The sequence below is a fragment of the Limanda limanda genome, chromosome 10 (genome assembly GCF_963576545.1).
Source record: "Limanda limanda chromosome 10, fLimLim1.1, whole genome shotgun sequence".
Classification (NCBI taxonomy): domain Eukaryota; kingdom Metazoa; phylum Chordata; class Actinopteri; order Pleuronectiformes; family Pleuronectidae; genus Limanda; species Limanda limanda.
In genome coordinates, this window is record NC_083645.1 from 9,990,653 (window position 1) to 10,134,831 (window position 144,179).

The following is a 144,179-nucleotide window of genomic DNA, read 5'->3' on the forward strand; positions in this document are numbered from 1 at the left end:
ATCTTTGAAGCCCAGAGGGAGGTGCTGGTGTCGGTGCAACCTGGAGGAAAAAGAAGGTGGATGGAGATTAAGGGATGGAGAAGGTGTGGGAGGAGGGGAGTAAGGAAATAAAGAAGTGGTGAGGGCAATCCAACTTGACGTTTATGTGTGTGCATGTGGAGTTGGGGGGAAGATGGGGATAGATGCAGCGTAAGTGAGAGGGTGAGTGGCATAAGCAGAGGGAGAGAGAGAGCGCAAGAGGAGGAGGAGAGGATTGGGTTGGGGGGGTGGCACAGTGGCTCTGTGGGGAGATGAATACAGATGTGCGGAGAGTCAGAGGGAGACGCACAAACTGTAAACCAACCAGTAGCCACTCACACCAGGAGCAAATAACAGAGACAGCTGTGATTTATTGGTGGATGGGAGCAAGCGCGGAGATTTAATCGGCGAGTAGAGGAAGAGGAACAATCCCAGCCACTGGCAAGATTACAGGCAAAGGGGAAAAACAGAGGAGTGTGGAGGAGGAAGCAAAGGAAGGAGCAGAGACAGAAGAGGAGTGACCTGAGGTGGAGAAAGAAAACCAGAGGACTGAAACAGGTAGGACAATTAGACAGAAAGAAAAATGTGAAAATGAAAGGATGATGCTGCAGAGGAGATGAAATGTACAGATGGTTCTCAGTGTGCATGCCACTCGTAGCCAAAGTAAAGAAAATAAACAAGATACTACAGAGAAATATGCTAATGTGACTTTCCAACAAGTGATTGATGAAGTGTGGACTCAAAGAGGAATGAAAATGAAGCACAAACCAGTTTAGACACCTCAACTACAAAGCAGGACACAGGGAAATGAATGAAACAGGAAAAATATGTTGGCATGAAATAATCATGACTGCAATGTGTCGAGAAATGATTTATAATGATGTTCTGCCACTCGTTAACTGTCATTTCCTCCATTAGGATGGAAACAAAACAATCAGTATTCGTCTTGTGCTGTGTAAATAATACATTGAATATTTAATGGTAGGGCTTTTTCTAAGGTTCTGGCAACATGTCAATACAATGTTTGCACAAAGTGCTCTGGGAATAGCTGGAAACACAAACACACGCATTATAGAATCTGATTAGTGAGAGGAAAGTATGAAGGCAGTGATATTTATCTGAAACAGAGAGGGGAGGTGGTGAGAAACAACCAGGAATCCTTGATGAGTTAGATACAGGCTTAGTTATGACTTATGGCTTTGTGAATAAATCATGAGGAAGTGGACACATTCATCAGCAGGTGACGACTCTATACGACACACTTGGGTGTAGGAAACACACAAAACACCTCGGTGTCCTTATCTAGACACTGCGGTTATTACCGTGTGTGTGTCCAAGGTATTCTGTACACAGTGTAATTACGGTGATTTGTCTTCCATATAGACAACCCCCATAATGTAAATCATTTGGGTCATATTAGGATATAGCAAGGATCCGAATAAAATAGTATAAGGCAAATTTGGATTTGGGTGAAATTGGTATTAGGGTTATATCAAGACCAGGGTTACATTAGGATTAGGGTAATTTTTGGATTAGGAAAAATGTGCAGTCATTAATATTTTCATAAAGGCAGGTGGGAGGAAATCAATACCAGCTTCTGGGAAATTTTACACGTTTCGGTGCAGGGAGAACTCACAGCTTTAAAACACCAGAAGGTGAGAACTGTTTCTGCTGCAGGTTTCCTCTGAGGTTTGTGCTGCGACCCAATGCTGAAACTGCTCTATCCCATTAAAAATGTGCTGCAGTGGGATCAGTGGTCAGTGATTCATGTAATGCACCTGTAACCCCCGGCCAGAACTGCTGACCTCTGCCCTGCTGATCAACAATGTCTGTGCAGCCGCTCACGCTGATGATCCTCTGCCTGACGATCACAGAGCAGTGAGTGACTTTAGGTCCAACACACAAACAAAAACCATACACTTATTTTGATATTGATATTGACAGGAAATTCAAATGCTTGCACAAACAGCTTTTGTCCATTTTCCTCCTTCACCCTCTCTCTCTTTTGCATCAGTGCTTGTATGTTCCATAACCACTGGGGCGAGTGGAATGACTCTCAGCTTCAGCCAACCATTCAGAAGCTGATGAAAGGATACAACAAATACCTAAGACCTAATTTTAACGGTAGGAAGGAGCTTGTAAAGTGATCGTTATATTAACATTCTTTGAGTGGTCTTCTGTTTCAAGGCCCTAATTGAAAATTGACTTATGTGATCTCTCCAATATCTTTGATAGAGGGTCCTGTCGAAATTGGAATGAGCCTTGATATCGCCAGTATCGATGCCATCTCCGAAATCAATATGGTATAAGAACCTGTCAGCTTTTCTGTGTCACTGGGTGAATGAGGGAAAATGAATGAATGACAAATGACTGGTGGTTTACATCATCTTTTCAGGATTACACTGCGACCATCTTCTTGCGTCAGCGCTGGCGGGATTCCAGGCTGGTGTTCCCTGGAAACGAGAGCGTCAGTCTGGACGGACGTCTGGTGTCTCTCCTCTGGGTCCCGGACACCTTCATCCCAGACTCCAAGCGTTCCTTCCTGCATGACGTCACAGTGGAAAACCGCCTCATACGCATCTTCAGCAATGGGACTGTTCTATACGCAATTCGGTACTTTTTTTTTTCACGTTTAGGTGCATTGATTTGACATTTACTGACATTTGCTGCTTATCTCACAAAATAAGCTTTTTAGTTTAGGCTGAATTGACATAATAGAAAATGAAAAGGAACTAGTAACACAGAAGTATTTGAAGATAAGAAGACAAAGATATTTTCTTCAGCTTTGTAATACTTATCAGCAGTGACTTGGCCTTGGGTTTAAAATAAACTCGTATGTATCATCACTAGTCATACAGTTTAACTTAAGGGAATTCCTCTGAATTACTGTAGCTCAAATAGTTCAGATTGTGTGAGGGAATGTTTGCAGAGACGCTCCCGGCCACAGTAGAACTGTGTCATGTCGTCCTATCGGTCGTGTGTCACCGACTGAGAGCTTTATTGGGACTGGACAGCTTTATTGGAGGACAGTGAGGTAAATTATCTGCAGGGTAACTGTTTAAATAATGAGGGATGTAGGAAAGCATTGTGATTCCTGACTTTACTGAGTCTTTGTCCTATATAAAACTCCCATTCACTACATAAGGAGACTACTTTTTCATTTTGGAAGAAATAATACATCAACAGAAGAATTTTGATTCAAATGCCCTGAATCTCTATTACATCATTATATAAATAATTCTTCATGCACAGAAATGTTGGCACTTCAGACATGAGTCTTTATCTGCTCAGGGGCAGAGAGTTTTCCATGCTCACTAATTATTAATTACCCTGTCCTACATCAAACGACTTAGAGTTTTTGAAGGTTGCCAACATGTTTTTTTTTCTATGAACACACGCACAACAGCATCACAGCGACGATCGCCTGCAACATGGATCTGACCAAGTATCCCATGGACAGACAGGTGTGCACTCTGCAGCTGGAGAGCTGTGAGTAATACCTGTGAGGCCCCATCAGCCCCCCCCCACCTCATTATCATCAGCAGCATTACCATTTTCATCATCATGAACATCAGTTTCGTGAGTAATCAATCTTTAGAGACATTGTTTACCTCGCCAGGTCAGATTCAACATGACGTGTGTGTGTGTGTGTGGTGTCAGGGGGCTACAACCTGCAGGACGTGGTGTTCTATTGGACCAGAGGGAATGATTCAGTGAAGGGGCTCAACACGCTGCGTCTGGCTCAGTACAGCATCGAGACCTACTATACATCAGTGTCGGAGGCCGTGTACGAAACAGGTGCAACACTTCAAATCCCAGAATTCACCTCCCGTGTGGAGGGAACCTAAGGTAGAGCACAAATGTAAGACACTGTCTTCAACATCTCGTGTGTCTTCACAGGACAGTACCCAAAGCTGGTGCTGCATTTTGCACTGCGTCGAAACGTGTTGTTCTTCATCTTGGAGACGTATGTTCCCTCCGTGTTGCTCGTGGTTCTTTCCTGGGTCTCGTTCTGGATCAGCCAGTCCTCGGTTCCTGCTAGAACCTGCATTGGTCAGTACTGTCCCGATGGCTTTTACTATACTGTATGTTCGTGTTATATAATTTTGACACAAATAGAAGAATAACTTCCAACGTGCAACATGAAGCTAATTAGGTACTGATTCATACAATGTCCCTATACGATCATATATGATTCACAGCAGCTATACTGGAGGAGCTGGAGCCAATCCCTGCTGGCATTGGGCGAGAGGCCGGGCACACTCTGTTCAGAGCAGCTATACAGAGACAAACAACCGTTCACTCTCACCAGCTATTAACCATGATGCAGTTCAGTGAATCAAGCTCAGAGATGTATTGTACTATCTGCATCGATTTAACACATATGTACCTCAGTACAACACGAGTTAACCACACACAGCTTGATGATTAGATTGTTGACTCCAGTTACCAATCAGTAACTGGAGGTATAATGTGTGAGCCGCTAGATAATTAAGGGGCTGCACAAACACGTCTGAACCGACTACCGATAGAAGGATTATGTATAAGACAACATTGTTGTGTGTTCTACAGGCGTGACTACAGTCCTGACCATGACCACTCTGATGATGGGCGCCCGGACATCCTTGCCCAACGCCAACTGCTTCATTAAGGCTATAGACGTGTACCTGGGCATCTGCTTCACCTTCATATTCGGTGCACTGCTGGAGTATGCCTGTGCCCACTTTTACACCACGCAGCACCAGACCATCGAGGATTTACACAGAGTAAGCAGCATGTTTGTACTGAAACATGAGATGAAAAAGCAGAACTTTCAGGTTAGATGATGAAGACATTGTAAGTACATCTTTCTGTCCGTCTGTTAGGATCTTCTGAAGGAGTTCCTCGAGTCCAACGGAAACGGCTCCATCCCCTTGGTCAGATCCACCCAACCCAAGCAGCATGTGGCGATGGACTCCACGGCAGAGGAGCAAGCGGAGCGCTCGGAGAATGGCGACGCCATGAGCGACACTGGACCCAAAGAGAAGGTGTTAAGACAGGGGTGTGGCCTGTCCGCGGTGAAGGATGCGTCTCGCAGGGCTGCATCTGTCTTCACTGTGGAAAACCCACACAACATTGACCGCCACGCCCGCACAGTCTTCCCCACTGCGTTCCTGTTTGTCAACATCCTCTATTGGCTGTACTATCTCTTTCTCTGAGCGTTGGTTCCAAGCTGCTGCATTAAGTCAATGTCACCATTGTGAAGCTGATCTACCTCCTCATTCGAGACCCCATACCAGTCACCACTGCCTGGATCACAACTGACCATGCAACCTTTTTGTACCATACAGCGAAAACCTGCTTGTCCCTCAGATAGGGCTTCAAATTAATGAAAATCAATCGGCTCTGGCTGAAGAACCAGCTTCAGATTATAATCAGTATTGAGAGCAGTTTGTTGTGTGATTGGATTGCTACCTAAAGATAAACATGTAAAAGTGAGGATTGCTGACAAGGAAGTGAACCTGGCTGCCTGGACTGCACCACACTATACTGTGGTGCATTGAGTTGCCTTCATTAAGTGACTGATGTAGATGTGTTTTTCGCTTGTTTTGGCTTTCATACGCTGCTTGTATGAGATCATATATTGTGTACGCTCTTCACAGCATCTCATGTGAAATTAAAAGCCAGTACCTGAACATGCGTATATGAATTTTAATGAAGAAATCTCTATTGTAATGTATGGTGGAGGAAATAAGACATTTGTTCTATTATCCAGGTAGAAGAACGATAAAGTGCAAAAAGACATTCACAGATTCAGAAGGAGAAGTTGATAAAATGATAGAGGGCAGATTTTCTCATTTTCAATGATGGTTTGTGTCACTGCTTTGTTAGTCACTCAGTTTTCTATAGCGAGGTCAAGTAGCTGTAGGGTTTGGTTTCAGCCAGATATTTGAGCAGATGATCACTGAACAGCTTCGACTGTCAGAGAAGCGGAGTGCAATCAAAAAATATTGACGCGCTATCGATCCACAGCACTGCAGCTGAAAACTCATATCGGGTAAATCATCATGATGATGATAAGTAAAACATCGTATATTAGAAAAAGAATAAAGTATATAAAACAGTAGTCATGGCTAAGTATATACAGGCAGAACATAAAGACGTTAAGTCACATAACAGGCACATTATATGGCTGAAACTGCCCTCTAGTCCTCTTCTTTTCAAACACATCACATGTCTTAGTCTAACTTACCCATGTGGCATGTTCACATCTCACTTAATGCAACCCTGATTCCAACACAATCCTCCGTCTCCTTTTCTCCGTGACATTGCATTCTATACTCGCGCTGTGCTCTTCAATACACTTTTCATGAGTCTTTCTTCAACACAAGATTTCTCTTTGTTTCAGTTTGATCCGCAGACAATGAAAATACTTGTATACGGAAGATGTGAAGTCCTCTGAGGAAGAAAGGCAAGAATATTCAGAGGGATGTACCTCCACCTAGTGGCGGAATTCTTTCATTACAGTCAATTTATGTGGAGGAAGGTTGTCCTTTGTGGGATAACAGGTTGAAAAAAGTCCCATCCTGATACACCAGTCCTTTTAACGATGCTTCTCTTAGGTTCCTTTCTTTGACTCCCATTCCTGAATAAATAGAAAGGATAGGAGATTTAATTTAGGTTATGGCTGAATGACTGTGACACTGCAAGCTACAGCCATTATCACAACACTGAAAGTAATGTCAACAGCAATGAGTACATTTGTCAATAATGCGAACATATCAATTATGAATACTAAATAATGAATTTGGCCTCCACTCAGACGGTTTCAGAAGTTATTTTGTTTACTCGTACGCAAACCCAAAGTAGCAAATAACACAATGTACTAGTTTATCAAACTGACTTCTTTTCACCTAATAATTAATCAAAGACCAAGTAAACATCTCTATAAACCATACAAACCCTGCTAGCTCAAAATAAAATACTTATTATATTGTCTTCAAATATCACGTTTACTGACTCCAATTTGATCACAATCATTTAAAGTACACTCACACATACAGGTACTTCAGTGTAAATGTCCAAAATGACAAAGCACCAATAGGAATTGGATGATAGTTACCTTTGCCTTCTGCATGACGGTTCCTGTAGAAGAAGCATAGACGGACGGAGGTCTCCTACGTATTTCTGAGGCACAATTTACTGGTAGTGAATCACTGTAGATGTTCTGCCTTTTTTTGCTGGAGGCCTACACACAAAAAAGTAAACAAGTAAATAAAAGTATGTACTCACAAGTGTGCATGTAAGCTAATCTTTCCACACGAAACAACAAAATATACCTTAACAGGTGGTTTAGCCTCGACTGGTGCACCCAGCGCTCCACCTGCCTGACTCTTCTTCAGGTTTTCTTTGACCTCTGTGAGTCGCAGCTCCAGATCCACCCTCTCTGCCTCCTTAGCTCGACACACTTCCTCCAGATGGGACACACGTTTGTTCATGGAGGACTTCCTCTTATCTGCACACACATGGACGTATAAAACATCTACATAACTCAATGAGACAAACTAAGACAGCAGCATTTGTATTTTCATGTCCTCTAAATACAGGATGGCTTTCAAAATAAAGTATATTAACTCAAGTGCTATTGAGATAAATGAGTGATTGACTTGATAGTATCTATTTTCAAATACTTAATATTTTTATTTATAGGACAGAGAGAGTGGCAAAGACATGCAGCAAAATGTCAAGACACAACTGAACTGCCCGTTACTGCAGGGGAGCTCAAGCTTCTGATGGCCGCTCAACCAGGAGCACTAATCATTTCTATTTTATGCCACTTCATACTTACTCCACTAGTCAAATACAACTGTTATAGCTTGTCACTTTTCACTTTTCAGATCAAACTTTCCAAAGAAAAATTATGCTTATTTACAAATGTTAAGATTACTACCAAGATGTACCTGAATTTAGCTATAGCATTAAAACGCTGCTTACCTTTTTATGTACGGTTGTAAAAAAACAATTGCAACAAACTTATTTTTATGATTGATTACTTTGCTGATACCTTAATCTAGAAAATAGTGAAAACATCTACCTACATCCAACTTATTTAAATTGCCTGTTTAGTCCAGTCAACAGTCTAAGCCTAAATGATCTTCGGTTTACTATCGTATAAGACAAATAAAAGCATCAAATACTTAAAACTGAGAAAAAATTTACTGAAAATATCAAATTAATAGAGCATCAAAACTTATCTGAAAAAGAATGTGTGCATGAGTATGTGTAATATGTGAAACTACATGAAATTAATTAGATTTAGAAGGAATTTAGTTTTAATAAGAGCAATTAGATGGTTTATTGAGGCCTGTGGGGAAACTCTCCGCTCACACGGCCCTTTAATAAAGGAGGTCAAGGTCACATGAAGAGCAGAGATGTCTGCGTTTGATATCCAAGCCTTGTGTGCAGGCTTTCTTCAATACTAGAGTTTCTAGCAGTTAACAACACATAAAAAGGTTCAGTTAAATTTTTCTGATTTTGGAAAGTCTGGACTGAAATCCAAACATTACCAAAAACTATGGAGTAGCATCTGCAGTTGTGTTTTAAATCTCTGTACCAGAGGCTGTCTTTAAATCTTCCTTCAGCTCTTGCTTCTCTTGTCGTAGGGTCACCAGTGTGTTTCGTATCCCATCTCTCTCCTTCTCCAGCTCCTCTTTTTCTTTAAGGTAACGCTTGGCATCCTCCTCCGCTCGTGTTTTCCCATACCTTCCATACTGGTTGGCATCTGGGTGGGAGCAAAGGTCAGAGGTCAGTCATGCAGGGGTTATGGGAAGAAGACAAAATGTCTCACAGTGTTCCATCTTCTCATCTTGTTTAATATCTTCACACGAAGGGAGTGGCAGCAGCTCTACAAGTCAAACAAAACTGTAGCCCTCTAATTTGACCTTATATCATAATTCAAGAATGTTTGTGAGGGAACAAGGATACGATGCACAAATACAAGATAAACACACAGTCTCCTGTAGATCAAGGAGGCAAGACAGCGGATCTAATGCGAGTGTCCAATAAATCTCAGGTTACATCCTGAAGCTTTCAGCCCTGGAGAGCGCCGGCTCTTTGAAGTGTCAGAACGTCAGAGTGAAGGCCTGTGAAACAGTGCAGAGAAGAGCACGGAGTTGTCCGACCACACCAATATCACTTTCCTAAACCCTGGAAGCTCAACTTCTTCATTTGTAATGTTAGAGTCCAACTGACACGGTGGACCAAATGGGACAGGACAGAGAGAAGGGAAGAGATTATAGATGGAAAATAATATGATTGAGAGGAGAGAGAAGAGGGAATATTGAGCCGGATGAGAGTTCAGATTTTTACGACTGTCAGTGAATTGGCAGCCCACTGAAGTGACTGTATGAATAGTATAAGTTACAATAAAACTGGAGCTTTGGACTATATGACTGCTGTGTGACAACTATATTATAGCAGACCATCTGTAAAAGTAGTCGTCTCCTTCGAAGGGCAGCAGGCTGATATATTTTCCATTTACCTATGCATGTATTTTTCAGAAAGATAGATGGAAATGGAGGGGTGCAAAGTCGAGAAGTCAAATCTAAGAGACACAGGTCTCGTCATTCTTTTAAATTTGAAAGACTTTCCCCTTTTTATTCATAAAATATACTCCCAAAAGCTACTTGCATACTTCTAGTATAGAAGTGTCAAGGCTCTAAACCCCATATGTGCACGTTGCAGTCTGCTAGAACAAGCCCAGAGAATTAAGACCACCTTCGGTAAATTGGCTTTGAGCTTCATTGCACCTTAGATATAGAATACATTTCCCTGACAAACAAATGTGTTCTCACAATAAGTCTCTTTAAAATAATAAATTGAAATCCACCAGTTGAACAATATGTAATTACTGAGTTGCCTCTTCAAAAGAAGACTTGTTCAAAAGAAAATTTGCATGAGGCTTTGCTAAAGAACAGACCAATAGAAGTACAGCAGTGTAACTTTGGAAAACCAACCAATCACACTTACTTGAGCCAGTCCTCTTGAGGGAAACTAATGGTTTAGTTCTGTCTGAGTCGTTGCTTGAGAAACTTGAGCGCCGCTTCCCTTGATTCCCAGACTGCGGCCTGCGGTTCTCCCCAGACTGGGTGGAGTGCAGAGGAGTGGAGGGAGGACATGACAGATGTGGGAAGGATGACAAAGGCAAAGCAATAAACTAATCTTTAGATTTATTGGCTTAAGGCCGCTGAGGTGTGTATGTTTGTGTCTGTAGGATGTGAGGGGGTGAGTGTTTAAGTGTGTGTCAGTGAGGTTAAGAAAGAGGTGTACAGGCTGTAAAAGTGCCCTGACCCCTTGCTTTGCTGTCATCAGTTTGATTGCTTTTTTAGGTATTTTTTCTCTCCTTTGCCAACACAGTACTTTGTCTCTGACCCACAAAAAGCCATCATTGATAGGCGTGTAACAGAGCACTGTCTGTCTGTGGGGGTGACTGATATGGGGCGTCATATTCAGACGGGGACCATCCCAAACAGCTGCACACACAGACACACAGACTCTAATCTTGTCATACTAAAGTCAAGCATTACACAGGAGATTTAAGTGAACTTTGGGAAAGTGTGTACAGGTCTGTGCACATGCAACCCACCTGCATGTCCTCATTAGAGACCTCATCATATGTCCTGGAGTCTGTAGAGGCACTGCAGGAGGAGGTGGCCCACCTAGGATCAGAGAGAGGGGAGAAATTAAGTCGGAGAAAGGTCAAAGCATCCCCGCTCTGGTTGGTGGCCTCGCACTGACCTTATCCAAATATCTCAAACCCCCATCCCCCCCCCCCATTTACCCCAGACAGTCTCACTCACAGGAAGGAATTACGTGCAGCGTTACGGATATTAGCAATGGTTTCCACATCAACATAGTCGTAATGCAGCGACTCTGGGTCTGTGGTCGAGCCTGTTTCTGCCAAGAGGACACCCAGCCACCGTCCAAGTTCATCAGAGCTGGCAGCCTGAAAGGAGACCAGAATTTGAACATTACAGGTGGTAAAACAGTGTGTCTGGTAAAATGGGGCCACTGAAACAAACCGTAAACACAACATGATTAAGCAATAGTAACCTCGTTACACCATCAGATTAAACAGCAAATACAAAATTAATTTGAAGTTTCTTGCCTCTAAACTAATGCAAGTAAAACTTCCACTCTTCTTTGTGCTTTGTTTTTGGTCTCCACCACCTCTTGAGGACATATCTTGAATCTTAGTAGCTAAAGTACAATGACTTATTATGCTGTTGGGTGTTGGACAGGAAGCTTACATTGTGTTTATCAGAGCTTCAATGTTGAAAGCAGTTTGCTGATGCTGCTCAAGATTAGATTGATGAGAGCAATAAAGTTGAAGCCTTCTAAAAGGAAACGATGAGCTGAAAGGTGATAAAATGCTTCGTAAATCTGAGGGAAACTGACGAGTCCAGTGATAATTCTCTGTTATTCACTACGTGCTGCTCTTATCACATCACACACAGTCCTTTGACACTAAGTTATATATAAATATTGAGTAGCAACTATATAGTAAGATAATCAAGGTACTCTACCTCCATAGCAGCCACCTCTTTGTTGTTGCGGAGGATCCGAAAGGCAAAAGGGTGTTTGGGTCCAAGCCCCGGCACCACCTCACAGCTGAGGAGAGGAAGTGACGGCAGAGAGGTTCGAGTGTCTCCCTTGTCAAGGTAGAAGTACAGGAAGCCTCTGCTCACACAACACCACTGTTCCCGCCACACCTGGTTCACCAGCACCGACAGGTTGCCTGTGTTGTGAGGAGGGAAAATAAAAATGAGGCATCTGCAATCTTGTGAGAACTAAAAAGTGATGCGAGGCAGGGTCTGACCTTGTCGAGGGTCAACGAAGGATGTCCGGGGATCACCAGGTCGAGGGGGCTTCTTCTTGGTGAAGCTGATGATGCGAGTGATTTTTCGGCCTGCAGCGATAGCTCCTCGTTTCACCTTCCCTACATGAAGAGTTAAGGATTCCACTGTTGATATTTTGTCCAAATTCATCTTTAGAATATGAAACTTGATATTAAGTTAAAACATGAGAACCCCCTTGAGGAAATTCTAGATCCTGACGCAAGATAAAACATACTAGCATTTTTTCCCAGAGCTGCATCTCATGGTCTTCATTGGCAAATGCTCTGTTTTCATGGAAATAACTCAACTGTGTTGAACTTTGATGTGACCTAATGCTGCATTTATCTTTCTGACTTGTAAACAGCCTACACATCCCAGTGATAATTACGACTGGGAAAGTCAGAGGTTTCTGAAAGCCCTCGTACATCCGCCTTGGCACCTCATAATAGAGATGTGGCTGAAATCCAAATAAATATGGATTCCTTATGTGAACCAAGGCTTTTCCTTTGAGGTGATTAAATCCAGATTGATATTTTAAACACTTTCATATCCAACTCTGTAATCATACAACTGTCTTGAGCTGTAAACATCCACACTGTTATCTTCTCCACCCATTCAAGCACATATTCATACAGCGCAATTATACACGGTGCCTTTTCTATAACACTAGGTATCCCATGGTTGTAGGTATTGCCGTTGTTACAGGGTGTTCAGGAACATATATGGTAAATGGTCTGCATTTATATAGAGCATTTCTAGTCATCACAGTCACATCACATAGTAATGAAGCCTTATCACATGAGAGAAAGATTGACTGACGAGGAAGATTAGGACCTGGTGTTAAAGTTAATTAAAACGCTGGATGTTTTGTCAGAGGGAGAGACAGGGAGGGAGAGACACGGAGGGAGGGAGGGAGAGGTTGAGGGAGAGGGAGAGGGAGAGGGAGAGGGAGAGGGAGAGGGAGAGGGAGAGGGAGAGGGAGAGGGAGAGGGAGAGGGAGAGGGAGAGGGAGAGGGAGAGGGAGAGGGAGAGATTCTTTAGGATCTTTTATGTTATTATGACTTCTTGTTTAATGTCCAGTCTAATTGGTTTATTAGCCAGTGGGAAAGTTTCCATTTTTCATTAATACATTGTTGCCACAACTATCAGGGGAAATTTGAAGGCTCAGTGTGTTGCTCATGGATTCGTGGATTGAATCACTGACCCTCTGGTTAGTGGATGACCCACTCTACCTCCTGGGGCACAGCCGACCACATGAGCAAACTACATCTGCGGAGAGAATGCTGGTAAATGGGCCCCGAGTTTATTTTTCTTTTGCTGTGTAACCCTATGTACGGATTTGAGGATGGTTGTGTCTGTCTCACCGTTCTCTCTGCAGTTATCTCCAGCTGACACACCCACGCTGTCTGAATCCGATGTGTTCCTCTCTGCTGATAATCTCTGAGGAAGAAACACACACAATCACACACACACACACACACAAACAGTTTCAGAATAAAAACTAAATGACTATCCCTGAGACGAGCTGGCACACGTACCCACCTCTGGATTCTTTCATTCTCTTACATACTGTCTCACAACCACAAACATCCGCTGCCATTTTCCTACCAAATTTATGGCAGCTCTGCTGTCCTTTCTCTGTGCTTATTGCAGTTTAAGTTACAACAGGTAGAACATAATAAAAGAGGATCTGCCTGTTCCAACACCGACTCACTGCCACTCCTATCATTTCTTAACACCCGATCACACTACATCTCCTCTTTGTTCTGAAGGCAAAACACAGGTATAACTGCGCAAAACAGAGCAAAACTGTTGTTTAAGGAAATTTATGGTGACAACACAATTGCAGCCTGCTATATACTTTTCCTCAGCTCGGCTGTGAAGATGAATTATTGTCTCGAGGATAAAAGCAACAGGATCTCACTTACACAAACATCCTCTCGGCTACACTTACCTTGTCAAGTTCAGTTTTTCTTGGACTGACAGGAGACGCAGACTCCTCAGGGCCTGTGCTCTGACCGCACACCTCTCTAACAACCTGCCGGAATATTTTACATGTGTTAACCTCCATTTTACAGTGAATTCTGCTAGACGTTTGCCAAACCCACTTCCAGTGATTGTCAGCATGACTCCTGGCTGTGTTACTGTATAACTGCATACATATGTATCTACGCTGGAATACAGAGCAGAGTGCAGCTTACTCCAAGCCATCTGTGGGCCTGTTCCTTGCTTTGCACCGCCAGCACCAGCGCATCGCCATTAGGCAACGTGAACCGGAGCTCATGGTGTTTCCTCTTGCTGTCTTTGGGTGCATAGATCACAGTGCACTGGGGCAGCAGCAGGTCCACATACGGGCATGTGTCCTTGGAACTCTTATAGCACTGCAGAAAGGAGGACAAATTGGAAAGTGTAGGTTTTAGGAAAGAAATATAAAAGTTAAGATCTATTCCTCTTTAATGAGTGTGTGAATTCTAACCTGTAGTCTGTTCTCCCGTATGACTGTGAGCTGTTTGGCCCACTGTCCGAAGCGTTTCTTGCGCAGCAGGAAGGCACAGATGCGACAGTCTCTGGCAGGAGGCATGGAGCTCTCATCCGACGGCCACTGATGAGTGAGTTGGACGCCGGGGCTCCTCTCTTCCTCATCCTCCTCGTAAGACTCGTATGAACTGCTCAGAGCGTCAGAATCATTGTCTGTGAGAGCAGCAACAGAAAACATGAAGTTAACTTCATCTCTTGTTTGTTTTTATCCTGTAATCAGATAATAAATTAGTTTCTTATAACTCACAAGAGTTTTTACGGTGTGAATTTATGCAGGTAGTGGGGTAGTTATTTTCAGCATCTTCATATCCATCTTCTATGGAGTTGGGAGGACTGGACCTGACTGCAAATGGGAGAAAGAAAAAAATCTAAAATTTGTGCTTGTGTTTCATTGTGCCATTGGTTGTAACTTATGCTAGTGCTGTATGTCAATGTAGCTGCTTTCAGACATGCACTGAAGTCCGGATAATCTCCTGACATTATCCAGAGGGTCTGTATGTGGGAACGTCAATGTCCGAGAGAAGGCTCCAGAGTGTGTGTTGAGTTTCTCCGGCCAGGCCCAGAATAAAAAACCTGTGCCTTTCACGTCGTAGACACACACAAAGATGTCAAAAGAGAGCTTTTGGTAATAAGGGCTGATGCCAGTGTCAAAGTGCTGAAAACAAAGACATGTTACAGACCTAACCTAATTTGTTACATCCTGCCTCTGCACCACCCGTCATCTGAACGCTCTGGAGATTTCTGTGTTTTTGTGAGCACTTCTTATTGAGGTATCTCCTTTTATGTGTGAAAGGCAAACTCCGGACCTCATAGTGTGGATATTCTCCAGAGTCCATGTCGGAAAACACCTTATGTGTGTGTGATTTAAATGCTGAGCAGTGACTGATTTTTTTACACCAAAATGACATTATGGCTGTGAGTTCAGCGGAGGCGGGAGGATGCTGACCTCGCGTGATGATGTACTCTGGCAGTTTGCCAGGACTGAGCGGTACCGCTTCCTCGTAATAGTCCTCAGGAGGCGGTGTGGTGGGCAGAGGGGGAGGAGAGTCCACTGAGTGCAGGGCCGGGGAATCTGCACAGCTCTGCCAAAAGGAGACACAAAAACATAGCTCTCAAATTTCCACCACAACCATTCACATTTTTTTTCACACCAAAAGAACTGCATCATCAGAGAGATAGAGTAAAAGCCTGAAAATGAGATCCATTAATAAGACACATGCACTCTGGGTGGATTTCAACGTTTTAACTCTTCCAACAGCTGGTAGAGTGACGTGTACACGGGAAACCCCCACAACAAGGAATACTCTCCCAATGTTTCTCTTTGCTTTGCATTTGTTAAGAGGTGCAATGGTTCCTTACAAAGCTGGATTTGGATTTGAGTGCTGACAAGATGGAGATCAAACAACACACATCCCACACATGCAGTGTACACAAACCTCCAGGATTTATAGCCAGTATTTCAGTTGTAATTGATAGTTATGGTAAAGGAGAGGGACTGTGGAACTTTTGGCAACTTGCCTGATTTAAAGTGTCAGTTTGGTCGTTCTTTTCTTCTTTGATATCATCTACATCATCCTTCAGGTCTCCGAGCTCGCAGTCTATAAATCACAACAGCACACAGTTACACTCCCACTTCTGGACTCTATGAAAAGGCACATCGGTGCAGCTCGTATGACGACAATGCTGTGCGTTTTACAGCACTGTGCTGGAACTGAAACTCACCAAATGTCTCAAAGAGGGACTCGACAAAGCTGGTGCCATTTCTGTAAACTGATGAGTTCATGTAGATGTAGTCTGTCCCCGGCACTGAGAGAGAGGAAGAGGAAAACGTGAAATAACTTCCTGTGTGTTAACAACATGCTGAGCGTTGGAGGATAGGAATGGTGGAAATATAAATTAATGGATAAATGATAAATGCAACATAAAAAAGTGGATAGTGCACATGCTGCTATCATTACCTCTTCCATTCAGGACTCTTTATCAATTTTTGTTTTTTAACTAGACTAGATGTGATACGGGTCAGGGGTGGATGCAGCGATTTCTTTTTTCATTTTCTTTAACATTGTGTGATTGCGTATTTGTCCACATTTTGTGAATTTCTCAAAAGTGTCTTATGACTGGCTGAAGTTTTGGTGCTGATCTGGAGTTTTGTGAATCATAAAATGATATTGGAATGGTAACTGCTGTAAATCCAACTTTAGTATGAAATGCAAACATTTTCCATTATTCTGTATGAACAGAGTTTAGTGAACAGTCACTGTGTCAGTGATTTCTCTCTGACCTGACGGCTGTAGCTGCTGCAGGAGGTTCCACACTGATGTCTTCTTCTCCTGGGTGGAGGAGCTGAGGTTTTCCTGGTCCAGCATCTTCAGCAGAACTCCCAGCTCGTTCACCAACACCTCCATGGCTACACAGGGTAAGGGGGCAAATGTCAGAGGAGGTGCAAGTTCAGTGTATCTGCAGAGAGGGCAAAGGTCGGGCTGACAAGTCCAAACAAACCCCAGGAGTAATGTCAAAGAGGCCGATTCTGCTTTGTTTCCTGTGTTTTCTGTCACTTTGCTTCACAGGTTGTCGATATCAATCTGACACCTTATCACAGCCTGCCTGTTACTAACCAGACTAAACAACAACACCAGGGAGGAGTGACAGGAAGCAGGTTTGCTAATTGCTCATTAGCCCAGAAGCATAGAAAAGTGAATACAAAGCCACCAAAAACAAGAATCTTACTTAAAACAGAACATCCTGCATGAATAAAGTTCAGCTGCACCTCTGACATGATGTCTGCTCAAACACATGATGAGCACAAACCAAAGGCCATAGCAAACCAGTGAGAGGTTTAATTCACAGGGACGTGATCTTTATTCAACAGTTGAAGTCATAAGCTGACTCAGACCCCCCGGCCTCCACATCTTTTGTTGATCTGGGAGGAGGGATTGGTCCACTCCCTGTTTTCAGAACAGAACTTAAATAAACTGTCTCCCTCTGACAGCAGTGGGACCCCCTGAGAACAGACCCGCTGCTGCTGTTGTGGTGTGTGTCTGAATTCCTCCTCTGTCTGATTTCTTGGCAGACGCAAGCTAGTGCCACCAGTCCCTCTCCTTATCTTTCCCTTTTTCCTCCATAATTTAAATGTTTTGTATCCTCTTTCTTTTCTATTGCTGCGTCCTACTATCAATTTTTGTACTTTTCTACTCCCTCTGCCAATTTTCACAGTTGAACCACATCAGAGCCACTGACCCGTGCATCTTCATGGAGTCAGCCACGGGACAGCCGAGTCAGAGAGCTTTTTTGTTTGGTGTGCGGTCATTTGGAAATGAGTCCGGTTACACTACACTAACCACGGCGTGCACACACACACACGAAGGGTTATATGTTGTGTATTTAGTGAGGTGGGTCGAAAATGAACAGTTGATCATTGTACCCGTCTAGAAAAGGCACTTGAGCCCTTATGAGTCCTGGTTTAAGTTAGTGGTAAGGTGTGTGTGCTGAAGTTATTACTGATGTTGTGGGAACCTAAATCAGTTTACAGTAACTTTATCGGGACTTGTCTTCCTTATGGGGTCAAAAATAAGTTCCCATTATCTAGATAATTAAAGATTAAGGTACAGACATGTTTTAAGGTTAGGTTAGGTTAGGGTGAAGGTTCAGGTTAGACAAGAAGTAATGTAGGAAGTAAATGTAAGCCCATCAAATGTCCTCTGAATTCAAAGAGATGTGTATGTGTGTATGTGTGTGTGTGTGTGTGTGTGTGCGCGTGTTTCTGTGTGTGTGTGTGTGCGTGCACACGCTTCACACAGACTGCTCCCACTCCTTGAAGACAGACATACTTTTCTGAGGTGGGTCTTCCTATGGACCGACAGTGCCACAATAGGTGTGTGTTCGTCTGTGCATGTTAATCAACTTTGACTTCTCAATAAAACAGCTTCCATCCATTGGAAACATTTTTTTATATGTTTTTCATGCAGGGATCTGAAATGTTACCTAATTAAGATCTGATTCAAGCAGCAGAAATAAGTAAGAGGAGTTCAGGGAGGGAAACTCATGAGTGAGGGATGTGTTGGCCTAGTGAATGCTGTCTCTCTGCCAGAGGTTTCAGCTGTTCAGATTCTCGCTCGAGTGCACCACTGGGCTTCCCCTACCCTAGTGGAGGAAACTTCTCCACAGCATGACTCACTCCCTGCACACAGAGAGCGATTTACACCATTCAGCACTAAATCTTATATTGCACAGATATCAAGGCTGCAGTGCTTTTAAGCATGAAGTAGGACAACACAACCCACTTGGGCTGCAAGTCCAAAAAGCTACATTTACAGTGTTGAAATGAGAAAAATGAGGAATTGCTTTGCAGTATCTGGCATGTGAGGTACTTAAGACCACCCTTAAGTCAGCGGTCATGCCTGTATAATCAACACTGCTCTTCTCACATGGGTAGTCTCACATCTCAAACAGCACATGATCCTTTAAATCTCTGCGGCAAAGGTTCATAGGTACTCTACTCTGTGTGTGTGTGTGTGTGTGTGTGTGCGTGTGTGTGTGTGTGTGTGTATGTGTCTGTGTGCGCGTGTGTTCGCACGTTTCCCTCTGATGTCTTTCAAAAGCCAGATAAAACAGATTGTGAGCCCAGCACCTGAGGGAAACTACACACAAGCCCCCATATGATGATAACACTACATAAAAGCAGGTTGGATAAGGTTTAATCAAAGACATACAGAGGGGAAATTGAAACGTTTGCAGCTTCAAGAAGGACAAACCACAACTTTAATCCGAGCTCTGATTACAGCTTCTTTTAACCATTGACAAAAACATTATGAGGGGATATTCCAGCCTAACACTACAAAAGATGGGTACGGGAATGTAGAAAGCTTTTCAAAGCATTGACACATTTCCCTCCTTACACTTCCCTGACAATAGTTGTTAAACACTAGACACATTCCTCACCTTGTTAATAGTGCAAGACTCTGCAAAGTGCATCTGTGTGTGTGTGTGTGTGTGTGCAGCAGAGGGAGTAGTTAGTTTAACAGTGCAGACTCAGAGTTTAGACTTAGAGAAGAGGCTTGCATTAGAAGACTTTCAGAGGAAGTGAAAGAGAGGAGGAGGGGGAGGAGGATAATGTCAGTGAGTTGAGCACCTGCGCTAACACATCCAATAATATGACACATAATGCCACCTCAATGAGGGTGACTCTCGTGCATGCTGAGCTTATCTCTTTTACACACAGGCACACAGTTTCCCATGCGTGTCTAAAGTGACAAATTGTGTTCATTCCACAGCCCTGTTTCACAATAATGTTGCTGGCAGACATACCAGCTAACCACACATAGAATTGGCAAACCAAAACAAGTCTTTAGAGGCTTAAAACAAATCTCAATACTGCATTATGAAATCTGGATGGCAAACTGTTGCTTTCTCAACAATTCAGGATTACAGCCTTTCTTGGCATTTTATCAATCTGGCTTGATGGTTAAGGCACAAAGTAAACATCACCTGACCTCTCAACAGTTTCTACATCTTTACGTTGTTGGGTATACATTTCCATATCTTCAACAATCCTTCATCAGCTTAATCTACCTACAGCTCAAATACGTGATGAGTTATAAAAACTTTCTACACTCACCCTCAACAGCAGTGGATGACAGTCCCACCATTTTCCGGAGGAGAAAAAATTACATTCACTCATAGACACACAGCTACTGCAGGAGATGTTCCACATCCAAAGCCTTTCACTGTGTGCCTGTGTCCTGTTTAGTCTTTGGTTTGAAGCTGAGCTGCCTACTGCTGCATACACACTCCCCCTTACCTCTCTCTTCCTCCCTCTGATCTGTTATCTCACTCCATCCCCTCCCACACTCTATCTCCCCACCTCTCTTTTCTTTTGGTGGGGTAGGAAGGTGGTGGTGCTCTGTGTTTGTGTGTCTGTGTGTTTTGTGTAGCTCTATTGAACCCTCCCCCTCCGCTGTAATCCTAGGGATCGTATAGCACCTGGGAAAGGCCTGCTGTGTAAACACACACATGTGGACTAATAGCTAACTCACATTCTTTATTCCTTCACATTCTTTCCCTCAGTGCACTTTATTAACATTTAACTAGCTGTACACACAGTCTGTCGTCCACAAGATGCCAGTGAACCCACCGACACAACCAGTAAGGCGTTGGTACAGCAGCCTTATCAACGTTATTTAAATCAAGCTGCAGTTGATCCTTTCAGTATATACATTTTTTTCAAAACACAAAGTGGATGATAAAGGAGTGAGTGAAGGCTGTGCGATGTAGGTAAAGGCAAGTTTAGACTTTTCAGGAGTTACACTTGGTTGACTTGCCTCAGGGCAGACTCGTGTGTCCCAGCACGATGTGACATGCTGCCTTCAATCACACTGGCACCAGCGTTGCACAAACAAAGCCTCAAGCGCACATTGACAAATTAGACTGCTTCTCCTGAGTGGAGACTTTTACTATACATCAGCTGCATAGTGGAAACAGTCAGCTGGTGGTTGCCCAGGAGTGCCACGACAAGTATTTGATTTTTTTTACTTTAGTGAGAGACGGCATATAAAAAAATGTAATCATCTCTGTAATTTTCTTACACAATTTCAGTTCATGTCAAAGATTTACAAGATGCAACAAAATTAAATTTGTCGCTCAGTTATCAAAGCCTTGAAGGCGGGGTTGGTAATTATGTTCTCAAAAACCTTTTATCTTATCGGTTGAAATCCTTTTCACGTTCCAGGAGTGATTAATAAATTAAGTTGCCCGACAGAAAAAAGAAAAAAGAACAGGTGTCTGTGGCCCTCACCGGACTTAATAAACATGAACAATCATTTCGTTCAGTCCTGACGTACCTGTCTGTCACTAACCGACCTGTCTGCCTGCGAGGACACAGACAATTTCACAAGCTGAAGAGTCATACACTGCTGAAGCAGAGACGATGTTGTGGCCAGAAGTTAGCAAGTGAGTCACAGAAGTTACAGTGACTACAATGTGCATCAGAGTAAACTGCGTACATGTAACCCTCACTCACAGGCCAGGCCTACTATCTCCTCAGTAGACATTTCTGGTTTTTATTCCGAGATTGCAACATGTCCACATGCTGAGGCGCTGTAAGGTTCCAACAGGATGAATTACAATTAAGTTGAAAATAGCAAAGTTGTCTCCATCCATTGTTTTGTGCCCTTCTTTAATGATGCCTCATTTTCAAAACCATAAACATGCTTTTCTGCAAAACCCTTTTGTTTTACTTCATAAAAGACAATGAAGCGTTTCAAAAAAGTAAAAACAGACTACAAATGTGACCAGACATTCCACATATTGGTACTTTAAACTAATGTTCAGCATCCTATACTAGACTTATTATAAAACATACTTTTCAACAAAAAGAGACATGATACAGAACTAACCGTGATCATTGAGAAGAACAATGTAGAAATACCACCATACACAGAAAATACATTCTTACAGAGGATTACAAATATTACTCCCAAGGTTGTCAGTGAAGATGATGGAAAATTCACTTCCGAATTATGTATGCAGGAAGTCCTCCTACTATCTAATTTCCACTGATCAGACCTTCCATGAGGCTTGTTTGGTGTTTCCCAACTTCTCCAAAACCGTGATGCCACAGACACACCCAGACAAACCTCTCCTCTAAATGTGATCCTGCCAGCAAAGCTGTGAGTTCACACAGGACAGTAAATACCCAGAGGAGACAAGAAAACATACAACTCTGTTAAATACACATCACTTTACCTCTCGTTACTACTACTGGGTAAATACTGTAGAACTCATGAGTAATATTGAAGTATTCCAGATAGGTGGTTGGTAAAAACACATTGCCTAGTTGACATTTCCTTCTTCACCCCTCCAAGTGTATATCTCGTTCACCCTGTGTCAACCATTCCAACAGCACATCCATGACTGGCTAGAATTGCTGTCACTCTGTGTTACATGTAGATGTACGCATCCTTTTGGATAGTTAAGTCTGAAGTATGTATTTCTGAATCACATTGTGTCCTTACATCTTGCTTCTGATGACATACTCAAACGAGTTGAAGTTGGTGAGAGTTGAAGTTGGTGCCTCTCTGTCTGACTCATCTGAGTAAGATATGAAAGTCGCAAAGCGTAGACACTACAATGTACTGTTGGTTGACCCTTTATCTATAACCTAACTTTGGGTCTGAAAGAGAGAGAAGGGACTTTCTGTGGAACTAAACAGACGCTATTGTCCTGTACAGATATAATATACACTATACATTAATATAGTGGCATATACAGTAATGTGTGAGCATGTTCAAAACTTCCCTGGATCACGTCCCCCCCTCAATTGAAATCAGTTGTAGTTTTTGCGAAAACCTGCTAACAAACAAACTAACACAGATAAAAACAAAACCTCCTCCATAGAGGTTATAAAAAACATAAATATAACCATATAGAGGTAAATCCTGTTTGACAAAGCTGCTGTGAGAACCTCAAAGTACCATCTGTGAATCCACAAGAGATCAGTATCTAATGAAAACTGCTGGGGTTTTCTGAGAAGTCTCCTCTTCCTTATTGTCTTTGGACACGTTGGGTATACAGTGCAGCCATTTCCCAACCTGATCCGACATGAAAGAGCGCTGCAGGTTGAAGACTCTGAGGTGTCCACAAACACAGTGTGGGACTTTCTTTGTCTCATCACTGCAGAGGCCAGCTGAACAATACCACCCCGCGACTTTCCCGTCATGTTAACAAGTCACAGGAGAGGTTTGAATGTTATCTTCATACCGTGTGAGAGTTATCTTAATACCGCCATCCAACTCAGTCATCAAAGCTGGGGCATGAAGCTGAATCACAGCTTTAAGAGACGTAGATGAGGAGATGTCATATCTCCGGTTCAGAAACCACAGGCATTATCACACCCCTCCGGCTCTGCTTAGATCACTAAGGTGTGTGTGGAGCCAGCACCCTAACAAAGGTGAGCTAAACCAGATGGCCACAGTCTTTTAATTATATTAAGAGCTGTGCCAACGATGTCTTCTCTCACCAGCCTGTGCCCCATCATGATGAAATCTCCTCCCACTCAGATTCCAGGCATTTCACCAGTGTGACGTGTCTCCTCTCCCCCAGCACTAAACGTGTCTGGGCATTCTGATATCTGCGGAGCCCGTGAAAGGTAAACAGAAACCGTTCTGGTTCATTGGTCAGATGATAAAAATCAGCATGATGACTGCATCTCTGACCTGACTGACATTATGCCTGGCTACTGTTTGCTCAGTGAAGTCATCAACCTAGCCCGGATTTAAGTAGGATGATGAGAGCCAGATGCTATTTTAATGATCGCCTCAGATTTCTTTAACCTACTACATTCAACATTCTAATTATAACAATTGAGAAAATACGACATGTTCGTGAAAGGGCCTGCTTGTAATAATAAACCCACTGCTTGTTAATGTCCTGTTTTGCTCCACTGCTCATCGCTATTAGCAAAACTGTTTTAGGATTTAGATAAAGAGTCAGAAAGTTCCCTCAAAAATTGGTTGACAACAAAACAGTGTTAAAACAAGAGAATATCGGACAGAATCGACAAACTTTAAGGTCATCAGCAAACTTTGAGGACTCGTCTCCCCTGTTCTTCTTCTACTGTTTTACAAAAGTCTCATCCAACCCATTCAATTAACTGTTCCACCTGTTTCTTCTACACACTCTCTTTCCCAAACTGGATCAAACTAACTAGATATGGTGCAACAGGGTCCTCTTCGGCAAAACCCTTGTACCTGTAGCCATAGCAGCATGTTAGACTGTACCCAATCACTGTACTGTCCATCAATGTTTAATGTGAGAAATCCTTGTTTGTTAGTGTCCATATTTTCCAATGATGGTGTGTGTTGCTGTTTGTTTCATGAGACGTGGTTAGTGAAGGCAAATATGAAGTGTTGTGAAACTGAATTTCCCCTTCCAGGACAATAAAGATGATTTCAGACCTGCACTGAACTCTAGATAATCTGAGATTATCATGAGTAAGTGAGATCTCAAATGTCAGAGTCATTGCAGCGGACATTCTCAAGAGTCTTTACTGCCATCCTCCTAGTAAAAACTCTGGAGAATGTTCAACTGAGCCCATGTTAAAATCTAGAAGGATTACGTACAGACGATTCACCGTGAGCGAGTTGGCAAGTTGATGACATTTCTAACAGGGGACGGATGCAAACAAAACAAAAAATTAATTTAAGGATGAAAATAAGACAATGTCAACTTGGAAGGTGAACGAGATTGAAGAGCTTATGGAGACAAGAGCTGATGCTGGTCTTATGTCCTACTACCTGCATGCTGTACTCAGGACTTCGCCTGAAAACTCTCAAGATTTTCTTGTTTTTGTGAACTCATCAAAGTGGATAATCTTTTTTATATGTGAAAAGCAAACTCTGTTGTGCAGACATTCTTGGGAATTCCTGTCTGAAAACGGCTCAACTAACCAGCTTGAGATATGACTCCAAGGGCAAACTAATGTTGCTCCACATCTGCTAAATCAGTAAACAGGCAATTGACATCACACTCACTACGTTTACATGATGGGGGGTTAACTGCTCTATCTCAGGGTACATGGCACTGAGAAATCCGACTCTTGTCCGAAAGCATTTCATACCCCGCTACGATAGGTGGCGCTGTTTTCATTACAGCTAGTGGTGATCCTGCCATTTCCGCTTGACCTCGTCACCACTAGCAACACAAAAACAACAACAGCCTTCAACTCAGCATGCGAGAAAGATGACGAACGGAGAGCAAGGTGAAGCTACGTCCCTCTACATGATGTTGTGCATGTTTACTCTAGGAGTACTGCGAATGCAAACGGCGCATTTGATTAGAATGGTAATGGCGAGTGCCGGCCGGCACCGGGCAGCGACATTTTATCTACGTGTCGACTTCCGGGTCACGGCCAGGGAGGGAGGGAGGGAGGAGGGGGGGCAGGATCTCAAGCATGCGCAAAGACGTCTTCTCCAGTTGTTGTCTAGCTTCCAGAGTTACATGCGCGCGTTGTCCGATATACAGCCAGATCCGATCTACTTATCTGGGGGTGGTTATCCGACTTCAGTCGGATACAAGAAAGCTAGATTTGTGGAGTTACATGACATGGATCTCCGATTGAAACCCGACAACGCCAGAAATCGGGTTTCAATCGGACACATGTAACCGCAGTGACTGACTTAAAATATAACAATATGGCAGGGCAGTGTTTGCAGCTTTTCTCCATTGACCCCAAACAAACAGTTAATGCTGTTTTGAAAACCACTCATTATTATTACTGGCACTTTGCCTTTTTGTTAATATATTTTTTATTCGTCTAGGAAATTACAGTGATTCCCAGGAGAATGAAAAAATAAGAAGCACATAAAAAAATGGCGAACACATGTGGATGGACAATAACAGTCTTGTCAAACAATCAAATATACAGAGATAAGGTTGAGTCCATCAGAGTGGACATTTAAAAGGCCATTCTAACTGTGATAAGCCAACAGCTGAAAACCCTCACAAACTGATTTCAGTCTCATTGAGCACGCTGCCAACAAAACTTGTTTCCTCTCCTATAATGGGCTGGCCACATTTACTGCGATGCCCCATGTGCTCCCTATAGAGAGGGAGCTTCCTCCCTCTGCTGATGACATCACCTATCACCTCCAGCCTTCTGTTTCCTCTTCCTGTCAGCTGACCCACTCCCACTTTTACTGTGCCGTCTCTGGTGACCCTATTCTCAACGCATTGTCTACATCCTGCGCTCGATACAATTGACTGACTACTTTTACAACTGTATTTCAAAGGTGTGACAATATAATGGATCTCTTAAAACGCACCATTATTACAAGGCTTTATTTAGCTACTGCAGTATAGTCCCCCTTGAGAATGTGAATTCCATTTTCATAGCTTCGACGTGGACATTTATCATGTGGGTGGACATTTTAGACAAGAGCACATGCCCTTTACATAACATGCTGGAGACGAGCAGCAGGTGAGGGGCACATGTGGAAAAACTTATTTGGTTTGGAGGAGTAGTAAAGTTACACAAATTGAGGCGAGAGGGGGAAAACATGTTATGCCCACTGTTTTTATTGTAGACGGTAAGATGCTTCAGGTTATCATAAAACAGTCGGCAGATACCACACTCTATTTTACTCAGTGTAGAGAGGAGAACTGTCCATGGATATATATGCTTTGGATTGCTTTGTGGATACTACAGGTAGTATTCAGTCCTTGTTTTGACTTCAGACCCAAATTATTGAGTGGCACAACTGATTTCTTAGACGCAAACATCAAATTCATTATCTTAAATAATTCGGAGCATTGTGTCTTACTTCAAATATTCCTGTTAAATGCATGCATGGATTTTTACACATTAGTATGCATCCTGTAAATGAGGTGTGTAAGCATCCTGCAGTCAACGTCTAGAACTAATTTCTAGCTTGAACGTGTATCCTCTCTCCCTTTAATTAGGCCGCTCTAATGAGCTTGTCACAGGGAGACTAATCTAGTCTAAGTCATTAGTCCTCTCAGACGGCTGGGACGTTTCTATGGTGATTGGGTGGGAGAATTATGGGTTGGTGCACTCCCTGATCACCTGTTTAATCATTATCAGGCCTTTGAAGGCCAGCAACGGAGCACTGAAGCTTTTGATGTGCCTAAACACACAGAAATGTTATCAACTCAATTATCGTGGTGGGGCTTCTTGAGTCATCTATGGAAAACAACAACATTGTGTATAATGTGATGGTAAAAACAGGCAATAAGGAGTCTTTTAAAGCTCATAATGCCTTGAAACAAAGACATTTGGGTCAGAATGTGTTGTTCCATTGTTTGTGCTCATTTATCCTCTCAAAATCTTATGCCCTCTGTAAATCCTTTACTTCCTGCCTATCATGTCAATAGCTGGTCAGTGTGCCCATTTAGTGGCCCGATAGGATCAGGAATTCTCAAGGGGATTTCCTAGCTTTTCTTTCCTTTTCCATTTTCTTTTCATTCATTCATTCATTCTGGGACATACTCATGTTCCCACAGACCAAAGAAAAGCAGGTAAATCATTGAAATAAGAGCAGAGGTGGTGTAATCATGGAATAGTAGCACACAAGACTGTATATGTGCACAAATTTGTAACACTGGTCAGAGTGCTACGCTCTGCAAAATGTGCATCTGCTTCTCTCAACATGGCTTTCGGTCAATGGTCAAAGGTCACAAAACTGCTCATGATGGGGGCAATGTCCGTCTGTTCAACTTCTCTTCCGTCTCTCCCCCATTTTTCATCTCATTTATTCAAGTCCGGGATGGCACAGAGGGCTTGACTCAGCCTGCTGCCAGACAAAGGCTCTACAGTATTATTTAGATCCCGTATCTGCCCTGAGTCCTATGAGATCACCCCAATGCTATGTCTCGCTCAGACTAAAGTATTCACACACTGAGAAGATGCTATTCTGCAAGTGCAAGTTCAGCTTTAAACTGATGTTGCACAGACTGTGGTAATTTACACAGAACACACATGCACACAGGCCAGGAAACACACACTCACACACACATTCACAAAAGCACAAAGGTGAAAAGGAACTGCTTTGTTTCCTTTTGGGATTTTTTTTGTGTTAATGGGATGTTGACGGGAGCAACGGCTTCAGTCTTTCAGCAGAAAACTAGGACAACTCTTGAAATCTTAAAGCTGTTGTCTGAATTGAATTCTTCATCCAAATTCTCATTGATTATCTGAGGTACACTTTGTATTTTGTGTCAACTAGTAATATGAAGGGGAACCACCTATATACAAGCAAATTCTTAGAAAGAAAAAAGTTCCACATCAATGCTGTTGTAGTTTATTGTTGTGGTTTCATATATCTGTACACTGTCTTAAGACTTAACATCATTTCACCACCGTTAATAAATCACTTTTGAGTTAAAGTAATTTAATTATCTGCAGAATCAATAATCATGTTTACCGTCAGTTTTTAAAGAAGCGTTTGATAAGGGAAAAGGGATAAATAATATGTCACAATTTTCAAATATCATTACAACACAAATAATGAAGCTGAAAGGTAAGTTGTATATCATTAGTTGAAAAAGATGCAGGCGTAAAAATGTACCACAGAATTCACTCAGCACAATTTCACTACCAAATGGACATTGATTGTAGTAGTAGTAGTAGTAGTTGCAGACTACAACTTATTTATAGTTTGTGTTAGATCAATACTAAAAATGTATGATCAATTATTTGTTAGCTCAATAAGCTAACAACATCAAGAGAGTTCTCTGCAGATTAAAAGTCTCTATAGTGCAAGCACAAGTGAGTGTAGGCAGTGTGAAGACCAGGGATCAACCATTTTCTGTATCTAACTTTTTAAACAAACTTCTTGTTGATGCATTTAACACACTTACAGCTGTGGGGTAAGTAGAGAGAAGGTTTTACAGACTCAATAAAAGTCCAAAATCACATTGTCAGTACAATCTGTGCACTGTTCAGTTTGAACCTGGATTCTGCTTTACGCTTACAAAATACAATTTCTATACATTTATAATAACTAAATCATATATCAGTGCTAAATTATAGTTGTCAAGTAACGCTTAGCTCTTATTCTATCCACGAGACATATATTCACCCAAGTTTCTCCAATAAACCTTCCCTCTGAATATACTGCTTGTACGTACCTGTGAGCATATGAACCCCAGGCAGCGTCACCTTTCACCCTCTGCAACACAAGAAAAGATTTCTGAGTGTCACACACACGCTATAGACCCCTGCTGTAATGTTGTGCAGCATATCTCCATGGAAACACTACATCAACAGCTGTGCAGAGAATGACCATTGTCTATACATGGTGGACATGTGCACGACCACACACACACAGAGACACAAATACAGTGCACACACCTCAGACACATGAATCATGGTGATCTCCTCATTATTGGGTTACGAGGGGAATTCCACTTCTTATAGGGTTGGTCCACAGCGACCATAAATGATTTACAGCTCAATGTCATGGTGGGGCATATACAAATATATAATAATGTAAGTAATAAAAAAAGGTACTGTATGTAGCAGTGTCAGTGAGTTTGCACAAGTATTAATGTCTGAATTTCTGATCTGATAGAGAAATCACTACAATGCAACCGAGACAAGATGGCGAGCGAGAAGATCGGCGGACTCCGGTCGTAAGGGCTGAATCAACCATCCCTTTCAACCTGGACTGGACTTCTGCCACTGCCCGGATTGGACTTTACTCACTGCCAGAGTGGTAGGAGTATCAACATTTTCTTTTTTTTTAATTGAACTAAATAAGGATTTTGAACGGAACTTTATTTTGAAAAGACTATCACACCGAACAAGAGAATACAGGGAAGAAGAGTGAAGAGCTCCACTCGTCTAACCCCTCCTTTATTGTTTGAATTATGTGTGTATATGTTTATTAAGTTTATTATGTTTATGATATATACTTTATTTATTATGTTATTTGTTAAGTGTGTTCAGTAAAGTGCCGGCTTTGAATTTAAAGTACCTGATCTCTGGCTTATTATTTATGCTTTCACCCCACTCCTTAAAACCCAGAACCTAGAACTAGTCCAGTATTTGGCCCATTAGAGGTAAATGCTACATACTGTATGTAGCAATGTCAGTGAGTTTGCACAAGTATTAATGTCTGAATTTCTGATCTGATAGAGAAATCACTACAATGAAACTTATTAAGCTTAGGGGAGATTCCCCTTGTTTCCATGCAAGGCAGAAGTAGTGGACAGTGCTCTGCTGGAAACAGCTTTATAACAGAGCAGGAGACACACAGACACAGAAGCAGATAGATCAAACTAAATCAAAACAAACACATTCAAATTAAACAGGATGTGTTTTTAAAGCTGGGGCTGGTCAGTTTAACTATGTCAATATTAATTGTAACATCATTTTCATAACATCAATATAATAAAAGTCTGATATTCATCAATATTATGATGAGGACTTTCATTATTGATCAACTTCAGATTTGTAAAATGTTTTGCTTTTTATTAATAGTTTATCATTCTCTGGTCATAAGAAAGAGTTAACCAACACTGAGGAGCAAACATCTGTCTTTATTCCTTGAAGAAATAATAATGTAACACTCACAGATGATTGATATGAAATGTTTTACCTTGATATGATATTTGGTCACATTACCCAGCCCTAGTTTCTTCTGACTGGAAACCTTTGTCCACAATCAGGAGAATGACACCATTACATCATAGTTAGATTAGCTAAAACTGCTTAACACGCAGGCTGTAACATACTGGAACAGTCTTTAAACAATGTTAAACCATTTCCACAAACACTGCTTTTGTTGCGTGGACATGCAGATTGCAGAATACATAATCAGAAATGTGGTACACGTGCACACACAGTGAGGTCACTCACTGACCATCGGCTAGATGACGACAGCACAGTGCATTTTAATCCTACTCATTTGACCTGCTAATCTAAACCCAGTGAAAACAAGTTTTAATTCAAATGCCTACAATGCAAATCATTGTGAAAGTTCAAAGAAGCTCTCAACAAGCCTCAGCGGTATGCCAAATTAAAAGGAATTCTCTGTGTCCTAAATTACATGCACAGATTCTCTTTTTACACATTTCTCAGAGGAACGTTGATATGTGGAGCACTTCAACCATCTCATTAGAAGACAGGCATGGATTGAAAAGGGATTTCTGCAGCCGAATTGTGCTTACATGAGCAGTATGGTTAATTGACAAAGGACTGCAAAGTCCACAGCTGATCATCGTTTTGTTATATGCCAAGTATGCTCCTAAACAATTCTGACAAAAGCTGCAATTCATAATATCTGCTGGACTAAATCACAGACAATCCCAGCCCTGCAATGCATGTCAGCAGGGAGAGCCTCTCCCCTCTCACACCCACCTGATGCTCCGCTTCTCATGAGGTGACGGTGGAAACAAAACCTTTATCACGCTGCTGCTCCAGCTGGCTTGCACAGTGCATATTAAAATGCTCCCACCATTCAAGCTCATACCTGCCTCTTATCAAACTTACCAAGCTTGAACTTGTACAACTCCACAAAGTAAGCAGATAGAGTCGTAGACGTAACCTTTGAGACATGCTCACATAGGTAGTTACAAGGATATTAATTCAAACATCCGTAATCAATATTTGATTTTAATGATGTGTCAAATGGGTGCTACTTGTAAAGACAATCCTTAAGAGAACTATTAACTCACATTATCACTCTCTCAGCTTTTGTAGCTAAAATTAGTATTTATATTAATTTGACATTACAATGAATGAAAGCTTATGTGCTCTGCTTCCCAATTCAGGAGTCATGTCCTTTGGAGGATTTGGTCTACAAAGGAAGGGTCTTTGTAGGAAGAATAGAAAAATGAATCAGTCTGGTCTACAGAACATTGCGTCATCAGCTTGTCCCAGCCTTGCTGTTGAATTGTTGGCTACTTTGAGCCCCTGCACTAACCGCAGCTTGGTCCCCTGCGTAACTAGCTTGTTAGCTTTGCGTGGAATGACTCCATAAATAAGTTGGCCAGAGAAAGATTCATCTGTTGTATCCTTCGTTACTCTGAAATTTGTCAGATGCACTTCAAGGAGCCCTTGCAATGGGACAGCTTAGTTGCAACACTATAACCCAAACTTAAATGCAGCTCCGCAGGTTGCAGCCACTGAATTGGGATACAGCATATGTCTGGTAGGTGTATAATACTGTCACATTCACCATATCATTTAAAATGTTTATAAAATGATAATACAATATGTCAGAGTCAAGTTTCAGCTCATAGTGCTGCCCCCAGGTGGCTACAATGTCAATGAATTCTGCTTTAAAAGTTGTTGCTCAGACCAAGTAAACAAGAAGAAAGCACCATTTTGAGCGTATTTGTTATTGTTTGCAATTAATTTATACATTCGCTGATAACTTAACTAACCATTAGTCACTGTTCTATTGAACAAAAACAAAGGCTAAGTAGTTAAGCATTTGCCAATCTGGTCATTTAAAGAGCATACAAACAGTTGGGTGCTCCCTTGGGATCACCAGCCGTCACCATGCGTTTTCTCCTGCTGGGTATAAAACACAAAGCTCAGATAGACAGTCGGTCAAGCTAAATTCCTGCTTGTGTGTTGACAGGGATGCGAGTGACAGACTAAGGTTTCTATCAATATAGACAACAGCTACAAACACATCCCTTTAGATACTTTGTGTACACACTGAACAGACAGGTAACATCCACATACACTGACGAGCCAAGGAAGGATGGAACAGAGTTCAGTCCAATGCAGGAAAGACAGAAAATAATGCAACTTCAAATAAAGTCTCTACTTCTTGCATGTATGCGATGATATTATGAAAACAGCTGCAGGAAATAAGAAGACAGAAGATAGAGAACCATGTGCGGTTTGTCCCATTTCCTTTCACCTCCAGTCAGTCGAGTTAAACTGTCCATAAAGTTGATTCCTCATGATCACTAACACATGTTTACCTGCCGGGCGGCTCGCAGCGAGTCAGTGAGAGGCTCACACGTGTTTCCAGCTCTGTGAGCAGTAACATGATACAGAACATCAGCTGGAGTGTAACAAAAAAACTGATCGGACAACTTTAAATCAGCTGTAAACTGAAAGCCTCATAAACACTGCCATGGGCCACACCTCGTCCTGTAACTGCTGTCATTTCCAATCTTACTGCCAAAAGCCCACGAGGGGGCCACATCTATTTATTTGCTTTGACAATGTGGAAATATGTTGTGACGTACGGCTCCCAGAATAAAAACCCACATGCAGCAAAAAACAAGTTCTTATTCCCAGCTTTTAAAACACTGAAGATGTCCATGGGCCTGCATGAACGATTCTCTGCAAGTGGCGTGAAATATCAGAGATTGCCATGACAACCTGATCTCCAAATATATAATTTCATCCAGATATTTGAATTGACTCTGGGAGTGGGATTCACTTTCCCAAACAATAGTCAGTCCAGGATCAGAACGTGGCTTTAGCTCTTCAGCAGAAGAAACTTTCACATTTTAAAATGTGCACCACCAATCAACAGACAATTGATTTGATTGAAAATTTAAATTTCGAGAATATCACTGAAGAAGATTGTGCAATATGTCAGAGATTTAAAAAGGCTCAAACTTTGAGATGAAAAGTATAAACTGACAACTCTCCCTCCAGTAGAGAGTCACAGGTGTGAGAGGAAGGAAACACACGGTGGGCGTGTGAGAGGGTCTTCACCGTGTGTGTAACCCATTAACACATAATGCAAATCTCTACAACCACATGAAAAAACTGTGTAGAGACACAACACAGGGAAAACACACGTTTAACTTTTCTGCAGCAGAGATTCTGTACAAGAAAAGTCCACTTACATTTGTTGCCGCTTGTGTCCATCCCGCCGGGGAAGAAGTGTGAGGCTGTTGAAACGCAGCGCCGGACCATGTGTGTGTGCGTGTGTGTCTGTGTGTGTGAGTGTGTCTTTGTGTGTGTGTGTGTGTGTGTGTGTACAGTAGTTACTGGAGGCTGCTGCTTCTCTGCTGGGTCCTACAGTCTGCCGTCGTTAATCCACCGCCATGTTTTACTACACTAGCGCTCACTCACACACTCACACACACACACACAGGTGTTTTCCGATTACATCCCTGCGCGGCTATATGGGCGTGGTCATGTTGACTGACAGATCTGGGCGGGATGACTTCGGACCTGGCGTCTCTCTCATTGGTGCTTCGATTTTCTTCACGTCGGAAATTCACATGTGGGAAAACACGTCAATACCGCGAACCCGATAAATCGACCAACACCGGAGTTGGTTGTTGTTGTTGTTGTTGTTGTTGTTGTTGTTGACGTTGTTGTACAGAGGCTTTATAAAATGAAGAGTTTGAAATGTTGCTTGCTACAGTCAGATAAGTGATTTAGCTTCTAGTAGTAATTCTTGTAGTAATTTTACTGTTTCTTTTTTATTACAACTGCTACTATCTTTAACCACTATGTAGTACTTCCTCTGGATGTACATTGCATTACTTTCTGCTCTCTCAATACATTTTTTTTCTCTTTCGGTTTGCCCCACTGTCATCCTGTCCACCATGTGCCTTTTGACTGCTGCTATGTTTAACTGTGTACCATATTTTAAGAAGTTAATTTGTTGTGTACTTATATGTTCTGTCTACTCATATGATCAGAGAGTCTGAAGACTGGAAACAAAGTACAGATTGTGTTATAGATGTTGTTGTTATTCATTAGAATAATGATACAGTGTGCTATTTATACAAATGTTTAAGCTGCATATATAATAAACAGAGCTTTAAAAAAAAATACATAAAATGCTATTTGGGATTTAATGTGCGTTTATGGTGAAACTCTGGATGTCACGATGGACTTCCGACTGGACATGAAGGCGTCCTGCATGATGCTTCTCCTCTTCAAATCTTGGTGGAGGAGATGGTTGTCTTTAATGACCTTGGAGATGACCTCCCTGGTTTTGCTAAGATAATAGAATTGAAAGACTTATTTGACTTTCTGCAGGATTTCTCTAGGGGTGATCATGAACTTCAAAACCTGAACCCTGGAAAGCTAGACCAAAAATGTACTCTTCACCACATGGACTAATAACTATCAACTGTTATTAATGTTTGATAATAGTTGGCGATATATATATATATATATATATATATATATATATCTCATGTGTAAAGTTAATCTGTATTGTTGCTTTTTGCCTAAACATCCTGAAAGATGATGAACTCAGATTCAGTGAACCCTGGTGTAACAGCTGAGACTCTGAGCCGTCCCTCTCCACCCGCGCACAGAACTTGTCTCAACAAACCCCAGGAATGCTCCCACATTTCTTTAGTGTTACATTCATAGATGAGCCAAAGGTATTACAGCTTCCTCCTTGTTTTCTGTTTTAAACAATGGTGTTTTGAAAGCCTATACTCCAGCAGCCACTGGGACTCCTGAACTCTGTTTCTATTTCTGAAAGAGCATGTGAGGCAACACCACTCTCTGTCAGTAGGTCTGGTGTCATTTTGTTCTCATTCGATTGGAATCTGTCTTTTATGAAACAACTTAAGGGTCAAATAGCACAAAGACGAAATGTTTGCAAATATAAAAAGCTTAGAAGTTAGTACAAAGTAAGCAGATTACTCCTAATGAGAGCTGCTATGTTCTTACAGAACTACTGAAAACCCTTTTGTTTCATATTTTATCCTACAAACCCAGGGAATCATCATCAGGTGATATTGAAATGTTAACACATTCATTCCCACAGGATTATGTCATTTATTGTGTGAAAACAACAAGTCGGTAATACAATTGTATTTGTATAGAGCCACACCATAACAAACATTATGCAAAAGCCCTCTACATAGTAAGTATCAATGGAAACCGGTTGGCTTATAAAGTTATATACTTGTCAGAAGATGTAATCGATATCAATAAATTTGGCTTGTCCTCAATTGGACAATATCAAGTCTTTAACACATGATGAGAACAGTGTGAGATGTGGTAGAGTTGCATAACGGGATGATGGAAAGCAAAATATGTCTGGCCATTTAAGATTCAAGCAGCCTGTAGAAGCCAGAATTCTGTGTATAGGAGGAACGAAATAGCATAGAGGTGTGAAATATGCCTAATTCAGAGCCAAACTAATGATCATATGTGATGCTGAAGAAAGAAACATGTTTGTATTCATCAGTTTGAGCTCAGATAATCCTGTTTTATGGAAAGGTTGATATTTCTTTGGATAAAATGGTCTTTTTTTTTACACTCCTCATAAGCTGCTGTTCAACAAACATATGGAAAAGCGCACACAGTCAAACATAATGTCTTTGTATGATGTTGCTCCATCAATATTTATTTATTTACTGAAACCAGGGATGTTTGTTCGCGTTACACTGCCCCCACCTGGTGTAGAGGAGTAATGACCATCAATCATTAAACATTTTGTGGTGTTTTTATTTTTCAAACCAGAATTCAATTTAGAGATACAACTCCTGTGCTTCATGCTGTCTTAAATATTATATATGAAGAACAGTGTTGGTTTGATTTATTAAAGTATTACATCTTTAAAGCTCAGGTCATGTCAATAATTGACAAAATTAGTATTATGAATTAATTTATTTATTAAGAGGGATGCAGATAGTGAAATAATTTATAATATTACACACAAATAATATAATATAATGTATTTATTTTGTGAGCGTATTTGTGGTGTAGCTGTGGAATTGGAAAATTGCCCACTGGAGAAAACTGAACCTGGAGGAACATCTCAGGGGAGTCACCCAGGAGTTGGAGAAAAGACAGGCAGGTAAGACAACTTTTACATTTATTCTGCACAGAAGAGTCTGTCACCATATGATGGGTTAGGGAGGCTCTTCAGGCGCGCGTGCACACACACACACACACACCCACACACACACACAGAGAGAGACATTTTTCACCACTTATAGATGAAATATCATCCATCTATCTATTTATCTCTCTGTCTATCCATCCGTCCATCAATCCATCTTTCTATCCATGAAAGATGGATTAATTTACCTTACAGACATGAGAGTGGTCTATATACAGTAAAATATAGTAGAAATGAATGGCTCACAAATATAAATGAGAGGAGACAGATTCTGATTCAAAGTTTAATTTTTAGTGACAAAATCAAAAATAACAGTATTCAAAGGAAGTAAAGTCTTCAACACCCCTGGATCTTTATCAGTGTGTTAAATACCTTGCAGAGCGTTTTTTAATGTGAGTGAATATAATCTCTGAAGTTACAAAATTATTGGATTATCAACATCCCAACAGAATATAAATAATAGTGAATTAAAATGTATGAATGACTACAGTCCTCGTCCTATAAAACATTGAGCCAGAATTGTATTGCAATGAGCTGGAGAATGTGGAACAGGACTGAACTGATGTTTCCTTCATCTATTACATCAAGTGCATTTGCACATTCTTTTAACCACACAGCTGCACAGTGAACTGTATCTACTCATGGCCCTTCACTACTGGACCAGAACGTTACATGGAAGTGATCTGCTAATCCATTTAATTGCATCCTCACTTTGTTTTTTTTATTTTATTTTTCACACAAATCTATGCAGGTCACACAAACATTTGTATACGTTCACCTCGGATTGCTCTGTGTATTTTGTGTGTGTGTGTGTGTGTGTATCAATTAGTCTTAACCAGAGGTACACAGTATTAAATGTGGGAGAGCGAAAGCGGGGGAATAGGTAAACAAAACGCATCCTTTTAAACCAAAGCAAAGTGATGCTGTAGGCTCACATACTCATTCCTCTCATCTAATCATTCGCACTGATAAAGTGTCAGAAATGATATGCTGTATCTACATTCTACTCATTCAGATTGCTGGTGCTGCACACTCATAACTAAGAGAGCATTACAAATAAGGCAAAACCAAAATTCTCCTCAATGTGTTTTAGGTACTGCGGCTCTGGTCACAGACGGCCCCTCGCGAGGCCTTCCTTCATCCTGTAGGCTCAGGAAAAAGCACAACACTACAGTCTCTATTGCAAACACTCCACCCCGGCACAAAGCCTCAGCTGCACCACCTAACAGTCTGAGCATCATGTCTCTGTGGCCCTCCCTCGGCATCCCACAAGTCCACGCTGCTGTGACCAGAATTTGGTTCGTCGTATGAGGAGATCTAGAACAGGTTGTCAGCCATGGCAGTGACAGTGAGTCGAAGTCTTCTTCTCGCTCCTTCCTACAGTCAGTAAAGTCTGCGGCTCTGCTTATGGCGGCGTTTCGGTGGATGTGCAGACATCGCTAAAAGAGTCGAGCCTGCTTCTTCAGCTCGTTCCTCTTCCACAGAGCCAGGCGGTCGAAATCTTCCACTGTCATTCCAAACACTTGTACAAACTGCTCTGGGGACAGGTGACGCTGAGAACACAGTGACAACACACAGTTATAGGTCCAACATTTATCTGTTATACACTCTTTTATCAACAGGTCTGTAGATACTATTGAGAACATCAAGGTTAATTCCTTGCTAATATTTGTTAATATTCAGAGATACATTCACACATATCACCAGTGTCGGGCAATAACTGATGACATTAATATGTTATATGAAGTAATGCATTACAAAGAACTTGCCTTCATTGCTGTTTAGTGTGAGGGAGTACAATTTGAAGTCTAGTAATTACACAACAGCTGCTAATCCCAGTCATGCTACATTTGGGGCTCGACTTGTTAATTTCAAAGTTGGTTGATTTGCAAACGTTGCCACATGACTCACTTGTCTTTTAGAGATAGAGGGTGTTTCTCCATACGGGGCTGTCTGGAGCTCTGCTACTGTCTGGATGGTCAATTGTCCAAATTGTGCGGCGGCCTACTCGTTAAACTGCAATTTATTACCTAAGTTAAATAGTCATAACCCCAACGAGGATGATTTAATTTGTGTTACTTTAGCTCTCTGTCGGTTGTTTAGCAGGATTACACAAAAAAGGCTGAAAGGACAATCACCAAGGTGGAAGGATAAAGTGTGGGTCAGGGAAGAATCCTTTAAAATTTGGTGTGAATTGGGATATTTAGAGGACTGATATTTATGAGTTTGCGCAATTTGAGGCGGACCCACAAAAGATCTGGATCTAGTGAAATTAAATGTGGATTTATAAGGGGACTGAAGGTATGTCCTCTATTGAGTCATTCTACGTAGTTTCTCCATGTGTCGTAACATGAGGAGAATTTGACCGGGGCTGAGACCGGGGCTGAGAGCTGAGTAAAGAAAGTTGATTTAATTGAATTTAATTCCATTGCTGTAGTAATTAACTGAATGTTTTAAGTCAGTTGTCTTAGGCCAAAAACTAAATTAAGATAAAAAAAAAAAGAGAATATATAAAGGTGTCTGTATGTAAAAAATCTAAAAAATATATGAAAAAATATATGAGTTAAATTACAATTTTCTTTTGAGAGACTTTGGCTTGGGCTTGTCAGCCCTTTATTACATGGGTGTGGTTCTGCTGGGGACTTAAGGGTCTCTAAAACCTTGGCAACCAGTTGAAACTGGACCCGGGCCAACGTCTTCTCAGCACAGTTGAGCCTGAGGACACATTCATAACTCACCTCCAGTCTGGCTCTGTCTACGTCTTTGGGCACCCTGTTGCGCCCCCTGGTGGTGACAATGAGGGCTTCGTAGGGGTAAATCTGCAGGGAAGGAAAGGCAGCAATGCTTCATCAGATTTCAGGGACAAGGTTACAATAAGACTAAGATCATTCAACGTAGAGGCTTACATGCTCGCATGGAATTTATTAGTGGAGTAATTATGTTAAATCCTTACCTTGTACTCTGCTGGGAGAGAAAAAAACAGAGTCAAGTCAGTACAAGAGAAGAAAAGCAGCTTTGAATTAATTGCTTCAATCTAATAAGTGTTAGGTGATTTAAATGTATATTAAATTACCTCTGCTTCCCCAGTTGACCTCACTGGCACTGTCGTACTGGTACTGGTAGCAGTCTGCACTCTGAGGCTGAACAAGCATAAAGGGACAGTTAAGAACAGCCAGATGTAGGATAAAACACATTCAGTTTTAAAAGTAAAAGTTGAATCACAAATACATTAAGACCATGTAAGACACATAAAAAGCTAAAGTCACGTCATGTGTTACACGCTGCAGTCTTACCCTCTGGAGGACATTGCGTCTACATCCTGGCAGTGTGGCCGACTTGCAAACGAAATCTAAAACACAGAAAACAGATATAAAATAATACCAAAGCAGTTGCAAAAATCTTCATCCAGTTTGGTACATTAAAATCCGATAACAGTGACTTGATAATGCCAGAAGATGGCGCTCATGACTAATGCAAAAATCCCACTGTTCCACATAATACTGTGGTAACAAATTCATCAAACATTTAAAAGCAGCTATAGAATATTAACATAAATGATAAACTCACCAGTGTCAGTGTTGTACTGAGAGCGTGGAGCTGTGGAGAAATAAAACAGTTATGTATATATGGGATCTTCCTTATTGCACAACAACACAAAAGCTGCAGCATCTCTAATCTTCCCCTGCTCTCCCCATCTTACTCTGTAATTTTGATTAAACTCCCTAAAATATATTCAGAAAATTGTGGAAGAGATTTGACAGCCATCTGTCGAGTTTGTGGCTTAACAAAGAAACAGAAGAGGAGCAAGTTGGGCTCCCGTCAAGGCCTGGGAGGAACACAAAACATCAAAGTGGCAATAAGGCAGAAAGAGGCCAAGACTGGTTCAGGGGGAAAAAACTGAAAAACATACAATCACACCGGCACAAAACAAACCAGACCACACACTCCCACCATCTAATCGCACCACACAGCTTGTCTGGTTACAAGCCTTTGTTGCCTTTCAACCGCAGCCAGCAGAGTCCTGGTTCGGTTGTGTTCCCTCCCATCTGAGAAACAGCTTTAATGAGAGATCTTACCGCTCATAAATAAAACAGGATGTGGGACACCAGCTGTGAGAGCGAGAGAGCGAGAGAGCAAGGAACACGTAGCTACACGGACAGACGGATGCATTGATGGAGAGGTAAGAAAGTAGAGGGCAATTTCAGGATAGGGGGAAAGGAGAGAAAAAATATGAGAGAAGGTTGAAAGAGATGGAGCAACGAAGTATGTAAAGGGGTGACAGTTGGATGGAGATGAAGACGGACCGGTGTCTGAGCGTCAGAGGAAGAAACCACTCCGGCACTACGCTGTGAGACCAGCGGAGCTTACGAACAGAAACAACTCTGGTGGATTCACAGCTGGCCTGTGTGAACACCTGGTTGAACGCTCTGTAAATTAAAATGCTCAGAATGATCAGATAGCCTCAAAACGACGACGGGACACATCTGGTGCTGCTGCCGCTGCCGGGGCCACAACAGGTTTGGCACCAGCTGTTCTCCCCTCACAGCATCTTTCCAAGTCAATAAACCATCCGGCCTAAAGCAGCCATGACCTTCTGTGACCTGCATCCACAACCCGACGCCCTTGCCTCACACCCAGATGACAGTATATACGTAGAGGCTCATAAAAAGGCTGCACATTAAGATGTGGTAACCTGCCGGAACAGACAAAAGAGGGAGAGACATAGGGGGCAGGGTGGATCCTTACAGCCGTTGACAGTGTTGTTGTATGCCGTGGTGCCGTAGCCTGTGGTGTTGAGCGCTTCCTTGCTCCCGCAACGAGAATTCCTCGCGCTGCCCCAGGGGTCATTGTCATAGGAACCAGATCTGGCTTTCATCTCCTCCTTGAGGATCAACCTCCCGATGCCACTCCCGATCTGGGTGCAAGGAGAACAAGGAAGAGAAGCAGGCGGAGGGGGGAGAAAAATGGAGGGAGACATTAGGGAAAACTGCTAATTTAATGTACGGTGATTGCAAAGATGGTGAGAGAAGCAAATAAAGAAAAGGAGGGTAGTTTAAGCATCCCACGAAGAAAAGGAAGTGCAGTACTTATGGGTGTTCTGCGGAGAGGCTCTTCTTCATGTTGACGAAAGTGAGACATAAAATAATGAAACTCTTACTCTTTGAAGACTGTTACTCCAACTCTCTTCATCTCCTCCTGTCGAGAAGCGTCTTCTCGGCACCCGATAGGCTGAGCGAGCAGAGAGATGAAAGAGATTCCCTTGTTTGAATATAGAGCTCAGAGTGGAACGCAGTAACAGAGTGGGCGAGTGAATAAATATGACAACACAGAAGTACAAAGTCAACCTGCACTCCTACAGTATGTCTGTTTGGTCCAGTGGAAAATGCAAATAAATAAATGGGAGATAACTACGCAGCTTGTCGCTCTAAACCCTGTGAAATGATCCTTCTTACCCCTGGGGGAGCTGCTGTAGGGGTAGTAGTCACACTCTGACTGGGTGTATGGCTCAGGAGAGTAGGTGGACAGCCTGGAGGATCTGAGGATGTCCTCGCTGGTCCTGCTTTTGGTGGCTGCGTCCAAGTGATTGTCTGCGAAGAAAGGGATGAGTTAGGAAAGAAAAGAAAAGCAGACAAAACCAAATTCTGGAAAAGAGTAGCTGGGATTTTGGGAAATATGATGAGGAAGCTGGAGCAGGGGGAAGGCTACTGTAAAAGGAAACAGGGAAACAACTAGCCTGTTGCTGTACAGTTCAAAATAAAATGACCCGATACCAGCACATCTGAAGCGCTATAAATAACATGTCATCATGTTTGAGTTAAGGAGAAATATGCTGCTTTTTCAGTTTCTCTCTCCTCCTGTGTGTCATGTAGGTTCTTGAGTAGGTAAATGGTCTGAAAAGTATTAGAAAAATGTTTGCCAATTAGCACGACTGTCATTCTTTCTAACAAAGACAGGTAAAGCAGGAAAGGAGTCGAACAATTCGCACGCATGGGCCAACTGGCCAATCAGAGCAGACTGGGCTTTAACAGATGGTCATTCAATATGTTTTTTTTACCTTAAAGTATTAATAGTGTAGGATAAACATGTGAAATTTACTGTAGAATTTGTGAGTTGTGTCTGAAAGGACTCACTATATAGTCCTCTATATAATAGTCACTATAGTTAAAGTAGAGAAAAATGAGTGAGTGGAGGATTTTGTACAAATCCCAAGTGTTTCAGACAGAAGCTGAAAAGAGGAGCTGCAGCAATGGACACTATGAGGACAGCGATGTGTTTTCTGAGCATCAGAGCACACAAACCTTTTCAAGTAATGACCCAAATTAATATTATTAACCTGAATATAAGAATAATAAAAAACAAGGGGGAGTAGCGGTCCCTTCTCTGATAACTGACAACGTCACAGTGACAAAGTTACATGAAGTCGCTGTGCTCGATGTTTGAAAAGATTTTTTGTGCTAGCTGTTTCCACATGCTCCTAGTTTTCAATGAAAAGATTTTTGCAGCATATTATTTCCATCACCCTGGTTTTGTAATCTTTTGTATCTTCTCTGGTTTTAGAAGATATAAAATATCAACCAGCAAGCATTACAGGTATTGCAACATGGATTTAGTTACTATTCTAATGGGCTACACTAGCTGTTTTCCCTTGCTTCCAGCCTTTATGCTCAAAGTATCCGGACTCCATATTACTTCATATCAATGGAGAGACATGAGAGTGGTATTGATCTTCTCACAAAGCTCTCAGCAAGAAATCAAATCCATGCATTTCCCAAAATGCCATTCTATTGCCCCAAGACTGTCACCGTAGTGTGTTCAGGAGGAAAATGTGTCAATGAACATCACAACAGCGAGAGAATTACATTCACCGACCAATCCACAGTCATCATCCCACCATTCCTGTCAGAGAAGATCAATATTTCAGCCAGCGGCATGAAAATAGTCAGTATTAACACGAGTTCAGTTACTGATCGGCTCGTGGCACAAGGTGGCTTCATGAGTGGTGTGAGGCGATGATATTGATGTCTCTCTGCACTAAAGCACAGTCAATGGAAGTCAATGGGGGTGACATGCAGTGTAATGTCAGATAGATCGCTCTTCCCTCTGTTAGCCATTAGCCATGCGGGCACGGTCCATGATCCATTGAATTCCTATACACATGATGCACCATGACACCAACGGCAGATGTTCACATCTTCCTCTGTCACTGGACGTATGGTTATACATTATCCTGACACATGGGATCACAAACACCGACCACGCACAGACGGACATATGAGATATATATGAGTCTATTCCACGGACAGTGAGTGAAACAGCGAGATGAGGGAAATACTTACAGCGGCAAGGTCACCGGGTAAAGTGGAGCAGAAGGTGACGGGAAGGGAATAAAGTGATTGGGCGCAATAAAAAAAAGTGAAAAGGAAAAAGTGAAATATTATTGGAGCATCCCAGAGGGAGATGTGACAATGTGAAAGATTTGCTACCTGTACGGAGCTCAAGGACACACTCAGCAAAACAGTGGTGGTGTTATACAGACCCTTTTCTACACAGGTAGCAAACTTGTTAACTGATTAGTACGCAACGGGCCATTGATGCGCACAGCAACTCCACATGTCTGTTGTGAATTTAAATCAATCATGTTTAGTGCTGAAACAAGAGGAAATAATCATCAGGATCTGTTCAGGAAGACATTAAGTACGAGCAGGGATCAATATGACTGATGGAGAAGTGTTGGCTGAATGTCAGAGTTTTAACAAGGTGTGTTGAACTTGCTGTGTACAGCAGATGCTGAAGGTGCATTACTTCCTGTGACACATTATGGCCGGTGATGTACTAATTGTAGCTGACTAACAACGAAGGGTGAGGGTGTCGAGGGTAACTAACCCACAAATACCAACACACACGGTACAGAGTAACATGCAGGACAACAGGAAAGATAAACGATTCTCCATCAGGGGATTTGAAGTCTTGTGAGCTGAGATTCCCACTGTCATGTGACGAGGGGATAGTGAAGATTGTCTTATAAATGTTTATACTCATTGCACGCGATCCAGACTGCCAAACTGCATTTAAGTTTAATGACTTGTAAAAAGGAGAGAGGCAAAAATAGCTTCTTGTGTAAGCAGCGCTGCCATGCTAACTGACTGAGCGACAACATAAATCCACATGATTAAGGAGTCAGACTTCCCCTTTTCTGCAAAAGTGAGCACAACAGTTGCCTGCAAAATCCTTTAAAAACACAACCACACTATCCAGTAAAACACACACTGGTCACTGGCTAACCAGGTTAGACTGAGGAAATAAAGAGAAGTCTCTACAGTAAATATAAATTCAAGTGGTAATGCATTTTTCCACTGTGTTTTGTTGCACTGCTTTGTTCTACTCTGCAGAATTGTGTGTCCTCAGAGCCCAAAGTACTCAACACTTGTCAAGCCAGCAGGCAAGCACGTGTGTGGCTTGTGGCATGTCGCTCCTTTACATTACTAGCGCAACAAGTCCATTTAATCGTTATAATCAATTTTAGAATAAGTCGTACGAGTCGAACTCTATTTCAGATGTGCATTTGAGATCCTTTCCATTGATCGCTTGTTCGGCGGCTTCATTTTCAACCATAACTGGGACTTCAATACTAAACAATGTTGAAGCACAAGGGGCTGTTGAAGAACATCGACAGGTCTGTGAACACATCTACACGGAGAACTCAAACACAGCAGGACTAAACTGACAGCAGGACAGGCAGGCTAAGGCGGGGCTAACTGCACTGTACCCGTTCTCTTATAGATAGGAGGCTTCCCGTAGATGCTGGGGTCCCCTGCGGCTGAGGAGAGAAAGAGGAGATGAAGAGGTGAAACGAGGGGGAGTGAGAGGAGAAGGTGAGTTTCTGGCGTAGTGATTGGACCAAAGAAGGAGAGACGGTGGAGGTCTATGGTTTTAAAGGAAGGTAAAGACGCAGTGTAAGGGAAAGAATATGCCAGAGCAATTATGAACGCTATAAAAATACGACAGTCACATTTGCAAACCCCCGCCTTCCCACAAAACTAAAAGTGACCTTTCTGAATAATTTGCATTAGTGAGTAATGGCTGACGTAATCTTCCCAGGGCAGTAAAAAGAAAAGAGTGTGTAAGGCGATGAGGGGATGTGGAGTTCCTACCTGGTACATGAAAATGTTTAGGGGGCTGGTTTGTGGTGGGTGTGCTTGGCCGGCCCTCTTGGCTGTAATAAGGTGAACTCCTGCCACTCTCAGAGCCTGCAGCCAGCCACAGCCAATCACAGCAAAGGAAACGTGAGCGTGAAAGAGAGGACCTCGACACATGCAGATGAAAACTAAACAGCTGAAACATTCATTCATATTATAGAAGGGAACCTTTCCACTTGTGTAATGACAGAGGTTATTGATTTGCCTGTGGTTATTACAGTGTCAATGCACATGTGCAAGAGTTGTATGAAATGACAGCAACTGAGCGGATGCGTTAGTATTTTAAGGAGAAGTGAAACAGCACTCTGCGCTAATGCTGCAGATTTGTTGATACTGATATCAGGGCATATTTGTTGCATATGTATAGGCATGTATATAAGGGGCAAACTCATGGACCAGAAAAGCTTTTTTAACCTAATGGATTTTGTAACCTTTAACCAGAACCATATTAGCTTCCAGTCCAATATTCAGTCATTAATTAGGTTAAGATAAATGGTTGCTGACATTAGCTTCACACTAAGCAGACAGATTTTAGAGTGGTATCAATCCGCTCAACTTATTCTCAAGCAAAATGTTAGATAATCCTGTAATTGACCTCTATTACAAACAAGAATTCCTAAAATTCAAAAGACAATTATGAGCTCAGAAACGTGGTGAGTGCCAGTTGATTTAGTATGTTTATTCAACAGATTCGTGCTAAGCTCAGAAGTTACAAGCAGAAAGCTTCCTCAACTCACCAGGGTAGACATAGTGCTGCGGAGAGCGAGGCATGATGGGTGACATGCCTTGACGACTAAATGTCGGCGAGTCTATGTAACCTGGACTGGAGCACCGCCTCTGCTTGATATCCAGGCTGTCATAGTCCTACAAAGACAAAGAGGATTTATGAGAGGGGAGAGAAAAGGAAGAGGCAGGGGGGAGAAAATAGCTTAGTGACAGGTCACAATGAGCTCACTTTAAAACTCGTCCTGTAAGTGCTCTGTAAATTACCCAGGGAGAAAGAATGCTTACCTGAGAATAGGGAGAGAGCGTCCCGAGCGACTGGAGAATCAGCAGAGAGAAGAGAATTGTTATTTGTTCTATAGCATAGGAGGGGATGAAATATTATACATCACGTGTTATCTTTATTAACGGGAGACAAATAAAAAAAGCAGTCCTCAATATATCATTTGTGGTGGAGTTTACTGCATGGAACAATGATATATTACTCTAAGGTCTGTGTTAAGTTCACTACTTAACTTTATAAATCTCTTTGGTTTAATCAGTGCATAAACCAACAAGTATATTTCACCTCATGCTAGGTGGTACAAATATTCCTTGTTTGGGCTTCGTTAGGGAGATTTAGAGGTGATGGTGGGTAAATATAAATCTTTTATTTAGCAGTATTTTCCCCAAATGTTCCAATTTGTAATAAGCCAGATATAAAAAATGCATCGTCTGCATATTGGCAGGAAAGTTCACCCTCTGTAAATTCAAACAAAGGCTAGAAAATGTACACTATAATGTCAAGCACATTATTTAGATTTAATTAACAGACCTCTCTTAGAAAGACCCACAACTTTAACAGAAGTTTGGTTAAACAGTCATCTTGATTTTATGTCCCTATAATTATGTCACCATGTTTTATGGACAACAATATCCTCAAGTTGACAGCTGAGTAAATACTTTCAGTAATAGTTGTACCTTAGCAAATTATATGCTTTCCATCCAGTTTTCCATCAATTTACCAAATAAACAAACAACAGACAAAAATACAATAAATTCTTAGATTTTCATCTCAATAAATAAAAAATATCACATGATTGAGTGTTATGAGGACATACACTTCAACTGCACCTAAAAACCGTTTCTTCTGCAGTGATAAGACCAATGTTTGGCCCGGAGTGTGTGACAGTAGTACCTCCCCATAGCTGTAAGTGTCTAGCCTGTCATCAGACGTGTATCTGTGGTAGGGCTGGTATGAGGAGGATATGAGGTCTGGCTGTTGGACCTGGTATATGGCCTTGATCTTTGGCAGGGCAGCTAGGTCCTTATAATTTAGGATCTCATTCTCCATTCTGGCCTGGAGAGAGGACAAATACACACATACATACACCCACCACAGACATGAACCACAGCAACAAGACCCAACATCAACCACAAGGACAACACACAGTAACAAAGTACAATGGAAACTCCAGCAGGGGCCTGATCATGCAGCAGTCAGAAGCGATAGTGATGAAGCACATGCACTCATCAAAATTGCACATGTATGCTGCAGAACCTGACAGCAGTGTAGGCTGTTGACCTTCGGAAGCTCAGCATGTATGACCATGTACTATAGCAAAGCAGAGTGAGGAGAGGGCGAGAGCATGCTTACACTGCACTCCTCCCTCATCCATCACCATAAACAGAAAGGTCATTGATTATGAGACGAGAGCAGGGCAGGGCGAGGCAGAGAGTGCCGACTCCTGCTCGCATGCAGACAACACTTGACATGCTAAAGCTGGAGACGTGCAGAAACACTCAACCAGCAGAATACAATTAGGCCGCGTTCCACATCTGACTGAAGCTTTGTTACCGCCGCCAAGGAGGTTATGTTTCCACCCCTGTCAGTTTGTTTGTTTGTGTGTTTGTTGGTTTGTTTGTTTGTCAGCAGGATTATGCAAACATTTGTGAATGAATTTCCATGAAACACGTTGGAAGGATGGGACATGGGCCAAGAAAGAACCCTTTCAGTTTTGGTAAGGATTAAAACCAAGGAGCAGATCTAGGATTCTATTTTTCACTTTCTTTAACACTATTTAAAAATGTTTGTTGATTTCTCATTAATTAATTTATTTGGTGCGGATCCAAATACAAAATCAGATCTATTGAATTTGAATGTGGTTTCGCAAGTGGACTTTTGAGCATTAGCGGAGGTATGACTCCACCGAGTTGCATTCTAGTTTTTGAAATGGAACTGGTCTAACTGTGGAGTGATAATCTTCTCATAAACCTGGCATTTTCCTTTTCACACAAATACACACGCGCGCATGCACATGATGTCTAGGTGAGTAGGTTAAAACTGGGAAAATTTGATGAAATATGAAAGTTAAACAAAAAAATAAAAAGGCTTTATCACTGAAGCTTTATAATTAAAAACTCAGAGTTCTTCATCAGAAGTTCAATCCACAGGAAAACCAATTAAAGTTAACAGCACAGGACCGAAACCCTGAGGAAGATCATTATAGACACATAAACACATGTTGGTCTGGTAGAATTGGTCTTGTGTTAGTAATTATTTATTTATTGCACTTTAATGAAGCACCCTAATGTGATTTCATTCCCTTCCTTATGGACAGTGTTTAAACTACAAGTGCATTGGGAGTGCCTACTGTTCCAGCTTGGTGTTTGATCAATTTCACCCACTGGTGGCACTGATTGCAAACTTAAGGGTTTAACAGAGTTAATAGGAGTCATCCTCTGGAGACTCTTGAGTTTTGGTACAACAATAGCTGTAGAGAATTCTCAGTCTGACGCCATGCTATCAGAACTTAACAATTTTCCGAGTTTGAATCTTCATTTCTGATTGTTTTAAAACTTGCAAATATAAATACTTTTAAAGGCATCGATGATCATCATAGTTAGTGAATAACACATGCATATTGGTGCCTAACATCTCTGGCCTATGGGTAGTGCTTGTGTCTCTGGTGAAGCAGTTGTGCTTTTAAGGGGAGGCTCTTGCCGGTAGCAGCTGTACAGAGGGTTAAAAGCTGCAGACTCACAGGTTACTTACACATATGACCCTGCTGGGAGAGCCCACTGACGAGCCCGGGGGAGAGATGGACGTCTCCGACAGGCGCCTGTGCTGTGAGATACAAACACACAAAAGTAGAGGTGGGGGCACGGCTTTGAATTTTCTTCTAACATTTTAATTTCAAATTCTGTCTCACCCTCAGTCTCCTCTCTGCTCTGGCTAGTTGCTTGCATAGTGGGTGCCACACCTCGAATCCTGAAGAAGAGAGAGACATATTGGTGTTGGGTGTTCTTAAATACCACACATTCGTCCTCACCGGCACATGTGTGTGTGTGTGTGTGTGTGTGTGTGTGTGTGTGTGTGTGTGTGTGTGTGTGTGTTGTGTTTGTGTGTCAGAGTGTGGATGTATTGGCATCAAGTTTCACCTGTCAGGTACATTTCCTCTCCCTCTTTAAACATCATGTTACAGCGGACACAGCGGGCGCAGGTCGGATGGTACTGTTTCCCTCCAGCCTGAAAGACAAAAAAAGAGATGAGAGGAGAAGAGAAAAAGAGGATTGTGACTGAACCATAGGACTGAACAAGTATTATCATTGTAAACAGCAGGCCAGCATCTATACATCTTTTCTGCCGTATATCTCCTGACCACCATTGGCCTCATTATATATACAGACATCATTGTGTAGCCCGTAGCTGTTTCATCAGCATGCAGCAATCACATGATTGCACCCACCATCCTTTCTCCCCCCACGCCATAATTAGAGCAAAGATCCCTTTAGGTCAGTCACATGAAGAAGAGTGCTGGAGCGTATGTACGAGTGTGTGTGGGAGAGACAGAGGGAAGTAGGTGGCCATGTAAGTGAAGGACACGTCCTTGGACGGTCAGCGGGACCCCGAGGGACCACAAGCCCAAAACAACGGCCACAGGGGAAATGGACACAGGAAATGAGGCAGTGTGATGTCACAGAGACGTGCCTGTCCATTAATCTGCTTCGCTGTCGAGATGTCTCACGCGTGTCCGAGGAATGAGGCGTGGCCCCCGTCCCATCACCTCTACCTTCCCTGACACACCATTAGAGACTTTCTATTTATAGAGGCACCGCTGACAAGAGGCCCGCTTCAAGGGGACCTGAGCGGCTTCATCCGAAACCCACCCAGCGTGTGAGTCTGAGTGTGTGCGGCGGTGTTATGTCATTTTCAAAGTATGTTTCCTAATACTGTCTCTCAGCTGCATTTTAAACAAGCACTGCTTCCCTCTGTCTGTCTCAGGTTACCCTGAAAGGAAAAACCAGCAGAGGATGCAGCATTTCCGTCTCCTGTCTTCCGAGCAGCAGCGAGTTTACCGACTGGGGTCGTATAGGTATCAGCTCGGCGACTGCTGTTGTCATTTCTAATGAGGCGCCCATTCTCCCCGGTGACATTAATAGGCTCCTATATTTATTGGCAATGAAGGAGTGAGGAGGAAGAGAAAAGAAGAGAAACTAAAAAAGAACGGTTCTGGGCTGCTCTGTCTTCTGCTTCCTCTCTTTTTGTCTCCCTGTCTCCGCTTTCTCTAAAACAGCTCATTACACTAACAACCTTTGGCTCTGAAAAGTTGGACAGAAGAGGGAACAAGTCTAATCATCAACACAGTCACTGACACAGACAGATTAGTCTGGTTTTCAGTGATGCAAAGTAACTGAGAGCATTGACTGAAGTATTGTACTTGAGTACAATGCAAGTACAACCTTGATAATTTTAAGTTTTTTTCACCTAAAACATGGAAAGCTGAAAAAAAATGCCACGATTTAAAGTACTGTCCCTTCATGGAACTATAATCACGTAGAGCTAAGACAATAAGTTGATTTATTGATTTGACTGACAACTGTTTTGACAATGGTTTGTGTTATTTTGCAAGCATTTGTACCTCTGCCAAGGAGGTTCTGCTTTTGCTGCGTTTGGTTTTGTTAGTTTAGGATTTGTTTGCCTGTTATTTAGCAGGATAACACAAAAACTACTTGACTGATTTCCTCAGAACTTGGTGAAAAGATGCAGTACAGGTCAGAGAAGAATCCATTCAATTTTGGAGCCGACTATGAAGGACTTCTTTTCACTTTCTTAAACATTGAGTTTTTTTTCAGAATTTCCACAGATTATTTGAGAATCATGGATCTTGATAATAAAAAAGTCTGACATGTTTAGGGGACTGATATTTATGAGTGTGTGAAACTAGCTATGGATCCAAACAATAACCTGGATACAGTAAATTAATTAAGTTTAATAGGAGGGACTTGGCGTAGATATGCATTCTCTGAGTGCCATTCTTGTTTCAATAAGGTAAATGTGTTTTTTATATTTCTGGGGTTTGACTGATGAAAATAAGTCAAATATGTTAATTATTTTTAAATATGCACATTTCCATTAAAAGAGTAATAGCTAAAAAAAAAAGACAAGTACCTTGAATGAATACTGCAGCTGTGAAAGTGCCAACCCATGATATCTATATATTATTGTTACCCTAAATGTAAATGTCTGGGACGGGAGTGTGTCAAATCAATCGCATGCTGGATCTTAAAGACGTGATATTATTATTATATCACAAATTGACGGGCGGAGAGAATGAACGCCAAGCACTCAAGTGTTTGCACGTTGAGTGAGCGAAAGAGAGCGAGAGAGAGCGAGAGAGAGAGAGAGAGAGAGAGAGAGAGAGAGAGAGAGAGAGAGAGAGAGAGAGAGAGAAAGGCTGAAATGTCCCATGTCTATAAATAGTCCAGAGAGGCTGACAGTCAGGAACAAAGCACTTTACACCAGACATTCTGACAAGCTAGAGGAGCACAGGGACAACAAGGCCCGTTTGTGTGTGTGTGTGTGTGTGTGTGTGTGCGTGTGTGTGTGTGTGTGTGTGTGTGTTTGAGGGAGTGTGTGTGTGTGTGTTCCTGTTTGCCTAGTAAGTTTGACTATGTCCGCTCCCTATTCTCAGGACCAAGTTGACATAAGGCTCCCTCCAGAGAATCTTCCAAAACATTTAATTAGCATCTGCACTCTATCCCTGCACTCATTATTTCCCTCACTTCTTCCCCTCGTCCATCTCAGCCTCTTCCTGGAATTTTCAATTTAAAATTGCTTCAGCGTAACATCGTGCAAATGTGATTTGAGTTTTTCAGCGTCTCGCCTTTTCCTACATTTTCCCCTTCAGTCTTTCCTCTTAATTCTTTTTTTTTACATTTCTTTTCCTCCCAATCTCTTTCACTTCTTTTTGTTACTGCAGGTTGACCGTGGTGTTCGAAGCAATAGGGCGGCTGTGGCTCTGGAGGTACAGAAGGTTGTACACTGACCAGAAGGTCGGTAGTTTGATCCCCTGCTCCTGCATCCTGTAGTGTCCTTGGGCAAGATACTGAACTGCAAATGTGTTTAACTATATAAATACAGTCCATTTACCATAACAGTGAAATTGTAGTTGTGGGCCTCTGCTTGATCACACCAACACGCTGTAGCTGAACTTGTTTTGGTTTAGAAAAGCAGGACAGACCGTTTTTTATCACCCCCTAATCTTAAGTCGCTCCCTCCCCAAAGCACAACGAGCATTAGACTGAGCTGAGGATGAAATGCGACTGCTCATTTCTGATAACACTATTTACACTCAGTTACCACAGTCCATGCAGTTTGGATTCCTGTATTTTTGTGCTGCTAAATCTCTGTTAGCCCGATCCCATGTAGGAATCCACGCTCACCTCCAGAACCCTTCCACTGATGTATCTGCTGCAGGTCTCACATTTCACCCCGTACTGGGCGTGGTAATCTGCCTCGCAGTATGGCACCCCATCCCTGGAATGAAGAAAATATGAATGACGCTGCTGTAGCGTGTCAAATGCACAGTTTACATATTCTGGAGGAAAAACTAGATATGAAGAATATCAAAGATAACCATTTTAACAACTCACTTGCTGATGTATTCTCCTGTGAGGACCATGTTGCAGGTCCGACATCTGAAGCAGCTGACGTGCCACTGTTTCTCCAACGCCAGGAGAGACTGACCCTGCTTGATCTCAGCTCCACATCCAGCACAGTCTGGAGAGAACAAAGATGAGGGTTCCATAAAAAAAAGAGCTGGCAAAAGTACACAATTCTTTACTCAAGTAGAAGTATAGATACCTGTGTTGAAAATGACTCAAGTAAAATTATAACCATACAGGATCTGAAATGTAAACCAATTGTAAAATTAAAAAAATCCCCTTTCTACTGGCTGCATGTGGGCCTAGCAAACTGAGACTCATGTCACTTTAATATGTTTGAACAATGTTTAACTTACAGTGCACTTCCTTCAAATTAATTAAAAAATAATAAACTAAAAACAGGGTTTCTTCACTTTCTTCCATGTTGTTTCTCCTGGTCAAAGACATAAGAGCCGCTTCGTCTCCGCGGTTGAGTCTCCTCCCCTTGTCTTTTTCACTTTGGTAATGAAAATGTAGCCAGAACAGATATTTGTTTTAAAATATAGGGAGTAAAAATAGAAAGTCGTCAGAAAAAGGATATGTAATATCTGAAAAATCGTATTTGTACTTCTTTACTTCCCACCTCTGCCAAAGGCGGAATGAGTTAATAGATGTAAAGGGGAAAAGTGCCAAGAGAAAAGAGGAATTATAGAAGCAGTAGAAAGAGAGCAATTGAGTGTGCCACGGTGTAATTGTACATCTTCAAACAGCCCCTGTGCTCCGAAGTGTAGTTTTCTTCCCCTTTGGCACTACCACCCCCTTAATCAATAGCCGGTCTAATGCTGGAGATTGCTGAGCTGTGTGTTCTCTCCACTGTAAGCACCGTTAAACATGACTGAGTGCAGGCAGGAAGCAGATATCACTGGAACAGCTTCGGGGCTAAACAGTCGCATGAATTCCCCCTCATATGAGGTGTATGAGTGTGTCTCTGTGTCTACAAACACACACACACACACACACACACACACACACAAATTCTTGCACCTTTCTCTTAGTGAGGACTTTCATCGGTGTGCCTAAACCTAACCGTCTTGGTCTGGAACCTAGAGATCCTCAATCTCTATATCAATGGTATATCAAGGATCCATGAAGTGACACAAATTAAACCACAGACCCCATTCGACTAGATGTAGATGTTTGCTTTATATGTGTTATATAGAAAGTGCATGGAATTCAGGACCAAAATAGACATCTACTCTGTCAGTGTGTTACTCATGGATGAATCCCCTTTTTTGCCACAAGGACCCTTCGAGGTCCCTGGACTGTACTTTGAGACACCCTACCCTATAAGAAAAAGCTTCAAGTCAGACATATCTCATCTTAAGGTTGAATCCAGACGGCACTTCAAATACGGGAAGACAAATCAGAGGGAGAAAATGCAAAAAACTGACACCACAAACTTGGAAAAGTCACGGTGGCTCCATCCTGAGAAACTGAGCCTGAATATCGGAGATATGATTTTGTATGTTGGAGAAATGGGGTTTGAGAGCTATTAAACGTCATGCGTCGGCCAGTGCAGTGCCTTCGGCTCCCCATTTCACCAGTTAATAGACGAGGCAGGGGGGAATCATGGAGATAACTTAATACTCCCTTACCCTAACATTACAACCAAATGTCCTAAACTAAGCCTTATTCTGACTCTAAAAGTAAGTCTTAACCCTCAAACAAACCCTGAGGAACAGGCCACAACTTATTTCCCCTACTTTAACCATTCAGTTGTGTTACCAATTTTTTTTAGATATATACTGTACAATATGTTATTTTTTTCTAACCCTACTCCCTTACCAAATTGTACCCCTACCCTTCACTGTTTGGTAATTTGTGTTTTCCTTTTATGGGCTCTCATATAATTTTAGGAGTTATATTATAAAACTAGAAAGAATAAATATAATTTAGACTTAAAACAAAACAATTAATGGTTTTATATGGGATCATTTGTGCCCTAACCCAAATTCTAGCCTCAACCCTAGAAGCAAGACTTAAACTTCAAACAATGCTTTGAAAATGCGAGGACCGGCCAAGGTCTATGCTCAAAAGAACACACAGGTTTGTGCAGTTATCCTTGTTAGGACATTGTATTAACTTTGATTCATTGTGGACAGCACAACCACAAACTTATCCATGACCAATTAATGTATAACCCTAACCCTAAACTAATCACAATTCATGCTGAAAGTCATAAAGATTTAACAAAAAGTGGACACACAGACGCTCACTGTAAACAACTAGACTCCACATTCCATTTCCCTCAGAACGACGCCCCGGTTAGATTTAATGACTGAGGACAGTGACGATGCTGGAAATGATGCTCGGCTTCAGGGTGTCAAAACACTGGAAAGAAGAGTCCATTTGTTTCTATTTGGAAGATGTTTGGCTCAGCTCAACCTTTTCTGACCCGGTCCACTGCCCCTGTGAGAAGCCTGGAGGCACAAGGGAGGCAGCACATCACTCTGCGCTGTCAGCCAAGACAAACTGTGTTTGCAGTTAAAAAAAAACTGCAGTGAACAGTATTGAGTAAAGTTTGCACAGTCTAAATAAATCGAAGTGTCGCTCTGAAGTGATGGTGCTGAGTCTATGGGGCGAGGGATTCAGCTCCAGGCTGAGAGACACTACTGAGTCAGTATTCAGTTCCTATTTTAGCCACAGAATGATATCACTATTAGATCAACTGCAGTTATGCAACAGAGCTTATGACCAGACATTATTGGCTATGGTAGATAAAAACTCACATTGTAGGAGAGAGGACAGAAAAAATGCTGGCCACACCCTAAAGGCCACATGACATGAAAAATAATGTTTCCTCAGTTTTACTCTTGTGTCCATGTGTTTATTGTTAATTTATCTGCTATATGTCAAAAATGTGAAGAAAAAACAAAAAAAAACAAATGATAAAGTATTTTTTCATCAAAATCCCTGTATTCTTCCTTTATAAAACACAAACTGTGTTATGACTCGTCCTGTACTCAGCAGTGTACAACGATAATGCTCCCTCCCTATGATTATAATCCTGATCCCCTGGCGCTGCTACACTGTCTCATTCATTGATTAAATCTGCAGGCAAAGGTGGCAGCGAGAAGTCCTTGACAACAGAAAAACAGGCGGTTATAATGACTTCCACTATTAAACTGCTAGTAATTGTCAACCCTGACACACGTCCAGCACTGTTGGTTGCTGCTGTGAATGCCAATCAATATCTGTGACAATTCCCTCAAGCTAGTTGTTTCTTCCGAACACACATAAATCATCAGAATCATATTGCACCTTGATATCTATTTCACAGGGTCCTTAATATGTGATGTCACAGCAGCTGTTTTACTTTGGTAAGAGGCGTGGCTAGATGTAGAGCATGTTCAACCTCTTAACTTTTAAAATAAGCATTGGGATCCATATTTATTCATTTTTTTAAATTTATGAATATAGAAAATAGTATTAAATATTACTAATAAGACTTTTGCTCTTGCTTTTGTACTTTGCAAATTTACCGATTTCATATTTGTGTTTTCTCCCTGTCTTAGACTGTTTTCTGTATTTACTGTACTTGGGACATATTGCAAATTTATTTTCCATGTATTAATGCAAACACTAAGTCCAAGTGTCCCTTATACAACGTCCTTTCCACCACTTATTGCTTTCAGATGCGGAAGCAAAATTCTCCCAAAAATAGATCTCAGAAGTCACAGTAGTGAAAATATTATATCTACTCACTGGTTCACAGCTTTCTCAAACCTGCAAGTTGCTCTGTAAAGGTTTTAACCTGCACATGTCTTTGCTACAGCAGTAACTTCCTGCTTTTTATACATAGAAGATTTAGGGAAAGTCTGGCAAACAGCTGGTTAGCTTAGTTATAAAGGCAATAAAGATGTTGGTAGGTACACTGTAAAACCTAACAGTACATCTTACTTAATGAAGTAAGTTACAATAACTTAATTCTCAAAAAAAGTTGAGACCACTAATATCAATAATTTAACAGAACTCAAAAGTAAATTATTGAAGTAATAACTTAGTTATTTTGAGTTCGATTAAATTCGAGAGCATTTTGAGTACTGCTGACATGAATACATTTTTTTCAATGACTCATTTTCTTTAAGTTGATTTTATACTATTACAAAAAATGCAATTCCCATGGGCTGCTTCCTATTTCTTAGGATTTTAAATTGTATTTTTGTTTTTGTTTATAAATCATCATATTTTGGATAAGTATGCATCCAGATCATCTTTAATAATCCTCCAAAGTTGAACCTAAGTGAGGATGTTAATTACATAACGTACAAGCAGGTATTTTTAACAACTTGATTGACAGAAAATTAATTGCCAACTAATATTATACGTGATTCATTGTGTAGCATATGTACATGTGAAAGTTATATATATATATAAACATATATATATATTTATATAATATTGTTTTAATTTCCTTGCCTTATACATCTTTTAATATTTTGGAGTGTTGAAGGATGGGGCGAGGGGGGGTCAACTTCTGTTTGTGATTTCTAAACTATTTTCCATCCCAAATCATTATCGTATTTTATAGTCCAGAAATAAAAGCACGGCTCTTATAAGTCTATGCTCTATACGCAAGTAAACGTCAAGACTCTAAGTTATTAGTCCGTTCATCTTCCGCTCCTGCAACAATAAAACCTTGTTAAAATAAATGAATCGACTCAGTCAACAGAAACGCGAGAGTGCTTTTACTCTGAAAGGAACACAGGAAGAGGTGAGTGGTTTAAGCCCATGACCTCAGGTGAGCTGACCCGCTGAGGTGAAGCGGATCCACGGCTTCACAGCAGAACCAGAGACAGCGAGGCCCGGGGGGAAACTGAGTCAGATGTTTGGAAAAGCCATTTGAGCGTTTACAGACTCATTCAACTTTCTCCGTCACCTTCCTGTGAGTCTGCTCACTTCCGGTAACCTGCCGTTCACCTGCTGTCGCACACGGTACCGACGGGGACGGGGGGCGTGACCGGTTCGAGCCGGTCAGAACGAGGTTTGCACCTGGCACCGGCGTGATGGAAAAGATCGGCACGAAGAGCTTTCTGCTGGACAGACTTCACTACTGACGGAGAACCCCGTGACGATACGTCCTCCACGCAAGGTAACGTTGTTCTTTCATTGCTGCTCTTCATGTCTTGGATGCGTTAGCATCACTACTTCCGGAAGCTGACATTTAGGCTACAAAACAAGGTGTAAATGACGCCGTCTCGACTTGAATTTGAATGTACGGGCTTATGGACACTTAGATGACTATGATTAGATAACACCACAGGAGCATAATGGAGACATTTTCTGTTTGTTTTCTTCTGTTTCAGTTACTCCAGTTGTATTGGATTTGGCTGCAACGCTGTTTATCCCTAAAACATCAGCATAGTGGTGAGTAGATAATGAGTGCATTTTAACTTAATTCAATCTATTTCCAAAGATGTTTTTGTATTTGTTCAGTCATAACATATGCCCTAACCAGGCAGTGCAGTATGCAGGAGGAATGATTACATAAACCAACTTTTAAAAGTAACATAATATGTTGTATCTGTAACTAATGTCTTTATCAGCTATTTTGAGAAAAATATAAGCAACAAAAATATACCCAATCCAGAACTCTGCCCTCACTATATGAACAACTCAAAGGTAATGGTCCACACAGCAATCATATTATATGGTTTGTAAAAGTACACTCAACTACACTGGTACACATGTATTCCCTTTTCAGGATGAGATGGAGGCAACCCAGGAGGGAGCAGTGGCTCTGGTTGCAGTGGTGGATGAAGCGGAGGTGCCTGCAGGAGTTCTCTTTGAAACTCATCATGTGTCGATCGTTCTCAAATCAAGTTGTAATATCTCACAGATCTTGAACTGATTCACTGGTAATTTTGTGTGGACTGATCTTTGCTCTACATTTGAGCTACCCTGAGAAGCTGAGTGGCTTCTTTGAGTTCATCCAGGTTGTCCTGTTAAATCTTGATGATGGGAGAAAGCAGCTCGAAGCTAAGTTGCAGTCCTTGAGAAATGAGCTGGAGTAGGTTGTCATTAGCTTATCATGTTGAATGTCAGCATCGTTTTTTGCTTGCATGCCAAATACTGGTAGCTAATGACATGTATATAGAGTAAACTATGGCACCTCAGATTTTTGTGTTAAAATAGATCCTAATCTTGGATTGCTTCTGTGGTGTTCACACTTCTCTTCTTTACCACATGGAAATATTTGTAATTTATATTTATATGATTTTTTATATGAGCCTCATTTCATTGTCATTTCCAGCATATAAATGTTAATGTATACAACATTTAATTCAACAGCTTCATTGTAAAACAATATTGGCACGGAATCCAAGGGTATCCAAATGTTGACGTTAAAAATGTTTTATTTTGTCAGTTACTGACACTTTGGATGAACTATACCTTTAAACTGTTTACTTAAAATGTGCCCTGCTTTATGTTCAGTTAATCGTTATGGGCATAATAATGTGCTTAGTCTGCTGTAGCCTTTAAGATTGCATATGTGAAAAATCTGAGAGATATTCCTTTGAATTTCAGTAGCTGATTGCATTGAAATGTGAACATCAAAATAAATTGCTCAAACTGACTCATGTGGGTGTTTTTATTTTGAGTTAATAGAGTTTAAAATGTTTAAGGCAATCAGTTTCATCAAATGAACTGAGTAGCCATAATAAAGTTTTAAGTTATCACAACTACTATGTAATCATTTTCTTAAATGGAAGACAACTAAGTAAATTGAACTTAAGTGGTAACATTTGTATAAAGAAGGTTCATTTAAGTTGGTCTTACTTAATTCACTTACATTCTGTCAACACATTGTAAATAAGTGTGTGTAAATACTGCATATGAGTATAGAATACTAAATAGATTTAAGGTCAGGTAACTTATAGGGATCGGCAATATTAACTTTAGTTACTCAAGTTGCCTCAACAATAAATATTTGAGTTACTTTTGCTTAAATCAAATAATTTGTAAACCTTAAATTGTTTGAGTTAATAAACTTAAATGGTTCAAGGCAATCAGTTTCAGCAAACGGTTTGAGTTGACCTAACTTGTAAGGTTTTACAGTGTAGATACAGGCAGTTGCACTCCAACATGTTGCAGTTATTGCCACAGTGAAGCCCCCAATATAAAATGTATGATGTGGAATAAGAAGCATTCCGTACATGTTCATTAACCATAATTTCAAAAATCTAAATATATCTTTTATTATTGCATTAATTTCGAATTGAGATGAGAGTCAACCTTAGTACGAGCACATTAATGGGACATGAAACTTGATTAGGGTTTTAAAATGTAATTCCTCTGCTTCATCAGTACGTAAATGAGCAAACTCCGATTTTTTAATCTTTTCCACCAGGACAAAAATAAATCTCAGTATGTTCCTTCCTTCCAAATCCTTTCAAATAATAACTTCCCGCTTGGCAAAGTGCATTTCCACCACTTTTCTATCCTCAGCGTCTATTTGCATTCTGCTTGTTTCACAAAATTATGGAGGAACAGGCAGTCACAGCCAGTACATTACATTAAGTGTCTGCACTCTGTGTCCCGTCTCATCGACTGCCTCCTCATAAGTCAGAGTGCTGAACATGTACCTGGGGAGCTGTTTGGATTTTATTCTCCTGAATGGAGTGGTCGTGGAAGGACAGTTACTCACTGTCTCTCTGCCATCTGTTATTACTGCACAGCCAGTGAGCGGCAGCCTCCTGTCTGTGTGCAGCACTTCACAAATGATTCACGATTAATCACTTTAGCTCTTTTATGGGATAACACTTTGTCATTTTTCTTACTTCGTACTGACTAGGAGACGTCTGTGATGCACACACCTGTATTCTAAGGATGTTTGCTTCATTATGTGACCAGTTGTGCGTCAGATCATCTGCAAGTTTAGCGTTGACAGTAATGAATGGATGATGTGTCTGTTTGTGCTGCGTAATTGTCAGCTGGCACATCAGCTCGACGGGTCCGACCACTGATCTGACAGACACTTGATTAAGCTAAATGTGCTAAATGGGCCCCGCGGACATATCGCATTAGACTCGGCGCAGTGCAACGCCTGGTGGCCCTAAACAGAGCGGACAGAGCAAGGCGGACGTGGGACTTACGGCTGGGCCCGTGGATCTTGATCGGTTCATTTGGCTTGACGAGTTTCTGCGAGCACTGCTGGCACACGCAGTTCTTCCCACTGAACGTCACCCGGTCTCCAATGGGGAAGGGTTTACTGAGGAGGGAAAAAACAAATCAAGAGAGAATGAGAGTGAGAATTAGAAATACTGCACACAGTAGGATGTAGAATTCCCGCAGCCATTCTGTATGTTTACAATAATTAGAAGTGAACACATGGAAATAACAAATGGGTACTGGCAGAAACATGATTGGGGGACAGACAGGCTACAATCCTGCCGACACAGGCTGCATACAGTCTGACTTCCCCTATTAACTTTATAATCTATTTGCAAACATTTGAGTCGACGGGTTAATAGGACGTTGACTGTCGCAGGAGCACCTGGCTGCTCTGTGATTAAAGAGACGATAATGTGACGCTGCCACCGGCTTCTGAAAGAAAAACTGTCTCTCTCATTGAGAATGAAAACTTATTGGGAAGACTGTGTGGCATGCATACTGATCCTAACTGCCTCTTTCTCTATCCGTCTGTCCGCCCAGTTCACTCCTCACACAGCTGTTGCCACCAGGGCACCACTTTCTCATCGCTTAAAAGCTAAGATACAGTAAGGAGGAGTAAACAGACACACACACACACACACACACACACACACACACACACACACACACACACACACACACACACACACACACACACACACACACACATGCAGACAGGCAGACAACACGACAGCGAAGCAAACATTTAATTTACCACTTCGTGGTACACTGTTTTGCCTCTTTCCTCCCTCTGCTTTTTCGCGAAGACAGATTGATTTCTTTATGACCGGGGGAGGATGTTGGAATGAATGCTGAGCTAAAAGGCTTAGGGAAGGCTGTTTAAAAGACATAGACGGCAGTAATCCTTTTATTCCCCTGCTGAGGCCTGGAGCTGGACCCAAGGCCCAGAGGGAGGCTGACGTCTCCAGTAGAGCTCACAGGAGAGCAGACCAGACGTGTACACATTGAGAGATGTACATACACACGCAGGGGTAAAGGCTTGGGCAATATATACAGTGCAGGCAACTGTACTGGCCTTAGAACTATTGTCTCTGTCTAAATGTGTGTGGTCCCAGTATTACTAATGTTGTGGGGACATAAATCATGATTAAATGACAAAATCAACTATAATGCAAAAGGTGACAACGTGTTTAAGGTTAGGGTTACGCTTAGGTTTAGGTTAGGTTAGGTTAGGTTAGGTAACGTTTGGGTTCTGGTTTGGGTTAAGGCAAGATTAGGTTAAATTTAGGGTTAGGTAAGCTAAGTTAATGTTTGGGTTAAGGTTTTGGTTTAGGTTAAGGTATGGGTAAATAGGCAAGTAGTAACTATGTAAAAGGATAAGTCTCCAGAAAATCAATGTTAGTCAAAGTAATGCCCTCTGAAGAAATTAGTTCCTCATACAGACCCCAGGCTTCAGAGGCTCTGTGGAGGACAGATGTCCCAAATCAGAGCCAAAGTCTGAGTTAACATATGCTGAGCATCTTGTGACTCCAACCACAAACAAAGTCATTACAATTTCATACACAGTCAATTTATACGTCGTATAAATATTTGCTCACTGAAAACAACTGCTGACCCTATTTGTACTCTTTGTCCATTGAAAGCCGATGGTAACTATCACCATGTGTTCTGTGAGTTTTTTAAGATTCGAAAGATGGTCGCCTCTTACCTCTGCAAGCTGTTTGCAATGGGGCTGCCCTGCTCACCAGTTACACTCAACATAACTCATCTTACTACATAACTTGTCAAATCTGGGCCTTACTTGAACAAAAAAATCTAAGATGGCCTTGCAGTACCGAAAAAATTGGTTGACATAAATTGGAAGAATTCCAACTCCCGCTCTATTCGTTCTTGGGTTCTGACGTACTTGGACATTGTAAACTTTGAGTTGTCAAGTGCTTGGGTTCCTGAAGGAATCAGAACTAGAGACCTTGGTTTCTTTCGAAATTGATAATGAATATTTGATCATAAAAAGATACATCACACAAACTGCCTTGGACATATTTTTTATCTAGGCTCATGAGGTCACAGTGACCTTGACATTTGACCTTTGACCACCAAACTCTAATCTGATCATTCTTGAATCAAACTGAATGTTTGTAGGAAATGTGAAGGAATTCCCGAAGGCTTTCTTGAGATATCACTGGAACGGTAATACATGCGAACCAATGGACAAATGGACTGACGGACAACAGTGCTTCAAAAGTCTCTAGCGAATTGGATATTGGGATATAAAGCATATTGAAATTAAAAAAGGATATTTTTTATTTACGGTGCATTTTGAGGTCGGCCTTCAGTTGTGTGTAAAGCCAAACATGGAAAACCAGAGCAGTCTGAGTTTATTTTTGAGGTTTGTATCTGTGTGCACTTTCGACCAATGCTAAATCTTTTACATGTCTGAGTGCCTGATCATAGCTTTCGCAGCCTACAGATCAAACTGAGGGCACAAAAAGCCATGATAGTGCAGAAAAGTGAGTAAGGTCTGTATTTGAACTTATCTCTACCTGTGTGCTGCTCTCACTCCCTCAAGACCCTCTCGCCTTGTCAGCCTTTCTCAGCTCTTAAAAAATTCACACTGTTTACATATTTAATGCATGCTTTTTTTTTTAAACTGTTCACAGGAGTGAAGCTATTTCTTGGTTTAGAGATATGCCCCTATGGCTTTGATCACAGCAGCTTCTCAAAAACACAAAAGGAAAAGTAAGACGCACTTTCTGCCTTCGTTAGGAGCCGAGACCATGATGACAAAGAGAAAAGGGGGACGATGATGGAGACGTTAAAGGAAGGCGATGGGATGATGATAATGATTAAGAGCAGGAAGGGGATGACAGGAATAATGAGTAGGATGAGGAAGAGGAGGAGAAGAAAGACAGGAGGGGAGGATGAAGGGATACAAAGGAAAAGAGGCTGCACAAGGGCTGTGAGGGATGTGACAGAGGGCAGTCGGAGCAGGAAAGAGGAGATTCACCCTTAGGCACCTTGCTGCCTCTTCCACATAAGCTAACGCACACACATACACACACACACACACACACACACACACACACACACACACACACACACACGCACACACAGACACACACACACACACACGCACACACACACACACACACACACACACACACACACACACGCCACTGTCAGCGCCAGGACTGCTCCACTGACTGTCTCCGGCCAGTTGGTGTCAGTTCAGTTTTCTCTGCCCACGGCTGCTGGGCATGACTGTGTGTTTATCAGCCAATGTCGAGCAGATACACAACAACAGACGAACACTAGTCTCCTGGAGCGAGGGAGGGAGGATAAGATCACTCTTATGTAAACCTCATGAGACAAAACCACAGGCAGACAGGGAGGTAGAGCACGAGGAAGACCGGTGTTCCCACATACCATTCATGTTTCTGCAGAATAAACAGAATAAACAGACACAACCGACTTTTTCTGAATGAAACTCTAAAGAGTGACAAGGAGAGTGAACCGATGGGACAGGAAGAGATGCCACTGCTGACTCTTAGTTTGTTCAGGAGCGGCTTCATGTGAACACGGACGGAGGTCAGAGGAGGGATGGCCTACTTCTCCTCACTCCAACACGAATCCCCGTGCCCCGGGTCGGCTCTGTCTCTCTGGATTGTGCCAAGAATAAGCAAAACGACTGCTCTGTCTTTCCAGGCAGACATTTGTCACAGACTACAGGGCAGTACAGATAAACAGGTGATGGAGTATTATATATGGTAGAGGGGTGGGCAACATTAGGAAAATTATATCAAGATAACAAATTTCGTATAAATCGATATTGTTAATAATCAAGATCAATGTCACAACATTATTTATTTTGAGTTTAAAGATTTTAGCTCCTGTGGTTGTGGTTTTAAACTGTTTATGCGCAGACAATGACAAACACTTGATAAACAGCGAAACATTTTATAAATCTAAGCTTGATCAATTATGTCCTATATTTCCTCACTGTAATTACACAATGCAAATAAGTTAAATAAATTTTATATATATATATATTTTCCTTTAAAAAGGTAAAGGCTCTTCTCCTTTTTATCCCTTCATCCTGTAGTGGAAAATTCTACTGTTCCTGTAGTGCCTGTAAGGTCAACACAGGTTCAAATGTATCTGATCATAAGTTCTTCTGTTTTCAAGTGACCCGGGTTCATATGAGTCATTGAACTGTGTTTGTTCCTGAAACTTTCTCTAAAAATCTATTGTTGGAGATCGTGTCTAGACACTGTCTCGTCAAAGTTCCTGTTTCAAATGCTAAATCTTAAGTTTCTTTATGATGTTATTGATGCTGTGATCAGATGATCTGCCTGTCCACGTGTGCTGTATATGTGTTTGTGTAAAGTCCCTCTGAGTGTTTTGAGGAACTCAGGGGGGGCTTCTTAACTGCCAGTTCCTGAGAGACTCTTTGCACTCTCAAGCAGACAGCCTTGCTCTCAGTTTGATTGTGTCCGGAGCTTCGTTAATAAAAGACAGACTAGCTGTTTGTTTGATTCACTCTTTATTCCTGATGACGACGTAAAATTGCCATAACAATCCTCCCCTCCTGTCTTTCTTCTCCTTCTCTTCATCATCCTACTCATTAATCCTGTCATCCTCTTCCTGCTCTTAATCATTATCATCATCCAATCGCCTTCCTTTTACGTCTCCATCATCGTCCCCCTTTTCTCTTTGTCATCACAGCCTCAGCTACTAACAAACTTATATATATATTGAAATTTTGTTCTATATTGCTACTGATAAAAATGATATTGCAACGATTATTAATATTATTTTATTGCTGCAGTTTTGTGTTTTGTTATGCTTGAGTATCAGGGATGGCAATATGGTTTAAATGCTTTGCAAGTATTATCATTACATACTCTTTATAAAGTTGAAAAATCAAGGGCTGTTTATGGATAAAATAATCCTCGTGAATTTTCAGTTTTTGTCACTTACATCTGACTAAATTGGTTTGGTTCCAAATTTAAATGTTAAAAATGTATTAAATGACCCTATGTAATGCAAAATGAATAACTCATATCTGACATCCAACTTCAGTTCCTCCACAAAGCAATTTAGCGTCTTTCAGCTCCTGGTTTTGATTTTTTGGGAAAACCTTAATGTTCTGGTTCTGTCTCTCGCTGCTGAAAATAATTATTAAACTGCAAAGGAGAACGACATCAACAGGGGGCGGAAAGCGTTTGGTTTATTACTTTGCAATGTACAATCCCAAATTAATGCTGTTGTTGCCCTCGTTCTGCCCAACCATCTGTAAGCTTGCACATGGAGGATCGTGTGTTTTTTATAGCGTGTGCATGTAGTGTATATGTGTAGTATGTGTATGTGTGTGTGTGTGTGTGTATACCTGCAAACACTGCAAACAAAGCACTTGGGGTGGTACGTGCGTCCCAGTGCCGAGACCACCTCCCCTGTGATGAAGCTGTCACAGCTGTCGCAGCGTGTACCGTACAGACGCTGATAGTCTGCTGTGCAGATGTACTCGCCCTTCTTCTGGAAGAAGCCAGATTGTGCAAGATCACAGTTACACACTGTGGAGAGAACAGGGGAGAGAGAGTGAGAGAGCAGGAAAGTTGAAACATATGGAAAAATCTGTGGGTATCAGAAATGGTATTTTTGGCATTAAAATTGTCAAAACACATCAAGATTTTCTGTCATGTGATCTTAATATAAAGTTTAATAACAGAACACTGAGTAAGATAAGTAAGACTTAATGTTTTTTCAGTTTTTTATATTCTGTCTCAGAACATATGTCTTGTGTTTTTTCAGTGTGCTGTTTGTGTGCACTGGTGCTTTCCTGTGAGTGTGTGTGTGTGTGTGTGTGTGTGTGTGTGTGTGTGTGTGTGTGTGTGTGTGTGTTTGACGTCACACGCTAGCTGCTGGGGAAGTTATTCAGACAGTGGTGAGACAATTTGCTCTGATGAGAATATAATGATATAATCAGTGGAAAAGTCATTTTGTGCTAAACAATGTGGAGAAGGAGACAAAACAACAAAACACACGTTCCCAGCATCATCCGAACATCGACACCAGGCTCATTACGCAGCAATGGGAGAGGCACTGAAATCATTTGCTGTGTACGTGAAAGGTGAGGGTGTAGTTTGTGCAGTTTGTGTGTGCGTCTCTTTATTGTATACCCTAAGCAGACAATGTGCGCTACAGCACTTTGCCGTGTAATTGAGAGTGGATTCCAGTGAGAGTAACAGTATAGCTAAAAGGCATTTTCACGGATCACTGGCCAGTGTGGTTTCTGGTCTCTGGTTTCTACCTACACTCTGCGGCTACCAAGAGGAAGATTAGTCAGTTATTATGACCTCCGCCTGGAGAAAATGCTGTGAGCTGACACACACACTGCTCCGATGAAGGTCACATAATGTGTTAAACAAATCCAGATTTTCGTGTGTGCATGCATTAACCATCCGAATCTCAAAAGGAGACATATTATCATTTTTCCGTTTTTCTCCTTCCTCTGGTGTGTTTTAGGTTTCTGTTTATTTATTAGTAGTTCAGCAATGTTAAAAAGCCCAAAGTCTGAGCATAAACTTGAAGTCATGGGACATCATCTGCATAATGCAAGTTGAGCTGCTAGTTTGTTTAATTACAGCGCCAGGTAAAGAGAGAGTGGAGGACGCCATTTCCTCTGCGCACTGGAAGCGGTTGACCAATCACAGCAGAGTGGGCCAGCTTTAATTGAGCCAAAAAGTTGGTTGGCTTAGCTTCGCTCAGCATACATAACGTAAACATGGGGATACAACTAACCTGGTTCTGTCCAATGGCAACAATATACCCCAAGGATCTAGATATGTGGGATCTAGATAGTAGATATGTGCAAACTAGGGGACTTCAACGATGCTATTTGATTTGAGTTGGTTCACCCTGCTTCTATTTGAAGACAAGTAAATCTCCTCCTCTCCAGCTTACAGTTTAAAACACGACATGGAAAATCAAGTACTAGCCCTGCTGACCCTGTTGTATTTGGGAACAGTTGTTAAGTTTAATTCAGCATTTATACAACTGCTTACATGCATAGGAGATGAGCTATTGTTTAGATCAATCTGCTACTAACAACCAATTGATTGAACACAGGCATGCCCAGTGTGTGAGTGGTCATGTGATATGTGTTTTCAATCACGCTTAGTAAAACTCTTGTGTGGAAAGAGATTGCTTGTCAAGTTTGAAACAGTTTTCAAAATAAAATGTAGTAGTAGGATGTAGCCTGAATCCGCTTGAATTTCCTCAACTGATTTCAATCTATTTCTTTTTTCACATCCCATATGGCAACAAACAATCCTGAAAAACGTCTCTTCACCAAGGTATTAAAAATGGAAATATAATAGACAGAGAAAAAAATGTTATTCATGAGTTTCACACTCATCACACCACCAGTTAATGAATTTAGTAAATAAACACAAATCACCATTCTGATTGAATAAACTCGAATATCAACAACATACTGCTGATACATGGCTTCATACTGGTCCCGTTGGACTGGAGCTGATGCTAGTACAGGCGATACTTGGCTTCCTATACTGCCACCAGATTTCAGTGTTCGCTGGCAGGCCGAGTTTAAAGACACACACGCACACACACAGAAACAGACACACGCACATAAACCCTTCAAAGGAGCTCATTTAATCTCAAGCTGTTTATGAGTGGAGCATATTGACTTAATGGCGCAATAAAAGATCAATGGGCCCTCACTTAAAAACAAAACAATCTCAGCTCCCACAGGAGGACGGAGACACATAAATCCATCCCCGATGAGATGGCACCGAGCGTACGCAGAGATTGGATGATGAAATGAGACAGTGTGTGTACGGTGAGATATGATGATGGATCTTTATCATTGTGACGGGTCATTGGCATCGAGGCGAGGCGGCTGCAGGAGTGCAGGAGTAGGTAGGAATGTGAAAGGCGATAGATAAAAATGGCTTGTTTATAAAAGTGTGTGTGTTTGTGCACATGCGTGTGAGTGTGTGCATGTGCCGACCACATTTCCAGATCGACTGAACAATGGCACAGAGCTTGAAAAAGTGGCTCTGCGGCAGTTTGAACCAGACTAACCAAAAACCCAAATCACATGCTATCTGATGCTTTCATGGAAAAAAGGGAATGGAGGACTAATTATTTCCACATATACCGAGCTTTTTGCTATGAAAAAAAAATCCTATGACTTGAAATGTTGCATAGTGTTCTTTTAACGAAAACAATAATTTGTTGAAAACTAAATTGTGGTCAGATTTACCACTATGAGTTTCTCTGGTGTCTTTTTTCTCATTTCTCTCTCTCTCTCTCTCTCTCTCTCTCTCTCTCTCTCTCTCTCTCTCTCTCTCTCTCTCTCTCTCTCTCTCTCTCTCTCTAAATTACTTTTCAATCTGTGCTCCCACTGATTTTCAAATGACTGCTCAATTAGCCTAATGCACTTCATTAGCATTCGGACGCCTGCCCACATCACAGCCGACTGACTGGACCTGCTCCGGCTGGATGGTTCACCTGTTACGGCTAATCGCATTGTTTCCTTTTGACCGGATGATTGGATGGATGCATCGCAAAGGACGTCCCCCTTCCTCAGTTGCTATAGGAGACGTAAACCTTCCACAGTTGCCCTAGAGACAGCCAGGTCCCACTACGAATGATGGTGGGACCTGGCGGTATGATTAAACTGGTGGCTGTGAAAACCAAATGTTTTCAGGGATGATAACTTCAAATGTTTCATCTGTCTTTGAGAAGCACTCCAGTTAAGTTTTTACCTGAAAATAAATGTGTCTCATTTGATTAGAAAAAATGTGGGTCAAACCCTGAAAAATTCGCACATCTGATTAAAGGCAGTACATAATATTACCCTATGAAGTTTATTCATAAATACTGAAGTATATGTATAGTTAGCTGGTTTCAGACATGCATAGAACGCTGGTGATCTTCTGGAGTTTCTCCAGAGGTGTATGTGTGATCACAAATGTCTGAGGGAGAGCCTGGGGACTTCCTGTGGACTTTCTCCGCCAGGCCCCTTTGTTCACAGTCAGCAGAATCCAATGTGAGCGCACAGCAGGGGACCCCCCGCTGGATTCACCGCAAGCAGGTGGGGGGGAAAATGCAGTCACTGAAATGAACAAAACCAACCTTAAGATATCTTCCGATGAAAAAGCGGAGTAACACCCGATGAAGACACAGATGAAGATGTCAACAGAGCCGACGTCTGTCTCAATGTGATATTAACAAAAACACCTGCTCTTCCGCAGCAGAATGATAATGAAGGAGAATTACATTTAACTGAACAATTGCAAATGTATTATTACTTTATTAAGTAATAACACATTAAGTTAGGAATCTATATATGCACCTTTTGACGGGAATATTTACTAAGCCAACTTTAACTTTACATTCTTCAAACCTCCCTCAAAGAGCCTCCACTTTTTGAATTCTGCTTTCAAACATGTCTCTAGTTTTCAGCTTCTCTCCCTTCAGTCCCGAGCATCAAGCAGAAGCTTTAAACTAATCCCTCCACATGTTGCAGTTGCCAGTGCAGAGGGTGGAGTCGGGTTGAAGCTAGGTGTCTCCTCCGCTGCTCCAGAGATCTGGTTTAGCTTGGCTCTGAGAAGAAAGGTTTTGGTTGCAGCAGCACAACCAGCACCACATGATGCGGACACCCACCCATAGAAACAACAGCCACAATGCAACCCATGTAGAGTCAGAAGAGTCGGTTTCACTGTCCCATGATTGGCTTTTCGGGATTTATACTATTGCTACTCGTGGGAAAGCGCACACAAATTAAAGTTATGAAGAATTTCAATAATGAAAAGTTTTGTTTGTATGAGAAATGAATGTTATAGAGACACATCATCCTAACTAAACATAATCAGCTTTAATAGACTAAACTGAAAGACTTCATTTCTTCTGTTTGCTTATTTTATGATCTTTCCCTGAATGCGGCTCTAATGAGAGAAACGAAAAGATGCTGATACTCCTTCGTATCAGGATTTTTTTTTTTTGGCAATGCAGGAAGTTAACATCTTAAGATTATAAGTCTGGTGATTAGAGACAAGCATGTAGACTTGTGCCTGCAGCTGTGGCCATTAGAACCACACTGATTAGACACCCACAGGGGGTCTGCATGATTTGGTATTTATCTCCAGCCAACAGACGCAATTAAAATTCTCATCTCAAAGTCGGCCTGGGCCGGAACTCCAAAATAGTCCTGAAACCCTGTCCCCTCCTCCCCTTCTCTTTCTCTGTCCTTCCGTTTCAAGACGCCTTCCAAGTCTTTGTGGCTCTGAAGCAAAAGATGTCCACTTATTCGTAATTTGCACCGTCTGTTCTCACTATCACAGCGCGCACCTCCATGCAACCTCCCCTTTCTTCCACAGTCTCCCCTCTCTCCCTCGGCTCATTATGATGCTGTTAGGTCTTCATCATGTGCTATTAGGTAAATGGACATGCTTTGTATAGTTCGTCAGCGTAGCACTGCTGCATATCCTCGTGGTTTTAGTGCTGCTGTCAACATTATGCTAATGTTTAGTGTTTTCAGGGTAATAGAGGATGGTACATAGATTTTAACAGGTACATGTAGCAGAGCAGTGACAGGTTTCAGCAGGGGAGATGCTCACCTATTCACCCCCACATCTGCACTACCAACATGGGGCCCGGGCTCCTCTGAGCTGCCCCTGCCCCCCCGGTTCTGAGCCCCTCCGACAGGATGAAACACTCCGAGAGTAAATAATGTGTTTTCTCAAGCTGTGCCAAATCGCAGGCTGGGATAAGAAGTGGTCAGACCAACAGGAAGAGGAGAGAAACAAAAGTCCTACAGTCCACAGCCCTGTGAACCTGCTCAAGCTGACATAGTGGTTTGAGATAAATGCCAATGAAAGCAAAATGCGGACCCTGATACTAACATGTTGATATTATATTAGCATGTCACCAATTTAGTTCAGCATGTTAGCATAGTAACATTTGACAATGAGCACTACAATGGAAGATTAAAATTCCATTTGTTAATTGTAGTTTAGCCAATAAGCCAATAATCCATTTAATAGATACAAACACATTTTATTATGAATCACAACTTGCTGGTGGTGCCAGAGGAAAAGTCAAAGTATCAATGAAGTCAGTAGGATTCATCTTCTGGGGACCATGAATGCATGGCTGTGTGCCATTGTCATTTCATGGTGTATATCTCAAGCTAATTTACTAAATTATTGGAAAGATTGACTTGGTGATGGTGCTACATCAGAGGTTCAACAAAGAAATAAGAATTAATCCTCAGGGGAACAAGAAGGACAAAATTTCCTTGAAATCCAGGCTATACCTATAAAGACATTTTGAATTTTGAATCATAAATGTTTACTTGCTGTTGTCGCCAGAGGAAGGGTCAAAGGATTGATGAAAGTTGGTTGGATATATCGTCTGGGGACCATGAATGTCATGATTGTGTCAACCTCTTTTACTGTATTACTGGAAACGTTGACATGGTGCCGGCACTACAGCAAACATCAGTGGTTAAACAAGTTAATAAAGTGTGTACCAGTTTTGATTGCAACCCACGTAATGCTTATTATACAGTAAATTTTGTTTTTATTTCAAATATATTTTCAAATATTAAGTATAAACTTTTCAAATATTTCAATCAAAACTAAAAAGGTCAACATCATGGTTTTACTAGGTGGTAGATTTCATCCTCTGGGGACCAATAGTTGTTGATCTTTTAAGTTTGGACCAAAGTGGTGGAGTGACTGACACTAACATAGCACAGCTGATGACACAAGGCACGAGGAGAGGAGAAAAGAGCAAGAGGAGAGAGAGGGGGGGGAGGCGAGGCAGCCTAAGGCTAAAGCAGAGAGAAGTAGTGCATGAGTGACAGGGTTACCCCCAGCATTTGGCTGTGGTGGCTGATGGAGACAGATGGTTGCCCAGTGGAGTCGCTTCATACCAGCAGACCAGCCCTGCTGCTGAGGCCTTCAGCTTTTAACCCTCTGAGGGCTGATCAGAGAGTCAGCTGAGGGAGGAACAGGCGTGGATGAGATCACAGACACACAAAGATAACCAAACTGGTGAGGGATGGGGCCTTGTGCAGCTCTGAATCTGCTGTGTACACATACACACGTGTGTTTGTTCAACACTGTACGGTTTGTCACTTAATGATCCTCTTTATCATTCAGAAATCACTCCTTCGCTGAGCCAGACACTTAAGCGGCTGTAACTCACCGTGGCCCACACACACACACACACACACACACACACACACACTTAAAGACGATAGGCAGTGCATCGGAGTGTGAAGCTCCCTCAGGACGGTGCTGCTTCAGAGAGACAAGCGGAGGAATAATCCCTGTCATCTGTCCTGGATCCCGGAGAGTTGTCGGGTAAAAGCACCGCTGCCCTCCACGCTCCGTTCTCTGTCTGTCGGAATCTCTCCCTAGCAACCAGGCGCTGGTGTGGTGATTGGACCAGCGTACCAGCGGTTGCTATAGCTACAGGAAGCTCCCCTTTCCCTGTAACCCCCCCACTTTCTCTCTCTGTGCTGTGTCTTTCTTTCTGTTTCTCCTCATAACCTCTTTGTCTTACTTTTTTCTCTTTATTCTTCATACCATTTGTCTTCTCCCTCCCTTCTTCCCACTGGCTTCTTCCCTATCAACCCCCCCCCTGCCTTAAGAGATGCTGTACACTGTACAGCACAGTGGGTTCATGTTATTAACACTGATGATGAGTGATGGGGCTAATGGCAACCAAAGGGAAGCTGGACTGACTGAAACAGGTCCACGGAGGAGGAGACAAAGCTGCTTTAATATTACAACAGCCCTTGTGGGAAAACTCAGCTCAACATGAAGCATTGGCAGAGCAGTCAAATATTTATCTGACCTCTGTGCAAATTTGAGATTCCCCTTAGAACTGTTTTATAAGACACAGTCTTTTCTGTCTATAGGGTGCTTGGAGGTTTACATATCTCTGCCTCTGTGTTTTCTTTTTTTTTTGTTTGAGCATGTGAGCCAACTTGCACAGGGGACACGGGTCTATATTGCTTTCGGTTTAAGCGAATAAGCCACTGACAGACCACGCCGCGTCTGCTGGAATCCTCAAGCTCACATTATGCTTCGGAGGCCGGGGTAAGTGTGGTCACTATGTCATTGGGCCAGTATGCACGAGTCAGCCCGTCTGCCGGTAATACAACACCACATCGTCCGTACACCACGCGCCCGCTGCTTCACTGAGAAGTGCTACATAATCCACAAAACACCCCCCCACTGCCTGCTCTGTGTCTGGAGTTGATGCATCAAGCTGTGAGACGGCTTCTGTCGCCAGCTTTTTCCACAGACTTCTGAGTTGATTGCGCGGCTGTTTTTTTTTTTGTTCGTGCTATGATCAGCTGCTGTATAATGGGTTCGAATGGGAGGTTAAACGCACATGATTAGTGATCTGTTCTTCTTCTGACTAATGCATGAGAGGGAAATTATGATAATGTGGCATCCGGAAGGCCATGTGGCTTTAGGAAGAGCGGACGCGATGGATGTAGGTGTTTGTTACTTGCTAAGTGAATGTGTGCGCTCACAGAGAATCACTTTTAGGCAGAGTGATCGTGATGTATCCTGTGGGGCAGAGTCAGTCCTTTAGAGAAAAAAGGAGACAGAAATATGGAAAGAAAAAAGAGGAGAGGGAGTAAAAAGGGGGAAATAACTACCATTTTACGCCATGGTGGAAAAACCATGCATGAATGGACTGTGGCGGACACGATATCATTGGTCAAGGTCAATAACCCGGGCAGAAATGCTGATCCCCAAGAACGAAATCAAATGCTGAAACACACCCCAATCACAGAGTTCATAAACACATCAGACAGACCAGGCAATTGACGGCTGACAGCAGATTGTCACTCTGGTGCGACTATATAATACAGTTTAGCCACGAGCCTCCAAATCGCACACCCTGCATGCCAATGTCATCCTGTCCTGAGATGAGAAATTGATTTCATGCTTGGGTAACTGTCACCAGGAAAAGAAGGAGGGGAGGGAGCGACAGGAAAAAAAAACGAGGGAGTGGGAGAAAAACTGAAAGAAAAGCAAAAAAAGAGAGATATAAAAGAGAGTAATCCTGTTACTCAGCCTCAGGAAAATATACAAGAGGAGCTGATTATAAGCAGACAATAGTGACACGGACAATACAGAGCTGATGGGAGTTTATGAAGTTCTAAACAACGTGCAACACGTTTGTGTGCGTGAGCGTGGGTTTACAATAAAAGCTTTGGAAAACTGCTGGCTGTGCAGAGGCCCAGGAAGGAGAGCACATTATGGGCAGGGATGTGGCAGAGCCTGGCCGCACAATAACGCCCCGTTGCCTCATGGGACGAGGAGAGCTCTCTGGAAGATGAGAGGGGGGAGGGTGGTCTGATAGGTGTGTTTAACGTGATGCTCGTCGATGACAGTTTTCCATTAGTTTAACGAGGCCGCGAGCGAAGAGGCTGAGAGGAAGAGGAGAGTCAGACTGGTGTTATATCCAAGTGATGATGTAATGTTTAGGCGACAAACAGCACCCCCATCCCCCCTCGTCTTCCTCTCATGTCTGCTCGCTTCCTGTGTTCACCCCCCCCCACACGCACACACCCTTTTTCTCCAGGGCACAGAATACAGCCTTCTGATTGGGTAATAGCACCATAGAGATGCTGAGAATATCCACCAACCAGGGCCCGGGTGCCCCCTTCACACCGTTACCACAGCAACCCTTCACAACTCACAGTGAGCGTGCATGTACGTATGGATGCGCACGCTCGTATGCATGGGTGCACGTGTGTGTGTGCGCACTACGAGCTTGTGTTTTCATGTGTTGGGGCGACACGTAGGGAACATGTAACAACAACAGCCCTCCAATGAATAGACTTCTGTGAGTTTGACTGTAGAACAGCTTAGTGGAGTGATGCTCATACAATGACAAACACAACTCACTCAGCTTCTTCTCTATAACAACAACTGCTGAAGACTTGACAAAAATAAAAGAAACCGCTTGGAAAAATAGCCCAGAATGAGTCATTTTAAGTTTTATCTACAATAGGTTTTTTTTAACAAAAAAAATTGGTTTGTGCCTCTCTCCGGAAATTCAATAAATGCCTTTAGAGCTCAGTGCTGGGAGGCAGTGCAGACACACACACAGACATCGTAAACAGCTTGCTAGAGACAAGTTGTCTAAGGTGTCGAGCGAGGACTCCAGTCGCAGCACACACACACGTCCGGACAGAAATGTCATTCAACGGCCGTCCTGAGCAAATTGAAACACTACTCAGGCAGCAAGTGCCCGGAGCGCTGGGGCTAAAGTGTTTAAGTGGAGCGGTGGTCTCGAACCATACGACCCACTGAGGCACCTGTCTCAGCCAGCGGTTCAAACCGTGTGTGTGTGTGTTTGTGTGTGTGTGTTTGTGTGTGTGTGTGTGTGTGTGTGTGTGTGTGTGTGTGTGTGTGTGTGTGTGTGTGTGTGTGTGTGTGTGTGTGTGAGAGACAGCCGAGACAGCAGGATAGAATGGTGGACGTCCGTGAAGGGTACACAATGGGAAAATGAGGATTCCCACTCATTGGTGGTTGCTGGTGGAGGGTTGAAGGTGCATCTTTCATTAGACAGTGTTAACTTCTTTAAATACAGATACATTTTAGGGTGATATAGCCAACCAAATGCCTGCCACTGCATAAGAATGGGCCATGAAAGGTTCAAAACGGTTTAAAACACTTTGTTATGTTAATGCTGTGTTTATGTTTAAGCCATAAATGATGATTTTAAAACCTTTGGAAATGAATGCGATATTAAAACGAGAAATTAATGTATTTCATCAAAGAACTGACACGATATTTAGATTACAGCTCATTTAAGTCTGTAGTATTCGTTTCCTATAAAGCTGTAAACCTTTTTATTTTAAGGGTTATTTTGACACACATGTGTTAGGGATGGTACATTTCAAGCAAAAAGATGATTCACTGAGAACAAACCAACCATTCTTCAAAGATGCCTGTTGAGTCCACATGTCCTCATGTGTTTTTTAAACTCCTCTGAAAAGTACCCCATGACTCTCCTTCCTTTAGAAATAGCACGAGAACACTTGCTTCGGGCCGCCCAGCAGCATGACAAATCAGATTTCTCGATTCTTTGCTTCACAATTTGCAAATGCACAGATACATGACTGTCATGAGCCCCTTTCAGACCGGCATTTATCTCTGTGCAAATGTCAGCAATTTTGCACGTTGGCTCAATGCTCACAAATGACCCCAAGTTATTATTCCAAAAGTTGTTTCCTTGCTGAACCAAAACAAAAGCGCATCTCATCCACCAGGTCACAAGTTTCCTATAATTTACTTCTACAGTCACACTAACTTACCATAATCTCAGCATGATATACATCTGGCCTACAAAGTTCACAAATGTGAGCAAAGCTTATATTTAAAGTTGAAGCTAATTTTAACCTTTGCCATCTTGGCCACAGACATCCATTGTCTCTAGTCAAGTTTTATTTCTTGGACATGTGTTAAACTGATACACACATCCAGTAATATTAGAAATACTGCACTTTTCCTGTCATCAGAGGATGTTCCACTATGACACCACTGTCACCTGCTCACCTGCTCACCTGTAGCGCTGCAAAGACAGTCTCATTTAGACCATACAAGGATACGAGGGGAAATCCGCTCTGAGCTGGCAGGGCAATAACAAGCTAACTTCACAGGAGCCTAAGTCGCCTGCAACGCACCTCTGATCCTCTCCAATCCCCACTGTGGGCTAATAGTAGCACTCAGCACGTACAGTAGGAGACGGTTGAATGAGGGCACCCTGAGTATATCTGTCAGTGTGTGAGTATTTGGAAAGACAAGATAGTTAGCATGCATTCAACTACTGGAACCTGAGTACCACGTTTAACATGTCTGACCAGAGCCGCCCAGGCCTGAGGACTGAGCGAGACAACACCTGTTTTGTCTGATCACTACAGCTGTTTATCCACTCTAGCCTTGGCTGTGTTGTGGTGATTTACAAGAGGTGGTGTCAGGGATCGAGTTGCTGTTTCTTACCGGTGCAGGTGAAGCACCTGACGTGAAAGTGGGTCTCTTGTACTCGCACCACTTCTCCTTTACAGATTTCCCGACATCGTTGGCACCGGATCGGCCCAGAGCTCCGCTCACTGCCCGTCGACCCTTGGTGATGAGAGAAAAGAAGACATTTAATTTTCTACAATGAAAAACAAAACATAAGTTAAAAGCTGCTTTTTGTTCAGCGAACTAAGAGATTTTACAAAGACGGAGGTTAGCGTTATCCTTCATTGTTTGTATTTTTGAACACAAGGTTTCACTTTTACCATGAGGACTTATTAGTGTGTCTGGCAACAAGTTGGGTTGTTGAAAAGTGAAGTTCTCCCAAATAAATAGACATGGACAGAGCTATGAACATTATTCTGTAACATAGACTGTATATGGATGACACATCTCCACTTCCTCCCAACATCCAGAAGTAAGGACAAACATCCAGCATATGAACGCTGTGCATTTGGAGTCAGAGTCTGCTCAGTAGGGACGAGGGATGGAGCAGTGGTAACCAGGCCCCGTCAATACATGGGCTCAACCAATCACGAGTCAGACTCAGCTGTCAATCATAAGGTTGATCCCAGTTTTTATAGCATCAAACAACTATTTTAAACCAAACTTATTAGAAACATGAGCACTTGAAAAAGCATCAGTGTGATAATAACAAACTAACGTAAAGTGACAGAAACCATCTCTGAGAAAAATATATTCAACGTGTGCTTTGACTTTTTAGCTCGGTCCATGTCCTCTCAACTAACGTGGAGCAGGCAAGGTTCCAGTACCATCCAGTTACTGGGTTACATATATATAAATTTATAATTGGCTTGTCATAATGTCTAATAATAAAGTCTAAAACAGATATAGTGCATTGCATTGTAATGAAGTGATATTGGTATTGTTAATTAAACAGATGTGAACCTGATAAGACAACGGCGTGTTTCCAAAAATAATAAATACTTCAACTATTCTCAAAAGACAGAATGGATTCATTAAGCTTAACAAAACTGATTTTCATTTCACAACATTTCTCCAATGAACGCAGCCGTACAATACACGATAGGCCGTGTGCAGTTCACACACTGAGATCAGTGAATAGCTCTGTGGACACTTCTAAAGCGGAGGTCTAACACCTACATAATGTAAGCTGGGTAAGCTCCGGGCTTTCGCTCGCACTTTCTCTATTTATCACACACACACACTGCTGCATCATGTCAGAGAGTGGATGGATCCACTTCCCTCATCATGCATTAGACTACATGTCAGACTCCTGCATTTCATTGATTTCACATTGTCAGTAAGGGAAGTTCTCACCTACAGCTTTATCAGTAGGCTAATGGAATAAATGTGATTACGTTGTGTGAAGGTCAAAGTGATTCATTGTGATCTTTAATAGTTCATCTTCTCCTCATGGCAATAAACCGGTTATCTTGAATAAACAAGCAGAGACAACCAGGCTCCCAACGTCTCTTATTCAGCCCCTTCTTCTTGAAGGAGCATCTGAGTGGTTCTGGGGTGTAATGACATATCCTGCTTCATCCTTCTGATTCCCTTTCACTGGACTAATCTCAAAAGACCATCTGCTCTTAAAAAAAAGTCTGAGCAGCCTTTGCACGCTCAAAGCTCGATCACATTATACGCACGGTGTAGGCTGAGTATGGGCATACATCCATGAGAGCAGGAGAAAATGTAAGCATGAGTGTACTTGTTTGCTTTCCTCGAAAAGACAGAACTGTGGGCAATGGAAATATGCAGGAATGATTAATTCCCACTTCCAATCTCCTACACTCAAGTCTCTGTTGGTTCATTGTTTCACCCACAATGCTGGCAGCACCGCTGGGACACATTGCCCCGCCTGATAAGTGCCCGACCACTGGTCCCAATAATGACACTCCCTTCAAACTGTGCTTTTCTCTATGTGTGTTAAAGGAAACCAGTCTTTTAAAACCAAAGGAGCAATACTGATCCCATCATGTATGACTGAGTTCCTGTGTGCCAACACCTAGGTGAAACACACGACATGTATTTACAATGCTGACCTTCAGAAAGTGGGTCAAAGAATAGCTCTGGCATATTTCAACATCCTCCATTTTCACAGCCGGGCAAACTTGTATAGGGAAAAAACAAGCCGAAGTGTTGAATGTCGATTATGAACACATAGTTCAATTATACAGGAATGCAGTCTTCAAAGCAAAGATATTTTTCTATTTTCCAACAAGTAACCTCTAATTAGTGAGATTCTTATGTAACATGTTGAACCCACATGACAAAGGGCCATGAGTAAGCAGAGAATCCAGGTACACAAACAGATCAGGAGCTGAAGCATTACGTAACTCTGTCTAATTGTGTCAGTGTGGTTGTTCTCATTGAACGCAGCCAAGCTCTCCCCATCCTATTAGAGAGCTCTCGAACGAACCCTCCGTCCCTGGCCCCATGCTGAAGTCTTAAGTCATTCCTCAAATGTTAGCCACCAGACAACAGGTGTTATCCACTGACTCCAAATCAGCGGCGATTGCCCCAAGAGAATACAGCCTCCAGCAGACAGGTGATAAGAACAGGGTCGGGGTCAGAGAGGCAGCCAGCGTCCCTCGGGGGACTGAGAGGGTTTGCTGCTATTTCTGCCGCTGATCTGACAGCCCTGGGGAAGAGCACGGCGGGAGCTGCAGTCACAAGGGATGCTGGGAGATTGGTGGTGACGAGCGAGAGGAAAAAATGTGTTGCTTTCTAACACAGGTTTGCTTTTCTAAAGTTTTGTGTTGTTTCTTCTAACATTTCCACACATCATCAGTTGTAATAATTAATTGTATGAATTCTAGACAAAGGGATCACAGGATTTCACCAGGTTTAAATAATGTCTTTTACACCCATACTCACAATAATTAACAACTTACATTTTCCTAATCTAATGTCGACATTCCAAAGTGCCATTCCATAAAGGCCGCTTATTCATAAGATTATTACAAAGATGTGACTTATTCAAAGAATATTTTTTGACAATACATGTTCAGCAGTAGGACTGTAGTTTTGGCAACAGTACGGTACCACTGATGCCCAATGGGTTACACTCCAAAACGTATGGAACTTTGCAGGTTTGCAAAATGGACCAGTGCAGTACTCTTGTAAATTGTAAATGGACCCTCTGGCATGTGGAATGGGGAAGGCTAGGATAAAATAAAATCTAATCTTGACCAATCTGTCACAATCTCATTCATTACTGTAAGTGCACATTTTACTAATCAAAAATTACTCCACTACCTGACCCACCCAGGGTCACCAACCCAGGATCAACCTTAATGTCAAAGTTCACAACTTGTCTCCACAACCCACAAAGTGAAAACACAACAGTAACAGATCAGCAACAACATCATCATTCCTCCATCTGTATCCTGTACACAGGATAAGTTCAGTCACAGTGTAGATGTGTAGGCAGCATTCAGAGCTCAGTACACAATCACTGTAATCACTTGAAGTTCAAAATGGACTAAAGCAGACTTTAGCATTACTACGTGTGAAAAGTAAACATAAAATACAAAAAGCCTGTGTAGACTGCAGGATTGATTCGAACACAAGTGTATTTGACTAGTCAGATGAAGATGGATGACTCGACATAACCGCCTGTGACAACAAACCTTGAGGTTTATTGTCTCCAGCGACTGAAAGATGCAGTCAACATTCCTTCAGAGAATCATGGACGACACCACCTGCTACATCCATGGGGTTAATCGGGGTAAGAAGAACATGTGTTTTTTGTATTTTAGGCGAGGATCCCCTAAATGTGGCTGATCAAAAACTACTCAAACACTGACAGGCAGCCTGAACCAGAGCAGGAGCATGAGATCTACTGCACAACAACATGTCCTCCCTGTGTGCAATCCAACAAAGCCAAAGATCAGCTCGCCCCCTGCACTTCCCCCTGTCCCTTCTCCTCTCTTTATCTCCCTTCATCTCTGTCAGGACCTTGGGCAGGAACATTCATCAGAGCGCTGGTAGTGTCCAGCGGCATCAAATACATACTGTCACTCTACGGCTAGAGAGAAGGGTCAGACTGCTGCTGACAGTCAGAATGATCTCTCAATCCTACCAGAAGCCAAGGTCATGGAGACAGCAACCTCGAGGACACCACATACAGGATATGATGAATGACGGCTATAGTTTTGTGCGATTCACTAGAATAAAAACAAATCCTTAAAGATGAAACTGCCAATGATATTCTGATGTACTATCCAAAATGAAATGTCCATAACTTTGGAAAAAAATCTAACTTAACACCCGTTTAGTTACCACAAGACTGTAGCTGCAATTGAATAACATAAAAACAGATTTTATGATGGTGTGTAAATACATAACCACTGGTACGAGCCTGCATGAATATTCATCCCAGCATCTGTGTTTGCATCAGTGAGGGAGAAGAACAGGAATCATACATGCAGCACCCCCCCCCCTCTTCTAGAGCAGTTGGTTAGTGGGTCATCTGTCCATTCACTCACAACCCCAACTACTCCTACTAGATTTCCATGAAATTCAAAATGAATATTCATGGTACCCAGAGGACCTTCTCTGGTGATTTGCTGGGCTCCCTGACATCTTGTACAGCACCATCGTAAAAAAAAAAAAATTTCCTTGACGATCACTTTGGTTCATGACCGGGCATCAGGAAAACAAAAGGCCGGATTTCCACCAACTTTCAATTTGTATACTTATAGAAGGCAGAGAATCCTTCCACTTTTGGTGTCTTTTCCACCAACACGTTAGAGAAACCTTTTAAAATAATTATCATATTACTTACAGTCACTCGCTGATGAATTTGCCTTATGAATGTGATATCTCTGAAACGCCCTGGGCTTGGATTTCATCTTGGAAGCCAAAGATCAAGGTCACAGTGTCACTTCCATTCTCATGTACAGCCACTCAGAGAATGTCTGAGTGAGCTTATGTGACAATACAGCTGGAAAATGTGCACAACATTTTAACAGTGATCGACTGGGCATGTTGATGACGTTTCCAACAGGCAGCGAATGCAAAACCTCGACCCAACCACATGAATGTTCCCGAGTTTTTCCTGTGGTTGTGAACACGTCGCAAAATTTCCTGCTGTCTTCCTCATATGTAAAAGGCAAACTCTGGAGAATGTCCAGATTCAATTGACCAGACATTTTCTTTGGTGTGCTATCATTTGCTAAACAGCTCTAAACATTAAGCACAGCTCAGGCTGATGGGTCTAGTTTTGCAGGTATTTTGTCATGAACATCTCTGGGGAAATTAGATATCAACCTCAAGGTGGCATTTAAGGAAAAGTGCTGGTGATTAATCTTGAAGCGATCCACAATCTACTTTGCAATGACATTTTATGACATTTAAACTTGGTCTACCCTAAAACATGGATCAATGCTACAACCAGTAGAATAATACTATATTAATATTGTGTGAGATGGCTGTGCAGACAGGTCAAATTATATTACATTATATCAATACAATTTAATTGTAAGCGTCAAATTCCAACATTAAAACATCTCAAAATTCTTTGCATTGCAAGACCAAGACCTTATAAGATTATGGATAAACCCTACAGTTCCCTCAAGGAGCAAGCCAATTGGCAACAGTGGAGAAACAAAACTCTCTTTCATATCACATGTCTCTATCAAAGGGTTTCTTTCATGCAGGCCGCATCTGAAACACAGTGAATAGCAACATGGTGGAGAAGGAGCCGGTGCCAAAACAGGACTCAATGTGTTGGAGTGTCGGACCATCACAAATTCGATAGTTCTCAATTTATACGTAAACTTTGTCAGGCAACTGTCTCAAATCATGTGTACGGATGAGGATGTGTCGCAGGTGAAAGGCGACTGAAATGAAATGTCCCGTTACCTTGGATACAATTGTGGATTTATCTGGGTTAATTTTGGATAATGTCGGTACACAAGTCAACAAAATATAAAATAGAGGTCTAGTTGAGAACATTTTAGAGGTTTTAGATGTTATATTTTTACTATGTTGTACTTTAAAGGGTGGAAATAGAAAGGAAGCATGGTTTGAGTCTGGGTATCAATCTTAATGGTACATTTCAAACTTGAGAATGATCGTAATTCCGGTTGTGGAGTCTAAAGTTGGCGATGTGACTTTTCGTGTAAGAACTTTTAAAGTCTTAACTTACTGCTTTAAATCTCTGTGACACAGAACCCCGGCTCTACAGTGTGAAGGAGACGGGAAGAGAGAGGGGTCGGTGCTGCCTGTGATCTATGACTCTGTGTTTCTCCTTAGGTCCCTGAGCTCAATTATCTGTATATTGATCAACATGTGTTTTATCAGTCCCCTGCAAGACACTTTCTGTACTTTCACTCTATCACGGAAACACTCTGATTTATAAGTTTGGCCAAATTTTGTGAAACCAAGGTCCTTTCAATCTGTTCTGTCCTGTTTGCCAGCCGGGCGGAAAAGAGAGAGTGACCAGCAGGGCCGGGTCTAGGCAGGGGCAAGAGGGGGCCTGGCCCCCTCAAATAAATGTTGTGCCCCCTCAAACTAAATCCCAATTTATAATAATAATAATATAATAAAGCACAATGCCCCCTCAAGATTTGTGGCTGCCCCCTCATACATGCCTGTCTAGACCCGGCCCTGGTGACCAGACACACACACAGAAACACAGAGAGAAAACCCAGTGACCATGACAGATAGAAGGCCCAGAAGAGGAAGACAGACAGTCAGTGCTGTCAGTAATTACTCTGTGCATGTCGGTGGCCTTTGGGCTATCACACCTAATGCAGCGGAAAACGCGGCACACACTACAGCCTAACAGGCCAACTCATGTCCAAACGTTGAGAGCATCTGAGGGGAACATATGTTTGCCTGAGAGGAGAGGAGGAGGAGAGGAAGAGGAGAGGAAGAGGAGAGGAGGACGTTCTTTCCTCAACTGTGCTGCCTCTAGCCAGAGTATGGACACATGTCACACCACCATCTGCCTGCTGTGACTCACATACACTGTAAACCACAGGTTGACGCTATGTTATTGATGTGTGGGGCGTGTGTGTTTGTGTGGAATCCTGTTTGAGCACATGCTTTTAAATCATGAGCGTGTGAGTGCTCTCCACACACATGGCTCCATGTGCTCCACCTCCTCCTCCGACGGGTGTCAGCTGAGCAAAGCGTTCTGAGGCTTAACAAAAGAATTCTACACATTTTCCCCTAACAATCCTGGAGCTGTGACGCCACCACACCATCACTCCCCGGTGGAACGCACAGCGTGGCACGAGGACCCGGCAGTCAGGCGAGGCCTCTTTACCAGAGGGTTAAGAGCAGCGGATGAATAATGTAGTGCCAAACAATGACAGGCGAGATGATGAATGATGCAGTGATACCAGAGTTCTCTCCTGTTGACAGAGACACGAAGGACAAGGAGGAGGGAGGACGGGAAGCGCCCTGACACCATCAGTTCCTTGAGAACCTGGAAGACGTCAACTCATAACTGGCCCTCATGACAGCTGAGGGACAGAGTTGGGGGGGTACGGAGAGTAGGATGGTTCTTAAAAAGTCAACCTGGAGAGATCCAAGCACTCTGACGTGAACCAACCGGTGAGAAGTTGTGAGCACAAGTGAGAGTGGAGGCGTGCATGTGAGCGCACACACACAGCTGAGCCAGACAGGCCTGCAGGGGGAAAGCCCTGACTCAGCTGACAGAGGATCAGGGTCACAGTCAGCTGATACAAGGTCAGCTTAGCATCACCACAGCCCCCACCCACCCACCCACCACTCACCCACCCAACCCCAGGCCGGTACAGGGTACAGTATGACAGGGGGCCCAATGGGCTGCCGTGGGCCAAAACTCCATGAGAGGACGGGACAGACAGGTGGACTTTTACGCATGAGGCAGCAGCTGAAAGTCTGGGTGGTTTCACCAAGAGAGAGAGAGAGAGGGTGAGGAAGGAGGGAGGAAGATGAAAGAGGAGTGATGGAGAAGAAGAAAGACACATTTAGAGGGCCTGAGCAACAGCTGTCATAAGTGGATGAGGAATCCCCAAAAATCTCACCTGAACTCAAATGCTACTTGACCTCCAGATATTCTTAGCCCCCCCACCCCCCCCTGTATCCTCTCTAACCCTGCTCCACTCACACACGGATTCTCTCACATCAGCCTCGTGGATTTGTTTTTGGGATAAACTGGTAAATTCTATAAGATTGTGAAACCTAATAATTACATTTTTCTTTTTAAAAAGGTTCATCACCTCTAGCCTGTCGTTGCCCACTGGATAACAGGCGTCTATTGTTCTGTAGTAGTTCTCCCCTCTGCTCTCACCTACACTGGATTGTGCCTGCGCGTCAAGTGGAGAGAGGGAAGCGCGCACGGATGGACTCACCTCTGGAACTCATGATGATTCGTATCTCAAACAAAGCGGATCAGGTGGAAATAATCCCATCAAGCAGGTGCAGATCCTCGCGGAGCACTTTGCTCCTCGCGAATAACAAGGAGGCTAATTAGAAAGGGGAGATCCAGCAGAACGCAGAGGATGCTCCTCACTCTGCTCCCAGTCTACTGGCGAGGAGGTGCACGCATGCAGCCACGCACACGGTTTACTAATATATTTATAAAAGAAAAGGATGAAGGGATATCTCCAGAGGTGGTAAAATCCAGATGGAGCTCCAGTTGTAGTGTTTTGGTTCCGAGATGCAGATACACACATCACAACACACCAGCTCGCAGCGCTGCTCTCACTCCACCTCCTCCTCCTCCTCCACCTCCTGTTCTCTCCTCTTCTCCGGGCTCACGCCGCTGTCACCGCGCGCCCCGCGCGCCCCGCACGCCCCGCACACACTCACAGGAAACGCTCCGTGGCCGTCCCTTTCAGTATAAAACACCCTCAAGTCGATCTCATAGTGGACTTTAACCCCTGAAAACCTTAATATTTGTAATATGGGTACATAAAACAGATTATAGTACCCTGAAATAAACACCTTTATCTCAATCAAAGTGTTAGCTATGTTCAATAGATATCCCAGATTTGTGCATAATTTTGAAAAGGCCAAACGAAATGTATTAGTTTGAATACCCCCCATTTACATGATTTGATTCAATTAAATTGGTACATTAATGTTCCATGATTTAAAGATGAGGTTTTAAATAGTTGATACATTCATACACATTTATTATCAGTTGTCATTATATAGGTTAAGCCCAATGTACTCACAAGACAGACACTACATAAAGCCCATGTTTTTTACTTTACATTTGAATTTAAAATATCAAGACATCTACAATTTATTATTAGGTTACAAAAATGGTTACATTCAAAATACTCAAAACCCCCCACTTAAAATACATAAATAGCAGTTTATACTCATTTTATATAGAGATTTGTCTATTTAGTTAACAAATTGGGCAAAATATGATATGTTAAGTAGCCTAGTAAAGAATGTTTCTCTGCAAATATTCTGTTCATTTATAGTTACAGGTTTACATCATGTACATATTATCTGTACTTATTGTATATTCAATTCATTGCCTGTTTTTATCTCATAGTGGACTTTAACCCTGCAAATATACAACCTCAATATGTGTAATATTGGTCCATAAAACAGATTAAAGTACTCTGAAATAAACACCTTTACCTCAATCAAGATAGGTATGTTCAATAGGTATCCCAGATTTGTGCATTATTTTGAAAAGGCAAAACCGAAACTTTGAATACCCCCCAGTTTTTTTGATTTGATTCAATTCAATTGGTACATTAATGTTCCATAATTTACAGAATAGGTTATAAATAGTTGATACATTGCTAAATATTTATTATCAGTTACAAGTCACAAGACAGAGACTACATAAAGCCCATGCATTTTACTTTACATTTTAAGTTGAAATATCTAGACATCTACAATTGATTATTACAAATTGTTACAAAGAGGGTAACATTTAAAATACTTAAAACACCCCACTTAAAATACATAAATAGCAATTTATACTAATTTTATATATAGATTTAGGTTGCATGACATTTGTCTATTTAGTTTACAAATTGTGACAAAAGATGCAATGTTAACTAGCCTAGTAAAGAATGTTTCTCTGCAAATATTCTTTTCATTTATACTAAAGGTGCAAATCATTTACAAATTCTCTATACTTATATTAAATTCATTGCCAGTTTTTATTCTTGTTTTTACTTGTTGTCTTTTCAACTTGATTTTTATGAATGTCTGCTGCTGTAACAAATGAATATCCCCAGCATCGGATCAGTGAAGCTTATCTTAAATTAACTTAATTTATCATATCTTATCTTATCTTATTTGATCTGATCTAATCTGATCTTATTTTATTTTATTTACTTATCTTTACACTTATGATGTCTTATTTCTGTCCACAAATCGAGTCTGCATTGCAACACCAGCCACTGCTGACAGCAGACAAATAAACGCTTGTATTCATCCTGAAATATGTGCTTCCATAAAAGTGACAAAAAGCAATCTATTTGATGTCAAGAGGCTTCAGAGTGAATGTACTTTGAAAAGATAAAGTGATGTTATTGTGAAAGTAAGGCTGCTCTACTTCCGGTATGGCTGTGTATATGTGTGGTTACCTTGACTACTCTCTCTAATTCCTGAGTATAGGCGACGTCACTCTGGGCTGCTGAACGCTCTGAGGACACTCTGGCCTACATCACGCTGCAAGAAGTGGGAAGTGCTCCAAAGTCATTAGTCTCAGTGTTAATTCATATTTGACATGAGGTGAGAGCTGAGACACAGTTTCAAAATATCCGCATAACTCTAACTTTATTTAAAACGAGTGAACACACCGTCATTTGACATGTCAGCATAAAAATACTGACTAGACTGGGAACCTTTAAAGCTATAGATCGTGTGAATGTGGGCAGACTGGACAATGTGTTTCTATTGTGGTGCCTGACTCGGCTAGTTGCTAAAACTATCATGACACCGCCCCCTTCTGGAAAATCGGCGTAAGCAAATTAGTTAATTGGATTATTGGAGCAGCAGACGGGAAGAAAGTGTTAACGGGCACTCTCCACTGTTCTTCAACAGGGAATCACACCGTCACCCTGACCCTGTGATGAAAACAAGTCTGAGCTGTAGTGGTGTCTAGTGGAGGAGCTCAGGGGCATCAGTGTGGAAAGATCTCCATCTAATGGTCAGACACGCAGCTGCTGTCAGTCTGGTAACACCACGTTTGTTCAGGAGGACAAGAACCGGACAGATGAGAAGAGCATTTGAAAAAAAGAAAGAAAGGATTGATAACATAATATTGTGGACACTCATTTGTATATTCATGTATATATTTATGTTATAAGTTATAATAGGGATGAGGAAATGCAGTTTAGTAGCCTTTATTTGCACTGTTACGGCTGTTTAATAAATGTTTTCTCCCTCAGTTCAATCATTTCTAATGATAATAATAATATTAGAAATAAAATATACATAGTAAGTAATATAAATATACTCTGTGTGTATTTGTGTGTGTGTGTGTGTGTGTGTGTGTGTGTGTGCAATTTGTTCTAACCTCTTAAGGACGTAGGTTTAAGGCTAGGGGGAAAAATGTAAATTGTTGTTCGAAATAAGTGGAAGTCAATCCAATGTTTTAATAAGGATATCTGTGCAAACTTTTGTGTGTGTGCGGGTGTGTGTGTGTGTGTGTGTGTGTGTGTGTGTGTGTGTGCATGTGTAATATTTTATCAAACTAACCAAAAACCTTATCCCGTGTCCTGAGGAAGCCCTGGTTTTAAGGCTTGGAGGAAGCTGGACAATGGCGGGATGTGATGGCCGCCCCACTCTCTCCCTCTCTATCCCTCTCTGTCCCTCTCTCTCCCTCCCTCTCTCATGCTGCCCTGCTCAGTCTTACCTCCTGACTTCTGCAGCTTCTTGGATCAAGATGACCTCTGTTTGTTCTTAAATCTGATTTCCTCCGTCAGACAGTTTCATACTCAGCTTCAGCATGGAGACCTGTGAGGAGAAGATGTGGATGTTAAATAGGAAAAGCTAATTTATAAATTCTTTCATCACAGCAAACATCATTGTCCTTGACAGTCTCAATATCAGGTCATCATTCTCTCATCTATTAATCATGCTGCCAAGTAAACATTAGGTGTGGGAGGATTTGTGTTCTGTTCTATGAACAAATGACACAGTCACCTTCACGGAAAACTAAATTGTATAACAGAGTGAGTGTTTGTCTAGTGAGCGGTGTCCTGGTCAAAGATGATTATGGTCAATATGAATAATGATTGACAGCTTTCTTCAACTTTCTTCACCTGGGTGTGGGCAGGTGTGCGTGAGAGAGACAGTGTGCATGTAGGTGGCTGCCCTGTGGGGCTGACGTGCGCCGGCTGCTGATTGTGCTCCTGTGTCAGCCCTGGGTTGTGCTTTTGTCCTCTGAAACTGATGGGGCAGAAAAACAGGAAGCTGGCTTTCCTGTGCACTGGAGGCAGGAGGCCGCCGGGTCAACGCAGTGCTGTCGCCGTCTGCGAGGGCGCCAGTGCCCTCTGATCGACAAGGGGAGGCAAACATCTCCTGATGTGTGTTGTTATTGGAATAAACTGCATGGCCCAGTGTTGACATGACCCCATCTCCTCCAAATGGAAACTGTTTGACAACAAACATTATAAAACAGCAACACTGAGGACAAATAACAGCCTTTTTATCTGACCCGCTGAGCACATGATACGACGATGTTACTGCCACACTGTGGGGCCCAATCTTCCGCTCTGTGTTTTTCTGCTCTGTAAATTGTTAAAGTGTCTTTTTGATTTGCGCTCAGGCCGTGTGTCCACTATCTGTTGCAGCGATCAGCAATAGGCTGCATTCTTCACTAACCCTCTCAATCCTTGCCCTTTGTCCTGCCACATGGCCTGGGGAGGCACGAACACACACGCCCACGTACCGTCCACCCTGTATTGCTGTAGTCTGCTATCTCCACCCATTCCTGTCTATATGTAATTTGTAGCCATTCAATTTAACCACATTCCCCTGGCTGTCTCTACGTCACACACACTACAGACACACACCAACACACCCTTTTGCAAACAGAGCAGAGTAACTCGTCTGTGTCCGGCAGCCTTGCATGGCCATTTGCAAGATCACATGTGCAGCGCGGGGCTGATATTCTGCGTTCAGGGTGACTTTGTCACGGTGCACTGGAGGCTGGGGATACACAATCAGTTCCAGAGTTTATATTTAACTAAGTAGAGGGGGGAAAAAACCCTACCAGAAACCAAAACACCGCTGGCTATGTTTTTTTTTTAATCTCTCCCAGATAGGGTTGGACATGTCCCAGAAAATAAAAGAGATTGAAAAAAAGGGGGTCACTGCCATATCCTGTTGTTTTGTGCTGTCATTTAGCACATAGGGTTAAACTCTTTTAGTACATTAAGTGGAATGCTAGTGCTGTGAGTGTGACTCTATGGGCAGGACGGAGGCTGAACAGGCTCTGCACCTTAGGAATGAAGAAGTGTGATTCCTCAGGTATGGACTGAACAATTGGAACCAGCTGATTGTTTTTGGCCTAGCAGTGAGCTGCTGCCCTCCCCTAAAGAGTGTCAGAAGAAACTGGTGTGACTGGTGTTGAAGAATGAGGAAATACACTTATGGTGCTTTTGAATCTAAATGGGAAGAGGTGTCATATGCCTACCTGGGTTTAATAGCTTTTACGAGGCAGAACAAAAAGGTAACAATAACTTGACCTGTTTGCACCGCTTCAGTCCAATAGACTCATTCGTTTCCCCATTTTGACAGTGTGTGTGTGTGTGTGTGTGTGTGTGTGTGTGTGTGTGTGTGTGTGTGTGTGTGTGTGTGTGTATGTGTGTGTGTGTTTGTGTGTTTGTGTGTGTGTGGAGAGTGAGGAAAGAGAGAGAGAGCGAGGGAGAAGAGGAGGAGGAGGCTATACCCTAGTCCCAAAGAAATGATGGGAGGAGTTAACTGCAAAACTTCCTCAGTCAGTGACATGCTGTCTGGGATAGACTCTGAAGCGCTCAAAGGGGCATACACACACACACACACACACATTCACACACACTCACACACATACTCACACACTCTCACTGCCTTACACTCGTATTTTTCTGGTTCTGCTTTTCCCCTCCTGTGCTCTTTTGGCTGACAGTGGAGAATGGCGACAGTTTCAGCAGCTGTCATGAGACACAATTCACTAGTTAAATGGTGACAAACACACAAACAAACATACACAGATGACACACATTCTGGCACACACTTAAGGAATGACTTGAGAAGGGAGAGCCAAAGGCAACACAAAGGTAAGTGTTGTTGTTTTTTGCTGCTTTTAACACATTAACTTTCTTCTATATGTGTTAACACTGCTGTACTTTGTACTTAGTCACATAACCATAAAGTTGCTGTCAGGCAACAGGTTATATGATGGAAGATATGTGTAGTTTCCTCATCAGGGACGTGTTAAGTTGTGTAAATGTATCGAAGGCTCCTTAGTTATGGTTCTAAAATGTTTTGCACAAATGCCGGTAAGCAAAAGTGTGGGAATCTCCCTGCAGGGAGCTCAGCCCTGGACACACAGGCATGTGAGTGAGCTAACATGAGGTCCGTCTAAACTTAGAGCCCCAAACCCCAGTCTCATATTACTCTTCACTAAGTCCTGCACAGCATATTCCAAATCCAAAAAGAACAGACTGCACAAACACACACACAGACCCACACATGTACACTTACAGAGTCACAAACACCTCAAACAATCCATGCGTGTGAACACAGGCAGATACAGCTGACACCATATGTTTCTTATTAGGGTTGAATGTTATTGTCATGGACGGCCGAGTGTCACAACCCCAGTGCAGGCTTTTTGCTGTGGTTTCAGACTGTGTGGAGGTCAGTGATGGTATGTGGTGGCAGGAACCCGACAACCCGCAGTGTGGCTTCACATGTCTGTAATCCCATCTAGTGTTTCTGTGAGACTTTAGTAAAGCTTCAGTCCTAGAGAGGAAAGGTTTCGATGCTCCAGCAGCAAGGAAACAACATGTAGAGCCACAGGTGTTCAGCCAAGAAGATACTGAGACTTACACAGCATCACCACACATCAGACTGCACTGTTTGCTCAACAATCTCTGCATGTTTGAAAGTGGTCGTCACTGGAGAAAGCCGCTGGCCCTTGTGCAGCTCTCGGTGTTAACAAAGGACGAGCATGTGACCACACATATCAGCCTTGAGAGGTCTGTGTTTATTAGATTAGACAGAATCTGTTTTTCACTATGAGAAAACAAGCAGGGGAGTCTGGCAGAGTGTGGGGAAATGCTCCGACACGCCTCCGACCTGTTTACAGCTCAGATTCAGTCATGGCCATCCAGCCGACAAATAAACAAGATGAAGAGACTGGTCTCAGACATGATTTGAGCCACTTTGTCCGCGCCGAAGCAGAACGGCCAGGAGACGGATGAGGGAGAAACTTAATGCATTTTGTTTCCCAGCATGCTCAGTGATTATCATGCAGTGGCCGAGGATGCAAGTCACAAAAAGCCTCATGCGTATAGCTTCTCTGTCTCAGGGTTAAAGAATTTTGTTTCTAACATGGCGTAAAATCAGTTGCTTTGTATTGAAAGGTTTTGTTTTATGGATTCATAAGTTCAGCTGAGTTTGGATGAGCATGTTAAATTATTTTAAAAGGGATGGAACTCTGCAAAATGTCATGGCTTTGGTTGGAAGATAAGATTTTATAGGCAAAGTGCTGCAAACCTTGAAAGTTGAATGAAGTGGCCTATCATTAGGAAAGCTGCATTATAGGACCTGTAGGATACCGTGTTTCTTGACTCAAACACAAACCTCATTAAGAGTTTTTCAAATCAGTTAAGTATCAGTCCACCACTGAAAATGATTTAACTTAACAAATGAAACAGCTAATTATACATCTCCTTAACAGAAAACTAAGAAAACACTAAAATGCTTAATCTGATTAAACAAGGTCTGTTTAACCTTAAAGCTGGCTCATCAGTAGTATAAAGAGAAATCAAAGTGACTTTTTCATTCTATTCCAATTTCTCACAGCTAAAATAATTATAGTTTAATAAACAGTTTTATGTTCAATATTTAATTCTGTGTGCAAATCAGAGGGAGATGTTTTCTCTGATACAGCAGCAAAGATGCAGCTTCCTTCTATCAATCCACATTACATACAAAGCATATAGCTTTACCTGATAGTCTACTGGTTCAATTTGTGTGTTAGATGCCAGAATTATGATTGAGGGAAACAACTTTACTGGACGATGTATTGAAATATTTAATAAAAATGTTTCCTCTAGAGCACAATCAGCTAGTTTATGACTTTAAGTCAAAATATTCCTACAAAGTGGTAAAATGCAGTGACATAGTAGACAAGGCTAAAAGAAAACAACCTCTCATATAGGTCAAAATAATCATAGAATAAAGCCACTAAGTATACAGTACAAGCTGAATCACCAAGGATTGTGATTTTAACTGTTTTACTTTTTTTATTGTTTGATCAAATAACATAGTGTAATCATTTTCAGCCCCGTCTGCACATCCAGATCTTCTTTATAATGGCTGTGACAGATAATCTTATCATAAGAGTGAAACTGCCTAGAAATGTCCTGACTAATCAGAATGAGCCGGACACTTCTAGGCACTTATCATTGAGACAAAATGCCTAGAAATGTCCCACTCTTGGTGTTAAGGAAGTACAATACGTGGGACACTTGCAGGCACTTTACATTAAGGCAAAATGCCTAGAAATGGCCCACACAAGTGGTTATGGAAGTGCAATACTAGGGAGACTTCTAGGCACTTATCATAGTACCAAAATGCAGAGAAATGTCCCGACCAATCCGAATGGGCCGGACACTTCTAGGCACTTATCATTGAGGCAAAATGCCTAAAAATGTCCTACTCTTGTTGTTAGGGAAGTACAATACATGGGACACTTGTAGGCATTTTACATTAAAGCAAAATGCACTAGTGATTAAGGAAGTGCAATACTTGGGACACTTCTAGGCACTTATTATAGTAGCAAAATGCCTAGAAATGTCCCGACCAATCAGAATGAGCCAGACACTTCTAGGCACTTATCATTGAGGAAAAGTGAAAGTGTGAGGGGCTAATTCCTGGTGATGAATCTATAAAGATGAATCATCTGAAACTGCAGTTCCTTTCCACTTGAGGGACCTTTAGTGAGTTTCTGCTCAGTTGTTTAACTGCCAACTTAACTGCTTGTGTTTTTCTTACAGCACTCATAGCGTGTTTTTCGGCCGCAGCAGCAGTCAACATTCACTGGACACATTGAGTTCAGGTTGACACTGTGCTTTGACAAATTTTGAGACTAGTTTGTGAGCAATGAGCAGCTAAAGGGCCAGGGATTTCCTTCTTGAGAGGGTAGGGACCAAAAACAGAGCAAAAAGAGAGTGAATGTTAGATTTACATGTGGTAAATGGTATGGAACAATACTATCCGTGTCTGTGGGGATGTGTAAACAAGCAACTGTTTCCTAGTTCACAATGACAATTTCAAAGGGGATGCTGTGTCATCGTTGTGTTAAAAAAATGGAATTCTAATTGCCTGGATTGTTATACGTCACGGGTATGGGTTGTAATACATTAGTTAAACATGGATACTGTCTATAATTTATTATAATGACACAGCCAGAACATAACACACTGCTTGCAATGTGGCATCATGTTCTAGCACTAACCAGATGATTTGTTACTGCCTGAGTGAACACATTGTGCTGGAGCAGTACCGGCCAATTACAGTGTACTGTCATCAAACCACAGGCCTACACTGTGTGTATCGAAGGGAACATGATAATATCAGCTGTTTTTATCTCTCTTAAATAATACTCAGACATTTACTCTCTGAAAGGAGCCATTGTTGATAAGGCTGTTTTCCTTTGAGAGCGAAGGGTCACATTAGAGAAGCGACGGCACATTTTGCAGTCATGTGAAGGTGCTGACCTTCGTCATCTAGAGCATAAAGGAATTTTAGTTTTAGTTTAGTTTAGTCATGGGGATGGTCTCCTGGTGTGCTGATGTCTTATCATCTCTCTGTATGTTTCCCCTCTCCTGGCAGAGGGCAGAGTTGTGTTGAAGTGTGTGATGTGGATAAACTGATCCTTGATCTGTGTCACAACCCCCCCCCCCCCTCCCTGTGACCTTGCAGCCTGTCCCTGTGTGGCATTGCCTTACAGTGGATCAGCAATACAATCTACAAGCAAAAGACTCACTCATTGTCTTTGTGACACACATTCTGTGCATATTTTTCCTGACCCTCATACCCACACACAACACAACTCTCACAGAGGCCTGCCCCCCGCCCCCCCCCCCCCCCACACACACACACACACTCATACCAGTCGCAGAGAGTGCTTTATGCATTGACTGCCTAACTGGGCAGCGACTGAGGAGAGAGATGCTGGTGGGAGGAGGGAGATGCAGACAGTGAGAGACAGAGGGATAACAGATAGAAGCAGACTCAGGCCGATATAGAAGAAGACGAGATAAGGCTTGCAGAGGGACAGAAGAAGAGACTTATTCAGTAAACACTAACTGGTGGAGTGAGCAGGGCAGGAAAGGGAATACAGAAATAGGAAGGGAAACAGGGCTTGTCCTGCAGAGAGGAAGAGAGTGAATTGTTGTTAAAGAGGCTGGGGGGGGACTGATGGGATGGCATTGATCTCTGGGAGCTGCCGGCTCTTGGGCCAGATGGCGTCTTGTTGCTGCAGACCGCTGCTCCACTCTTCCTGCTGTGGACCGCTCATCAGAGTCTGCCTCTCCTCCTTCACAGGTCGGTCCCAGCCTGCTCTCTGTGCTACCACAGTTCTGTCATGACACGGACCCCTGCGCTCAGAAAGACAGGAGCGTGGGTCTGTGTGTAAATACAACATGGGTAACACATTTAGCCAAGAAGGTAAACTGGGCATGGTGTGTAACTGTACTGTAGCAGCATATCTGTGCTCGTGTTGACCCAAGCAGTCCTGTTGGTGCTAACTGTGCTCTGTGTAGTAGGATGGACAAGAATAGGCTGTTGTCTTCTCCAGCCCTAATGTCATGTTGCGCTGTGTTGCCAAGTTGTTCGCCCCATTGTCTTGTTGTGAATGCTTTGTCTCAAGATAACACTGTTCCGTTGTGGTTTTGCACTGACAAAGCATGTTGACAATAGAGAAATGTGCCATTTATGTGAACATTATTATTATGATTGGAATCATTTGATGGACAATGTTGCCATCTCATATGAAAGTGTATTTCTGAAAACATGTGACTGTGCTCTCAGGAGTCAGAGGCAGGACAACTGTTTGAGCCTGGACGGTTTTCTGATGTCATTGCAGTTGTGGGTGTGTGTGTGTGTCTCTGTGTGTGTGTGTGTGTGTTCAACGTCACTGTTTCCCCCCCCTTTACCCCAATAACACTCACACTAACCAGTTGCTCAGACCTCCAGTATAAACTGCTACACCCATCTCCCCCAGTGACATTAACTCTTTCTCTCCCCTACCTGGATGTTTATTTTCTTTAAAAGAATAGTTCAACATTTAAGTCTTTTAAAAGAACATGAGGAGATTAATGCCACTTTTAGACAATGTGGGCTAAAGCTTTAAATAGGAGCTTTACTGTAGCTCTGCTAGCGTACTTTAGCCAAAGACTGGAAACAGTCAGCTACACCTGATACAAGAACCGATAAATACCACAAGTTAAAGATATAATATGTAACAATTTTTTCAAAAAATGTCAACAAATTAGTATACCTACTACATTATATATTATGTTGACATTATCCAAAATGTTTCCAAATGTTTTCTAACCCAGAGAACTCTTAAGTTTTATTCCAGGTAACAGGACGTTGCTCTTGTCCGCTATAACTTTGGACAAACTACGCAAGAAAAAACATGATGCTAGCTAGTTTGTTAGTGCTAGCTAATAGTCACTCGTAATGGATCCTGATTATTCATTGCTGTGGTGCATTAAATGAATAAAACTTAAACTATTTACCAAATCTCTGAACTTGATTTGTGCCGAGTTGTGTCCGGTTTTCAAAGTTTCTGATTGGCGATGGTTGTGAAGACTACTCTCATTACCCTGCGCTGCTTCGTGACATCATCAAACTAGGTCTCTTGTTACAGCTTTGATTGAAACTTCTCTAGCAACTGAAGTTACAATGAGTAGATTTATACATCCTACATTTATGTGTCCTTAGTTGTTAAACGTTTCGGTATTCAGCAAAGAAACAGTCCAGCATATAGGCCAACCCCCACGAGTGACATTTTGACACTGTGTTTTTAAACTACATCGCTTTAATGAGCTTCGGAATTTCTGTGACCTTTGGACCTAGTTAGGTTCCTTCTAACTAAAAGTACGCCAAGCCAACCTGTTGTGGTAAAGCAGCTTTAGTTTTGTTTTAAAGTAAGTCATTGCAATGGTGTCAATCTCCTCATTTAAATATCTGCAAAACAGTGAATATTTCCCAAAATATTGAACTATTCTTTAGCATATTTACAAAATATTTGAACCGTATGAAATTTGATGTATGTCATGATGTACTGATTAAAAGGGAGTAAATGCGCTCTCTTTGTCCAGGTCTAAAACCGATTTGCTTTCCTTCTGACAGACATCTCTCCTGCTGAGCTGGACGCTCTCTGGAGGGAACCACCGTACACTCTTGGGGTAACAAATGATCCCTTCTCAGGGAATGACATCATGACTCAAGGTAACGTGTGTTGCACAGTAAGGCTATTGTGGAACTTCTGTCACTCGTATCATCACAGCAACTCATCTGTTAGTTTGGATCACCAACAATATTGTGAGGCAGATTTAGGACTGAGCTGTGTTGTGGTCACAAACTGAGGAAGTGTTTGGGACATCCTCCCTGCACAATGGAACAATTGAGGAAGTTCATCGCCTCTTTACAGCTGTACCCATATTATAGGCATCCACCTGACTGATATTTATAGATTTCTAACTATTAAGATCAAGTGCTGAGGTAAAAATTAATAATGGATGAGATTTAACAAAGAACCAGTGACAAAGTAATTAAATTAAACTATGTAGTGCAACTATCTTGACCTCTGCCTGGGAGGTGATTTCATCTGCATTTGTTTCTTTGTCACTGAGCAAGATCACACAACATTACAAACTAGAAGGATTATCCCAAAACTTTGGGAAAGGATATGTTACAAGTCAGGGAAGGATCCACTAAATCATGGTTGCATTTTTTGATGCAGATCTAAATAAAAATCAAGATCTAGCAAATTTACACGTGATTCATACCGTTGGGCCTTGGCGGACGTATGTGCTCTACTAAGTGCCGGTCTGGTTCCTTTATACAATCAATAGTGTTATAAAACATTCAGGTTAAAATAGAATTAAATGAGAACCTTTTGAATATAGCATCGGTTGATTCAATGAAATAATACTTGGGTTTATTCCCCAGGGCTGTGGAGGTACATCAGACGAGCAAAGTTTGGAAACATAGATCTAATTCATAGGTTCAACCTGTTCCATCCGACTAAATACAGACCACTGATTTGTATGTTTTCATAAATGCAAAAGCAACGATTTCCACTTTGTGTCATCTGGTAACATTTCCAGTTAAATCCCTTCACCAGTCTGGAACTTTCACTGTGATTGCAGCCTGCTTTGAACAGAGCTTGAGATGAACCATTTTGATAAAAGTGTTTCAACGCTATGCACACCTGTCTATAAAAAAAAACCTAAATACAGTTTGCTGTTTAGGAAACACTGGCTTAACCAACTAAGAGTGTGAGTTTTCTACCTCAGCATGTACTGTATTTTCTCCTCTTGCCCTTGAGTCAGAAAAGATGACAATCTTAACTTGATCCATTGGATTTCCTCCTAAATCTGTCATCCTTCAGGTGGAGGTGAGGAGGAGGATGGTGTCGTGGTGGAGTCAGGTGAAGGAGAGGTGGAGCCTGAGAGTTACTGGAAGAAGAAAGAAGCCTTCTTTAGAGGAAGTACTGTGTCACTGGGAGATAAGTTCTCCTCAGGTACATCTAATGACGCTCTCACCACAGTCCATAGCCTCATCTATAGCATACATTCATCAGCGAGTCTAAACTACTTACACTTTATACCCAGAACTATTCCCCATGCATTATATCTTTGCATAATGATGAAGCACATTGCTCTGTCTACTAATGTTTTACTCACTCAGCAGTTTAGCTCCATCCATCACGTTCCCCCAGGTTCTTCCTCTCAAATGGATTTAATTGGCCACACTGAGAGTCCAGTTAGAGCCTAATAGCAACGATATTCCTCCAGGGACCAACATTGTGCTCACAAAGCATCTCAAGGAAACATGAGTGCTCATAGGAAACCTTTATGAACTCTTAAAAGTTTTGTCTCTTGTTTTAAAAGAAGAAATATTTCATTTTTTCTCTGTGATGACGGATGGAGAAAATACAATAACTTATTTGTACAATCAAATTGAATTAATTAAAAAAATGATTAGAATCATGAGTCTTTTTACATTTATTCTTGTATTCTTCACACGGTGGATGATGAAGCCCTCTGTCTTGTTCTCTATGATATTTATTTTTTCATCAAAGATTATTGACATTAGATTTGTTAAATTTTTAAAAAGTGTGATTAACAGAGGTGTTCTTGTCTCTTTCCTTAGAAATTGTGCTGTTGTTCACTGGGCGGAGGCGCTCCAGCGTGGATCCTGACCGAACCCTACAGGAGGCGCTGCGCACAAGACTGCGAGTGGTGGAGAGCAACAGCCAGGACGTCATCCAGCTCTTTAAGGTGAGTGCTGACTGGCATAACCAAAGCTGCACTAGTTTCTGATGGGATAATAAAGAAGTAGATGCACTATGATTTGATAAGAGCCTACATAACACCATGTGAAATACAGTATATACTGTGTGTTTATGGTGCTCTTTATGGAGATGGATTGTTCTTTAGTACATGATAAATGAGGCTTTGTCTCTGCAGGACTTGTCTGCACGTCTGGTGTCTGTCCACGCTGAGAAAGACAGCTTTGTGCTCACATTCAAGACTGTGGAGGAAATCTGGAAGTTTTCAACGTACCTAGCATTGGGTAAGAAAGCTTAGTCGTTGCTGTTCTCTAAGATTGGAAGTGCGTTGAGAAAAGGTGACATACTTTTGGTCAATTAGCATCCTTTAAGGACCTGGTACAAATTCCCATTACATTACATTACATTACATTACATTTCATTTAGCTGACGCTTTTATCCAAAGCGACTTACAATAAGTGCATTCAGCCATGAGGGTACAAACCCAGAACAACAAGAATCAAGAAAGCACAATTTCTTCAAAAAAGCTAAACTACAAAGTGCTATAAGTAAATACCATGTGCATTCATTGTCGTATTTCTGACACATTAATCATCGCATTGGTTGTTATATTTACTGTGGAGTTGTGTGTGCTCTTTCTCAGGTTATGTTGCTCGCTGCCTTGAGAACTTCTTGAGTGATCAGTCCTTCTGGCTGGACCCAGAGCTGCTCAGCGACCTGGAGATCAATGTGAGCGTGGATGAGGAACATCTGGCTACTCTGTACCTGGGACTTTTACTGCAGGAAGGTCAGTAATACTGGTTCAGATAATACATTGAAGATCGATGAGCTACATTTGGACAGTTTGAATGAATTATTGTCACTGAATCTGTCATCCAAACATTTTATAATCGTTCTGACTCAAATCGGAACAGTGTCTCCTTTTGCCTTGGCTTTAAATGCAGACAATTGACGACAGGGACAATCCAGCATTTAACAGAAACCAGCTGCTGCTTTGATCCCATTACTATTAAGTAGTTTTTCACTGACCCCAATTAACACAGCTTTTTCTATAAACTATTCTGAATGTCTTTAGTCGTGTCGGATTATCCGTGAGCCCAGAGAACGATTTACAGCAGTCAAGCTTGAAAAGCCTACGTTTTTTTTAGGTTTAGGTGGAGGGGGAGGAAACAGAAGTGGAGGAAGCGAGCCTGGCTACGCGCTAGGCCAAAGGCTAGGCTAGAAAAAAAGTTCCTTGTGAGAGTTTTAATGTATAGCCCATGCTTAAATGAAATGTACTACTATAAACTTCTACAAGTAAGGTATGGGATTCAATTTTTATATGTTTGTATGATTAAATTAAGTTAGAACTGGATGTCACAGAATTTGAGTCATGTGTGCTGTTTTCTGTTCTATAAAATTAGCAGCTACAGCAAAACTATTATACCACTTTGCCTCCTGGAATGTGTATTGATTCCCTCCTGCTTGGTCTACACAGACATGACTCATTTCACCTGAGCATTTCCCCCAGGCAAAAAGCTTCATGGAAAGGTATTGAGGACTGCAGTGCTGGCAAATAGTGAATGGAATTACATTAAGGGAGGTTACATAACATCCATCATTTGCAAGTGACTGAATGAGGGCGCAGCAGTTTGGCTGGTGCCGTTTTGCTGATCTTTAACTTAAGTCCAGCGACTTTTATCAACACAAAACCACTTTCTGAAAATACTTAAGGTGTCTGGGTAAGCCTGTGCTTGCTTGCATGTGGCTGTGTCTCTCTGCTGATGCGTGTTCACATGATTCGCTTCGCAGGATCCTTCTTTGCAAAAGCGCTGTTTACGAGAAGCGAGGAGTATGAAGAAGAGGAAGAACAGCTGTCGTTCAAAAAGAATGACTTGCTCATGGTGAGAGACACAGGGCAGGACAACATGCGGGAGGGCACCATGCTCTCTACAGGAAGCCACGGCCTGGTGCCAGTCGATGCCATGCAGCCACTGCCCTATCCCTTCTACCAGTGAGTATCTGTGTTCCTTGATTTAGAAACAGTAAGACTAACACATTCTCCTGTCAACTTTAGGCTGTTTCAACTGAGCTCAAGAGAGATGTATACAGTTCGATGGGCACAGATGTGTTAATCTGTACTTCCTGTTTGGTCAGGTGGTTCCTGAGGAAGTACCCAGGCTCTGCTGGATGCTCGCCAACAGAAAAGGAACAATTTGAACATCCAATCGGTAAGGTCACACACACACATACAGAACTATATGTTTACATAGAAGACTTACTGTATTCGACAGGCACTGCAATGCCTGTCGAAACTGGGACATGGACCAAACTAAAGAGCAAAGCGGGTTTTGGTCATTTTCATTTCCAGTAAATTTGGTTTTAATACGTTTTTTTTGACTCCATAAAAATGGGTTGAAACTTCATGATTGACAGCTGAGACTGACTCGTTACGGGTCAAACATGTGTACAAGTAGGACCTCCCGCCTGCAGCTCCATCCCGTGATCACTGCTGTGGAGAATCTGGTATTGTCCCAAATCACCCACTCATCCGACAGATTTTCTCAGATTAGTGAGTGATTTCGGAAACAGCCTCTGGCTCCAAATCTGCAAGATGGCAGTGCTTGTATCTTGGATGTTTGGGTTTCATTTCTGGATAGAGGGAGGAAGAGAGACACAAATCCATTTTTATATACAGTCTATGTGACAAACTCAGAGATGGTGAGAATGTCCCACAACTTTTGCGGTTCCCCTCAGCTCCACAGATAATTTTGGCCTTTTTAAGGTCTTTCATTGGTTTAAGCTCACTTATGCTCTTATAAAAGTTTGCTCCTATTGCAACAGGCAGCTGTTTGAATTTACAAGAATTAACTATCAATGCTTTGTTGGGAAAATAAATCATATAAATGTGGCACAGTATAAAGGCATTGAATCCTGTCCACATATTTCATGATCAGACATCTTTTTACATTTTTATCTCGAAAGTCTCATATCTTGTGTTTTTCCTCATCTCTGTCTCCTCATCATGTATCTCAGTGACAGGTTCCTGTGTGGCAGTGGTTGACTACTGTTCACTGGGGCCGGATGAGCTCCAGCTGAACCAAGGTGACATTGTGGAGGTCCAGGGTCTGCTGGTCCGAGGTCTGGGCATGTTCATAGGAACGAACACATCCACAGGACACATTGGTTTTGTACAGAAGGCCCACGTCAAGCCTCTGGAGACCATGGCCCTGTAAGAAGTTCCTTTTATTGTTCTATAATACATGATGCGGCTTGAACACACTGATCTGATGATGTTGTGCGTCATTTTAACTCTGAAGCGCTTTATCTAAATCGACACCACATTGGCAACCACTTGGTTATTGTCTCCCACAAATCTTTGATGAAATCCCATTTACTGTCGCTGCAGTCTGTACATGGTGGAGAAGGCGAGGAAGTCAGGGGAGACAGCTGAGATGATAATGCTGTCTTTGTCTTTCCTGCACAGAGACGGACAATTGGTCTTTCTGACGGCGGAGGAGAAAGCCAGCCTGGCTCAGGTTAACCCGTGCAGCTCTGAGCCAAGTGACTGTGGCCTGCTGGAACGACTCTTCTCCTCTGACATCAGCTCTGTGTACAGGCTAGGTAAAAACAACAACTGATCAAGAGATACTCAAGGGGGTTGTGCCAGAACCTTAAGTGAATTATGGATCATGTTTTATATTGGATGTGCAGCTGATGTTTGTTTCTTACATAGTTGCTGCATTCATTCTGTGAGTAACTGAAACATGACAGTGTTTTCCAGCCCTACTGCCAACTGGAAAAGTGATGCTTAAATTGATTTACCTTGTGTGCCTCCAGACAGACTGGACGAGACTGACTTCCTGTGCATCAGGAATCAGCCAAAACACGGTAATGGTTTTAAAATGTAGTAAAAACCTCACTGGACGTCTTTTCTCTGCGCTGATATTCATATCAACTGTTCCTGTCCTCTTCTCACAGAACATAAGGTTTCTTCGAGCATGCGTCAGAGTGTCATTTCAGAGCCGAGCGAGAGAAGTGGAGGGACGCCCCCGGACCAATCCTCCCCACGTGCCTCTCGCTCTCTCTCCTCCCCCCGCTTGTCCCTCTACCGCTCCCAGAACCCTCTGCCCCATGAGGGCGAGCACCTGACCTTCGCCCTGGAGGACACATTCAGGGAGCTGGATGAATTCCAGGAGGATCCAGCTCTCTTCTCGGAGGAGAACAGCTGGGAGGTGGAGGAGTCTGAGATCAGTGACCCCACGCTGACCCTGCTCAATCATGAACACTTCCAGGTCAGCAGACTCTCAGCTTAGAGTTGATTAATCATTGAGGCCCAAAGACTTTTCTTTCTTGTCTGTGGTAGCTAAGGTAACATTAAAGCTGCTCTCAGACATGCACTGAACTACAGACCTTTTTCAGATATTTTCTGTAAGAGCTGTTTGTCAGAATGCAAATGTCTGAGCCAGTTGCACCAGACATTTCCAGAACTGAAGTAAAATGTCCAGAAAATTAATCGAGAGTGTAAGGGTGTTTTAACGTTTTCAACATGTCACAGATTCAAACCTGATAAAAACAAAAAGATTACAAATATTTCAGGATGAAAAAAAGGAGCCACTTAGAAAACGCAGACAAAAATATCATATTTGCAGGACAACAACCAATTTCTTATCTAGAAATTGGTTGATAAGGGCGTACGCCAATGTCAATGTAATGTAGACAAAAACATGTGATTTCTGAAGCAGTATTTTTATGTTTTATTCAGACTTCACCCCTCGCCTGGATGTTCTGGACATTTTCCTGTCTTTGTGAATACGCCTCCTGCTGCATTTTTCATAAGCGAAAGACAAACTCCAGAAAAGGTCCAGACCCAGTATTCTGGAGTTCATGTCTGACAACAGCTCACGTCACCTAGATTCTATGGCAGATACATATGGTGGCTTATGAAAATTAGGACAACTTCTCTTTCTTGCTTTGTTATGACTACATTATCAAAATGAATTATCACTAAGTAAACCTGTGTGCACATTTGCAATAGTCTCTCCAGCACCACCTTCAGTCTTAATTTTCAGCTAATTCATAATTGTATGGCTATTTAGGTCCTTAAAGGGCTTCTCAAATATTATGTGGAAAATTTGAGTGAAATAATTCACCTTTTAATCAAATAAAAGCCTTTCCCTTTAATGTGTAATTGAATTGTGCAGTGGAAAGACAAAATAAATCCCATCCCAACAGAAGCTCACTTCTTTTAATCTAACAAAGTAATTAAACAATTATCTAGTTACTTTTCCTGTTTTGTCAACTAGATCACATTGTTACAATCTCAGCTTTACCATTTAAATCAACAACTATCGCCACTTTGGTTAGATTCACATTTCCAGTCTTACTACGAGAAGCACCTTTGGGATTATTTTAAGGATAGGTATAATTGCCGGAAAGTAAGTCACTGTTTTTTTGTTCTTTTTCCAGGAGGACTTCCTGCCTCTGTATGACCTGCAGTATTCCTTCCTGTGGGTGACCTTCAGCGGAAAGACGGAGGACGAGCTCTCGGGTCACCTGGAGAGTGTCAGGGAGTGCGCCAAGAGGATGGGCATGCACTGGGCACACCGCCGGGCATGCTTCCTCCTGGGAAGGCTCTGTGCCAGGAAACTAAAGCTCTCACAGGTTTGAACTTCATCTCTTGTATTAATAGGTGTTATATTTAAACGCTTACTTCTGGCTTGATGTTATGTAAGTGATCAATATGCAATAGATTGTGATTCATGTCACTGAGGTCATAGTATTAAAGTGGATGTGTAGTGTATTCTAATGACTACTGCAGGTTATTTTCCCTTTAAGCGACAATAACTTGAATTGAACATGAATGCACTCAGGCCTGCAAATTCACATCTTCATCTTCACACTGGTCCACATCACATAAACACATATTATCCTTTTGTATTGAGAGAAGTGTTGTTGTTGTTTGTTTTTATTAGGCTAGAATTTGCTGACTCGCACAGGTAGTCATAATATGGTCTGCATGTCAACTCTATATTTTCTAGTTTTGTAAAAAAATTGCCTCCTGCTGCGCTTTATATCATTATTTGTAATGTTTCTATTTTTCTACTCAATCTGTGCTGAATAAAATAAAAAAGAAAGTCTCAAATTGATTGAATTGTCATCACAGACCCTACATGTGTTTCCCTCAGGCACGGGTGTACTATGAGGAGGCTCTGAGCGTTTGCGTGGACAGTTTCTCTGACACGCCACTCCTCGTCGCCCTCTTCACGAACCTCACCTCCATCTACCTGAAGCAGCGCATGACAGACAAACTGCCCCAGACTCTGGAGAAGGCCAGTGCTCTGCTCCTCTGTCTCCCTGGCCACACCTTCACCTCTTTGGACGAGGTGGAGCTGCTGATGCTGCTCCTGAGGAGATCCGTGGTGATGGGGGACAAAAGCCTGGAGGCTCGTGTCTGCTACCTCCTCTCGAGCCTGTTCCTGCTCCTCAAGAAGACAGACGATGCTCTTCCCTTTATTGAGAGACTGCAGTTTCTCTCGGTGACTCTTTCTGCTGCTGAGGGGCAACCCATTGTTCCCCTGGACCTCAACTGGCTCTTGAGCTGGCTCTATCACCGTAAATACATGCCTTACTTAGTGCTGGCCTCTCTGAGCCTGGACTCCAGAAAAGACCACTCCCTCCACGATGCCTTCCAGGGGATTGAGTTGTTTATCAGGAACTCTGTTCGCCTGAACCCGTGCTGGAAGGAAGGAACCTCATTGCTCCCCGCCCAGATTGTGATTTACCTTCAGCAAGCCTTGGCTCTAGCTGAGCAAGGAGAGGACATGAAGACCCAGAGGGACCTGTGTTTGGGCTTGGCCTCAGTCTATCAGCAGTATAATGCGCTGGACAATGCGGTACGCTGTGCTCAACAAGCTGTGGAGATGGGCGGCCACATTAATGAGGAGGAGGGCTTTGAGGCCTCTGTGCGGCTCGGCTCGCTGCTGGTGTTGACGGGAGAGGCTGAGAGCGCCCAGAATGTTCTCCAGCCACTGCTCTCATCACTTCAGGTACAGCTGACACATACAAACAAGGTAGAAAAAGTCATCGCTATCTGTTTCTCAAATGAACCTCATGTGTGACGAGTGTCTCTGTGTGTGCGTCCCTCTTTAGGGTACAGACAGCCCCACGCAGCGCGGAGTGATCCACAACCTCCTGGCTTTGTGTCTGAGGCGACAGGGTTGTGTCCCGGAGGCAGGATGGCATCTCCACTCAGCTCTGATGATCTCCAGGGAGAGTGGGAATCAGAGGAACCAGGCCCTGGCTTTGGCCAACCTGGGCTGCCTGGCGCTGGATGTAGGGGCATCATGGGTAGCGGAGCGTTTCCTCGTCAGGTCAGATATCTGTTTTACTGTGTGTGTGAGGAAATCAAGACAGAGGGCGCAAACACGTATTTACTGTGATGGAAATTGTATCACCAGATCACTGCACCTTTTTCATGGGCTGTGGGAGAGCCCCACAGACGAGGAGCACGTTCAGACCTACCTCTGGCTGGGGCGGAGCTACAAAGACAGGGGGAGGAGACAGGACATCAGGGCGTGCTATGAAATGGGACTGCTAATTGCACTACAAGCCAGAAACCTGCACAGTAAGTACTGTACATGTAAAGATATATTTAAGTTACTATACATTGTTACTCCTTTTAAATCAGTGACCTCCTCTTAAACCCTTTGAAGGAAATCTCCTCAAACAAAATTTTCTTTACTGCAATTCCATTTTAAGCATCGAGTTGACTTGTGAAGTAACGGCCGCATACTCCTCCTACTTGTTAACTATAGACTAACATGCTTTGTACGCTGATGATGATGCAATTCTTAGGAACCAATGATGACACGTTTTCTGTCCGTCTCATAGGTCAGATGGTGGTGGCCAAGGTGCTGAGTCGGCTGTATGCCGACATGCTGCTGTACGGTCAGAGCATCGTCTATTACGAGCACTGTGTGTCCGTGTCCAGACAGCTGAAGGACAAGAGACTGGAGGGGGAGTACCTGGAAATCCTCAGCAGCCTCTACCTGTCACTCAACACAGAGAGGTGGGTGTCTGCCTCTCTTCACTAATCCTCTTATCTGTGATTTTTATCTCATTTTTGTTTTGTTTTGTGTGTTGCAGATCATCACGTAAGTCGCTGGACTACACCAAGCAGAGCCTGAGGATTTCTATTGATTTGGGCAAGAGAGAGGAGGAGTCAGAGACCTGGTTACAAGTGGGACGGATATATTATCTCATCCAAGAGGACGAGCTGGCTGACATGTACCTGCAGGTGAGGAGTAGGGAATAGGTGAATAGTCTGTTTTTAAAGGGGGATGACAGGTCTCCAATTCCCGTTGTACAAAAATTAACCTAAAATATATCAGGTGAGTGCTGCCATCTTGAACTTTTGAATTCACTTGGAGCCAGAATCTGCACAATAGTGATCGTAGCGTAGAGCATTGCAGTCCCGCAGATATGAATTTTTACTTAGTCTTAGTTGTCAAACATGATGTTTCACCCAATTTAATAGCATCCAATGACTAATTATAACCAAATTTATCAGAAAAATTAAGATTTGACTGTCCCATGTCCCATATGCCAACATGGAGGAGGCAGGGATCGTGACCTTTATGACCTACTGCAGCCGACCACTAGAGGGCGATTTGTGAGCTGTCATGTTGTCCCTTTATATTTATGTACACACTCTTTGAATGAAGTTACATGATGGATGGGAGCATCGTTTCATACAAACAATCCATGTTTCTGAGCAGCAATTGTGTTAGTGTCAAATTCTAACAACAGATATCCAATCTGTATTGATTGACAGTGTAATGTGATTGACAGGCAGCAGTGAAAACAGCCCTGAGGATGAACGACCCTCACTTCGCCATGAGCATCTACGAGGAGGCAGGAGACGTTTACTTTAAAGGCCACAGAAATCAGATGGCTTCCCTGCCTTTCTTCAGGGTAAGAGGACGCGACATATTTATCTGAAACCTACAATGTCAAATGCCTCTTGACATGGCTGATCTGATTCAACAAATTATTCATATATCACTCAGGACGGCAGTCTGCCATTCGCACGCAGCATCAAGGACATCCACTCCGAGTTTCGTCTGCTGAGTAAACTGACTGAGCTGCTGATGAACCAGGGGGAGCAGGAGGAGGCTCTGCAGTACGCCAGCTTGGCCGTCCAGGTCGCCAGCAACACAGGTACAGAACAGAAGCATGGCCTCAAGTAGAGTCAGCACCTTATGTCTGTTAATTAAAAGAAGGTGTGAAGCTACCTGGTGTAGCTGATATAGGCCTATTGTTGTTTTTCCTTAGGTGTGCTTGTGAATGAGAGGACAGCCTACCACCGACTGGCCACAGTCTACTACAGCCTGCAGCAGTATGAGATGGCAGAAAACTACTACCTCAAGTCCCTGTCCCTCTGCCCCCCCGTCCTGCAGCACCCCACACAGGCTCGCTATTTCACCAAGGTTTACTGCAGACTGGGAAACATCACCCTGCACAAACTGAAGGTACAGGGGACCAATATATTTCTGAACTAGAATTGCATGAGCAAAGAGAATACGTGTGAAATACATTCCTGTTGCACAAATATAAAGAATCTATATTTGAGAAATCGACTAAATGTAATTTATCTCAGGCATTAGATGCCTTTAATTCAATGTTAATGATCTAAAACAATCTTTAGAAAATGCTTTCTGATACGGTGGCTCAGTAAAACTAAAATGATCGGATGTAAAATATTCATGATAATTCTTCAAGTCAAACTATTCAGTAACAGTGTAAGTGACTTAAAGTAAATTCATTTAATTCATATGATTAAAAGAAAAATATAGGTTATACCACTAAAAATGTTTCCTTTCTTATTATCACAACACAAAATTATGAATGAAGTACAATGGCACTCACATTTGTTATACCTAAGCCAAGGTCCAACAGTCATGTTATGAATCACATTTAAATTCACTAGATCCACATTTTCGGTTTTAGATTCTTAAAACCAAAAAAATTCTCTTTGGGTTATTCCTCAGCCCTCCACACAATTTCATGGAAATTGGTTGAGTAGATTTTGCGTAATTCTGCAAACGAACTAAAAAACACACACAAAAATAAAACCATCTTGGTTGAGGTAATAAATAAATTCTCACTAAACTGTGAGCTGTTTCTTCTTTTAAGGTTTCTTTTCCTTATTGATGCATTCATGAACTTTTCTTTGTTTGCCAAAAAGAAAGAAAACCCTTTCATGTCCTAATAAAATGCTTCCAATCTTGGCAGAGAAACAGTGTAAATTTTCAAATGTGAATATGAGCGTTTGATTTCCATGGGACCTGTTCTGACCACTGCACTGTGCTCTCTGTTCAGGATGCTTTTGACGCAGTGGGCTACTTCCATTTGGCTCTGGCAGCAGCCCTGGAGGACGGCGCTCAGCCCGAGGCCCTTTATGTGGTGTACATGAAGCTGGCGGAGATCCACGGCAACCAAATGCCCGACGCTCAGCTGTGCCAAGTTTACAGAGACCGAGCCCAGCGTCTGAAGAGAGTGCTGGCCGGAGAGGGGGGAGGGGGGGACAGTGCAGACACCGAGGCCGGCCAACAGAGGGAGCAGGACTTGGCACATACAGAAAGTTTGAATAAGAGAAACTACATCTTCGATTCTATACCTGAAGATGAAATGTATGAACTTAGCTCGGCCCCAAGGACTTGCATGAGGCATGTGGACAGAAAGATCAGTTGTATGGACACTAATATCGGAGATGCTCATGGGAAAGACGATCACAATCAACATCTCCCTGACACAGACGGCCCTAACCTGGACGGGTGTGAGACGGACACTATCGCCAGTCAGTCATACAGCGACAGCACCTTCACTGAGTCGTTTGATACGGCCAAGGAGCAGATCTCTGACTCCAGCAGCTCCACCGACACACTACAAACTCAGAACCTCGATACTGACCACAGCACGACCAGTCAAATGCCTGCTCATTCCGCCGATGACATCACAGGACACATGGATGCAAGAGACACTGAACCTGACATTCAGGATGAACAAAACACACACGCTTGTGCAGATCCTGTTCAAAAAGATGTCGGCGTGACAGACATGCAGCCTGATGCTGACCACACGGAGACTGTCAGCATGAAACCAGATCTGACTGTAAGTGTGGACGACTGCACAGAGATAGATCATCCTGAGACTGGAGACACAAACACATGTGCTTAGATGTTGTCTACATTTAACTGCACTTTCTCTTCTTCGCTGACATTTCTTTCGTCTGGTCCCCTGACAAGCGACCTCACTGCAACGTTCCAGCCACATGGCTCTTAATGTAGGATTAAAGATGATGTCTATACTGTAAACCTGTCAGAGATTTAGTCGATTCAAAGCATGTGCCTTTTTGTATGAGATGTACTGTGGTTATGACACTGCACTGTGCTGTTAATATATGATCTCTCTATTTTATTTGTATCTCTGGAAGATATGACTCAAACTGAATGTTTTTAGTTCATTTGAATGTGACACAAATATTGTGGCCTTGACGACACTCATTAAATCAAATCAGACCACACAGTCAATCAAAAACAATCTTAATGGCAGCTAATATAATTAATAGTGTTTGAACTTTGTGTAGTTTTAAATTGATTTTACTAAAACTGGTTCATTAGTTGGGGACTGTGTTCTTCTGAGGATCCATACCCATTCGGTGTGTGAGCCAGTGTTTACGGCAGCAGGATGGTGTATGTGGGCTCAACTTAAAAAAGTAAAGTCACATCCCCCATTCAGCGTAATAAAGAAAGATGTTCACTACTGTGTTTTGAATCATATTGGACAACAATGGCAATCTATGACACAGAGGCATGAGCTATAACAGACTCAGAGGAAGTATATGCTCTCAAGATCAATTCAATGTTCAATTTATATTATATATTATATTTAATGATAATATATAACCATAGATTTATATTAAATAATTTACATACAATCTACTGTAGCAATGTTTTTAAATGTAATTAATAGCTGTATATGTATCGATTGAGATGTGTTGACTAGTAGTCAATTAAAAGTCATTTTATACTTGACACACATTTAACAGGCTATTTGCAAAAAGCGTTTCCTTGGTGACAAACCAGAATATAATACGAGTGGCAAGTCACACACTCTTCAGTTGTGATACACATTAAATAACAGAGTTTCTTGAAGGAAGCACCGGTGTCTACAGACCCATCATGGAAGGTCGAGTTGTTTTACTGCAGTTAATAAGTATTTTTTATTCTTTTTAAAACAAACGCAAATGAACAACATGACCTTATGATAATCTACAAGGTTCATGCATGACTACAGCCCACATCACTGCAAAGTGCCAGATAAGCTTCAGCAGAATAAATACCCTCTCAGGCGACTGATGAAGACTTGATTAACCTCATTTTGGAGAAGAGCGAAAGAACACTGAGAGAACACTGAGTTACTGAGACACAAACACTCCAGCACCACACCCTGAAGTCTGCTTGTGTCACATCAACCTGCCTCTAATGCAATGAGCAGAGCAGTAGAGATCATGATTTGGTTCTGTTTGTACGGGGGGATTTTGATGTGGAGGACGTTGTTAGAAATCTGATCTCCCAGACTGTGAAGCAGAGACATTAAGGAGTCATTAGTTTAGATTTGTCTGACATCCACTTTCAGGCAGAGCCAGGTTAGTTGGGTCATTTCTTCAAAGCACCACATGAGAGAGCCATTACATTGATTTTGTGCTTTGCTGTAAAAGCCCAAATATGGTGTTGTTCCTCATTTGAGCCAGAGGTAGGCAGTGAAAGACAACATCTGGCTGCAGCCTGCCTTATACAAGCTGCAGCAGCCTCTTACAACAGGTGAGAGAGAGAGAGGGAGAGAGAGAGAGAGAGAGGAGCAAAGAGGAAACGATTTGGACGGTCACATTTTGTTCCTGGGTTCACATAAACATCAACAATGACTCAGAGCTTTCCATTGTGCAGAAAGCTCCACTGGTAGATACAGTTTTTATTAAAATATTTCACAAATTTCCTAAAGTGGGGGATTTTAGAATATAGACAATACGCAGCAGACAACGGTCACGGCTGTGACATTGCTTTCACGTCCAATAATGATCCAATCATACTCTCTCTTTCAAACTATCAGCAATTATCATTTAAAAAGAAAGAATGGAAACAACAAGTGTGTGATTGTTATTGGGGGAAAATTACTTTTCATTGACAATTTATTTCGGTTGTAAAATGGTTGTTATCCAGTCAGACGTTTTTACATGATTATCTTGAAAACTAAACGTTAGCATGAACGTCTGGGTCAAATAGGATGTGTGTTACACCATTCTAGAACATTTTACAGATTAAATCATTAATCTGAAAATAAAAATGTATAAATCTGCTAAAAGCACACTGTGAACATAAACTAGCAGAACATATCACTCACAGTATTGTCATATTTTGAAACCACCAGAACGTCCGGGAAGGAAACTTCCACATTGGAACTCTTTTTGAATAATACATTTATTTCACAGCGCCTTTCATGTCACTCAAGGACGCTTTACAATTTAAAACAGGAGCAAACAAATAACAAAACAATTAAAATTAAAAGTGCAAGTAAAAACAGCATGGCAACTACAGTGAGAATGCAATCCTGAAAAGGTGGGTTTTGAGAGAGGATTTGAACTGAGGGAAGGAGTCAATGTTTCGGATCACAGGTATCACAGGTCTATGTGACGTCTTCATAGGATGTACAAACAACGGTCCCTCAACGTCAAAATGAATGCTGGGATGTCACGAATAGAAATAGCAGGGAAAAGCAAGGAAGTAAAAGTGAGAGTTCTTGCGGAGGGAAAAGAGAGAGACTGCTGAGGATTAGATTGTTGTAACCCAATGAGCCAAAGAGAGTAATGTTTGCATGCATGATCTGCATGTTAATGTTGAAGGGCTCCTGCTTTCAGCCCACAGGCGTTAGTTTAACACAGGCTGAAGAGTCAGGCTGTGCCAAAGCAAGCACTGAAATATTCTTCCTTTGTAAGTCTTCTCATGGTTACTGTTAAACGATGTGTGGAGACAGGCTCTGCTCTCTGCGGAATACTTGCATGGAGCCACAGAAGCTCATTAACATCAGCCACTTAAAACAGGAAATTCTCCCTTGTGATCCCAAAAACGACTTCAATAAACACTATGTGTGATACCCAGAGTGCAATCGGCTACACTTTACCTGTCTCGTTGTGTTTAAATATAGGACAGAGCAACTGTTAACAGCCAAGAAACCTGATAGTTAAGTAACTTCATGAATGGTCTGTTTCATGAGAGTTTTTCTTATGACTTTCTCCTAAAACAAAGGGATGGTTTGTGCGCTTTTCTCTGAGATAACATTGTCAGATAAACAATTTCGGAAAACAGCACTACATGCGAGAGCGCAACAAGCAAGGAGGGAGCATGTAAGGCTTAAATTACATTTCCTGAAAGTACATGAGGTACTTTACTTTCTCTTTATTCCTATTTGGTGCAAGAACACGTTGAATTCTTGTGACAAAAAGTTATAAAGAGTGTTCAGAGTACAGAGGAAAGAGACTATTTCAGCCTAGGCTAATATGTGTTTTAATGTGAATTCACTTGTAAAGCTCATTGACTATTGCATCCAAAGTAACTTAGGAAGCAGGGAAGTTTTGACCTTAATTGAAAAGATGGAGCCATCAGCATAACTGTACCAGCTTTTAAAAAAAAAAAGTGGTAGAGTGAGACCAATTTCTGTCACATCCAAGAACAGGTCAGAACCCAAATGCAGATAACAAAAAAGGCAAAGGTTCCAAAACATAAAAAAGCAAGGTGAAAAACACAAGACAAATTAGGGGGAACAATACACACTGGAACACTCAGAAAAACTGATGAGGCCAACTGGCTAACAGGAAGAGGAAACACATGGATTAAATTCACTACTTGACAAGACTCAGGTGAAACTAGTAAGATTGAGGAAGGTGATCAACAAGGGAATGAAACCAGATAAGGACAGTAGGAAAGTGAGAAGGACACACGGGGAAATAAAGCTTTAGAATAAACATGATATGAATGCAAAAGCTAAACACAAGGAAAGTAAAAAAGCCACAAAATGAAAAGCCCATAAGGTAGAAAGTTTACAAAAAATGTCCAAAAAGTCTCCAGACACCGGAGCTATGTCCCAATTCAGTGGCTGCTTCATTCAGGGGAAGCACAGGCAGAGCTGAAATGAAACATTCTCGTCTACAGAGGTTTTCCGCGATCATGTCATCAGCTTGTTGCTGTCGCTTGGCAACAGACCTGCAGTTGGACAAGATGAGAAAGTTTAAATGCCCCTTGTCCCCCCCCCCCAAAGCAACGAGGTGCAAACGTAGGTTCCAACACAAAAGCAAAGACCTTGGGGACATCAGTGAGTTACAACAGTGCTTCAGTGCATAGTTTGGCAACAATTAACATTTTTTAAACAAAGAGACAGTGATCACACATTAGTGGTTACACATTTTGTAACCACTACTGTCTGGAGCGTGACAGAAGTACAGAGTCATATCAGCACGGGGTGAAGAGGGTCAACCCGAGAGCCACAGCTGGCTGTCTGGATGGACTCTAAAATGGAATGTGCAAGATACTAACACAGACTTTTACAATGCTTCAGTTACTGTGTTAAAGTGTCCTGTGACTGATGTTTGGGATTGTTAGACAAATGCTATGCTGCACAGTTTAGGACCATAGAGGGTATATAAATATGGACAAAAATGAAGCCCAAATGTCTCTGATACGTGTGCTGGCATCTTGCACTTTTTATGTTATTTGGAACCAGAGTCTGTGTTGTAGTCATCGTTGTGTGGAGCAGCAGTGTCGAGGTGGTGCCAATACACATGCTCGACCAATCGCAAGTCAGTCTCAACTGTCAACAGAGACATTTCACCCCATTTTTATAGCATCAAATAACTAATTAAAACAAAACTCCTCAGAAAGCATTTGAACAAGAACGACCTTAAATGGCATAATCCGTCTTTGAAAAGCTTTAATAAATTAATAATTGGACTTCTTAGTTTGGTCCATGTCCCATCCGCTAACATGAAGGAGGCAGGGTTTACAACCTATACTGCAGGCAGCCACCAAGGGGAGATGGAGATGATTTGGCTTCACTTTATTGGGGCCGTCATGTCGTCCATCTTTATATCCCATCTGTTTAGGAGACACGCTCTGCCACACTCTGACCTGCCCTTCTCCATCACTGCTCTCATTCCCTGACAATAATGGCTTCTTCATCCTTCACTGTGTTAGTACATAAATGATTTATCACATCCACCCCGGCCAACACACACTGCTTCGTTTTCAGTTCATCCTGTCATGGGTGATTGGAGAGTGTGTCTGCTCTGTAATACTACGGAAAGGCTACTGTCTAAACAGTACATACGCTGGCCAAGCCCTTGTATAACCTCCACAAGATGGAGGTGAACAACTACAGGGGGCTTGTGATTAATGTTTGGATTGCAGTATTAACTGCTCTCTCTCCTCTCCTGATTTTCACCGGGAGAGGATCCCGTTGACAGCATATGTCTCTACTCAACAGCCTTGACCTAAATATGAAGTTGTAAAAGTCTGAGCTGTTTTATAGGTTTGATAACGGCTCTTTTAAGTGGTTAACCTTTTTATCTTATCTAAAAAGTGTTTATTAATGCTTATTAAATTAAAACAGATTTTCTTTGATCAAGTTCTATCCTGTTCAAACCACAGGCGTAGCAAAAATGCTGCAGTCTGGCTTTCTATTGGAAAAATAATTATGATAAATGGTGCCATGACAAGTATAAGGGAAACACCTCATCGTAAATGGAGTAATTTGTGTCCATTTGTCTGATATGGCGGCAGCTGCTGACATGAGTCTGATGGAAAGCACTGGCCACGCTGGAGTAAGATATGCTTTAAACACAACTCATAGCTTCCCTTTCCCAGCATTTCACATGCTGCACTCCTCTGTTGAGCCAGGACTTGACTGTTGTATACTTCTTTTCTCATCGGACATTAACCATAAGCCCACAGAGAGACCACACACACCTACTTAGACACAGTTGTTGTTGGTTTCCTCTGCCCTCCAGCCTCCCTATGTCCATATCCGAGGCGCCATATTAGGTTTTCATTTACTCAGTCGACAAGCATCTCTGTCTCCTATTTGGCAAACAGCGGGAGCATGACAAGAAACTCTGGGGGAAAGGACTTTGGTGTCAAAGAGATAAAAGAGCATTTACATGGTGGTCGCGAGCAGCATGACAAGTCTGTCAGTGACGGGTCAGGACGAGGAATTTCCGCCCTTGATGGGACATTCCAAAAAAAATGACTATCGTTCATCTTTGCATTTGTGTTTCTTTTCAATTAAAAACTGTACAATTTCCAGTCACATAAAAAGGGTAAGCTCTTCTGATTGAACAGCCCATGTCATTTATTTATGAGGAAGTGAGAACCCAAACTGTTCCCGTCGTAGTCCAGCAGTGTTTGGAGTTGCGATAACAAAGAAGGGCACGGTTAATGTAAGCTTTCCATTTAAAGACTCCCGTTTGTTACAGTTCTTTAAAGGAGCGATGGTGTTGGTTGATAAATACGTCAAAAGTCAATTTCTGAATCTTTGTGCACGATATGCATCAAGTAGTAATCAAACCTTGAACCAAACAGCCCTATACTGCAGTATTACATAGGATACAAGGTTGGCTAAAAACGACAAAGCCATCAACAAATGAAATTGCTCACCATTATGAATACAATACACTTGAGCTGGCTAAGGCAAATTACATCAGTTATTTTGTCAGATAATTGAGCCATTATAGGAAAGAAATAAGAGGACAGAGCTTATAGGCACATTCTAAATGGCGTTATTACACTGCAAACTTTCTGTATCGTGTTGACGTGCCCATTTATTGAGACTTCAAACAAAATACCTCCACTCTGACACCTGCAACATGGAGAAAATAGATGAATACTTTTAAAATTTGCGGTTCACACTTGAAATTTAGCGGTAGTTGACATCAGTCCCTGCTGACTGTCGGTACTTAACCTGTTCTGTGACCACCCTTACAAAATCCTCTTGACCTCATGTAAACTGAAGCCAGAATGCATTTTTCATCGGAGAAAACCACCAACAGATGTATGCAGTTATGAGTGTGAGTCTGTTCTGAGTAGCCGTACACACTCTACACAAATACAATGGACAGCCAATGTGTTATCCTCCTTTGGTCTCAAACATCAGGAGCCACTTAAACCTCATTAACTTCTGAAAATGCAGCAGGAACAAGTGGGTATGAGATAAGTAGAAAAGTAAGAAATAAACCCAACTAGAATTGCTGCCCTGTGGCAACATGCCTCTGCCAACCAGTGCAGGCTCTGTCCAACTACATTCCCGGAATCACATAAGATCACCGTGACCTTTGACCGTCGACAACCAAAGTGGAATCACTTCATCCTCGAGTCCAAGTGACTCTGGTCGAAATGGGTAGAATTTCCCTAAAGGCAGACCTGATATATACAGGATCAAGAGGTTAATACATGTTTATGATGCTAACATGGTCTTTGACCTCCCAAAATCTAATCAGTACATTTGTGAGTCTAAGTGAACATTTGTGCCAAATTTAAAAGGATTCTCAAGAGGCTTGCTGAAGATAACACAAACGAGTTGGTGAGCTCACAGCTTACCTTATCCTTTGACCTCCAAATCCTAATCAGGTCATCATTGAGTCCAAGTGAATATTTGTGCCAGATATAATGGAATTCCCTAATGGAGATGCCTGATATATCACATTCACAAGAAAATGAGGTAACTATGACCTTTACTTTCAACATTCAAAAGCCAAAATCAGTATATCTTTGAGTCTAACTGAACATTTTTACTAAGTTTGAAGAACTCAAGGTGTTCTTGGGATATTATGTTCACAGAGCAAATATTAGCTCTTTAGTTTCTTGAAAAAAGTGCCTGGGTCAGAAAGTTCTACAATGTTCTGGTTGAATCAGGGCTAACGTTACATTTGTCATCATCTCTCTTTTCAGTAAATACCCTAAAACAATGTTGGAAAATAACTAATGAGGCCCTTTTGTAGCCATAGTGATTATGACAGGAGCAAAGGAGTAGGTCAGGTGACATTGTTATATACCAGGAGTACCGTCTCTCTATCAGGCCCATAAACACTAATAGATTAGTTGGGAGGTCGGTTGTTTCATTGCAGGCCAGAAAACTGGAAATTCCTTGTGGTGTCCTTATCTGTGTCATGTGTGTCCTCAAAAGTTCTTTGGGATAAACTGAAGCTTTGGAACAATTTTCCTTTGTGCGGTTTAGCTGCTCTGAAGCATTGACAAATCAGGCATCACATATTTTGTGACTGAGGTTTTGAGTTATCACCTCACTCTAAACCAACCTTGCCGGTGTAACATTATCTCTTTTAGAAAGATGACTTGTGAAAGCAGCTTGTTGGACATGTTATGACACATTTGTCCTTGTAACTCAAGCAGTATATTTTAGCTTTTTCATCACTGTTACTGCGTCCCGCAAACTGCAAACGTCGACTTTTCTACAAAGAAAAAAATACTTATTTGTCCATTTCTCTTGGAAACCACGTCATTCCACATCTACTAGTGAGTGTTTTACCCTGACTCTCTCTGACAGGCATATAGCCTGAAGGGACCACCCTGAAGGACATGTCAGTCTACTGTTTGTTGTTATTTCATTTTATCACCCAAAAGAACTACTGTTATGAGAATTTCACAGCAGAGTTTCTTTTTTTGTATTTATGAATTGCCTCGTGGGTTGTAGGGCAGATGTTCTCCATCATTGTTATACAGCAAGAAAGTCCACAAAGGGTCGGGTTGGATGGATGTAATGGGATTGTTGTGTTTTTTTGGAAGACCGTTGTTCAATTCCCATTTCCAACAGTCAATAATAAACCTTTACCATGACCACGTTTGTTAACCATGTGTGTATTATTGTAACCATGGAAACAAAGGTTAGTGAATAAAACTATGTACCCCCTGAATACACTCGCAGCTATAGAGTTCACCTGTTCATCAGCAATACAGTCCTGCCTTGAGACGACTCAGCTCAAATTAGATGTCGCTTATTGTTGTGACTGGGTCTTGTGATGCTGTAGAAGAGGAGGGAAAAAAAGGAATGTCTGGAATGAGTTCATCCTGCTTTTGTCCCTGAGAAATAATTTGTAATATGATTAACCCTTGATCCCTCCATCCCATATTGGGTTCAAATCACTAAGTCATATTTATCTTATTGATATTTTGATATTCTGTGAATTGATTCTCACTGCATGTCATATGACCATAGATGTGTTTCTTTATCAATTATGTATTTCATTGCCATTACTTTGAGAAGGCCGTAATAACTGACACTGCACAATTCACTCAGCAATCTTCAAGTCCTACAAAACAGAGCATAAATCAACAGACAAAGGCAGTGTCCTCATACATTCTGAGCTTACAATCGGCCGACTGACACAATGATAAATGAGAACTTAGGGATAATTGCGAACGGCTTGTCGTAGCGACGAATAGCATCAGCGTTGCATGTGTGAGAAGTAAAATATTTTTGAAGACGTGAAGACATTTTCTTTGGCCTTAAAAACTGACTAGAGCACATCTGTGGAGTACATAGTTGCTTTTATAACCTCAGGTCGGGTGGAGCCAGTTTTTCAGGACGGGCCAAGCTAAGATTTGAGATGCGCATATGCGTGCGCTTAAATCCACAGACACATACACATGATTTGAGGCCCTAGGGAGTGAGGGGACTGCAGACATTGTGGTGCCTTGGTCACGGTAGTCACTAAAGGGACTTAGTGACTCAGCAGAGACATTTTCACATGCTCACAGCCTGTAGGCAGCATGTCACTGACATGCTTCGCATATCTGAGAACATACTACCAAAATAGGCCCCTTCATTCCAGATAGTGTCCCACTATTTGGTGCTTTTAAATTATTTTTACTATGTTTGAGTCATCCTGTTAGGTGTATGAGAATATAAAGCCCTGAGCCCACAGAGGCTGTAGTTTACAGGGATTTCTACATGCTGTGAAGGAATTATTGCCTGTTAATCATGCTCCCATAAATGGTACTCCTTAAAGTTTCATGATAGATGTTACCATGCATGGGCTTATATGCAGGGATGACACTCCCTCTTGTTGGTAGAATAACATATCTCTGGAGTACATTTCAAATGTATTTTACTCTCTTAATATAAGGGTTTTTAACTTGTGGATTACGTATTTCACTTTGACACATTTAAGACGAAGTCTTTAGAGTAAAAAAGCAATTGGGTATAGTTAGATTTAGCTAGGTAGTTAAGTATTTAGATCCTTTTCCGTTTGATATATTTCCATATGTAAAATAAATTCAAAAGATGCAAATCAAAGTTTCTGAGGGAGGGTTAAGGATAATTGCCGATAAACCCTCATGGGCTTGATGCAGAAGATTACAGGAAATATGTTACAACAATGAATGTGCAAATAATGTGTCTCACTAGGTACATACATTTAATGGGGGAAACAAATAGTTTAATATAGATCAACAATGTGTCTCATGAAACCCCTTCTACTATGGAAGTGCACTGAATCAGGCACAACTCAACTCTTGTTCATGCAAGTTCACACATAAACACATATTGGCAAACGATTTGGTTATAATAATGCAAGATAGATCAGAAGAAATATTCATAATGTTTATACAATATGAAAGGCCATCATACTTGTATGACAAAGGAAAGTATTGTTTAACCTTGTCATAACACAAACCATAAGCAGCAGCAGCAGAGGAGATGCTGCTGGTGGTTCTGCAGCATCATGATGTGTAGCTGCTGGAGGGACCGCTCCTCTCTGGGGAAGGCATGGCCCTGGTTGTATACACAGAATGAAAAGTGCCTGACTGGTGTCTTTTGGTGTCATTATCACCTGGGATCAGCAAAAAACAATGGATATACACCTGTTATCCTGCAAATGTGCTTTGATTTAATATTTTTAAAAGTGTAGCATAGGATATTGACCACATTTTGACCGATGTATTATACTTACTGTATCTCAGTACATTTCTACACAAGTACTGTTGCTTATTTTTTGGTAAAATCTCCCTAGCAGGAGAATATGTATTTTTACGTTGATACAATTTCCCAGTACTCTTTTCTCCCCTGATTGTTTTAAATCTATTAATTTCTTCAATACTACGTGCAACATTTTCTGTCAGTATTGCTGCAGAGAGCATGTGACAGATCTCACACACTTATGTCTGCTCACGGCTCTTTGGATCAGACTCAGTGCACTTTTAGAAGTAAAACAGCGTTTTGGGAAACCTTGAACTTTAGATGATGAAAGTGTAAGGGGCGGTGAAGAGCTCTTGTTTGCAAAAATGGATGCATTCACAGAGCAGATACATCTGCAACAAGGCTATGTTCGGATGTGAAGTTCAACTGCAGGAGGGAGGCATGAATAATGAGCTGCTGTTTTACTGTGTAAAGAATCAAAAAAGGGCTTAAAGCTAAAGCCTCAATTTACAGTTTTCATAGGCTGCTTTCTCTAATTCACCGTTCACAGTTGCGGCTGCTATGTCCGTCAACCTTTCGACTCTGGTAAAGCACCACTAGCTTGAAATCTGTCAAAATTCATATAAATTTTTTTAATAATATGTCTTCGATTTCAGACAGAGGCAGACATAAGCAGTCCTTTCAGCCAATAGCTGCCAGTTTCATTGGCTGAAATCGCAACTCTTGTCTGGCAATGCCATCCCTGCGGATAAAGGCCTTCCCAGTTCAGACTTTTTGTTTTGGTTTCCCGGCGGCGGAATGAGCTGCCAAATGCTGTCAGATCTGCTGACTTCTAAAACCTGGGGCACCTCCTCTCCCAGCACGCTAACTAGCCCTTGAGAGATGAAATCAGGACTCCTGTAGCATTCCAAAGGTCAGTTCTATGCTTTATTGTTTATATTTTAGAACAACATACTTTACTTTTAACATTATAACTGGACAAGCGTTAAGGATAAGGACTACAGATGGTATATAAAGATGGAAGACGTCTCTCCAACTCGTCCCCTTATCCAAAAATGAAGCCAAAATATCTGGTATCTGAATGCTGCATTTTGTCCTGAAGCCAGCATATTGGAACCAGAATCATCACAGTGTTGATCAGGGGGATGGAGCTGCAGTATCAAGGTACTGAAGATACACACTCGTATTAGTCAGTCTCAGCTGTTAATCATGGCGTCTCAAATGAAACAAAACTTACAGGAAACACTTTAACTTGAACAAACATTAGTGTGATAAGAACAACCTCAAATGAGGTAAACCATCTTTGAGAAAAATTTGCTTGATGTGTACTTGGACTTTTTAGTTTTGTCCATGCTCCATCGGCTTACACGTAGTAGTTGAGGTTGATGACCTATACTGCAGCCAGTCACCAGGGAGCGATCTAAACTCTTTGGCTTCACTTTTGGGGAGCTGTCATGTCGTCAGTCTTTATTTACAGTCTATGATGAGGATTTGCTTCACCAGTTAGTTTGGAAAATGTAATTGAAGCTGAGGTTGCTGGTGTGTTATTTATTCATATCCCCTCAAAAATTCCTAAAGTAATCTGACATTATGGGAAATAGCTAAGTAAAGCTATTTCACACAAGGCTCACTTCTCGTGAAAGCAACATGTAAGTGTTGATGGTCTAAATGCGCAACATTCTGTTTAGTCTTGTGTGTCAAAACTGTAGAAAGAGTGGGAGAGAAATAGAGAAAGAGACAGAGAAATATTACGGAAGGTATGTTGCCCTCCGACATACACACAGTCATCACTTGTCTTATAAAGTCATTTTTGCCTTTTGGCCTAATTTTTGGACCTGTGTCTGTTACGTGAGGAGGGAGAAAAGAGCAGCGAGGCTGATGAAAGCAGATCAGAGAAAATAAATACTGTGAGCTTTCATTATTGTCTGTTCAAAGTTATTTGAACTCAATTACAAAAGTCATTGGATGCTCGTGGTCTTTGATCGCAATGCATTCCTAAGCACCCTGCAGCACATTTTAACATGTAACAAGTAACAAAAGGACTGAGATGTTTGTCCTACAAAGAGCCATCATTAATCTTATCTTTGATACTTGAATGAAAAGGGCGTAGCCAAGCTTCATCCACACACTAGGTTGTGATCTAGTCTCGTTAATCTTTAGATTGCTGGTGTTCATATTTTATGCTTGAAATAAACATTAAAAAAGCTTTTTACTCCTGTGTCTAAGTGCCAAACATCAGGAGATCTTTATGGCTCTGTATATCTCTACTGTCCCCAGCACTTCTGGGATAAAATGAGTTGATCTTACATTACATTACATGTCATTTAGCTGACGCTTTTGTCCAAAGCGACTTACATTTTCAGTACACTCAACATTTATGAGGGGCCATTAAGGGGTTCAGTATCTTGCCAAGGACACTTCGGCATGCAGATGGGGAAGAGTGGGGATTGAACCGGTAACCTTCTTGTCGCCCACTCTACCCCCTAGGCCACATCGCCTCCATAATCTATGGTTATTTGGAGCATTGCATCCAGTTTCAAAAGGAGAATGGAAACAACACAGGACCGTGACAGCTGATGTCATTGTACAGGCCTAATGCTTTTATGGAGCTGCTTTCAGATAGGTACAGATTTTGCAGAGTGGCATTAGTATTTTCAGGATCTTCTCCTGCCAATTTATCTCCAGTTATAATCTCAGGAAAATGTTTGGAAAATTCACAGCGAGCGAGTGGGTCTGTTGATGATATTTTCAATGTGAACATGTGTTAAAGGACGACGCTGATGTCCAAGGGCTGTAATAAATCAAATAAAACGTTGTGTTTACGCAGTGGAATTTATTCGTTATGTCCTGCCCCCTGCAAGCTCTACACAGGCACAACCCCTTGTCTGAATTTTCTGAATATTTTCTTGCTGTTGTGAATGTTTCTGCTGCGTTCTTCATATGTGAAAGGCAAATAACCAGAAATGTATCGACATTATGTGGATTTCATGTCTGCAACCAGCTTCAGTGATTTTGTTTTATATTTTCCATAATTCTGGGTCAATTTATCTGTTTGTAATTTAATATCTGTTAAGTAAGATTTTGAAATATATACCAGCAGGACATTTTCCTGATAATGTTTTCTGAATTTATTTAGTTCATGTCTGAAACAATGTTGTATTTTCCTCACTAACAGTCATAAAGGACACATGAATGAGGACGTTACACGCAACATGTACATAATTTATTTCAATACAAATGTTACAGCACATACACATTTGCTTTTTCATAAATACCACAGGACACCACATGTTGTAACAGATTTTCATCACCTTAACAAACAGTGAAAAAAAAAAAAACTGTGCGAAAATAGCTTGCGAACATCTAGTAAACATTCAGCTGAGTGACGACTGTCTCACTCTTGCCAGGAAAAAGGAAATTCACATATTAAAGGTTTGACTTGTCATGTGACGGCTGAAGCGATATTTAACTTTCATAGAAGATTCACATTTACATACATCGATTTATCGGAACAGTGCAGAATCAACGACATCCGCGCTGTTTCTCATGACGACTTCGCATTGAGTTACAAAAAGGGGAAAATATTACTTGACAAGTCAACCGGCGTAACTCTTCAGCCATTATTTATAGTTCAAACATTGTTTTTTTATTAATACCACAAATGTTTCATGAAAGTGCTACACAGTGCTGCTGTAAGTGAGTGAACCTTCTCATCACCGTAATGGGGGAGCTGTTCTTGTTCAATGGGAGCAAAGGTGAATTAGTGAGGATTGCGTCACCATTAGCCAACCTCAGCCGTCTTCATATCAATGACATAGATCAAATTCTTTTACAATAACATATGTTCCACAGTTAAATCCACTCTCTAAGACTTGTCTGTAACAGATAATCCACTTTAGAAAAACATGTTATTTGAGCAGAGCAGTTGTTAAAAAGGCTTATCTGGGGCCAGACTTTGTCAAGTGCATCTCTAGGCACCAAACCATCAGCTGTACTTGGAATGTCGTAGTGTAAGCTAATAATTCAGGACTCATTGCACATAACTACACTGTGTCCTCCAGCGAGAGGAGTCAAAGACATGAGTTACATTCCTTATTATACAGGTGTATCGATGAAACAGTAACCGTGAATCACTGTGGGACAGCTGAGATGCGAGGAGAGGCCACTGCCAGGAGGGAGCAGTGTGGATTTATAGTTCACAACCGGTTCCACTTTGACGACCACAGATCACTTTTGAAAGGAACCGTCACCAAAATCCACGAAAAACACATCACCACAAATATAGAGCAAGACATGCAAACCATAGCTTGAAAAGTGCTTCTAAAAAAGACGTACGGTTTAAATACAGATCTTTATTTTAAATCCTGTGACTCGTTAACATTATGTGAATGAATCGATTAATTCAGTGTGAATAAATACAATGGATCTTGGTCTAGAATCTGTTTTGTGCCTTGTGCTTTACTGTACAGTGGAAATGCTGAAAGGGATAAAAAGAGGTTGGAGAACATTCGCTGTGACTTTCAACCCCTGCATTTACTTTGCTGTAAATCCATGCAAAAAAAAAAGATCAACATGCCAGCAGGCTGGTTTTTCACAGAGCAAACACTGACGTAAGATGACACTGTATTTACGTCTGTCCCTGAGGCCTGTGACAACAGCGCTGACTAAACAGTGATACAGTAAATAGAGATTCCTCTGAGGGAACTAAGTTCACAGTTTTGACCGTGTCAGCTGATCTAACTCCAGAGGCACCGTGGACAAAAACTCAGGTCACTGACACTGATTTAGACTGGCAGAGAATCCCTGTCCCCCAGCCCCCAACCCCTAGTCGCCACATTTAGCATGCTGTCACTTTAATCAGAACATACTGGAGATTGCCAAACGGACGGGGGGGAAAGGGGGTCACATCTATAGCAACACCTTCATGACTCTTCTATAGAGCAATGGCACTGCAAACCAGTCAGTGTGAGAAAAGCGGAATGACTTCTCTAAATAAAGCGCTGCATGCTAAGTACCCATTGTTTGCCGAGGTCGAAAAGCCACCTTCCTAGGAACCTGAGATCTTAAGCCATGTGATTACAGAGAAAGTCTCATCACAACCTGCAAATCAGTGTTGTTTTTAATCGGGGACTTATCTGATTCTGAAGCTAAACAGCAGAGATAATGGATTTATTTGTGTTAATTGTCTGGGCTCAGCTGGATTGGAGGCATTTCCTGAAGACTGCACACAGAGAGGGGTCTGAATTAGAGTGACTGAAACAACTGGAACAGCTGTGACACTGCTCAGCGGACTAATGAGTGTCTTATTCAAACGTTAAGATGAATTTTTCGTAAATAACCAGACATCCGTTTACAGTGAGGAGACTCTGGGAAATATCAGAGAGCAGTGACAAAGGTGCACCGGCTTTTGTCTCCTCTTCTTTTTTTTTATTTTGTTATCACTTGGCTGATTCCACAGGCTGTTTATTATTGTTTATGGTTTGTACCCTTGTGCCATGGCTAAGGAAGGAGCTACTCTTGTTTCAGTAAACACTTTAGATGCTGAAACAGCAACGACAATATCTAATAAACAAAAATGGTTTGTGCCGCAAGAGGAACAACTGTTACTGTTACTGGCACCAAGTGAGGATAGGAGTGATTATTAGTTTGCCGTATACTTATGTAATGGCTTTATAATGTACCAAATATTAGTTTTACTTGATGCACAGAAGCAAATGCTCAGGAAAGGGGAGAAATGCTTGCAGCAGTTTTCAGCTTGCATCAGTGAGATGTAGATAACTGTGAACATGCATATATCTGGTGCTATCTGTTGGCAGCAGATGCTCCCGCCATGCAACAGGCTGGAAAACACCAGAGGCGGGCCGCACAACATTACTGAACAGTGAGGAAGGGGAGAGAGAGAGAGAGAGAGAGAGAGAGAGAGAGAGAGAGAGAGAGAGAGAGAGAGAAAGAGAGAGAGAGAGAGAGAGAGAGAGAGGGAGAGAGAGATAGAGAGAGAGAGCGAGAGAGAGAGAGAGCGAGAAGAGAGAGAGAGCGAGAGAGAGAGAGAGAGAGAGAGGGGTAGAGAGAGAGAGAGAGAGATAGACAGGTTCTGCCACACCTATTGTTGATCATCTTTTTCTCAGAAAACCCATTTAAAAAAAGTAACTTGGAAAGTAAATGAAGCCAAATTATAGTATTTGAATCGGAATGTATTTCTTCAAAAAAACGAAAAAAACACCAATACTACTAAATTTGATCCTTCATTACTCCTCCATCCATGCCTACTTGGCGTGCTCAAATGGATTTTACAGAATCATTTCAAAATATTTAAAGGTTACTAAATCGTCAGATCTTTCACCAAGAAAAAAAAAAACAAATTTAATTGGAGCTAGATAATTGGCTATTACATAACCCACAGACCAATTTATTTGAGTAAATGAACATTTGAAAAACTGCCCTGGTATACATGGAGTTTTGTGAAGTAGTTTATATAGTCAGTAAAGAAAGAAAAAGAAGATGAGGTAGATGTAAAATGTAACTTATAAATGTAACAAAAGAAAATGTGATCTCCTACAGTATCTGTTTGCTGTGTTCAAAGAGTGAAAAGAAGTTTCCTCTGCTGAACATAGTTGTTCTGTTTAGACTGTATAGAGCAGGCTCCACATACTCTGCCAGTTACTTTGACTGGCCTTACCTTCATTTGTCAGTGGGAAAAGTTTATGAAAGCAGTGTAAACATGTCTGGATCAACTGACGAGTAAGGGCTCCAAGTTTACAGGACAGTCGTAACAGTCGTTGGCCCTTTGCTGCAATTCCCATTTGGGTCCATCACTCTGTCCATAACACTGCAGACCCCCGCACCTTGTCCCACACACGCTTCATTTGCGTCACTGTCTTCCAAGCTGCCCTTACTCCTCCCTTGTTGCTCGCTCTGCCAACTGTGCCTGTTGTAGATGTATCCATTCACGTTCCCAGGGATGCTGAGACGGCTCCTCTTCATGCAGAGGATTTCCTTGAAGGCGTACCTGAACTCAGGGCTCCGGCAGTAAATGAGCGGGTTGAAGGCGGAGTTTGCGTAACCTATCCAGTTGAGTATCCTGAAAGTGAGGTCAATGCCCTCCACCTTCCATATTGCCACCACCACATTGAGCAGAAAAAAGGGCAGCCAGGACAGAGTGAAGATCCCCATGATGATACCCAGTGTCTTCAGAGCTTTGTGTTCACGGAGACAAAACTTAGCCTTCTTGTTGGCGCGTCCATTACTGGCCTCCAGAGATTTGAGGGTGCTGTTGTCGCTGTTATGAAAACGTCCAACACTTTGGTCAATCTTCTTCAGCTGGCGCTTGGCCTCCTGGAAAACCCGGCTGTAGACAAAAACCATGATAACCAAAGGGATGTAGAAGGAGATTATGGAGGAGGTGATGGCATATGCCATGTTGGTGTGGAACTCGCAGCAGTCACTCTGCTTGATGCAGTTTGTGGCTTCTTCATCGTTGGATATCCACCACTTCATGTGGATGGGCAGGAAAGATATCAAAGCAGCAATCACCCACACCAGCACGACCACAATGCGAGCTTTGCATTTGGTCAGGATGGACTGGTAGCGGAAAGGAGAGGTGATGGCTAAATAACGATCTATGGCGATGACACACAGGGTCTCGATGCTTGCAGTCACACAGAGCACGTCGGTCGCTGTCCAGAAGTCACACCAGAAGCTCCCAAAGTGCCAGGTGTTAAAGATGATGTTACAGGCCCCGAAAGGAACCACGATAAGACCCATGACCAGGTCGGCACAGGCCAGGGACGTCACAAAACAGTTGGTGACATTTTGGAGACGCTGGAAGCGGCCGATTGCAGTGATGACCAGGATGTTGCCAAAGACTATGCACAGGACCAGTAATGATATGATCATGCCCAGCAGGATCTTTGTTGGCTCACTGTAACCACCCTGATGCTCAGCAGAGCCCGACGACGAGTTGATCATTTCAGCAGTCACATTGAGGTACACTGGGGGGGTTGTGCTTCCCATCTGAGGACACCATGTGTTAACACACACAGACACAGACACACACACACAGAAGGAGGTGAGGATCTAAATGTAAAAAATGGCCTGATGAAAACAGATATCTACACGGTTCACACAGAACTTAAATGCTGTTATAAAGCTAGGAGTAACAAATGTGCAGTGATCTGCCTGTTTCATTTTTCAAAATAGAGAAAAACAAGAACTACACCACAAAACAAATAAATTGAATCCTCTTCACAAAACGTGCCAAACAAAAAAAAAACTACAAACCTCCACAGGTTGTCTTGTTTCGTGCCTCCCATATAAAGTAGAAATGTGACTGTTCAGGTCGTTCCAGTAAAGTATTCCATGTCACATGTCCCTACTTTCTACTTCACCTTATTTTCTATCCACTCCACTGTGACTTTTTCTTTGAACTGGTCCACTCTCTTTTCTTAATCTCTTGGTGCCTCACTCCCTCAGTGCCTCCGTAGAGCGGTGTTTCCTCTAATGTGTCTCCCAGACTATTTGTCAGAGCCCTTATAATGTGCTGTGATGACATCACAGCCAGTGCTCAGCCAATCACACAGCCAGCCTGCGGAGGGTGCTGAGCGCTCCCAACAGTTTGAACACACTGTCCCTGCAGCTGCTGCTGTTGCTGCTGCACGGCTGAATGAGACAAGGTCTACAAACACAAGTAAAATATTTCTTCTTGACTTTTTTTTCGCAAACATATGCTTAAAAGGTCTTCATTTAGAATGCATGTGTTATGTGCATTTGTGCAGCCCAAGCCCTGAGGGAATGGTACAGCTCTTGTCTGTTGGTCTGGATCTTATTAAAATACTTCCTTTGACTCTGTGAGGAAACAGTTGAATGCACAAGTGATCCAACTGGCAAGTTGAACCATCTTTAGTCTATAATCTGTGATTTAATGGGAGTTTAACTATTACCATTCATGTTGTTTAGTGGTAAAATATATACTCTAGCACGCATACAAATAGGGAACAGTTAAGCCTTTGCAGATGCTGTATATGGAATCAAAAACACAACCTCAAAGGTTTATCCAGATAACACAATTTCACAAACACTGCATCAAAAAAAAAGAGAGGAAGATTAGGATTGAGGACAAATTAGCATTTTTATTTATACAAAGTCCATGCAAATTCTTCAACATGCAGCTATTCATACGGAGAAGTATTTTGTTTGTGTATCTAAAATCCTATTCAAATTGTTTGACAGACTGCAAGAGGCAGAGGAACGAGAACAGATCAGCCACTGTGTGATGCAAATGTTTTTTTTCTCCCTTCATTAAATAGCTATCACTTTGAGTATGTCTGGTCACAGCTTTTTGTGTGCAAACATTAACTGGGTGTGTATCTAAAAACCACATCATCTAATTTAAAGTGAGATAAGAGACTTCACTAGAGAAACTGTTTGTGGAAAGGCTCACATATTGAACTCATAGATTTACTATGTTGACACAAACAAACATTGGACACAGGGGCGGACCTAGGGCTGGGACACTGGCCCCAGCTGAATCCAAGCTAAATCTGACTGAAGTGTGTTTGTCGTATTTTTTTTTTCTTTTTTACTAAAACTAGTTACAAGCAATAGATGACAATTTGATATATTATATTATATATATATATGAAGTATGCAATTTTCAAAATATATTCAGTGATGTGTGCCTTTTTTACAGAGCTAACAGTTACCAAGGAATGACTTCAATGTCCACCTTATTGAATCAGGAATTGTGCAGGGATGTTTGACATATACTTAGCCCCTTGGTAAATAATGGCTCCATTTTGGTCCCTGATCCGCCACTGATTTGACAACAAGTTAGGTCCCTGACTTCTGACACCATGCAACAACTGTGACTCACTCTACTGCAGCAAAAATTATCAATACTCTTCAAGCGTCATCAACCAATAAACACATGTTAATTATTCATCTGGTTGAGTTATGATTTCGGGGAGTTCCCTTTGATAATAATCACAAGTCGCAAACTTTTATTTGAAATACAGTTCGTGTGGGGTCAAGTGAAGTTCGAGAATAATGTCTGCATTATGATACTGAGACTAAAGGCTCTTATATACTTCTACGTATCCGTTTCTCGGAGAGGTCTCAGCGGGGGGCAAAGAGTCTTTTTGATTTTTACTTCTCCGACGACTATCCGTCTAAAAACAATTCCCCGCCAAACCCATAGGTGGCGCAACGGAAGACGAGCTCAGAGAAGCCTACCCCATTTGGGAAGAAGAAGTCCATGTGTCTCTGTTTACATGTTAGCCTGCCTCCCACACACTGAACCATGGCAACTAACAGAACTAAATAAAGTGACACCCAGCGGGTCAAGATGCTGATGTAATCGTTTCTTAGCGCAGCGGTTCCCCGGTCTTGTTTCCGAACTGTGTTGCTGATTCCACAGCTTGAATCTGGTTGAGGCTACATGTAGCTAGAAGCTACCCGGAGCTGGCTCCCCCCCAGCTTCCACACACAGTCAGCAGGGACTCCCGGCACTAACAACTACTATCCAGTGTTTGCTTCTAACCTGACGGTATTATAGAAACAGTGTCATGATAGAAGTGGAATTAAAGTCGTGACGGCGGGTTCTTGCACTGTTACCACCGCAGTTAGCATGGTGGCTAGCCTAGCCTGCTAGCGCCGTTTTGAAAGCTCGTTATAACCGTCTGTGACCGTGCACACATGCCCTCAGCCGGACAACTCCGCTGGCTTAACACACACGTCACAATAATCGTAGAATCATAGTTGTGTTCGTGTTTGTTGCTACAAGTAAACAGGAAGTTTGAGGTCCGGAAATACGGAAATGACGTCATACGGAAATGATGTCGTTCGCGGACCAATCACAGCCAAGAGCGGTCTGTCGGGTCTCCAACATGAAGACGGATAGTTAGAAAAATCAGACGTGTACGAAAAGCTGTCCGAAGCCTCGGAGAGGGCGTTTCACGACGGATAGGGCGGTCTTATCTGTCCGTAATAGAAAAAACGGACAGGCATAAATTGGCCTTAAATCATAAAGAAGCCTTTGAGATACATAAGAAGATGTTGCTAGTTCTTTATAGAGGCTTTACTGTGTATGTGCATGTTAGTGAAGACTTGTCCTAAACTCACCAGGGAAGCAGTGGTAGTTCCCAGAGCTCTGACCTTCCGTGGATGCAGACGCCACCGGCACTGAGCCTCACCGATGTAACTGCACAATGAGCTCTCACACAGTCCATATGACCAATGACGCAACAACATATACCACCAGTCAATCCACATAGGATCTCAGTACTCAGAAGTCAGTTACATGTTCCGGTGCAAATCATTTTCTATGATGCACTTTTTTTTTAACAGAAACGAATACAGCTGCGATTCATCTATTGCTTCCTGTTGTGATTTCTCATGAGACTACTAGTTTGGGGGAATTGTGACTTTAGTTTACCCTTAAGACAGATTCTTCCAGCTCTTTAGTCAAAGTCTCATAATTGTAAGGATTCCTACTGATGGTGACTTTCGAACCCTCGGAAATAATTCAAATGTTTTGATGACCCCTCGACTATTCCTGTATCCTAACCAGTAGACTGTGATTTTCACACGTGCCTAAGCAATATCAAAATATGCCTTTCCCTTTTGGCCAAAACTAAAACCCTCCATTAGCTTACTCTTGCATCAGTGAGGTGAGAATGTAAACAATGCAGCCAAGATTAATGTGGAATTTGCTGAGTGGCCGCCAGTGATCTTGTGTAAATCTCTCCTGTGCATCCTGTAAACCCAAAATCCTTAGCCTCACCCTGAAACTTGGATTGGAAAGATTGCTGTGGGGTCTTAGGATTTACTTAGGATTTACCTACTTAAAAAAAGAGAGTCAAACTACAGTAATATTGGAACTTAATAGTACTTTTTGGACAACACCTCAGTCGACTAACAATGATGCATGCACCTTTATACTAATATAAATGTAACTTCTCCACAGTGTCCTGTTTTGGAAAGCAGGAGACCGCATGTTCAATGAGTCACGGCTGGCTTCCTCAGTCTATGACATCTGTCTTCCTGTATCCTGTCACTCCCAGAGCAAAACCATTTCACTTTTGTATAACCCCCCCCTCTCACTGTCGTGGATCCTGTCTGCTCTTGGATATTGTATATTGCTCTGTTTAGTCAAACACTCTTGCAATAAATCCATCTCCTCTACACAAAATCTACAGTTGGACTCTCCCCTTTCTTCTTAAAAGACAGCTGTGAAGTTGACCTGTTGACCCATCAGCACCTCCCACCTCCCCTCTGTATATTTTTCCTGTAATCTGAAAGGAACAATACATGGAGGCATTGTTCGTCCAGGGAAAGGCTTCAGGAGCCTGAGGGGAAATGAGAAAATCTAAATACTCAAGATTGTTTTCTCCAATGTCAGTGCTGGAGTAACCTTTGCTGCAGTGCACATTTGTAAAAATAAAGATTACTTCAAAAATAAATCAAAAATACTGACTCAGTTTCATGCAGAGTTAGACGAGAGTATTGATCTTTCATGTCTGTGCAGTCGATATAAACCTGGGATGAGCCGCTAGCTGTCTTAAATTAGCATAAAGCCTGGGAGAAGAGTTACACTTAGTCTTTGTCTATGGTTTGAAAAGCACATAAACATAAGAGTGGCATCAACTTTTATGGGAAAGAAAGACAAATTTCCAATTCCTCTCTCACAACTAAATATCTTCTTCTACAAATTGAAAACATTTTCAAAAATAAATAAAAACATCAGAAAAAGCTTTTAAAATTGATTGTGATTATAATTTTAAGAAACCTCTCTGCTGCTAACTGATCTGTCAGCTATCCATTCAATCTCTCTCCGAATCAAAGAGTTATTGTCCAGGCAAATCATTGCCTCATTGAAACAAAGACATTCCCCTTGGGATTAATGTTAAGCCTGGACCACTAATTGGTTCTGTGAAACAGGCCCCTGGGGGACTGTGGGTGAGGTCCGCCCAAAAACAGACGAGTGTATGACCATCAAAGAGCCAAAATGTTTCTCCAGTGATGCAACTATGGTGCGTCCTTGTTGTAGGTGCAAAGTTTCAAAGTTGGTGTTCCATGTAATATGAAAAACAGAAAGATTAGGACAAAACCATTTTGTTTATTTCAATAAAGTGAAAGTAAGCAGTTAAGGATCAGGTGAATGAGTCATTGTTCACCCAGTTTGCCCCTAATAAAGTTCAGCTGGAGGAAAAGGTTGTGAAAATACTTTTATGTACCATTCAACAAACTGGGCTGTGGCTTCCAGAAAGAGCTCAACATATACAAAAAATAAATACATTGTATTGGGTGTGACCAATGTAGCACATGTGTTACAAAGGACAATGCCATGTTTTAGTGTCCTAACACAACAGATCAAACAGTTTCACAAGGTATGAAACTATTTCACAAGGGTTGAATTTGCTTCATCATCCTCTTCTACTCTCCTCTTTTAGGAACAGCACAATATTTCAGCATGGAAAACTAATAAATATCTCCCTGCGTGGCATTGATGACATTGAAAATAATATTTATGCCAAGGGTCATAAACTCTGATGAAGTCAGTAAGAGAGGGCAAAATCCCAAAGTCCTTGGCTTGACAGAGAAATGGCTGGTCTCGTGGGAATCACTGTATTTGTCTGTCTTATTGATTGTGACACACAAAGAGAAACACTCATAGATGGAATTAAGCTTATTATCGGACACGTTTAAAAAGGTTAAAGGTCAAATGCTGGGATTGACCCAATGACCTTTTTGGTTTAGCAGAATTTCCTGTTGGACGAGACGGTAATTCTGAAGATTTACGTGCAAGACCTGAGCTGAATTTTTAGCTTTGCTTAACCCTTATGAGAAGTAAACTAATGTGTAAATGTCCTTGTGAGGATTTAATTAATGCGTACAAATCTGTACCATTCAGCAAAAAAGTCCCTGTAGTCCTCTGCTCAGCACTATAGGGAAATATAATCATTTTTTGAGTATAAAAAGCACCAGTCATTCCACCGTGAATTACTTTAATACAAGTAAAAGGTAATAAATCCTGAGTCATCATTTCTCTAATAAACCTTCACCCTTCTATAGCATCTTGAGGGATTTATACTCCTTTACGTCTTGGTTCCATTTCAATGCAGTTGATTGTGGTTTCTCTTTGACTCTTGATGGGGGACAGATGATGGCGGTGGTACAGTAAATAGAGATATAAATAAATTAACAGCTGCCTTTTTTATCTCCCCTGAGTGAAAGTGGTGGACTATATATGCATATGTGGACCAATCACTGAGCTGCCAATGTTATCAGCCACCTATATGAGTTTTTGAAGCCATTAGTATTCATGGGATGGAAATGAGGATGCTTGACCATATTTCTCATCACACCTGCTGCTTTAGTCCTCAGACCGTGCTGCTCCTTGCACACATCTGAGTTAAGAGTATGCTTCATCCTTTGTGGCTTCATCACTGTAAGCTACCAATTGTTACTTTTACATTTAATTTTCATATAGCTGAAGCTTTTATCCACAGCGATAGGGTACAAACCCGGAACAACAAGAATCAAGAAAGCCAAACTACAAACTACTTGTCTGTGTTCATGTGCACTGCTGAATTAGGAAGTCTTGTATCTCAAGGAGTGTGCAAATCTGCAGAACCAAGACAACTGCGAATAAGGGCTGACCCATGGAATCACAGTCCTTTGTTCTCCTCACTTCTACGGTGATTTACGTCAGTGTGAAGGAGCTTAACCACTTAAAGAAGCGACTCCATCCTCTCACAGATGTTTCTTGCTGTAACTTAAATGTATATACATCTTATATTAATTGCCGCTTTCTTGAATGGTTTCTGTCCACTGAAGCCTCGAGCAGGGAAAGGCAGGGGGACAGAGCTTTCGAGAGATCTTTATGTTTCAGTGACACACTCAGTTGGAGGGGGTCACCATTCCTTTGGCAGTGTGTAAACAGAAAACAGATGAATGGAGGCACAAGCGCAGTAATTTATCACTTATTTGTTACGCTGTTAGAATGTACCACCCCTCAGTCTGACTCTAGCAGTGATGCACACAGACACACACTTGCACACAGACGCACGCACACACAACTGTGAAGGACTGTGTCAATATCCGTGGCAAATAAGCTGAGATGGCAGCGTCAGCCATCCCCATCCCTGCCAGTGTTTTGTTTACGGCCTCAGATTATTAACAAGCCCATAAAAAGTGACAAAATCTACAATGAATTTTTAAAGTGTGTGTGTTTAGGCGGGTGTACATGTCTGCATTACAGATGCATGTGTGAAGGCATTGAACTCCACTGTTATGCATCTATTGACAATCTACTCACTGCTATTTACTTATATAGATTGGCAGATATACTCTAAGATTCATTAGTCTTTGTTTCCATATTTACATTTGATCGTGTTAGTTTTGGTTCCACATTATACTGTAGCAAGCGCACTAAAGATTTTTGTTTGACATATGTACTTCCTCTCAGTCTCCATAATCTGCGTGGGCTATATATTGGTGCATCTGACTAGTTAATTTCATTCAGTAAGGTATTACATTATCAACAACTTGAATGCGCCAAATGAACGTCCTTGTCTTTCAAACATGATATCATAGGATGTGAAAACGTGAAGCAATCCTGCTGCTTCTGCTTTTTTTTATTCATCTATTGTTTAATGATGTCCCAACTTACCGCAATTGGTCTGGAAGTCTTAACTATCCAAAAAATCTATGGTTCAGTTTGATCTGGACCCAGACCACCTATTTTAGTTGTACCAAGTTTTGGTCCTTCAGGCTTGACAGTGGTCAGAGGCACCATTCATACATGAGATTTTGGTTTGGAATAAAATGAAAAGTCACAGGGTCCAGGCCAAACAAGGTAAGTGTGAAAGAGCCCTTCACCAAAAGGTGTAGTGAATCTGCTATCACCAGGCCTTTTATTTTCTGCATTCCTACATTTTTCATTTTAAAGTCACACATGTGAAGTACCAACATCGACAGGCAAAAAAGAGAGCTGCTTTCTCAGTATTTAGACACTTCACCAAAAATCCAGACGGTCAAAGACAGTGGGTCCGAACAGGCCAGGCTACTTATCAAATTCAAAATGATTTATCCTTGCCCGGTCATTCTTATGAGATCTACAGTAAGCTGCATTTTATTATGGTCATACTTATCTGGAAGTTATTACCGACATGTGGAGACACATATTCGCCGTGATACAAAGAGCAGAGCACTGTGAACATCAAGTGGACTTTTGCGTTTGAAATATCTCCCCCATGCTAGATACATTGTGTAGATCTATGTCATAGAGCCTATTCATTTCAGCAGCTGTTGTGACGGCTTTAAACATGCTAGCACAGCTGGGTTGGATCATCCACAGGGCTGTGTGCGTCACATTGAAGAACATCCATGGAATCCAGAATGGATTTACTAATCATATTTAAACAGTTAAAGTAAAGAACACTGATATTGTTATGATCAGGATCAGCCAATGTTTGGTCATATATCAAACAACTGTAGGTGAGGAGCGCTTTGTGAAAATATGCATATAAATCTGAATTACATTACCTTTTTCTCATAAGAAGGAGAGAACAATGATATCATGGTATTCATCAGGTTTCGTCTCTTCTCTGGTTTCATGTTACTTTTATCATGGATATATGATTATATAAGTTGTTTTTTTAGTTTAAGAATTGTAAATCCTTAAGGGGAAAACAAATCAATGTGATAAGCCCCATAATAAGAGATGTTTAGGACACTCTTCTCCCACAAGAGGTGGTTGGATAAGTTTTCAGGAATCCCTCAAGATTGAACCCATAGAGAACAAGGACCATGTTTACTCTCTTTTTGACCTCATGGATTTATCGATTCCCATGAGGACAAGACCAGATCCAGAGCCATGACTAGGGATTAACTCAACAAACTGAATAACAAACTGGTTTATCATTAAATGATGAGTTAAATTAGATTAGCTGATAATCTGAATGAGATATATATGGGGAATATTGCACAAACTACACTTTGATGCTATATCTATAATGCTACATTATGACACTATAAATAATACTAGACTTTAAACTGACAGATCAAATGAATAACCCCAATTTTGTATATTTTCCATTGTGGATGTTTGTACTGTAAGTGTAGAGTGAAAGTCTCAACATCATTGTCGACAATATTGAGAGCATGGGTGATCTGATTGAGAGTCACGATGCAAATTCTCCATGTTGACCAGATCTAACGGCAACTAGCTAGCAGCTGAAGCAAGTCTTTTGATCATATCACTGTAATAGGCCCTTTCAACAAGACAGAAACACACATGTAGGGTGAGGTCTGAGACCACAAACACACACATGACAGCACATGGCAGCAACAACAGTGTGACATAAGACAGAATTTTAAAAACATTTTCATATGTACTTAATGACCATGGACATCATCACAGGGTCAGAGGGTGCTGAGCAGTCAGTAACAACCGTGACAATGATTCAAATTATCCTCTCTGTCACAGGGTTTTTCCATGGACAGTTACAGCCACTCAATCTGGTGACTTATCAACTGCACCGAATCTTCTGACTGAGGCCTGAATATTCATCCTACGATGTTCTGGGAGAGGATTTCTATGTCTTTTTAAAGATTGTAAAACTCACTGAGGAACCAGAATATTTGATTATTTTTAACCGTGCGTTCCAGTGTTGGGATGCAAGGCAAAAGTGCTGTCGTCCCAAATCATCTGCCATCTGCGTTTTTGCAGATAGTGTTTATATTGCGGATGAGAATGAGAGGGAACTTATGTATTAGTATTGTTTCCAAGCTGTTAGTCCTGTGCCGACTACGATTGAGATGCTTGTCTGTCCTCCAGGTCAGCGGTACAGGTGCACGTTCATGCACAAAACAGCAATTTCAGAGGGTGAGAATCTGACTCAGCAACCAACAGACATAAATGAGCAGCCTGACCCCAACTTTGCAGGTCAACAACCCTTATGCAGCTTTTGAGGATGTGGTTGATCAGCCGATAAAAGCCGGCTCCCTGCAACGACCGTGCCTGTGCAGCGTAAAGGAGATAAATGCAACATAGCTGGTGCCCCACTGCTGAACCTCTGTAATCTTAGCCTGAGAAGGATGCAACCAGCCTGCAGGAGAAGGCTAATTAGAGGCCATTATCACCGTAATGACTTCATTCTACAACATCACAGGTTAAACTAGAGGGCTTGTGTCTATCCCTGAGAGAGGACCAGCTTTCTGGTGAATTTAGGCTAATGCTCCATGTCTGAAAAAGACACAGCTTTGTTCATTTCCTTGTCAGTTTACGCATCTGAGCAAAACTGAGAGAACATGTTGTCTTCCTCATCATAAATAATCTTTGACCCATCAAGACAGCAGACAGACTCAAACACATGCACACACACACAGACATGAAGAGAAGACCGCTGCATTTATTTTGTTGTATTTAGGACAGTCTGGACCATAATGGAAAAAAAGTTTGAGAGAAAATAGCAACCGAGTTAAAAACAAGCGGAGCATCACAGCCAGGAAACCTACTGGCTCTGCAGGTCCCTGCACAGATTTACGTTTTATTGACTGTGAGCTAAGCTGATGACCACCAGACCACCAAATATCCTTTGACTACCTTTTCACTGATCTTTCCCAGTTCATGGTGGAACTGCTGAACTTTTGACTTTTCTGTAAAGACGTTTTGTCTCCCACCTTGTAAGCCAGCTGTGACTTGACGCACTATCAAACAGAGAGAGGCAGGAGATAAAAACTGATGAGCATGTTGTTTAATGTTTGTTAATGGTTTCTGCTGAAGATCCAAACCGCTCTCTTTCATCCTGAGACTTCCTTTATATACTTTTCAACAGATGCAGTGTACTTGTTCGGGAAAGGTCTTTCAACATTTGTTGCTTGCCAACTTCTCAATGCAGAAGTTGGTCCATCTGATTCTATGTTTATCTCCGAGACGTTTCTATTTTCAGATTTTTTTTTTCTCCGTAGCTACTGAGTTTTACAAAGATGTAGATGAAGGCTGGGATGAAGCATAAAATGTGCACTTGGGCTGAAAATGTATATAAAAAAATGATATATACAATTTTATCATCCCGATGTTATAAAAATATTTTAATAAATATTTAAAATAAGTAAAAACTCTAACTCTGATGTTCTATATTTACAAACTGCTTACAGCTGGAATTTTTTCACATTGTGCTATCTTATCGATATGATCTGAAGAAATCGACAGAAGTAACAAGTACCACAGAGGTGTTTTGGATCACTTTTGCAGATGCCAATGCATCATAATCTAGCAAGATACAATGTAACTGGTGTGAGGTTGAGAACAAGATGAAGCCTGTGTTCAAACATGGGTGTGGTCCTACCCATAATGTAATAATGTAGAAATGATCCCACCGCAAGATGCTCTAAAATCTACATCTCAAACTTGTGGGATGTCTCATCCCTTGTTTCAGGGTTCAAAGTACAATCTGATCTTAAAACATTACATGTTTCACTCACTTTCTTTGTGCGTTTGTCAAGAAACACTTCACCGACCTTCTCTGACATGTGTGTCTAAAGAAAATGAAACCTTGTTCCCTCTAAAAGCACACAGGAAGTGTTGATTACTAATCTTAGGCTGCTAGACCATACCATTGGGAGGTGTTCTTTATTTTTTCTGCCTCGCCTTCACTTCTAGTTCCTCTTTTCTGCTGCAGCGAGACAGACTGTTCGCCACTTATCTGATTTCACCCAGAGGAAGAGGCAAATTGTGGTTGCATAACCACTTAGGGGCCATGATTGAGGTCAGTGACTTGCTGCTACAGTTTGGCTGGTGTCAATCAACTGTGGCTTTTTTTTAACTATATTAATACTTAAACTCCTTCATTCATCCGACTGGTCAATGCAGCATTATTATATTAGAAACTGTAACTAATGCAAACGTGGTATGTATTATTTATAATGCTCTGTGTGTTTCAACACCAGACCAGAGGTACAATGGGGTAAAACTGAGTGTTTGAAGTCTGTCCCACACAACCTCTGGATAACCCCTGGACCACTTGCTCCACACCCAAAATACGTCAGCTCCCTGGCAGCTTGCTGCTTGGTAGAGAACAAAACATACATACCAGAGTGTCATGCTCACCTCGCTTGCACAGCCTCTCTTCAGTAACTCACAGGAGATTTACTGGGCAACACAAAACCATAGAAACAGCAATTATGGGGAGTGAAGCCCAGTGTTCTCAAATCATCTATTTATGGAGCATGTGTTACATCTGCTATCTGCAACACGTGTATTCTCTTCCAGTCTGGGTATTTGCTCAATGTTTCTTTATTATGCTGTGCTGAGAAGACCTTTAACTTTCTGTTCTGTAGTAAAATCTATTATTATAGACATTTTCAGATCCAACATCCACTAAATGTGCTTGGTTAATTCAGTGGAGTTTGTGAAGCTGCTCCTCCTCTGTAATTGTAAGCCATTTGCAGACAAACACGTTTTGCCTTTTATATATGAAGAACACAGCAGGATATTTTTGGGGTCAGACTCATTCACAACAACAGAAACATTTCCATAGAGGAGGCAGAGCATGACATGCAAGTTCCACTGGGGCAATCAGGAGATTTTGTTTATAGCAAATCGGCCCTTATCACCC

The 144,179-nt window shown here is 41.9% G+C and overlaps 5 protein-coding genes and 1 long non-coding RNA gene across 7 annotated transcripts; 3 read left to right on the forward strand and 3 right to left on the reverse strand.

The window, feature by feature from the left end:
- The first annotated feature begins 1,843 nt into the window (after positions 1–1,843).
- On the forward strand, positions 1,844–5,216 carry gabrp (gamma-aminobutyric acid type A receptor subunit pi). The gene is made up of 9 exons (XM_061079904.1): positions 1,844–1,896; positions 2,033–2,142; positions 2,254–2,321; positions 2,414–2,631; positions 3,425–3,507; positions 3,679–3,816; positions 3,919–4,071; positions 4,591–4,784; positions 4,884–5,216. The coding sequence occupies exons 1-9, from the start codon at positions 1,844–1,846 to the stop codon at positions 5,214–5,216; spliced, it is 1,350 nt and encodes a 449-aa protein (XP_060935887.1).
- Positions 5,217–5,695: 479 nt separating this feature from the next.
- afap1l1a (actin filament associated protein 1-like 1a) lies at positions 5,696–33,828 on the reverse strand. 2 transcript variants are annotated; one of them, XM_061079327.1, is made up of 20 exons: positions 33,768–33,828; positions 29,073–29,113; positions 16,714–16,839; positions 16,155–16,238; positions 15,951–16,030; positions 15,379–15,514; positions 14,680–14,775; positions 14,371–14,585; positions 14,096–14,275; positions 13,849–13,932; positions 13,259–13,334; positions 11,876–11,995; positions 11,583–11,794; positions 10,857–11,002; positions 10,643–10,715; positions 10,027–10,141; positions 8,612–8,779; positions 7,338–7,513; positions 7,121–7,246; positions 5,696–6,643 (listed from the first exon to the last, which is right to left on the reverse strand). In XM_061079327.1, the coding sequence occupies exons 2-20, from the start codon at positions 29,080–29,082 to the stop codon at positions 6,617–6,619; spliced, it is 2,250 nt and encodes a 749-aa protein (XP_060935310.1). In that variant the 5' UTR covers positions 29,083–29,113; positions 33,768–33,828; the 3' UTR covers positions 5,696–6,616. The 2 variants fall into 2 exon arrangements, with proteins under 2 accessions (XP_060935310.1, XP_060935309.1); XM_061079326.1 differs by lacking the exons at positions 29,073–29,113; positions 33,768–33,828 and adding an exon at positions 20,047–20,238.
- Positions 33,829–37,067: 3,239 nt separating this feature from the next.
- On the reverse strand, positions 37,068–81,256 carry ablim3 (actin binding LIM protein family, member 3). Its single transcript, XM_061080247.1, has 23 exons — positions 81,238–81,256; positions 78,816–78,938; positions 67,136–67,319; positions 61,728–61,843; positions 53,581–53,707; positions 53,371–53,464; positions 50,086–50,173; positions 49,857–49,915; positions 49,700–49,771; positions 47,843–48,004; positions 46,954–46,983; positions 46,680–46,806; positions 45,898–45,993; positions 45,513–45,563; positions 42,199–42,333; positions 41,904–41,974; positions 41,492–41,660; positions 40,313–40,342; positions 40,039–40,094; positions 39,819–39,885; positions 39,699–39,706; positions 39,484–39,564; positions 37,068–38,298 (listed from the first exon to the last, which is right to left on the reverse strand). The coding sequence occupies exons 1-23, from the start codon at positions 81,254–81,256 to the stop codon at positions 38,185–38,187; spliced, it is 2,079 nt and encodes a 692-aa protein (XP_060936230.1). The 3' UTR covers positions 37,068–38,184.
- Positions 58,446–60,178, forward strand: LOC133011571 (uncharacterized). Its single transcript, XR_009680751.1, has 3 exons — positions 58,446–58,723; positions 58,938–58,998; positions 59,336–60,178. It is a non-coding gene; the product is annotated as an uncharacterized LOC133011571 (long non-coding RNA).
- Positions 81,257–82,508: 1,252 nt separating the features above from the next.
- On the forward strand, positions 82,509–113,349 carry sh3tc2 (SH3 domain and tetratricopeptide repeats 2). Its single transcript, XM_061080249.1, has 24 exons — positions 82,509–82,548; positions 92,220–92,273; positions 92,987–93,061; positions 99,378–99,476; positions 100,642–100,773; positions 101,406–101,533; positions 101,723–101,828; positions 102,188–102,331; positions 103,336–103,537; positions 103,681–103,754; positions 104,560–104,755; positions 105,011–105,147; positions 105,364–105,414; positions 105,505–105,818; positions 106,993–107,187; positions 107,712–108,572; positions 108,676–108,896; positions 108,984–109,150; positions 109,417–109,594; positions 109,672–109,822; positions 110,377–110,499; positions 110,595–110,745; positions 110,860–111,056; positions 111,907–113,349. The coding sequence occupies exons 1-24, from the start codon at positions 82,509–82,511 to the stop codon at positions 112,762–112,764; spliced, it is 4,854 nt and encodes a 1,617-aa protein (XP_060936232.1). The 3' UTR covers positions 112,765–113,349.
- A 13,420-nt stretch (positions 113,350–126,769) lies between these two features.
- adrb2a (adrenoceptor beta 2, surface a) lies at positions 126,770–132,048 on the reverse strand. The gene is made up of 2 exons (XM_061079783.1): positions 131,839–132,048; positions 126,770–131,571 (listed from the first exon to the last, which is right to left on the reverse strand). Exon 2 carries the CDS (start codon positions 131,569–131,571, stop codon positions 130,315–130,317), a length of 1,257 nt encoding a protein of 418 aa, XP_060935766.1. The 5' UTR covers positions 131,839–132,048; the 3' UTR covers positions 126,770–130,314.
- Between the last annotated feature and the right edge of the window lie 12,131 nt (positions 132,049–144,179).

Coding starts and splice junctions, on each gene's coding strand:
- ablim3 (XM_061080247.1), bottom strand. Junction 61,844..67,135: donor TTTGTTTGCAGTGTTTGCAG/GTATACACACAC, acceptor TTCCCTCCTCAG/TAAACCCTTCCCCATTGGAG. Junction 41,975..42,198: donor CTACAGCAGCTCCCCCAGGG/GTAAGAAGGATC, acceptor CTGCTCGCTCAG/CCTATCGGGTGCCGAGAAGA.
- afap1l1a (XM_061079326.1), bottom strand. CDS start 20,077: ATGGTGGGACTGTCATCCACTGCTGTTGAGG. Junction 14,776..15,378: donor AGAGTACATCATCACGCGAG/GTCAGCATCCTC, acceptor TCCCATTTGCAG/TCAGGTCCAGTCCTCCCAAC. Junction 13,335..13,848: donor GAAAAACTGAACTTGACAAG/GTAAGTGTAGCC, acceptor TTTCTTCCTCAG/AGATTATCAGCAGAGAGGAA.
- adrb2a (XM_061079783.1), bottom strand. CDS start 131,571: ATGGGAAGCACAACCCCCCCAGTGTACCTCAATGTGACTGCTGAAATG.
- gabrp (XM_061079904.1), top strand. CDS start 1,844: ATGTCTGTGCAGCCGCTCACGCTGATGATCCTCTGCCTGACGATCACA. Junction 2,632..3,424: donor ACTGTTCTATACGCAATTCG/GTACTTTTTTTT, acceptor CACGCACAACAG/CATCACAGCGACGATCGCCT. Junction 4,785..4,883: donor CCATCGAGGATTTACACAGA/GTAAGCAGCATG, acceptor TCCGTCTGTTAG/GATCTTCTGAAGGAGTTCCT.
- sh3tc2 (XM_061080249.1), top strand. CDS start 82,509: ATGGACGACACCACCTGCTACATCCATGGGGTTAATCGGG. Junction 101,534..101,722: donor ACGTCATCCAGCTCTTTAAG/GTGAGTGCTGAC, acceptor TTGTCTCTGCAG/GACTTGTCTGCACGTCTGGT. Junction 103,538..103,680: donor CTGCCCTATCCCTTCTACCA/GTGAGTATCTGT, acceptor CTGTTTGGTCAG/GTGGTTCCTGAGGAAGTACC.